This window comes from Sus scrofa, chromosome 5 (assembly GCF_000003025.6).
Source record: "Sus scrofa isolate TJ Tabasco breed Duroc chromosome 5, Sscrofa11.1, whole genome shotgun sequence".
Lineage (NCBI taxonomy): Eukaryota > Metazoa > Chordata > Mammalia > Artiodactyla > Suidae > Sus > Sus scrofa.
The window spans coordinates 43536577-43680755 of record NC_010447.5 but is presented as its reverse complement, the minus strand read 5'-3'; the positions used below and the strand labels follow the sequence as shown (position 1 = coordinate 43680755).

General features: G+C 37.7%; 1 long non-coding RNA gene across 1 annotated transcript; it reads right to left on the bottom strand.

The window, feature by feature from the left end:
- On the bottom strand, positions 45373-107649 carry LOC110260717. Its single transcript, XR_002344060.1, has 4 exons — positions 106578-107649; positions 103909-104044; positions 100935-101032; positions 45373-45932 (listed from the first exon to the last, which is right to left on the bottom strand). It is a non-coding gene; the product is annotated as an uncharacterized LOC110260717 (long non-coding RNA).

The following is a 144179-nucleotide window of genomic DNA, read 5'->3' as shown; positions in this document are numbered from 1 at the left end:
GCAAGTCAGCACAAGTCCCAGGAACCCAAGACCATGTACCCAGCCACACTGGAACCCGGCAATAATCACACAAGGCAGGGCGCCTCCTAGCACACCTATAGTGTGACACAGAAGAAGGGTCATGCAGCCCATGTTGGTGGCATCCCCAGAATATAGAGCTTTGGTGACTGGAGCAGAGTCTGATGCTGGGCCCCACAGCACATCTCCTATATAAGGCCACTTCTCAAAGACCGGGAAATGTAACAAACCTATCTCATACATAGAAATAAAAAGGGGGAGTTTCCATTGTGACTCAGCGGGAATGAACCCAACTGGTATCCATGAGGACGCTGGGTTTGATCCTTAGCCTCACTCAGTGGGTTAAAGATCCAGCATTGTTATAAGCTGAGATGTAGGTTGCAGATGTGGCTCAGATCTAGTGTTGCAGTGGCTGTGGTAAAGGCCAGCAGTTACAGCTCCAATTTGACCCCTAGTCTAGGAACTTCCATATGCCACAGGTGTAGCCCCCAAAAAACAGACCAAAAAAAAAGGGGGAATTGGGCAAAATATGGCAACAGAGGAATATATTCTAAACAAAGAAATAAAACAAAACCTTAGAAAAAGAACTAAATAAAATAGATACAAGCAATCTACCCAATAAAGAATTCAATATAATAATCATAAAGTCGCTCAACGAACTCAGAAGAGTGGATGAATACAGCGAGAATTTTAACAAAGAGGTGAAAATATAAGGAAGAATTGAACAGAACTGAAGGATACAATAATAGAAATTTAAAAATACACTAGAAGGAATCACCAGTAGATTAGATGATACAGAGGAATAGATTAGCAAACTGAAAGACAGAGTAATGGTAAATACCCAAGTTGAACAGAAAAAAATAAAGTGAGGATAATTTAAGAGTTCTCTGAGACAACATCAATTGTACTAATATTTGCATTATAAGGGTCCCAGAAGGAGAAAAGAGAAAGAAGGAGCAGAGAACATATTTGACAACATAATAGCTGAAAACATCCCTAACCTGGGAAAGGAGAGCCATTAAGTCCAGGATATACAAGTTCAAATAAGATGAACTCAGAGAGATCCATACCAAGACACATTATAATTAAAATGCAGAAATGAAAGATAAAGAGAGACTATTAAAAGCAGAAAGGAAAAGGCAACAAATTAGGTACAGGAGAACTCCCCTAAGACTATCAGCTGATTTTTTGACAGAAACTCTGCAGGCTAGAAGGGAGTGGCATAACATATTCAAAATTATGAAATAAAACTCCTGCAAACAAGAACAATCTAGCCAGCAGGGCTATCATTCAGATGTGAAAAAGAGGTAAAGAGTTATACAGAGAAGCAAAAATTTAGAGTTCGGAATCATTAAACTGGCTTTACAAGAAATGTTAAAGGGAATTTGCTAAGTGGAAAAGAAAATACTACAAGTAGAAATATGAAAATTACAAATGGAAAAATTTCATTGGTAAAGGCAAATATATAGTAAAAGTGGCCTATCAACCACTGATAAAGCTATTAAAAGGCAAAAGCAATAGAATCATCTACATCCAATATAAGTAGTTAGGGGACCCACGAAATAAAAATAATTAAAATATGATGTCAAAAACATTAAAGGTGGGGTGGGGAACAAAAATGGAGGGTTGTTAGAATGCATTCAAACTGAGATATCACCTCACACCTGCCAAAATGACATTAAATAAAAACTGCTGGTGAGGATATTTGGAAAAGACAATCCTCATGCACTCTTGGTGGAGTTGGCTGTAAACTGATGAAACCACTATGGAAAACAGAATGTAGTCTCCTCAGAAAATTAAAAATAGAATTGCTACAAGATCCAGCAATTGCACTTCTGGGTATTTATGGAAAAGACGAAAAACATTAATTCAAAAAGATGAGTGCTATGCTCACTTTGGCAGCACATATACTAAAATTGTAACAGAGAAGATTAGTATGGCTCCTGTGCAAGGATGAAAAGCAAATTCATAAAGTGTTCCATATTTTTGTGGAGTTTGGGGTCAGTAGATGTGAACTCTTGCATTTGGAGTGGATAGCAATGAAATCCTGCTGTATAACACAGGGAACTATATCCAATCACGTGTGATGGAACATGATGAAGGACAATTTGAGAAAAAGAATGTATATATAACTGGGTCACGTTGCTGTACATCGGAAATTGGCAGAATGTTGTAAATCAACTATAATTTTTTAAAAAATTTAGGAGTTCCGGTCGTGGCTCAGTGGTTAACGAATCTGACTAGGAACCATGAGGTTGCGGGTTGGATCCCTGCCCTTGCTCAGTGGGTTAAGGATCCGTCGTTGCCGTGAGCTGTGGTGTAGGTTGCAGATGCGGCTCGGATCCCGCGTTGCTGTGGCTCTGGCGTGGGCCAGTGGCTACAGCTCCGATTTGACCCCTAACCTGGGAACCTCCATATGCTGCGGGAGCGGCCCAAAGAAATAGCAAAAAAAGACAAAAAAAAAAAAAAATTAAAAAAAAACAAAAAAGATATGTGCCCACAAATGCTCTTACAGCATTATTTACAAGAGCCAATATATGAAAGCAACCTAAGTGTCCATCATCAGATGAATAGATAAAGAAGACGTTGTATATATAGACAATGGGATAAAGAAAAATAAAATCTTACCATTTCTGGTAACATGGAAAGATCTGGAGGTCATTATGTTAGTGAAATAAATTAGACAGAGAAATATAAATACTGCACTTAAATTAGAATCTAAAAAACAAAACAAATACACAAACAAGAGAAAATGAAAACAGATTTATAGATACAGAGAACAAATAGGTATAGGTAGTTGCCTGAAGGGAGGGGATGAGAGGGGCAGCTGAAGTCAGTGTGGGAGATTAAAAGATACAAACCTCCAGATATGTAATTGATAAGTCAGAGTGATGTAATATATAGCATAAGGCATAAAGTCAATGATATTGTAGTAACTTCATATGGGTATCTATGGTACCTAATAGACTTATGATTATGATTATTTCATATTGCATGCAAATGTCAAATCAGTATGTAGTACACCTGAGACTAACATAATATTGTATGTCAACTATATTTAAATTTTATTAGTATTATTTTTTTAAAGGAAGAATCTTTTTTTTTTTTTTTTTTTTTTTTTTTTTTGTCTTTTTGCCATTTATTGGGCCGCTCTCGCTGCATATGGAGTTCCCAGGCTAGGGGTCTAATCAGAGCTGTAGTCACTGGCCTACGCCAGAGCCACAGCAACGCAGGATCCGAGCTGTGTCTGCAACCTACGCCACAGCTCAAGGTAACGCCGGATCTTTAACCCACTGAGCAAGGGCAGGGATCGAACCCGCAACCTCATGGTTCCTAGTCAGATTCATTAACCACTGTGCCACGACGGGAACTCCTATATTTAAATTTTAAGAAAGGGGATATCTTTGTGGATTTCTTGGTTGTTTTTAAGAGTAGGAATGTGGCATATTTGGAATGGATGGGCAACAGGATCCTACTGTAGAGCACAGGGAAATGTGTGTGATGGGGTCACTTTGTTGTACAAAAGAACTTGACGAAACATTGTAAATCAACTATACTTTAATAATAATAAAATGAGTAGGAATGTGGCAAGTGAGAAAAAATTTTAAATGTTTCACAAAAGTTCGCTTAATTTACCACCTTCAAATATATAGATCACCAAGTGATTACATTTGGATGGATAAACAATGGGGTCTTACTGTACAGCACAGGGAACTATGTCCAATCTCTTGTGACAGAACATGATAGAAGATAGTATGAGAAAAAGAATGTGTATGTATGACTGGGTCACTATGCTGTAAGCAGAAATTGACACAACACTGTAAATCATCCATAATCTAATAAAATAAACACATTACACCAAAAAATAAAAATAAAAATTAGACATAAATATATCTCCAAAAAGTAACACAGAATACCAATCCCTTTTTAAAAAGCCTCTAAAATAGGTCATTTAAAATAAACTTTACAAATGCATTGTATAATACATACACTCACCCTCTATTAGATACGCACAAAACATAAAGCTGAGTAAAGGCCCATGAAGCCCTTCAGTAAAGAAGTTTGTTTAAATTTTTTACACCTAGTGTTCTAAAATTTATTTGGTACCAGAATCTTTATCTTGAGCAACTCAACAGTCCACAAAATGCTAGAACATACTTTGAAAAATGTTGGCATAAATTATTTCTGACAGAATGAGGTTAAAAAGAAGTTTCCGCAGTAGGAGATTCTATAATATCTCTCAAGACGTTGTCTCGATATCTAGCAAACAGAAATCCTTCTGTATACAAGATAAATCCTTCATGCTGCATATTAAACATTTACTTCTGTTGTGTACTCAGTGGAGAAGAAAAACAGCTGGTCATCATTTTCTTTTTCTTTTTTTTTTTTTTTGTCTTTTTGCTATTTCTTAGGCCGCTCCCACGGCATATGGAGGTTCCCAGGCTAGGGGTCCCATCTGAGCTGTAGCCACCGGCCTACGCCAGAGCCACAGCAACGCGGGATCCAAGCCGCGTCTGCAACCTACACCACAGCTCACGGCAACGCCGGATCCTTAACCCACTGAGGGAGGCCAGGGATCGAACCCGCAACCTCATGATTCCCAGTCGGATTCGTTAACCACTGCACCACGACAGGAACTCCTGGTCATCATTTTCTGTAAAAGAAATCAAAATCTGTTTAAAGACCTTTATTGAGACATCCATCTAACCTTCATTGCCACAACAGAAGGAATAATTATAATGATTAAATCCTTCTTAGATATTCATCTTTTATATGTATTAACTATCTTTGTGGCTCTACTTAAAATCATCTACTTCTTCTATTACCTTTTGAAAACATAAATTTAGTTACCCTATCAGAAATATGACCTGTTCTTTGTACCATAGTGCTGTCAGATTACTGTGGAGTTGACTATCTCGTGTGGCAGTAGAGTTCAAAAGTCAGGATATGAAGCAAAATTATGTAAAGTTAAAATTACTCCTAAATCCTGTTAGAAAGGCTTGATGGTGGTAGGGACATGCCATGTCCAGATCTAGGATAGATGACTGTACCAAATAAAGTGGTTGGCTCCTCAGAGACCATGTTACATGAAAAATGCATACCTTTACACCCTAGAATCCTATTCAACACAGCAAGAGGCTCACACTCCATGAGGCATCACAGGAACTGGAGGTGAAACTGACTCTATCTCTTTTCTCCTGCTTTCCCCGGGACTGTGCTTAATGGTGGCACTAGTGAAATTTTCCCCACACTATGAAAGTTGTTATCTTCTCTCTCTCTCTTCCTCCTTCTCTATTTGCTTGCTTCTGATTTCCAAAAACTGATCTTGATCTATAGAGTTGAATTTCTGTAAATATACATAGAAATGTAAATTTCTATGATGTGAATAACTATGTCAAAATGTATTGGTTATCATTGTTGTTAGTTTTTTTTTTTAAAGCAATAGATACAATATCTTCTAAATACAAGGAGAGAAGAATCATTATTTTTATTTTTATTTTATTTCAATAAACATTCAACTGAAAATTGTTATATGAAAAGAATAGGGGAACTGCTAGGCAAAAAGATGAATGTGATCCAACCCCTGGTGTCAGTTTTCATATTTGATGGGCAAAGGCATAAAGACTAAAATCCAAATAAGACTGTATTAAGTAACATAACAGTATGAAAAGGAAAGAAGTTTATTCTCTTAAGTCAGGCAAGAATGTTGCTCTGAGGAGCAACCTTTGAATCAGGCCTTGTACAATGAGCAGGATTTTCCTAAATATTGGAAGGTGTGCGTGTGCCCCTGTGTGAAAATGTATTTGTGTGTGTGTGTAGGTGGCGATTTTATACCAATGGAGCAAGAGAAAAGACAGACTTAAAATGAAAAGCCTCTGAAGGGAGGAGCCCACAACCTGGAACTTTGCTTCTTATGCAGTTGGAAGGTTGGACAAATAAGAATAAGCCAGAAGAATTGAAAACTGGGAGGATGGCTGGGCTCAGATTTAAAAGACTTTGAATGCTCTGCTGAGGAATGTGGACTTGTCTTGGTTTTGAGGGGAATAATGTCAGAGAAGATGGATGGATAGATGGATAGATGGATGGGTGGTTGAATGAATGGATGGATGGAATAAGACAGCTGATCATTTCTACTGGAAAAGAAAACCTTCAAATCATCTTTCCAGGGAGGGTTCCACTGCCTCATACCATGAGCAAAGTACATATCATTGTTTTAGGCAAGTCTGATCTTCTTCTGTACAGCCGAACCCATTCAGAGTTCTACACTTACAAGTATACCACATGAATATCAAATGCATAATAAAAATAACCTCAAACCTCAAGACACCCTGTGAGAATATAATGAAAAACCAATACAAAATAAATTACTCATAAATAAAATTCAATGATGTTTCCTCATTTTATGTAGGGAAACCACATTGGAAGACATAAGAAGCAGAGAACTATGAAAAATAGATTTAAAGACATTAATTCTGCCAATCAAAATTAGACTGGCTATTTTCCTGATTTATGTCACTATTTATTGCAAGTCAACATGTTAAGTCCAGCTTAAATCTGCAAAAGTCATAAAGGAAACCCTAGCGTATTTTCATACTATGGTGCTTCTGGAGTATAACATTAAATATTCATAAAATGAAATGGCATAATCAGCCTTCATAGTTTTAATTCCCTTTGTCTCTACTGTACATGCATTCCAATGGGGTGATTACTCTAATCATAATGGTCAAAAACATATTAGTTCCTTTTAAAATGTACTGCTAACAAAGGATTTAATCTACAACAAAATTCCTATATCATTGTTTATAGGTAGTAATATAAGTTCAAACTCAATCTTAGTGCATACAGAATGGGTGTAGTGGGAGGATATGATGGAAAGGCACAGAGAGGGCCGAATTCTATACACAAATTCTCATTGTGATTCCCTTTAAGGGGCATAATCCTTACAGATGCAACCTAGGCTTTTTGATAGTAAGAAGTTAAGCTTGAGGTCTTAAATTTCTAATTCTATGATATAAAATAAATTTTAAACATATAACATAATTTTGAAACTATCTGTATTTTCAATCTGTAATTATTCCAGGAAAAAGTTAACATATCTTAGTTCTTCTACCCACTTCTGGACAATACCTTGTAAAAGTCAAAGACATATTCATTAGGTCTCCTACCTATGGTAACCCTCCAACTACTTTGTGGGAAATTTAAAAAGAAGAGGCTCGACCTGTATCTCTATAGACTCCCTCGCCTCTCATTTTATCCAGTACCTCTTCACACCTGACTCACACTACTGTCCATCACCCCCCTGTTGCTCTTGAATGTTAGCTCTTCTTCTCCCTCATTTCCTGACCCCTAATTTTCCTCTTGCTAGAATGCTCTTCCCTCAAATATCCAGTTTTTCACTACCACACTTCCTCCCTGCGGCAAGTAGCATCTTATCTGAGAGCTCTGTCTTAATGTTTACACAGCGTTTATCCCCTCCTCATTTGGATACACACCTACAGTTTTGTGTAACGATTCCCCTCTACTATAATCCAAATCCATGAGGCCAGAACATTTGTTTTGTACACTGCCTTAATCCCAGCAACTAGACAATTACCTAGCCTATACTAGGCACTCCACAAATATACAAATGAAGGAAAAAGAAGAAAGACTAGAAAGAGGAGCTACCCTATCTTTACTGTTAAAGGTGGATTTAGTAAAGTGGAGAATCAAGGAAATATTCTTTGTGATTCTCTGGACTCTGGTTTTGTGCTCTTTTATCCAATAAAAGATATTCTCTCTGGTAATGGATTTCCTACCCTATCAAAATGTAAGAATACACTTAGAAGTTATAAACTAATTTAACCATGTACTTACTAAATTCAGTAAGCACATTATTGAAAACATTTCTAGGTCAAAAGAGTTGTGGTTATTTTGCTGTCAGTTTTGCATATATCTCTTTGGTTATTCTTTTTTTAACAGAAAAGAATGGCTCTAAAACCAAGACTTGTTTTCCTGTAAGTTCACCCCTACTGCATAATAAAAAATGTCAGAGTCCTTAAGATCCTTGCCTTAGTAACTAATCATTGCACACACACACAAAAATAGGACTGTTGGAAATAATTAAGGCAGGAAATAACCTATCTCAAGAGATTACTAAGCAGTGGGAGAATCTGACTTTTAAGGCCTGAATCCCATCTCCCTCCCAGTGAATAAACAGACCAAAAAAGAGAGAGGCCAGGCCACAAAAACATGAGACAGAAGCTAAACCTCATCTCTAATCTTTAAAAAACAAAATTCAGACAGTATAACTTGCCTCCAAGGATTGCCTGAGGCATTAGTTAATATTTGCGAAGAATTGTCAGGATGAAAGACACTGCAGAAGGGCTAAATCTTACTGTCTCAATAACTAAAATGCTTTTTTTTTTTTTTAATGCTGCATTAGAGAATCTTTTAGAAAGATTCTAACAGCCTTCCAATGGGAAAATTTCCATTCATTCATCATGTTAACAAAGACACTCTGGGGAGGGTCAGGGCTTGCTTTATGCGAGTCTACTGCTATGAAGAAGGTCCATGTTGAACATACCTGAATGAAATGACAGCCTGTGGGGACTCAGCACTCTCCTTAATTTGTTGGGAGAGCATCAAGGAAATTACTTACTGCCCTACCAATCCAGTACTCTACCACATTTGCTCTTGCAGGTTAATTACAATATAGCAGATGTACTAAGTCATGAGCTAAGGCCAGATGCTCATAATTCATATCCATCCCCAGCATTTCATGATGCTATTGAGTTTCAGTTTCTGAAAAAGCAGTGTTTTTTAAAGTGTTTCCTCTGCCTCCAGCATTAGAATGGTCTAGGAACTTATTGGAAACTGCAGATCCTCAGGTCTCATGCCAGATCCACAGAATCCAAATTTGGGGGGTAGAGTTCAACCCACCAGTTGGTTCTGATACTTTGCTTTATAAACTCTCTTTAGTTTACATAAAAAAGATCTGGCTGGCTCTCAAAATCCAATTGGGCAAAAAATTTGACTTCCTAGTAATTTATTGATTTAGCCAATGTATATCAAGTGCCTATTATGTGATAAGCTTTGTTCTGGAGGCTGGAGATTCAGCAGTGAACAAAACAGACACAAGCTCTGACCTCATGGAGCTTATATTCTAGATGAAGGAGGCAGACAAACAAAATAACCCAATTAAGTTTCAACACATCTGATGTCCAGTATTTCAGAAAATGATCACTTGTAGAAGGAATACAGCAATGAGAGGGAGATGGAGAATGGATGAGAAGCAGCGTGGATAAAATGATCAGGATCTGCATTGCCGAGTAGGTAAAATTCCAGCTTTGGGTCATATAACTGTTATGTCAGAGTTTGTTAGAGGATGTTTTTTATATTACTATTTTTTTCTTTTTTGGCAGCCCCGTGGCATATGGAGTTCCCAGGCCAGGGATCAGATCTGAGTTGCAGGTGCAACCTACACCGCAGTTGTGGCAACACCAGATCTTTTAACCCATTGTGCTGGGCCAGGGATTGAACTTGCATCCTAGTGGTGCAGAGACACCACTGATCCTTTCACCACAGTAGAAATTCCTAAATCATTTTAAAAAGACCCATTTATAAGTTGATTTACAGAATTTATGCAGAATTCCTTTTAAGTAAGCATGTTTTAAGTACTTTACAAAAAGTTTCAAAAATACAGGTTATGTTTTGTATTCAAATCTTAGTTCTAAATGTATCCCTACTTTTACTCTATTTGAGTTTAACTATATTTTTAGTACTTAAAGCTATCTCATTTAACCATTTTATTAAATCAATTTTTTAAAAATTAGATAATCACAGAAAATGCAATTCACATGTATTAATTTTAAACTTTTGATTTAATTTTCCTAGGGTTGGAAGAAACAGAAAAAAGAATACTAAAGTTATGGTGGCCTTAGAATTCCCACTGTGGTGCGGTGGATTAAGGATCTGGCGTTATCTCTGCAGTGGCTCTAGTAGCTGCTGAGGGGCAGGTTTGATCCCTGACCTAAAGCAGTGAGTTAAGGATCCAGACTTGCCTCAGCAATGGTGTAGGTTGCAGCTATGGTTTGGATTCAATCCCTGGCTTGGGAACTTCCCTATGCTGTGGGTGTGGATCAAAAGTAGATAGGAGTTGCCATTGTGGTGCAGCAGAAAAAAATCCGACTAGGAACCAAGAGGTTGTGGGTTAGTCCCTGGCTTCACTCAGTGGGTTAAGGACCCAGGGTTGCCATGAGCTGTGGTGTAAGTTGCAGATGTGGCTCTGATCTGGCGTGGCTGTGGCTGTGGTGTAGGCTGGCAGCTACAGCTCCAATTGGACCCCTAGCCTGGGAACCTCCATATGCTGTGGGTGCAGCACTAAAAAGACAAAATAAAATAAAATAAAATAAAATAAATAAGCAAATAAATAAGGTGGCCTTTAATCTCTGATAGAATCTTTTAAAATATATCACCTATCAGTAAGGATTAAAAGGAAACAAAATATTTTGTAGTTAGTAGAATAGGTTCAGTTTAGACTCAGACCCCTGAGGAAAGTGCTATTGAGTTATTAGGGACAGAACTGTGTGCCCTTATATGTTGAGGTTCTAACCCCCCTGTGTGACTGTATTTGAAGATGGTCTTTAAGGAGGTAATTAAGATGAAATCAGGTCATAAGTGTGGGGCTCTGAGCCAATAAGACTGTTGTCCTTATAGGAAAGGAAAGCAACACTAGAGATCTCTCTGCATGCCCAAAGGAAAAGCCATGTAAGGAAGAGTGCAGAGGCAGCTGTCTGCAAGCCAAGAAGAGAGGTCTCAATAGAAACCACACCTCCCATCACCTTGATCTTGAACTTCCAGCCTCCAGAACTGTAAGAAAATAAACTTTTGTTTTTTAAATCACCCAGTCTGTGGTATTCTGCCATGGCAGCCTGATCAGACTAATACATGAGTATAAACATCTCCTTTTAAACACAGAGAGCTCATTGCATTTTAAGAAAAATCTCCGTGAAGGCTGCTAAGCAATGCAGGCTCCCAAGGCCATCAACACCATCTGAAGAAAGGTGACTAAATTACACATGTCTGCTATGGTCTCTGCCAGAGGAATACTGACCACTTGTCAGTAGCATCACAGGAATGGGAATAAAGAGTAGCCAGGAGGTAGGAGGACGGTAAAAAATAACTGAAGCCCAACTCACAATTACCTCTTTTGTATTAAATAACTTTAATGAGATAAAGGGTAGGATTCATTAAATTGATCGTTAGAGTCATCATTTTTTCATACAAAATGATCAAGGATATATCAAAAATGATGACTCTAATGATCAACTTAAATGAAAAAATGCTATAAGAATATATAATGAGTCAGATAAGCCTTGGTCAGCTTTCCTAAGAAAGAAATATTTCAGCTGAGCAAAGGCCATTTGAAGTACAGGTGAGCAAATTCTTGTGTGGGTGGAGTGCAGACAGCTGTGTGAGAAGAGATTGAAGAGTTAGGCAAGGGCAGATCATGCAGTAATCAAATTACGAAAGAAATGCAAGAGATAGAGCAAGACGTTAAATAAAAATGGGAATACAATCTATATTATGAGAAAATCTATAGGAATAAATGACTAGTTTCTCCAAAAAATGTATTGCAAGGAAAAAAGAGGAAGTGAAAATCTATAATTAAAAGTGCTTTAAGTGACATATTGATCAAGTAAAATCTGTAGAGCCTGTTTAGATCCTGATTTTTTTTTTTTTTGGTCTTTTTGTCATTTTAGGGCCACACCCGGGGCATATGGAGCTTCCCAGGCTAAGGGTCTAATCAGAGCTGTTGCTGCCAGCCTACGCCAGAGCCACAGCAATGCCAGATCCGAGCCACGTCTGTGACCTACACCACAGCTCACAGCAATGCCGGATCCTTACTCCACTGAGTGAAGCCATGGATCTAACCCGAAACCTCATGGTTCCTAGTTGGATTCGTTTCTGCTGAGCCATGCATGATGGGAACTCCTAGATCCTGATTTTAATAAATATACCAGAAAAACTCTCAATTTTTTAAGAAGTGATAATGCTATTAAAGGAACTATAATTTAAAGACCATGCTAAAATATTTACAGATGAAATGACTTGCACATCTGGAATTTGCTTCAGAATAACTGACTACAGGGGAAAGGAGAAAGTAAGTTGGATCACAGATGAAACAAGATCAGCCAAGGGTTTATTCTTTCCTTTCTTTGTTTCCTCTCTTTCCCTCCTTCCTTCCTTCCTCCCTCCCTCCCTCCCTCCCTCCCTCCCTCCCTCCTTTCTTTCTTTCTTTCTTTCTTTCTTTCTTTCTTTCTTTCTTTCTTTCTTTCTTTCTTTCTTTCTTTCTTTCTTTTTCTTTTTAAATCTGGCTACACTCATGGCATATGGAAGTTCCCAGGCCAGGGGTCAAATCTGAGCCACAGTTGCAACCTACACCAGAGCTGCAGCAACGCTAGATCCTTAACCCACTACACCATGGGTTGATTCTTGAAGCTGAGTTTTGAGTACTTGGAGGGTTCTTTCATGTATGTTTGAAATTATACAGAATTAAAATTTTCAAAAGGGAAAAAGGAAAGCATTAGGGGAAAGGGCAAAAGAACTACAAGTTCACTAGGAAGAATCAGGACCATGCATTTATCCAAACTGGTGTCTCTTTTCAATCTGTGAATATAGTGCTCAGAAAATTTAAGACCCCACCTACATTCAGGGCATTTGAAGTCAGACCAATGATGCTTATAAACTTTCTCAATACTATTTGAAATATTGACATAGCATTAGGAAATTTTGCAAATTTAAGCAGAAGGAATCCATTTGGAATCACTCCAAAAATGAATTACATTTTAGAAGGTCTATTTGAGCTAGCTGTAATCAGCAATTCAAGTATTTTTTTAACTCACTGTGAATTACATTTCAAACTAATCATCTTGTTTATTTCTGCTAAAATTTCAGAAACTAAGTGATCAGCCAGGTCTACCCAGCCAGGTCTCTTTTCCAAAATAAAAGCAATTTTCTACTATAAATTCTGCTAATGGGAGGAAAGCCATTAAAATATTTTCCAACAAAAAAGAACATACAGCAAAAATAAGCCAGAAATTAAGCTTACATATTTTTTCCTTGGTTAATCAGGAAGGTGTAAAGGAATTCATAACAAGAACACATAACAAGAAAGGGAAGATAAGACAATGGGGCTATTGGTGTCTACCACCAGGCATTTAATCAAATTGTGTGGCTTTTTATATTCAAATTGTCACTTTAATCAAGAAAACCTAAAATTCTCCAGAATACATTAAATTCAAAAGGATAATCAGAGCTCTGTTCTTTTGCCTTTGAGAAACTCTTTTTCAGGGAAGAAATAACAGGACCCCAAAATACCTCCTTAGCGTAGGAATAGGTCTATAATAGTTATGAATAAAAATTAAAAAAACAGAAAAAAATCAGCAGTGATTTGTCCTATATCAGAATATTACTGCCCAAAGCCAAAAGATCCCTCTGATTCTTTCACTTATAAATTCCTTATTTCTATAAAGACACAATAGGCTGGTCTCATAGAAATTGCTTCCTTGAGAAAAGACACTAGTCTCAATATCAAACACATTTAAGACGAACATGTGGCCCATCACCCTTCCCAAACCCCTTCTGTTCTGTTTACCAGATGCATGTGATCTGACCTGCCTATCAAGGAGGTCTAACCAGTCATCACTGATGCTTCAAAGGGCCTCAGCTACAATAGGACTATGCAGGTACCGCCTGTTCTCTACTCATGACCATCCCCAGCATCTCAATTCCTTGTCAATTATCTTCTCCAGGATCAATCAGAGAAAGTTACTCTGCACTTTTCTCCTCAGTAGAATCACAACCCCTCTTAAATTCAATGGATGTGCAGAACCTGCCCTCAATGTGCTTATATGTACACTCTAGTGGTGATAATCCCACACACATACATACTCACACTGCTTGATTGAATGGTTTATGACACCAACATCAAGTGTCAATGGAATTCAAGAAATGAGAGATTAATGAAGAACCGGAGAATATGAGAAAATCTGTCCATTTTCTAGGCAGAATTTTGTTGGTTGTACAGTGTCAGGTCCAGCAGAGACTACTGAAAAAAAAGATTTCATGTTATGAACAAATGTGACATTTTTCTGAGAATAGTAAAAATACAGTTCAGATTGTGGACCATATCATAGCAATAATTATTTAATTAGGTAGGAGAGGTAGCCATTTGCAGCAATATATAAAGAGTCTTAGAATCCAGATGATACAATAAAACTCATTTTTTGCAGCTCTCTCTGGAGAAGATTTAGGAAAAGGGAGGAGAGCACTGACAGAATCAAGATAGAAAAATTGATTTGGTGTGAAACTTAGTAATAGAGCATAAAATAATGAAGGCCTTGATGGAAGTGGAGAACATTAACAGAGAACAAGGACAAGGAGAAAAGCTGCATCACACAAAACAAAAAAAATGAATCAAAACAAAACAAACCAAGATTCTGTTATGAACATACAGAAAAGGGAATTGTCGAAGATGTCAGTTTCTGGCTTAGGTGGAACTGGTACAAGTGGGAAATTGGCAGCATATTGCCAGAGTAGAGCCTACAGGAAGGGAATTCAGTTTATAGAACAGAGCATGTGGGCAGAGAAAATGTTTGCTTATTGGCGAGTGGGGAAATAGAGAAATTATGGGATTATGGGAGTTCCCATAGTGGCACAGTGGAAACGAATCCTACTAGGAACCGTGAGGTTGTGGGCTCGATCCCTGGCCTTGCTCAGTGGGTTAAGGATCTCATTGCCGTGAACTGTGGTGTGGGTCGCAGATGCGGCTTAGATCCTGTGTTGCTGTGGCTGTGGCATAGGCTGGCAGCTACAGCTCCAATTTGACCCCTAGCCTAGAACCTCCATGTGCCAAGGGTGTGGCCCTAAAAAGACAAAAGACAACAAAAAAAAAAAAAAAAAAAGAAAAAAAAGAAAAAAAGAAATTATGGGATTATGGAAAGAAGCTTGCTGCTGAAGCCTGTTGTAGTGAGAATTTTTGCTTCATACTGTATAGTGGATGGGGCAAGGTGTGTCCCAGGTTCATGCTTATATGTTGTATTTCTAGCCATGTATTTGGTGTGTGTGGAGTAGGAGGAGAAGTTGTTTTCCTGATTATCTCAGGAGTTCAAATTATTTCAAGAGAAAACATAGCTTCTGGTACTGACTAAATCTTTGTCACCTCCAGGCTCTAAAATCTGTCAGATGTGGATAATCAAATCACAGTTTCAGTTAGGTAGGGGTTCTCCCTTCTTGTAAATACGAGGTTTTATTTCAATTCTCTTCCCACTGGGAGTTTCTCATTAGCTTCTGTCTGTGTCTCTATAGTGGCAGGCATCACCTCCATCCATCTTATCCATTCCCCACTCAGTGACATCATGCAGTGACCATTGATAATTACGCTTTTTGCTTCATTCTTATTTCAGAAGAAAAAACTCAAAAGTAGAACTTTATACATTTAGAAATTTTTATTCTAATAACCTAATCAATTGGTATCCCAAGTTGAAACTGGGAAAATAGTGGTGCTCAGTTTATCTCCTAGTGATTTTGTAAGGGTCTTATGAGAAAGTTGTGGCAACAATGTCACCTTGAGAGGGGTTGACAGTCAGAGATCAAATTGAAGTAGAGTCATGGCAAATTCCAGTAACCACTAACCAGGCATCAAGACCAAGGGCATAGATGATGGTGCTTGAAAAGTGCTGAGAGCAAATGGTGTGTGTGCAACAAAGGGGGCTCATTCTAGGAAAGTGGTATAAAGCCCATGGTTGGACTAACTGGGAGCAGAGCCAAACCTCAGGGTTACAGGCCAGGCAATTTTCAGTCAGTTGATAGGATGGAAAGTGGTGCTTCTCAGTAACCAGTAGGGCGCAGAAGAGTCTCTGGAATCCACTGGAGCAGAGTAGCAGGTCCAGACAAGAGGTACTGTCGTCAAACTCCAGTTCAGCTGCTCATTGCTCAAGAATCCAATACTGAGAGACTAGTATTGGATAACAGGAAAAATAGCTTTATTGAGGAAGATGGCAATCCTTGGGAGAAGGTAGACTCATGTCCCAAAGAACTAATTCCCCTTGCCCACAAGGGTACAAGAGTTTTTAAGGGGGAATTTTAGGGATGCATGGTGGGTAGGGTGGGCCTGTGTGTAGAACAGCACAGTTTACTCTGACAATTATCTTGAAACTGGTCATGTGGTGGTGTGATCAGCATCTCTTGGTGGTATTATGTACAGTTCCAGGTCAGATTGTTCCCAATTCCCTGAAGCCAGTTCTCAGAATTGTGTAAATTGAAACAGCTGATGTTATGGCTATGGTCTGATCATCATGTAGTTAATTTCTTCCATCTGCTGGGGGTTTCAGTATATACAAAATGGCTCAAAGGATATGGCTCAGAATATCTTTTAGCACATGAGGGAATAAAGGTCCTTGACTTAGTTTAATAACTACACTTTATTATTTTGTCTTGTTTAACTGTTTTCTTTGCTTCTGTATATTCTCATTTATTTTATTAATTTTATTTTTTGGTTAAAGTTTTTTCTTACATACAAGAGGTTGGTAGAGGACATGGGGTGGTCTGTCCTGAGTAGGCCTCATAAGTTCCTACTCCCTTAGGGCATGGCTCTCCCATGGGGGGGTTTCAGGGCTTTGACTCAATAAGAGCACATTGCTTCTGCACCTGGGAATAGAGAAGACAAGACTGTTCAGAGTCACCAGTAGATGTTCTGGCTGGCTTCCCACTGATTTCAAAATCTTCTGATTCAGAGTTCCCATCTTGGCTCAGTGGTTAACAAATCTGACTAGGAACCATGAGGTTGTGGGTTCGATCCCTGGCTTTGCTCAGTGGGTTAGGGATCCGGCGTTGCCGTGAGCTGTGGTGTAGGTTGCAGATGCGGCTCAGATCCCACATTGCTGTGGCTCTGGTGTAGGCCAGCTGCTACAGCTCTGATGAGACCCCCAGCCTGGGAACCTCCATATGCCATAGGTGTGGCCCTAGAAAGGACAGACAAAGGAAAAGAAAAAGGAAAAAGATCTTCTGATTCATAAAGCACAAAGACTCATTCAACCTGATCCTGAGATTCCTCTGAGCATTGAATCTCATAGAAGCCAAAATCAGGAAATAATAGTAACTCCAGGTATCTTGGAAATTGGACTGGGCAGCCCCCCAGAGGCAAGGCAGCCCCCTCTCTCCTTCACACCACCCTCTTCCAGTCTGTGCCCTGAACTTACTTCCTCCCTCTGCTCATGGGCTTCATGCTTTTCATGACTGAGCCTAGAACATGGTCATCTGGGCATCCCCCATCTCTTCTTCCCTCTTGTCTTAACATCCCTATAACTATGATCTTTGCAGCTCATTCCTAGGTTTCAAATTACTGAGAGCAGCACCTGATTAGCTCATCTTCTGGAATCAAGTCTCATATGTTGCAAAGCTCCACCTCCTCTTGAACTTTCAACTTTCAGCATAGATGTCACTTCTTCTGACCAATCTTCCCTGTTACAGCCCCCTACTTAGGCCAGGCTGGTGTTCCCACAATGAGCTCCTATAGGTCTGGTCATCGCCCCATAACTGCCCGTTAATGTGCCTGTCTTCCCACTAAAACAGAAGTTCCTGGGGGCTATGGACTATGTCTCGTGCATAGTTATCTCCCCAGCAACCAGCCTTTTATATAAATACACATGGACTTGATGGGTTTTGATAAATGAACCTATATTAAAGCAATACCTACAAATACAGAAATACTTAAAATCTGTACTTTTTGTTCTTACTGAGGCCATCTTATAAATCTCAACATTTCTATAAAGGCACCTGCCATCTTTCCAGTTGTTCAGGCATCTGGCAGAGGGCACATATTGAAACTCTGCTTCTTTTGTACAACCCCTTAGTGCTTAGTAACGTAAACCAGCAAGGAATGAATGAGAATGCAATCCCCATTGCAGCCTACAGAAATATCAACATGCAAATAGAGTTATACCAGATTCCTTTTTCACTTTTCTTTGGACAATAACTATTTATTTTTGGCCATACCCAAGGCATTCAAAAGTTCCCAGTCCAGGGATGGAATGCGAACCTGAGCCACATGGCAGTAACCTGAGCCACAGCAGTGACAACACTGGATCCTTAACCTACTAGGCCACTAGCGAACTCCTAATAACACAGCTTAAATAAAAATTTTTCGTACCCTGGATAGATCTAGAGTGGACTTGAAATGCCATTAAGACTCTAAATTTTCTAACATGACATTAATGAAATTATCTTATTAACAGGTCACAGGAGTTTTTTTAAAAAGGAATTCTACATCTAAAATTTCTAACAATGCACTCTAAACCATATACCTGAAAAAAGCAAATGAGCCCTTCTGCAAAACATGTACTTTGTTCATTTCATTTCTTTTTCTTTTCTCTTTTTATGGCTTCACATGCAGCATATGGAAGTTCCTGGGCTAGGGGTCAAATTGGAACTGCAGTTGCAGCCTACACCACAGCACAGCAACACTGGATCTGAGCCACACCTGCAATCTATACTGCAGCTTGTGGCAATGCCAGATCCTTAACACACTGAGCGAGGCCAGGGATCAAACCTGCATCCTCACAGAGATAATTGGGTCCTTAACTTGCGAAGCCACAGTGGGAGCTCCCATTTCTTTCCCATTTCTGCTCTGTAAAGCATTTAATACATTTACATTAAACCAATATACTTTCTTTCTCTCATTTCACTCTCTAAGTTTTACTCAACAAACATGTCCAGATTACATAGTCCACACCAGGCACTTGTTTTCAGACTTTCAGACAAGATTTTTGCTTTTCTATTAATGAATACATTAGTGAGCACTTCAACAATGCCATAAGTGGGGACAATGCTGTCTGGTTTAAGAAGCACTTCATACACGAATCATTTGGTACTAACAAAACCCCTTCAATCTTACGGTGAAAGAAACAGCCTAAAGAGGTTATTGTGACTCTCTTGAGGTCATTCTAAGTACACAGCTCAGTCCCACACTGAGTTGTCTGACTCCAAATCCAATACTGCACTGTTTCATGTGGCCTCTGGTTCCCCCTGCTTTTATTAATGTGGATAGTAGACAGGGAAATACATTGTATCAAATATCATTTCTGTGTAAGCACATGCCTGAGACCCAGACTGTTCAGCAGGTGGGGTCCACCCAGGTGGACATGGACTTCTCTGTGACTAAATCAGTGCTAACATGAGCTTATAAGGAGTGTATAATCTCTTCAACAGTCAATATATTATTACACTGCTGAAAATTTCTGTTAGAGCATCACACTGCCAGAAATAAAATTGTACATTAAAGTGTTACAGGGTGTTCACTAGAGTTTGGCATTTTTGTCATTGTAAAAACTATTTTTGTCATTATGCTCCACAGAAAAGGATTATTCCCGGATTTCCTATTGTGGCTCGGCAAAAACAAATCCGACTAGTATCCATAAGGATGCCAGTTCAATCCCTGGCCTCGCTCATTGGATTGGGGATCAAGCGTTGCTATGAGCTGAAGTGTAGGTTGCAGCCAAGGCTCAGATCCCACATTGCTGTGGCTGTGGCGTAGGCTAGCAGCTGTAGCTCCAGTTCGACCCCTAGCCTGGGAAAGTCCATATGCCACAGGTGTGACCCTTAAAAAAAAAAAAAAAAAAAGGAAAAGGATTATTCCCTTAACTTTCACAGCAACTGAAAATTTAATGGAAATATTAGCATGTAGGATTATGTAGTTTTCTCCAAGAAGTAAAAAGCCAATTTAGACTGAATCAATATTTTCCAATTGTGGGCCCATTAACCAGAGGCAAATTTTGTCGGCCGTAACAGCTCCAACTTTAGGCACATCCCCAGGAATAATATCAGTTGCTCAGCTGTCCTCTTCGCCCTACCTCATACTGTCACTCTACCATTGTGCTATTTGAGCTTGCTATTTGAAAAGCAAACTAGCAAGCTAGATGATCTCTTCTAAACCCATGAATGTATTACTCTATGAATAAAGCAGTAAGTATGTGAATATCAAGAAGCAGTCACTTCTCAGAGGATGCTGTTACACCTGTGGATCCCCAAAAAGTGACCCTCAGAAATCCCAGAAACACTTGGATACTTTCTTAAATACACAGATTCCCAGGCCCAAGCCCAGATGTATTGAATCAGAATATTAGGCAGGGACACCTAGAAATCGATATTTTTAACAGATCTCCTTGGGTGATTCTGATGTTCACCTGATTTGGGAAGCGGTAATGAAACCAGTGATTTTCAAAGTATGGGCCCTGGACTAGCAGCATCGGCATCACCTGGGAACAGTTTAGAAATGAAAATTTCTAGGTTATGCCCTAGACCTACTGAATCAGAGACTCTTGGGGCAGAGCCTCCGAATCTGTATTTATGCAAGTCTTCCAAGTAGTTTTGGTGCATGTTGAAGTTTGAGAAACACTGATTTAAATGAAAGAATGGTTTAATTTCAATTCAAAAAATATGTATACTGAGTCTCCTGAGTAAAGTCCCTGGGTTATTTGCTGCAGGGACAAAAAGCAGCTCATTTTTTACTGTAATTTTAAAAAAAATTTTGTTATTTTTTTTCTTTTTCTTTTTTCAGCTACACCGGAACCATATGGAAGTTCCCCAGGTAGGGGTCAAATCAGAGATGGAGCTGCTAGCCTATGGCATGGCCATGGCAATACTGGATCTGAGCCACATTTGTGATCTGTACTGCAGCTTGTGGCAATGCTGAATCCTCAACCCACTGAGCAAGCTGGGGATCAAACCTGCATCCTCATGGACACCATGTTGGGCTCTTAACCCACTGAGCCACAGTGGACACTCCCTTTGTCATTTTTTTCAATATATATTTCTTCTAACATTTATTGAGAATTTTATCAGTGCTGAGCACTCTATTAGATGCTTATTAGGATATAGGTATTTGAAATACAGTTCCTAGACTCAAGGAGCTTATAATCTACTAAGACCAACTTTTTTTGTAAAGGTCCAGAAGGTAAGTGTTCCAGGCATGGAAGGCCACCTGGTCTTTGAGTAGCTACTTAGTTCTGTCATCATAAAGGCAGCCTGAGATAACATAAATGAATGAGCTCTGCTGCTTTTCAACAAAATTGCGTCTATAGATACTAACGTTTGGACTTCATAGAGTTTTCACATCATGAACTTTCACTCATCTTGGAGTTTTTCCCAACCATTTAAACAATGAAAGAACAATTTTGGGGGGTCTTGAACAAACAGGTAGGGACCAGAATTGTCCTTTAGAAGGTAATTCACTCTAAAGTAAAGCCAGCAAGGCAGTAACAAAATCTGAGGGTCTGAGTCTCTGTAATGTCAGCAATAGCAACTGAAAAGCCAGGAGAAAGCTTTTTGGAAAGAAAAATGTTAAATTCTGTCTTAAATGGCCTTTTGAATCTTTTCCTATCCTGTTGTTTTCCTAAAAATTAGTACATGCCTTTTCTTCCATTTCTCTACAGCAGAAACAGATCTGTCTACTTCAATGTATCTATTTCCTTTTCTCTTCTACACCGCATCTCATGAAAATAACATGATGACAATAGCAGGTCTTTCTGTTCTTTCCATATGGGTCCAATTTCCTCCATTTATGTAGATACTGAAGCCAAGATGTTCCATAGTATAAAAGCAGAATATCTTTGAACAAACATAGACGGCATTGTTCCTCTCCTTCAAGTATTAGGAGGTAGAGATTGGCTACCTCCTAGTTTGGGCAACAATTTAATCTGCCTGGAAAACTACCAGCTATGTTGTCTACTGCAGGCTGTAATCCTTGGGAGATTCATAGTTAACTCAGGGTCTTTGTTTTTAATTTCTAATTTCCACAGTTTAAGTGCTAACTATGCATTTGCTAAACATTAAAAATCACAGCAATATACATAACCGGACAAGCATTATGTGAATTGATGATATTAGTTCCCAAATCCACTGAGTGTAATAAGTCAGAATCTCTGGGCACAGCACCCAGAGTTGGTATTTTTAACATGCTCCCCTAGTGTCCTTGATGCCAAGCCAGGCTGGGGAACTGCTTTCTATTCTACAGTTGGTTAGAAAGTAAACCAGACAGCCCCTCAAGGTTCTGACCAAGGTGTGCTCTGGAATGTTCAGGCTTGGGAAGTGGCACAGCATCATGTTATAGGATCATAGGGAAAACATTTTCAGATGGAACTAAAATTCTAAGTTATTCATAACAATAAAAGTAGAAATGAGACCCAAACTTCCAACCACTCAGAAAGAAATGAACAAGGCATGAGTTGGCAGATTATAGAACCAAACCAAGGAAGACAGGGGATGCAGAGAGCACTGTGCCTACTCCACTTGCCCTTTACACCTGCCAACTCACCCACTTATCAAGTTCCTTCCAGCTCACAAAGTCAAGTCAAGAACCCAGAGCTTGTTCTAGACAATTTCCCCAGCCCGCAACCTCATTCTTCACTTTTGACCATGTTTACATGCCCTTGTCCTCAACTTTTAAATTCAGGATTACTGCAATTCCTGTTGTGGTGCAGTGGAAATGAATCCAACTAGTATCCACGAGGATGAAGGTTCAATCACTGGCCTTGCTCAATGGGTCGGGGATCTAGCATTGCCATGAGCTGTGGTGTAGGTTGCAGACATGGCTCAGATCCCTTGTTGTGGCTGTGGTGTAGGCTGGTAGCTGTAGCTCTGACTCTACCCTTATCCTGAAAATTTCCATATGCTGCAGGTGTGGCCCTAAAAAGCAAATAATAATAATAATAATAATAATAATGATTCAGGATTACTGACTCTATAGTCACTCTCTGTAGCTGAATTTCATATCTTTCTGCCCTCAAGAATCTCCAGGTCAACATTCTGGTTTTTTGTCCCTCATTGCTTTGCCTCTACTTACTTCCTTTGTTTTTGGTGAAAACATCTTTCTATAGAAACAAGTTCCTAGAGAAATTCCTGCTGGGATAGGAGGGATATAGGACTGAAGATATGTGAGAGCTAAACTTTTTAATGAGGAAATAAAAAGTGACTTAATAGCTAACTCTTGAAAAACTACATGCAAGAGAGAAATCTCTGAGATTAATATTAATATGCTGTTACACAAAAGCAGCTTCAGCTCTTCAGATTTTCAAGGGGGGAGAATTGTGTAGAGCTCATTTGGTGAGTATCAGAGAGTCAGACTGACAAAAGCAGAAATCAAGACAGCCTGGGTCAGCCAGAGGGAATCCATCAGCTACCCAGGGAATTTATATCTTGTTTTATATGAAATTATGCTTAAATTAATTAGAAAGTCATGTTTATCTTTCCACTGCATAAGTTCAGGAACTCTCAAGGAAACCTACGAGCATATAAACTTCCATAGATACTGTATTTTAAGACAGAAAACAGGACAAGTAATAGAATGTGACATTTTACTTTTTTTATTTTTTATTTTGTTTAGGGCTATACCTGTGGCATATGGAAATTCCTTGGCTAGGGGTCAAATTGGAGGGCCTATGCCAGAGCCACAGCAGTGCCAGATCCAGGCCTCATCTATGACTTATGCTGTGGCTTGCGGCAATGCCAGATCCTTAACCCACTGAGCAAGGCCAGAGGTTGAACCTGCATCCTCATGGAGACAAAAGGCAAGTCCCAAACCCGCTGCAGTATAATGGGAATGCCCTTAAAAATTTTTTTTTGAATTTTATTATATTTACAGTTGTTTACCCATCATCCCGACATAATTTTACAGCATTTCTATCCCAAAACCCCAGCCGCCCCCAACTGTCTCTTTTGGTAACCATAAGTTTTTCAAAGTCTGTGAGTCAGTTTCTGTTCTGCAAATAAGTTCATTGTATCCTTATAAGTGATAGCATATAATGTTTGTGTCTGACTATCTGACTAACTTTTTTTAGCATGATAATTTCTAGGTCCATCCATGTTGCTGCAAATGCCATCATTTCATTCCTTTTTATGACTGAGTAATAGTCCATTGTGTGTATGTACCATATCTTGTTTTTATCATTACTGTAGTGTATTTTTTAATTATAGTTGATTTACAATGCCCTGCTAATTTCTGCTGAATAGCAAAGTGACCCAGTTTTGCACATATATACATTCTTTTTCTCACATTATCCTCCATTCTGATCCATCACAAGTTCCTTCTGCTATAAAGAAGGATCCCATTGCCCATCACTCCAAATGCAACTGTTTGCTAAAAATTTTTAAGAAGCAGCTTTATTGAGGAATAATTGACAAACTGCACATGTTTAAATTATACAATTGGATAAGTTTTGACATTTGTATATACCCATGAAACCATCACCACAATCAATATAATGAATACGGCCATCACTCTCAAAGTTTCTTTATGTCTTTTTGTGATCCCTTGGTCCTATTTCTTCCCACCACAAGCTTATACTCAAGCATTTGTCTGTTTTATGTCACTATAGATTAGTTTTCTTTTTCTAGAATATTATATTAGCAAAAATCATATGATATATACTCTTTTTTGTGTGACTACTTTCACTGAGCCAAGATTCATCATATTTTTGTGTGTATCAGTAGTTAATTCATTCTCATTGCTGAGGAATATTCCATTGTTCAGATATATCATAGGTATTTATCCATTCATCTGTTGGTAAATAATTAAGTCACTTACAGTTTTGGAAATTAAAAATAAACCTATGATGTTCAAGATTATTTTTTATGGTTAAGTTATTTTTTTTAATAATTTTTTTATTTTCCCACTGTACAGCAAGGGGGTCAGGTTATCCTTACATGTATACATTACAATTACATTTTTCCCCCCACCCTTTCTTCCCTGTTGCAACATGAGTATCTAGACAAAGTTCTCACTGCTATTCAGCAGGATCTCCTTGTAAATCTATTCTAAGTTGTGTCTGATAAGCCCAAGCTCCCAATTCCTCCCACTCCCTACCACTCCCATCAGGCAACCACAAGTTTCTTCTCCAAGTCCATGATTTTCTTTTCTGAGGAGATGTTCATTTGTGCTGGATATTAGATTCCAGTTATAAGTGATTATCATATGGTATTTGTCTTTGTCTTTCTGGCTCATTTCACTCAGAATGAGAGTCTCTAGTTCCATCCATGTTGCTGCAAATGGCATTATGTCATCCTTTTTTATGGCTGAGTAGTATTCCATTGTGTATATATACCACCTCTTCCGAATCCAATCATCTGTCGATGGACATTTGGGTTGTTTCCATGTCCTGGCTATTGCGAATAGTGCTGCAATGAACATGCGGGTGCATGTGTCTCTTTTAAGTAGAGTTTTGTCCGGATAGATGCCCAAGAGTGGGATTGCAGGGTCATATGGAAGTTCGATGTATAGATTTCTAAGGTATCTCCAAACTGTTCTCCATAGTGGCTGTACCAGTTGACATTCCCACCAACAGTGCAGGAGGGTTCCCTTTTCTCCACAGCCCCTCCAGCACTTGTTATTTGTGGATTTATTAATGATGGCCATTCTGACTGGTGTGAGGTGATATCTCATGGTAGTTTTGATTTGCATTTCTCTTATAATCAGCGATGTTGAGCATTTTTTCATGTGTTTGTTGGCCATCTGTATATCTTCTTTGGAGAACAGTCTATTCAGGTCTTTTGCCCATTTTTCCATTGACTGATTGGTTTTTTTGCTGTTGGGTTGTATAAGTTGTTTCTATATTCTAGAGATTAAGCCCTTGTCAATTGCATCATTTGAAACTATTTTCTCCCATTCTGTAAGTTGTCTTTTTGTTTTCTTTTGGGTTTCCTTTGCTGTGCAAAAGCTTTTCAGTTTGATGAGGTCCCATGGGTTTATTTTTGCTCTAATTTCTATTGCTTTGGGAGACTGACCTGAGAAAATATTCATGATGTTGATGTCAGAGAGTGTTTTGCCTATGTTTTCTTCTAGGAGTTTGATGGTGTCCTGTCGTATATTTAAGTCTTTCAGCCCTTTGGAGTTTATTTTTGTGCATGGTGTGAGGGTGTGTTCTAGTTTCATTGCTTTGCATGCAGCTGTCCAGGTTTCCCAGCAATGCTTGCTGAATAGCCTTTCTTTTTCCCATTTTATGTTCTTACCTCCCTTGTCAAAGATTAATTGACCATAGGTGTCAGGGTTTATTTCCAGATTCTCTATTCTGTTCCATTGGTCTGTCTGTCTGTTTTGATACCAGTACCACACTGTTTTGATGACTGTGGCTTTGTAGTATTTCCTGAAGTCTAGGAGAGTTATGCCTCCTGCTTGGTTTTTGTTTCTCAGGATTGCTTTGGCGATTCTGGGTCTTTTGTGGTTCCATATAAATGTTTGGATTGTTTGTTCTAGTTCTGTGAAAAATGTCATGGGCAATTTGATAGGGATTGCATGGAATCTGTAGATTGCTTTGGGTAGTATGGCCATTTTTACAATATTGATTTTCCCAATCCAGGAACATGGAATATCTTTCCATTTCTTTTACATCTTCTTTGATTTCTTTGATTAAAGTTTTGTAGTTCTCGGCATATAGGTCCTTTACCTCCTTGGTCAGGTGTATTCTGAGGTATTTGATTTTGTGAGGTACAATTTTAAAAGGTATCGTATTTTTGTATTCCTTTTCTAATGTTTCATTGCTGGTATACAGAAATGCAACTGACTTCTGAATGTTAATCTTATATCCTGCTACTTGGCTGAATTTATTAATCAGTTCAAGTTTTGGGGTTGAGTCCTTAGGGTTTTCTATGTATAGTATCATGTCATCTGCATACAGTGACAGTTTGATCTCTTCTCTTCCTATATGGATGCCTTTTATTTCTTTTGTTTGTCTAATTGCTGTGGCTAGGACTTCCAAAACTATGTTGAAGAGCAGTGGTGAGAGTGGGCATCCCTGTCTTGTTCCAGATTTGAGTGAGAAGGCTTTCAGTTTTTCCCCATTGAGTATTATATTTGCTGTGGGTTTATCATAAATGGCTTTGATTATATTCAGGAATGTTCCCTCTATACCCACTTTGGCGAGGATCTTGATCATGAATGGATGTTGAACTTTGTCAAATGCTTTTTCTGCATCTATTGAGATGATCATATGATTTTTGACTTTTTTTTTGTTAATGTGGTGTATGATGCTGATTGATTTGCGTATGTTGAACCATCCTTGTGAACCTGGGATGAACCCAACCTCGTCATGGTGTATAATTTTTTTGGTATGTTGTTGGATTTGGTTGGCTAAGATTTTGTTGAGAACTTTTGCATCTATATTCATCAATGATATTGGGCGATAGTTTCCTTTTTTGGTGGTATCTCTGCCTGGTTTTGGAATGAGGGTGATGGTGGCCTCATAGAATGTCTTTGGGAGTATTCCTTCTTCTTCAACCTTTTGAAAGAGTTTAAGGAGGATGGGCACCAATTCCTCTTTATATGTTTGATAGAATTCACCTGTGAAGCCATCTGGTCTTGGACTTTTATTTGTAGGGAGTGATTTTATAACCTCTTCAATTTCATTTCTAGTGATCGGTCTGTTCAGTTGGTCTGTTTCTACTTGATTCAGTTTTGGCAGGCTGTAAGATTCTAGAAAATTGTCCATTTCTTCCAGATTGTCAAACTTGTTGCCGTATAGTTGTTCATAGTATTCTCTTATGGTTTTTTGTATTTCTGCTGTATCCATTGTGATTTCTCCTTTTTCATTTATAATTTTGGTTATTTGGGATCTTTCTCTCCTCTTTTTAGTGAGTCTGGCCAGGGGTTTGTCAATTTTGTTCACCTTTTCAAAGAACCAGCTCTTGGTTTTATTAATTTTCTCTATTGTTTTTTGAGTCTCTATTTTATTGATTTCTTCTTTGATCTTTATAATTTCCTTCCTTCTGCTGACTTTAGGACTTTTTTGTTCTTCTTTTTCTAATTCATTTAGGTGGAGGGTTAAGTTGTCAATTTGGGATCTATCTTCTTTTTTGAGAAAGGCCTGTATTGCTATAAATTTCCCTCTGAGCACTGCTTTCGCAGCATCCCATAGATTTTGAGAGGTTGTGTCTTCATTATCATTTGTTTCAAGGTAGTTTTTAATTTCCTTCTTGATTTCCTCATTGACCCATTGGATTTTTAGTAGCATGTTGTTTAGTCTCCATGTAGTAGGTTTTCTCTCTTTCTTTTTGCCATGGTTGATTTCTAATTTCATGGCATTGTGGTCAGAGAAGATACTTGAGATAATTTCTATGCTCCTAAATTTATTGAGATTCGCTTTGTGTCCCAATATGTGGTCGATTCTTGAGAATGTTCCATGAGCATTTGAGAAGAATGTGTATTCTGATTTTTTTGGATGTAGTGTCCTGAAGATGTCAATTAAGTCTAACTTTTCTATTGTTTCCTTTAGGATCTCTGTTGCTTTATTGGTTTTCTGTCTAGAGGATCTGTCCATTGATGTGAGGGGGGTATTAAGGTCTCCTACTATGATTGTATTTTCATCAATATCTCCCTTTATGTCAGTTAATATTTGTTGTATGTATCTGGGTGCTCCTATATTTGGGGCATATATGTGGATGATAGTAACATCCTCTCCTTGGATGGATCCCTTAATCATTAAGTAGTGTCCTTCTTTGTCTTTCTTTATGTCTTTTGTTTTAAAGTGTATTTTGTCTGATATGAGCGTTGCGACTCCTGCTTTTCTGTCATGTCTATTGGCATGAAATATTTTTCCCCACCCTTTCACTTTCAATCTATATGTATCTTTTGTCCTAAGGTGAGTTTCTTGTAGGCAGCATATTGAAGGTTTTTGCCTTTTTATCCACTCAGCCACTCTGTGTCTTTTGATTGGGGCATTCAGTCCATTGACATTTAAGGTGATAATTGATAGATGATTATTTATTGCCATTTTGAACATCGTGTTCCAGTTGATTCTATGGTTCTCCATTCTTCCTTTCTTTTTTTTTTTTTTTTTTTTTTTTGGTTGGATGGTCTCCTGTTATTATCTGCTTGAATGTATTTTTTTTTTCATTTTTTGCAAATTCAATATTTGGTTTTGGCTTGTGGTTGCCCTGTTTTTTAAGTATGCTAACTCCTTCCCATAATTGTATGTTTTAGCCTGATGGTCCTATAAGTTCAAACACTTCATTACTATATTAAAATTATGAAGAGAAACATACAAACAAACAAATTTATGGTCAAGTTTTTAAATGGACATACACTTTCATTTCTCTTGGGTAAATACCCAGGAGTTGAATGGGTGTGCTCTGTAGTAGGTATATATTTCACTTAAATATTTTTTATCGGATTATAGTTGACTTATAATATTGTGTTAGTTTCAAGTGTACAGAAAAGTGACAGTTATACATATATGTATATCCATTCTTTTCCCATATAGGTTATTATAGATTTCCCTGTGCTATACAGTAGATCTTTGTTGAGTATTGTATATATAGTTGTGTCTATATGTTAATCCCAAACTCCACATTTATCCCTCCTACCAACCCTTCCCCTTTGGTAACCATAAGTTTGATTTTGAAATCTGTGAGTCTGTTTCTGTTTTTAAAGTAATTCTTTAGATCATTTTTATTAGATTCCACATGTTAGTGATATAATTTGATATTTGTCTCTCTGTTTGACTTACTTCACTTAGTACGAACATAAATTAATTAAATGAACATAAATTAATTAAATCAACATATAGGTAGAGTTGATTTTGAAGATAGGTTACCCTGGAAAAGCCTATGTGATCTGGGGCTAGACAAAGAGATAATATATGAAATAATTGACTGATAATACATGAAATAAGAATCTAACAGGAATTTGGAAATGCATAGCACAGAGAAGGGAACTGAGGGGAAGAGGAAAGGCCTGGTAACTTAAGGAAGGCAAAGAGCTTATAGAAAAAATTATCAACCAACAAGAAATCACCTGTGGCAGGGTTATCTAAAATCTTAAAAAAAAAAGGAAACATCTAACAAACTGGATAATCTAAAATAAATAAATAAATTCCTAAAAACATAAAACCAACCAGGACTGAATAAGGAAGAAATAGAAAATCTGGGACAGACCATTAATAAGTAAGGAGATTGAATCAGTAATCAAAAATCTTCTAACAAAGAAAAACCCAGACCCAGATGACTTCATGGTGAATTCTACATAACACTTAAAGAATAATTAATTAATACCAATCCTATTCAAACTGGAACAAAAAATTTGAAGAGGATAAAACACTCCCAAATTAATTTTACAGGTCCACATTATCTTTGTACCAAAACTAAATAAGAATCCTATAAGGAAAGAAAACTATAGGCTAATGTTACTGATGAACATAGAAGAAAAAATCCTCAACAAAATATTATCAAACTGAATTCAACAGCACATTTAAAGGACCATAAACCATGATCAAGTTGGATTTATTCCTGGGATGCAAATTAATGAGGGATACACCACATTAACAGAAGGAAGGAAAAAGTTCAAAAGGCCATCTCAATCAATGCAGAAAAATCATGTGGCAAAATTCAGGACCCTTTCATTGTAAAAATTCTTAACAAATTAGATAAAGAAGGAGTGCAAGGCCACACAAGATAAGCCCAGAGCTAATATCATCCATCAATCCCACTCCTGGTTATCTTTCTGAAGGAAATGAAATCACTCCCTCAAAGAGATATCTGCTTTTCCACATTCAGCGCAGTATTATTCACAAGAGCTACGACATGGAAGCAACTGAAGTGTCCATCAGTGAGTGAATGGATAAAGATGTAGAGATGTAGATATATAAGGAATGGAATATTATTCACCTATAAAAAGAAGCTCTGTGCAGTGATAGGGATGAACCTGAAGGACACTATGTAAAGGAAATAAGCCAGACAAAGGCAAATTCTGTTTGATCTGATGTACATGCAGACTCTAAAAAAGTCAAACTCATAACCACAGAGTGGAATGGGGTCTACTGAGGGCTGTTTAGTGGACGAAATGGGGAGAGGTTGGTCAAAGGATAAAATCTTTCATTTATAAGATAAATAAGTTCAGGGACTCCAATGTAAAGCATGGTGACTGTAGTTAGTAGTATTACATTGTATAATTAAAATTTGCTAAGAAATTAGATCCTACATGTTTGCATGCCCCCCGCAAGGATATACATGTGAGGTGATGGGGATGGATATATTGATTATGTTGATTGCTGCAACTATTTCACAATGTATATGTATCACCACATTGCACACTTAAAATATGTATAATATTATTTGTCAATTATATCTCAGTAAAGCTGGAAAAAACCGTTTACTGTAGATCTATTCTGGGTTCAGCACTGTAAAATATGTTGGAGATACAAAGGAAGGCAGGGTCAGTCCTCAAGGACCTCGCATCAAAGTGGAAAAGAGGTATTAACCATTAATTAAAAATATAACTGTAACAAGGTAGAAGTAAGTATAGGGTATTGGGGTATCAGATATAACGAACACTGGGGATAAGAAAGCTCTGGAAAGAAGTCCTAGGAGCAATATGTAAAAAAAACAGCATTAGATAAGGATGAAGGAAAGGGAATTCTAGAAAAAAGAAGCTTTTGAAAAAGTTTTGAGCCTCATGGAATTTGGACTACTTAGGGGACTGAGAGTAATTTAGGATGGTCCCTATTGTTAAAGAGGAAGAGCCAGGGAAGGTATTAAGAGATGAGGCAAAAATGATTAGTGAGAGTGAAATCACAATCCCGTGCCTTGCCAAGGAGTATTAGTCTCTGCCATAACGTTACAGAAAACCACTTACTATTTTAAAATAATTAGGAAGATCAAGTGCCAGGAATGTGGAAGATGGATCTGCAGAGGTGCAAGACTGGGGCTAGAGAGAGAAGAGGTTATTTGCAGGAGCCCAGGTAAGATTCAAGGAGGGCTTTAACCAAGATGGTGGCAGTGGGGTGGAGATAGATATGTTTTGGAGAAACTGAATGATCAAAAACACAGGTTCTCATGACTGCTTGACTGTGCCAGGTTAAAGAGAGGCAATAGACAAAATGTTTGCCAGGTGTTTTGGCCTGGACAGCTAGTAAGATGATCTGAACCTTGGAGTCTGGAGGAAGTTGTTCAGAGACTGTACCTCACTCCTCATAGGGTGCTAATGCACAGGCTGCTTTTCCCTTTCCTTTCGGTCAAAATACAATGACTCCTCTTTCCTCTAACTTTTAATTACAGGTTTCTACACAAATTGAAAGTCAACACATTTACCTTTCAATGTCATGTCATTCAATTAATCAGCACACTCTCTTCACTTCAGGTCACAGAAACTATTGATCCAACACACAGAAGTGCTGACAGCCCCCAAATGGTCACTTGAGATAACACAGAAATAGGAGAAATTAAAGGGTTCTTGTCACTAGCATGTCTTGAATGATGATCCCTAATTAGTAATGGCCCTCTGTGTGATTTGACAGGCCAACTCATCAAAATTAAGATGGCAACCTCCAAAAGGCATCCAAACTTTGGGTGACATAAATTATTTCTCAGTCATTACCTTTTTAGGAAAGGCTTATGCTGCTGATATCATAGGATAGTAAATGCTAGAGAGATATAAATAGAGCTTGTTAAGATATTTTTTCTATAGATTTACTTAATTTTATTAAAAATCACAGAGAGTGTAGGTCTGTAGAAATAAGATAGAAAGAAGGCAAATTTCTTTGCTGTGCGTGTGTGTGTGTGTTTCATAAGAAGACTGATCAAGGCTTTGGAGACAAAAAATTAAAATAATCAGAAGAAAGAATAACTTCATATATGGAACTCATAATTGGAACAATAAACTCTCATATATGTAAATACTCACTCTAGACCAGACTTAGGGCCGGGCACTTATTACTCTCAGCTTCCACCAAGTCATATGTAATAGAAATCGGCCTACCAAGTAGAGTGAGGGTAGAGGGCTGGTGTACCACTGCAGGCTTCCGCTAAAGGTTTAATTTGTAAATAAATTTTGAGGACAAATAGAAAACTCATTTAATTCTAAAGCAGCTAAAACGAACATCAGAAGAAGTTGGTTTTAAGATAAAAGGGAAAGAATCTGAAGTGTGGCATTCTATTAAACATGACATCGTGTTATTTAGACATCATGTTTTTATAAACAGTTTCAATGGTGTGGAAATTAAGAAGATGTTGATATTCATAAATATTTCACTTTCTCAAATGAAATTCAACTCTGCTTTAGTCTCATCTCAAATAACTGCCTCTAGCTCTCCATATGCTCTTCAGAATTAATTTTAGAGGTTTCAAAAGAAAAGAGCTTATTAAGTACCTCTAAATATATTTTTCATGATTTTTGTTAAAATCATCATTGATAACATGGTGGCAATCGAAAAAATCTTCCAAAAACCTTCTCCACAAATAAAATTCTCGGGTTCCTGTTTTTAAAACTTAAACCTCTGAGTTCCCATCATGGCTCAATATGTTAAGAACCTGATTAGTATCCATGAAGATGCAGGTTCAATCCCTGGCCTTGCTCAGTGGGTTAAGGATCTGGTGTTGCTACAGCTGTGGAATAGGCTAGCAGCTTCAGCTCTGATTTGATCCCTAGCCCGGGAACTTCCATATGCAACGGGTGCAGCCCTAAAAAGAAAAAAAAGGTAAACCTCAAAGTGAGGTTAAATGTAAGGGAGCAAAAATATCATAAAATAAACAAGTTTAACATTGTACAGTTTCCCATATAAATGCCATGAGGTATGTATATTATATAATAGAACGTTTAAATAGGCCCTTAACCAAACCAATAACATCAATTTCTATAAAAGTCTTATCATAGAATCAACCTCATTGATCAACATTAGTCCTTGTCCTAATATATCGAGAATTCTTCCAGACAAATGGTGGCATAATTCAATGCATTTTTGCAAAAATAGTTATTCATTTCTATTTACCACTATAATATTTCCACATCTTGAATAGCACATAACTGTTCTTTCTTCAAAGTACAAAACCCAAATATAACATTGTAGGATTATTGAAAACTATCTAACAAATAACAAGATGAGTTTCCAAATATGTTATTTCTATTGATGTTGCAAAATCCTAAAGCAAGAAGAATAGATTCTCTTGCTCTGAAAAGAATAAAATGGATCACAGGCAGGAATACACCAGCATAAGTACAATCGCTGCAGAGATACAAAAAATTGGTGAATTAATAAACACTCAGTGGATATCCCACAACACTTCTATGGTGAGCATTTATTTCTACCTCTTTTTATTTTTTATATTTTGGTGGTGGTTTTATAGTTGATTTATACTGTTGGGGTAATTTCTGCTGTACAATAAAGTGATTCAGTTATGTGTACCCTTTCTTTTTCAGGTTCTTTTCCCATATAGGTTATCACAGAATATTGGGTAGAGTTCCCTGTGCTATACAGCAAGTTCCCACTGGCCCATCATTCCATATACCACAGTGTGCATATGCCAATCCCAATCCCTAGCCCATCCCTCTCCCCCACATATCCCTTTTGGTAGTCTTAAAATCATTTAAAAAATCTGTGAGTCTGTTTCTGTTCTGCCAATAAGTTCATTTGTATCCCTTTTTAAGATTCCATATATAAGTGATATTATATGATGTTTTTCTTTCACTGTCTAACTTCACTTAGTAGATAATTTCTAGGTCCATACATGTTGCTGCAAATGGCATTATTTCATTCTTTTTATGGCTGGGTAATAATAATAATAATAATTATATATATATATATACACACACACCACATCTTCTTTATCCATTCCACTGTTGATGAACATTTAGTTTGCTTCCCCGTCTTGGTTATTGTAATTAGTTTTACAATAAACACTGGAGTACATTATCTTTTTGAATTGTGGTTTTTGCCAGATAGATGCCCAGGAGTGGGATTTCTGGATCATATGGTAGATCTATACTATGAAAACTATAAGATGCTGATGAAAGAAATCAAAGATGACACAAACAGATAGAAAGAAATACAATGCTCTCAGATTAGAGGAATATTGTCAAAATGACTATACTATCCAAGGCCATCCATGAATTCAACACAATCCCTATCAAATTACCAATGGCATTTTTCACAGATCTAGAAAAAAACTAAAATTTGTATAGAAACACAAAAGGCCCTGAATAGCCAAAGCAATCCTGGGAAAGAAAAATGGAGCTGGAGGAATCAGACTCCCTGCTTTCAGACAATACTGCAAAGCTATATCCATCAAAACAGTATGGTACTGTCACAAAAATGGAAATATAGATCAATGGAACTGGATAGAAAATCCAGAAATAAATCCATGCACCTATGGTCAACTAATCTATAACAAAGGAGGATAAAATATACAATGATGAAAAAATAGTTTTCAATAAGTGGTGCTGGGAAAACTGGACATTCTGTTCACACAACCTCTGAAAATTATTTTAATGTGATTGACAATATTTTTGTTTGGGGGGTGAAAACAGTTGGAAAATGCCAATTCTTGAATGTCCTAATGTCTTATTTCAAAAGACCCCAGGGGAAGATTTTTCTTTTCATTTTTCCATCTCATTGACTAGTGGGACACTGTGGCTACCATGGGTAAGAGAACTGTAGCACCTGAGGTTGTACTAATGCCCTGATGAATTTTGTTCACAGGTAGGTGTTGCCATTCTTCTCATTTCATTCAAGACCAACTACATTGTCATTGTTGAAGTCATTGTGCATTCTTTGCTTGCATAAAAGTGGAAAACTAGATTTTGAAGTGGATATGGCTGGATATTTAAAAATGAATATTGCACTTCCATTGTGGCTCACCAAGTTAAGAACCCAACATAGTGTCTATGAGGATGCAGGTTAGATCCCTGGCCTCACTTAGTGGGTTAAGGATTTGGCATTGCCATGGCTGTGGTGTAGGCCTGAAGCTGTAGCTCTGATTTAACTCCTAGCCTTGGAACTTCCATATGCCACAGGTGCAGCTGTAGAAAGAAAAAAAAATATCATGGACTTCTATGAAGAAGTGACCCAAATCCAAAAATGGGGATAAACATATGACATCAGTGCACTATATCTCATTAGTGTGATGGTGGATATGCATTAAGTTAAAGGCATCTACATCAGTGCACTATATCTCATTAGTGTGATGGTGGATATGCATTAAGTTAAAGGCATCTCAATTTCATATCATACAATGTCCTCTTTTAGGGTGGATCAAGGTAACTGGTAAATTTTCAGACCGAATTTGAATTCTTAAAGATATTTTAGTGGCAACACCAACTATAAAACTGGTAGGAAAATATCTTCAAAGAAGATGATTTCACTGAAAATAGTATGAAAAGAAATCTGATCATGAAAACAAACAAACAAAAAATGAATAAAAAGCAAGTAGTAAAGGGAGATTTTGAGACAAATTATTTGAACAGATAGATTGAAATTTGACAATTTTCATCATAGTAACACACACAATCCCTAGATCATATACACACAAACACAATTAAAGAATTTAGGGCAGACAGTAGCATCTTAATTCTATCTGCAAGACACTGCATTCTCTAAACATATGTTTCTGTCTCTTTTAAAAAAACTGATCTCTATTTTATTCAGTTTGGGGGATAATCATCTTCTCTCACAAATATATTTTAATATTGGATAAATAATCACATTGCGTTAGTGGCTAACATTACAAATAGCCAGAAATACATTTTTATGTGCAATTTTTTGATAGGAAATTTATGAGACAGGGAAGCATCACACAGGCTGACCTCCTGAACTGGCTGATTATGAGACTCTAAGAACATAAGAGAAAGACAAGGTTTGCAGGACTATTTATTGATTTAACAACTTGAAGTGGATGAGCAAACATCCTTTGCTATTAGATCATGTTATTAGGCCATATTATCAGGCTCCAATGTAGAGTTTATTAAATAATCCAGGTCTTATCTCTGAGCTAAATTAAAGTAAAAACACCCTTTATCAGGTAATCCAAAGGTATATACGGAGAGAGAGGAACAAGATGGTGAAGGAATAGAAGGTCGCACTTACCTTCTCCCACAAACACATCAAAAAGCACATCTACATGTAAAACGACTCACACAGAATATCTACTGAATGATGGCAGAAGAACTTAAACCTCCAAAAAGGGCAAAACACTCTTGACATAACTGGATAGAACAAAAGAAAAAAAGAGAGAGAGAGAAGGAATCAGGATAGGACTAGCATTCCTGAGAGGGAGCTGTGAAAGAGAAAAGGAACCCACACCCTAGGGAAGCCACCTAACTGACCAGGAGATCAGCCAAGATAGGTACCTCAAAGTTGCTGAGAAAAGTGCAGCAGCTGGACAGAGGAGGGCAAAGCAGAGTGAGACCCATATAGATCATCTGTACCACCACCCTGGACACCACTGCCTGAGATGCTCAGGCAAGGGCTGGGTGATGAGACTCAGGCTCCAGGGGCCAGTTCAGGGGAGAGGACTAGGGTTGACTGTGTGAGGATAGCCTGAGGGGCTAAGGAGCAGTGTGCCATGGGTTGGGGAGCAGTGTGATATGGGCAGAGGGAACTTGAAGAAGGTCTTGGCCTGCAGGAGAAGCAAGGTCCCATTGTTGGAGAGGGCAAGAGGAGGAGGGGCAGACCAACATAGGAATCGTGCTGTGAATGTGTGGGCTCTCAGCAGGGGTGCCTCTGGTGCAGGCTATGGGAGGTGAGAAGCCTCTTGCTCAGGGCTACAGGAGACCAGGTGCTTCTTGTACAGGCTGTGGGTGCTGGGCACCTCTTGTGTGGACTAAGGGCAGTGAGAGGGAGGAGGGCTAATTGTGATGTGATGCCTCTTGTGTGATCTACAGATGGTAGGAATGGACTGTGGTGGTGATCTCAGAGGCCAGAGGGAGGCATGGCCTGCCACCACTGGGGGCCTGTGAGTGGGTTCCACCTGTGGCCCTAGTCACCTCAGGGGCCAGCAGAATAAAAAGAGGGCACTGCAACCAAGAACAACACATTTTTGCTCTCACTCCTCTGGGAACACACCCACCCTGCATCTGCCACCACCGAAAGCTCTGGGAAGCACCCAGAAGCTTGATGACTATCCATTCCCAAGACCCTACAACTAGGGGCAGCTGGTGCAGCACCTCCTGCATGGGCTAAGCAGGACAGGGTGCTTTTTGCATGGTCTGTGGGGGATGGAGGCAAACCACCACAGTTATCACTGATTCCAGAAGTGGACATGGGCTGCTACCACTAGGGGTCTGTGAAAAGGTACCACTTGCAGCTCCAAGCACCTCAGAGGAGGGCATTGTGCCTCTCACTCCCCTGGGAACACACACAACATGCTGCTGCCACTGCCAAATGCTCTGGGCACATTTTAAATTTGCCTAAGGCTCATTACCACCTCCCAGGGCCCTGCAACTAGGAGTATCCAGTGGCACCTTTTGCAGGTCCTTGCTGCTGTCAAGAGCCCAGCAACAAGGCACTGACTACTAGCCCTACCCATTAACTTCTCCCTGGAAATACACACAGCACCCTGGGAATAACAGCCTGCTCACACCAAAGAAAAAGACAGAAAATATGAAAACTCCCACACCCAAAATAAATAGTAACCCCCACAAAATATAAAGGGGTGTTCTTGGTGTAGCACTCCAAGACAACAGGTTGGCTTCCCTAATCTCTCAGAAAAAGAAAAACATAAGCAAGATGAGGAAGCTCAGAAACCATTCCAAGTTAAAGGAACAGGAGAATTCACATGAAGCAGCAAACAATGAAAAAGACCTCTGCAATCTGACAGACATTGAGTTCATAAGAGAGACAGTGAAAATACTGAAGGAATCAAAACTGAATATCAAGGAATTAAGAGCAGATATGAACAGTAATAAAGATTTCTTTAGAAAGGAACTAGAAAAAATAAGGAGAAAAATAGAAAAATTAGACAGTTCATTTGCAGAGATGCAAACTGAGCTAAAGGCACTGAAGAGCAGGATGAATAATGCAGAGGAAGGAATTAGTGACTTGGAACATAGAATAATGGAAATCACCCAATCAAGGCATCAGACAGAAAATCAAATGAAAAAACACAAAAGCAATATAAGAGATCTATGGGATGCTATAAGGTGGGCCAATCTATGCATAATAGGAATTCCAGGATAAGAAAAAGAAAAGGGGATTGAAAATATATTTGAGGAAATTATGTCTGAAAAATTTTCAAATCTAAAGGAAACTGATATCAAGATACAGGAAGCACAGAGGGCCCCAAACAAGTTGAGCCCAAATAGGCCCCCACTAAGACATAGTATAGTAAAAATGGCAAAAGTTAAAGATAAAGAGAAGATTCTAAAGGCAGCAAGAGAAAAGCAAGCGTTAATTATAAGGGAACACCAATAAGGTTTTTCAACTGATTTCTCTACAGAAATATTACAGACCAGAAGAGAGTGGCAAGATATATTTAAAGTTCTAAAAGGAAAAATTAGCAGCCTATAATACTCTGTCCAGCAAGAATATCATTTAAAATAGAAAGGGAAATAAAGAATTTCTCCAACAAACATAAGCTAAAAGAGTACAGCAATACTAAACCCATTCTAAAAGAAATACTGAAAGGACTTCTCTAAATAAAAAAAGAAGTAAGAAGAAATGGGATGGAGGAAGTCACAATTGGAAAGCAATCAGTTAAATAAGCCAACATACAGATCTAAAAGAGGGAAAAAAAAAACAAAACCCTACTCTAAAAGGGCGGATAAACACAAGGAACAGCAAAAGGACAAATATGAAGATGTTAAAAAAGGACCTCAAAATCATAGAATGTGGGGAAGGAAAGTAAGAAAATCTAGACTCTTTTTTTAAAAAAATGTGTTTGACTATCAGGCTTAAGCAAGGCTTAAGCAAGCCGATATAGGAAGGCATTAACATACTTAAAAAACGGCAACCGCAAATCAAAACCAAACATTACATTCACAAAAACTAAAAAGTACTCGAAGATAAAATAAATGGAAATCATTCAGCCGGAAAAGAAAGGAAGAAAGGAGAAACACAGAATCAACAGGAAAACAAGGTTTAAAATGGAAATAAATAGATATCCATCAATAATTACCTTAAATGTCAATGGACTGAATGCTCAAATCAAAAGACATAGAGGGGCAGATTGGATAAAAAGCAAAAACCTACAATTTGCTATCTACATGAGACTCACCTTAGGGCAAAGGACACATATAGATTGAAAGTGGGGGATGGGAACAGATATTTCATGTCAATGGACAAGACAGGAAAGCATGTGTTGCAATACTCATATCAGACAAAACAGACTTTAAAATGAAGGCCATTAAGAAAGACAAAGGACACTAGTTTAATGGTAAAAGGATCCATTCACGAAGAGGATATTACAGTTGTCAATATCTATGCCCCTAATATAGGAGCACCTAGATACCTACAACAAATACTAACAGACATAAAAGGATAAATGATGGAAATTCAATAATAGTAGGAGACTTTAACACCCCGTTCACATAAATAGACAGATCCTTAGAGTTAACTGATATTTTCAGGACATTACATCCAAAAAAATTCAGAATATACATTCTTCTCAAGTGCACATGGAACATTCTCAAGGATAGGTCACATATTGGGGCACAAAGCTATCCTCAACAAATTTAAGAGTATAGAATTTTTTTCAAGTATCTTCTGTGACCACAGTGGCATGAAACTAGAAATCAACTACAGGAAAGGAAATGAGGAAAAAGTAACCACATGGAGACTAAACAACATGCTACTAAAAAACCAATGGGTCAAAGAGGAAATCAAGAAGGAAATTAAAAAATACCTTGAGGAGTTCTTGTCTTGGCTCAGTGGTTAACAAAGCTGACTAGGAACCATGAGGTTGCGAGTTCAATCCCTAGCCTTGCTCAGTGGGTTAAGGATCCAGTGTTGCTGTGAGCTGTGGTGTATGTCACAAAGACAGCTCAGATCCTGCACTGCTGTTGCTGTGGTGTAGGCTGGCAGCTACAGCTCCGATTAGACCCCTAGCCTGGGAACCTCCATATGCCATGGGTGCAGCCCTAGAAAAGACAAAAAGAAAAAAAAAAAAAGGATACCTTAAGACAAATAAAATGAAGACACAACCACTCAAAATCTATGGGATGCCACAAAAGCAGCACTCAGATGGAAATTCATAGCAATACAGGCCTTCCTCAAAAATGAAGAAAAATCTCAAATCCACAACTTAACCCACCACCTAAATGAATTAGAAAAAGAAAAAAACAAAATGTAAAGTCAGCAGAAGAAAGGAAATCATAAAGATAAGAGAGGAAATCAATAAAATAGAGATTCAAAAAACAATAGAAAAAAATCAATAAAACCAAGAGCTGGTTCATTGAAAAGGTAAACAAAATTAACAAACTTCTGGCCAGACTACCAAGAAGTGGAGAAAAAAACCAAGTAAACAAAATAAGAAATGAAAAAGGAGAAATCACAACAGATACTGCAAAAATACAAAAAAAAAAAAAAAAACCCATAAGAGAGCATTGTGAACAATTTTATGCCAACAAATTTGACAACCTAGATGAAATGGACAACTTTCTAGAGACTTACAGTCCGCCAAAACTGAATCAAGAAGAAATACATCAACCGAACAGACCGATCACTAGAAATGAAATTGAATATGTCATCAAAACACTCCCTGCAAATAAAAGTCCAGGACCAGATGGCTCCACAAGTAAATTCTACCAAACATAAAAAGAGGAAATTTTACCTATTCACCTGAAACTTTTCCGAAAGTTTGAAGAAGAATGAACACTCTCAAAGATATTCTTTGAAGCCACCATCACCCTAATATCCAAACCAGACAAGGCACCACCAAAAAGGAAAACTATAGGCCAGTATCTTTGATGAATATAGATGCAAAAATTCTCAACAAAATATTAGCCAACCAAATCTTACAGCATGTAAAAAAGACCATATACCAGGACCAGGTAGGATTCATCCTAGGTTCACAAGGATGGTTCAACATACGCAAATCAATCAATATCATAAACCACATTAACAAAAGAAAAGTCAAAAACCACATGATCGTCTTAATAGATGCACAGCAAAATAAATCACACAAAAAAACCAAAAAGACAACTTACAGAATGGGAGAAAATAGTCTCAAATGATGCAACTGACAAGGGCTTAATCTCTAAAATATACAAACAACTTATACAACTCAAAGCAAAAAAGCCAACAATCCAATTGAAAAATGGGCAAAAGACCTGAATAGACATTTCTCCAAAGAAGATATACAGATGGCCAACAGGCACATGAAAAAATGCTTAGCATCACTGATTACTAGAAAAATGCAAATCAAAATTACTATGAGGTAACACCTCACATCAGTCAGAATGGCCATCATTAATAAGGCCACAAATAACAAATGCTGGAAAGGGTGTGGAGAAAGGGAACCCTCCTACACTATGGGTGGGAATGTACAACCACTATGGAAAACAGTATGGAGGTAGGTTAGAAAACTATGCATAGAACTACCATATGACCCAGAAATCCCACTCTTGGGCATATATCCAGACAAAACTTTCCTTGAAAAATACACATGCACCTGCATGTTCATTCAGCACTATTCACAATAACCAGGACATGGAAACAACCTAAATGTCCATCGACAGATGATTGGATTAGGAAGATGTGGTATACATACATAATGGAATAGTACCCAGCCATAAAAAGTAACAAAAGAATGTATTTGCAGCACCATGGTTGGAACTAGAGACTCTCATGCTAAGTGAAGTAAGTCAGAAAGAGAAAGGCAAATACCATATGATACCACATATCTGGAATATGACACAAAGGAACCTTTCCACAGTAAAGAAAATCATGGACATTGGAGAACATACTTGTGGTTGCAAAGGAGGAGGAGGATGGGAAAGGAGTGGGATATACAGGGAATTGGGGGTTAATAGATGCAAACTATTACCTTTGGAATGGAAAAGCCATGAGATCCTGCTATATAGCACAGGCAACTATATCCAGGCACTTATGATGGAGCATGATAATGTGAGAAAAAAATGTATACATGTATGTGTGACTGGATCACCTTGCTGTATAGTACAAAACTGACAACACTGTAAACTAGCTATAATGGAAAAAATAAAAATCATTATTAAAAAACCCCCAAAGGTATATATGTACTTAAATAGCTTATGACTAAAATAGTTCTTTTGAAAAATGATCTCATGCAGGAAAAAATTTCCTCCTAAATAATCCTAAGAATCTGCCATATATGCAAATTTCTACTTTCAAAAGAAATATGCCTTAGTCTTGAAAAATATTTTATTCAACCTGCATTAATTATAGAGAGCTGAAAAGGACTATTGCAGGAGGTCATTGAGAGCATGCAATTGCTGGTTGACCCATGAGGTGGACTTGGTCTCCTCACCCTCTCTCTGTGCTTGGAATGTATACTCTGTGCATGATTCCCACAGTGAGAGCTGTTCCAAGGACACAGCCTTGAGAGAACATGGTATTGTTGAAACCATCTAGACTGAATACATCACTAAACCCAGTTAAGGCTTCTCTTTATTTTTTTAAGATTCTGGAGTGTGGGGCAGATCCACTCATCTTGCAGCTGAAGAGATAAGACTTGTATGCACATTCCATTGCTTTAAACCTGTCACCTACCAATCTGGAGTGGTCTGTATCTTTCCTCAGTTTCTCCTTGTCCTCTGTGTCCAGTTTGCAAACCAGCAAAAACCAAATCTAAAAACACAGCCTCTAGAGCCAGACCACCTACGTTTCAACCCCTCAGCTCTGATGCTCACTCTCTGGGAGATCTCAGGCAAGTTTCTTAACTTCTCTACACCTCTGTAATTTTTTTAAAATATAGAATGGTATCTACCTCATTGTTCTATTCTGAAGGATAGATGAGTTATTTTATGTTATTGAATATCTGCCAAACAGATCTATCTCTTACACTAAAAATGATCAAATACCATGGTTGGGTGAGGTTATGTGATTTCTGCAAAGTCACAAAGTTAATAAGCATCAAGGGTGGGCTCAGTGGTCAACTCACTTTGTGTTGTGTCATCTTTGAGACTATAATTTTAAATTATACAATTGTTGATAATATCAACTTTTGCATACATTTTCTAACTATATGCAGAGGTAATTCCTCCTTCTTGGAAAATATGATTTTCTAAAATGGGCAGAGTAAAGGGCCTTGAGTCTGTGATAGTGCATTGGTTCAGTCCATGTTCAGTATATGGGCTGGATGACTGAACAAGGACAAGTAAAGGGGAGAAGCAAGAGGCTAAGAGCTTCATGATTTTAAATTATGAGACTATTTACTTTCTATTCAATGTCAAATATTGCATAAATTCTCGGTTATATCCAGAGGTAACGTCTATGTGTAAACCACATGCTAATTACTCCATATTAAAGGGCAGAGAGGAGACAAAAAGAGTTGCATCTCATCCTAAAGTCTTGCAATAACTTCCTTCACTCTTACTGTCCACATACTTGCTATCCCCCCATCCTTTTATTTTTTTTTCAATCTAACTTTTCCTCAGTGGATTTTTCCTCCCACCTTCGTCAAAATTTTGTACATGAATGAGATCTCCTGGGAAAATCCTCCTGTAAGTCCTCACAGAATGAATTAGCAACTCCAAAGAAACTTCTATTTTGATACTTAGAAAATATATGTGGCCTCCGATGTTTTATAACAGTTAAATGTGCCCAAATGGCACAGAGAGGTGAGTTCCTGCTGTAGCACAGTGGGTTAAGAATCTTGGAGTTCCTGCTGTGGCTCAGCAGAAAGGAACTCCACTAGTATCCATGAGGATGTGGGTTTGATTCCTGGCCCCACTCAGTGGGTTAAAGATCTGGTGTTGCCATGAGCTGTTGTGTAGGTCACAGACATGGCTCAGATCTGGTGTAACTGTGGCTGTGGTGTAGACTAGCACCTGTAGCTCTGATTATAACTCTAGCCTGGGAACTTCCATATGCTGCACTTGAAGCCCTAAAAAGGAAAAAAAAAAAAAAGAATCCAATGTCAGTGCCTCAGTTCCCTGCAGATGCCTGGGTTTGATCCCTGGCTCAGCACAGTGGGTTAAAGGGTCCAGTGGCTAAGGTTGCAGTTGCAGCTGGATTAAATCCCTGGTATGGGAACTTTCATAGGCCATGGGTGGGGCCATAAATTAAAAAAAAATGGCACAGAGAGGAAATGACCAACTCAAACCCCAATTTTCTCCACTTTTTCCCTCCCTGTTGCTCTGCTCCTAACATCAGGTCCTCTGTTACCATAGCAACAATGCTGGCAGAAGTTGTATGTACTTAAAAAACTGACTGTCCAAGTATTTAGAGAATGGAGAAAATGAGAATAATCTGGAAAACATAAAGCTGAATCCCTTTCAGCAAGTGATGGGCTGGATTCCCCAAGCACCAGATTTAATTTTTATCTCCCTCTCTTCTCTGTTAGCTCCTAACAGTGAGCTTGGCAAAGAGGAAGCCCTTAGATACTATCTCAAAACAGGCACAGTTCCTGCCCCAAGATGGGCTTCAGGGAGTCCACAGCCCTTGAAGTTGATAAGTAATACATTGCATGTATTTGCATTAATACGTCTTTCTGAGATAAAAATCTAGTTTGATTTTCAATCTCAACATAATCTGTGAGCTCAAATTGCCAAAAACATGCCAAGAATCCTCCTCCCCTCAGCCTAGGCTCCCTACAGGTATTGTTTTTAGGTCAACACCACAAAGACCAAATTCTGGCTTTGTGGGATTAAAAGAAACAGCAGGAAGGGAGAGAGACTGACAGCATGGAGAAGGTACTCAGGAGGCCAGAGCTGAATGGAAAAGTTCTGAAATCTCATTTTCTCCACTTCTTCCTCCATTTGTTAATTTTAACATAGCAGTTGAAACGAGAAGTGGTTTCTCTTTTCCAAAACAACAAACTCCCTGTTTGGTGATTTATTTTAAAAGGTCATATTGAGGTAAATTTCTTATATTCTGGTTACCTGAAAGTGTATTAAGGTGTTGTTTTCAGGTGTTTTATTTGTGAGGCTCTCCCTTGTTTGTCAATTCTTCCTCCATGAAAAAATTCCATTTCTTCAAGAAGAGGATCTAAAGAGATCAGATAATTTACTCTTAATTAAAAGTTGATTTCTCATAGCAATGAGGGAGTAGAAAAATTAGGGGTTAAAGAAATGACCTCTTGGTCAAGTTTTCTATTTATCTTTGTCAACCCATAATAAAATAGAAAATAAGCCAAAAACAATATGTTCCCCCACTTCTAGAACAGAAGCTGAGATTCATAAATCAAAGCAGAGAATACTCTAGGAGTTGAGTTCTCGAAATCTCTTCCTTTGCCCCTTCACTCCTATAAAAATGGCCTGTGGAATTTTCCTCACCAGTCTATTATATATGATCTGCAGAACCGGAACTTAAAAACAAAACCAATAATAATAATAATAATAAAATTTGTATGTGCTAGATATTAGTGTCATTCGAATATATTAACTCATGCAATTATAATTCCAGGGGGAAAATCATTATAATCCTTATTTTATAGATGAGGAGAACAAAGAACAAAAAAATAGTACTTAATCATTATATCAGATTTTCTGAACTACTTAAATAAATCATGAGATAAAGATTGTGCTATGTTGCTAGGAACATAAATTGGTACAGCCACTGTGGAGTTTCCTAAAAAAACTGACAATAGAGTTGCCATAAGATCCAGCAATCCCACTCCTGGGCATACACCCAGATAAAACTATAATTCAAAAATATACATGAACCACTATGTTCATTACAGCACTATTTACAATAGCCAAGATATGGTAACAATCTAAATACCCACCAACAGAGAAATGGATAAAGAAGATGTGGTACACATATGCAATGGAATATTATTCAACCATAAAAAAGAGTGAAATAATGCCATTCGCAGCTACATGGATGGATCTAGAGAATATCATGCTAAGCCAAGTGTGTCAGAAAGAGAAAGATGGGAGTTCCCTTCGTGGCTCAGTGGTTAATGAATCCAACTAGTAACTATGAGGTTGCGAGTTTGGTCCCTGGCCTTGCTCAGTGGGTTAAGGATCTGGCGTTGCCGTGAGCTGTGGTGTAGGTTGCAGACTCAGCTTGGATCCTGCATAGCTGTGGCTCTGGTGTAGGCCGGCGGCTACAGCTCCAATTGGACCCCTAGCCTGGGAACCTCCATATACCGTGAGATCGGCCCAAGAAATGGCAAAAAGACAAAAAAAAAAATGATATCACTTATATGTGGAATATAAAATACAACACAAATGAACATGTTTATGAAACAGAAAAAGACTCATGGATATAGAGAACAGATTTGTGTTTGCCAAGGGAGGGGCAGCGGGAAGAGAAGGATTGGGTGTCTGGTGTTAGCAGATGAAAACTATTATATACAGAATAGATAAACAACAGTCTTTGTATAGCACAGGGAACTAACTATAATGGAAAAGAATATGCAAAAGATATATGCATGTGTGTGTGTATAAAACTGAATTAACACAATATTGCAATCAAATATACTTCAAAAAATTTACAAAAAAGATCATGCTATGTAAACATAAGGCACTATAAAAATGACATTGGTTACTTTATATTTCAGTTAAATTCTTAAGATTTTCTACTGTAAAGTTAACCAACATGCCAACAATAAAAGCACCTCAAATTCTCTGAGTATTAACATCCACCTTCTCAGTTAATCCGATCCAAAACCTCAAAGCCCTAAATTGCTTCTTCTTAAAGTTCACCCTCCGTAGTTAATTAGTCCTTCAACCTTGTTGATTCTGCCTTCATAAAGGCTCTTCAGTCTGTCCTCCCTTTTCTATTTTCCATGGGATTTCCTTATTTCAGGCCCCTGTTATCTCTCCCCTTGATTATTTCAAAGGCCTATGTCACTGGTCTTCCCAAATCCAGACTTTTTCCTCAATTCCATTTACTCCAGGAGCGGTCCCTCCTTAAAAAAACAGATCTAATCATCTACCCAGCACCTTCAGTAGTACTCACTACAGTCACAGGTAGCATCTTGGTTAAGACATTTGTTTAGGTCAAAGGATTTTAGACCCAGTTTTAAATCAACCATGTACTGTTTCTATGATCCAGAACAGGTTGTTTAACCTCTTTGAAGCTAAATTTCTTTAGGCATATAATATGATTATGTGATATTTGCCTGACCAACATATAGGCTATAATATTTTTTTAATGTTTGAGAAGACTCTTTGAAAACTATGAAATTTATTTCAGATATGTAGCTCTTCCCAAAGTTAACATCCAGGTTTCTTGACCTGGCATTCGAAGCCTCCAAAATCTGACCATGTGCTACATATCCAGATGACCTCGCACTACATACACACCCAGTCTCCTCTCCCCACCCCACTATCCCCCCACAATGCTCTCTAGGTCCTTCATCTATACACTTTGAAATGTCTAAATACACAGCTTCCTCTTCTCTGAATTCCTTTCCCTCCCATGGCCACTATCAGACACTTGCTCAGTATTTAAGACCAAAATTAAATCTCACCTTCTCCAAGAGTGTGTCAGCAATTCTCCAGGCAGGACTTGATCTCTCCCTCCATGGATTCACAAACCACAGAGTTACCATTTTGTGAACTTTTGCTATATGTCTGATATCATGCTAGTGCATATAGCTAATTATGGATTTAATCCTCTATGCATATAGTGCTATAATCCTCCATGCCTATGATCCTCACACTGACACTTAGAGGTAAATATTATTATATCCATTTATAGATAGTGAAACTGGGTCTTTAGAACAGTCAATACATTGGCCAAGGTTACCAAAAATATAAAGGGCAGAGCTTGACTTGGCCAAGTCTATCTTCCTTGGGAGCCGCTGATCCTAACTTCGTGTATACTCACCCATAATAACCCTTACCAGAAGCAGCCTGGAAGTAGTAAAAAACTGCATGTATCCACCTCTCTTACAAGTTTGCAATCGCCTGGATAATGAGGGAATTTTCTTTCTTAGCCTTTTGTACTACAAATGACAACTATATACCTTACATAGAGCAAGATGATCAATGAACTGGGCTGAAATGAACATATAAAACCTTTATTATTCCTCCAGTTAAAACTTTCTCTCCCAACCCTTGCTAACTCTCTCACTCTTTCTCACCCTCTTGCTCTCCCTTTTTATCTTCTTACCATCTAGTGCTAAACTAGGGTGAAAAGAGAAAATACTCACCATTTGGGATATGGATAGCAGGATGGAGGAGAAGAACCACTTGGAAATTATCATTTTCCCATCGATTTTCTGATGTTTTAATTGAAAATAAATATCCTACTGGGGTCCCAAGCCCTTCATATAATACATAAACACTTCATAACTTAACACTGGCTCTAGAGACCAAAATATTTACATTGCAAAGAATTGTTACTATTTTACATTATACCCTTAAAATGAAAAGAGCTTTATATAAAATTTCTTCTAAAACAGTAATCATACTAAGATAATTTTCCCTCTTCTACACAATAAAGAAGAAGACAGACTCACAGTTTCAAGAAACAATTTGAATTCACAGTTTTTAGAATAAAAGTTCAAAAATCCTATTTCCTTTTGAACAACAGGAGAAAAGATTTCTCAGCTGACGGAAGTAGAAAAGACACAGCTCACATTAGAAAAGATTACAGTTTAACAAAAACGACAGATAGAATTTGTGTCTATGGGTTCTCTCTGGAATGCACTCCCTTGAATGAACGAAGTGCTTCATGTAAACCTTAATAACCAATGGCAGTCTACAGAGAGACAGAACAAATTTTGATGTCTCCTTTGATATTCTAACGCAGATTCTGAAGGAAGAAAGCTGTCCAATCAGTCATAAAAAGCACTCACAAATATCTCCATTGTACCAAGTCTCAAATTAATCTTCAATATCCATTCCACAGCCTCAATAATTTTTTTTTTCCTCCTGGAAGTTTAAACTCCTATTCTAGCATGTTACTTACAAATAAAGGATCATGTACAAGAAAATATTTCCCTTTATGATTCTAGGAAACGTAGAAAAAGGGAATATGAGAGTCAAAGAATATGATTTCAGTTTTCTAAACCAATTTGAAAATCATTAAAAAGATGACAAATGTCTAGTATACAAAGTTCTAGTATATTTAGAAGGGGCCATATGAGCTCTTGTAGTTTTACAGATAAGCAAAATGAAATCACAGATATCAAACAACTGACATAAAGCCTTAGTTATTTAATGTTAAAATGTCAAAGGCCAACTGGGGTTCAGGTTCTTTATGTTTATTTCAGTGTTTTTATCAATATAAAATACCATCGATTTAGTCAGAGACTTCAGAATCATAATATCTATTTCATATACAATTAATAAATTTTAATCAGTTTTGGTGCTATCAATGACTTCTGTCCTTAAAAGTCTCAGAGAAGGATCCTGTCAAGAGTCTCAGAGAAGGAGTTCCTTTGTGGCACAGTGGATTAAGGATCCAGCATTGTCACTGCAGAGGCTTGGGTTCCTGATGTAGTGTGGGTTCAAGCCCTGGCCTGGGAACTTCCCCATGCCATGGGTGTAGCAAAAAAGGTCTCAGAAAAGTTTCAATTTAATAATAAAGGCTGATCTTCAGTGTGTTTACTAGCTGCTGGTCCCTGTGCAAAGCACATTCCATGTTTCATCTTGCTGAATCCTTAAAATAACCGTCAGAGCCATAACTCTTTTCTTACAGATGAGGTTGAAAAACTTTCTTATCTAGGCACTCAGAGTTGGAAAGGGTAGATTCAGGGCCCAAACCCGAAATGAATGCAATTAACTAATTTACACCCCATACGAATAACATAAAGTTTTGTTTATCCAGCATGTTTTCTTTTATCACGTTATCTTTTATTCACTGTGTATCTGAAGTCTGCAATCAATGATTTTCATTTGTTTGTTTTAATGGAAGTACAGTTTATGTACATTATTATAAAAGTTCCGGTATAAAATATAGTGTCACAATTTAAAAAAATTTAGTATAGTTGATTTACAATGTTCTGCTGTATAGCAAAATTACACAATTATACATACATATGTATATACATATACCCATTTTTTTCTCATAATTATCTTTCATTATGTTCCATCACAAGTGATTGGATATAGTTTCCCATGCTATAGAGCAGGACCTCATTGCTTATCTACTCCAAATGCAATAGTTTGCATCTGCTAATCCCAAACTCCCAGTCCATCCCACTTCCTCCCCTCCATCCTTGGCAACCTCAGGTCTGTTCTCCAAGTCCATGAGTTTGTTCCTGTTCTGTAGATAGGATTATTTGTGCCATATTTTATATTCTACATGCAAGTGATATCATGGTATTTGTCTCTCTCTTTCTGACTTAACGTCACTTAGTATGAGAATCTCTAGTTCCACTCACGTTGCTACAAGTGGCATTATTTTGTTCTTTTTTATGGTTGTGTAGTCTTCCATTGTGTATATGTATCACATCTTCTCAATCCATTCATCTGTTGATGGACACTGAGGTTTCCATGTATGTCTTTGCTATTGTGAATAGAGCAACAATGAATATAGGGTTGCATATATATATATACATATATATGTTTGGTTTTTTTTTTTGTCTTGTCTTTTGAGGGCCGCACCCATAGCATATGGAGGTTCCCAGGCTAGGAGTCTAATCAGAGCTATAGCTGCCAGCCTATGCCAGAGCCACAGGAATGCCAGATCCAAGCCACGACCTACACCACAGCTCATGGCGATGTTGGATCCTTAACCCTCTGAGCAAGGCCAGGGATTGAACACATAGCCTCATGGTTCCTAGTCAGATTCATTTCCACTGCACCATGACGGGAACTCCTGCATGTATATTTTTGAATGAAAGTTTTGTCTGGATATATGCCCAGGAGTGGGATTGCTGGCCATATGGTATTTCTTTTTTTTTCTTTTTTTTTTTTTTTGTCTTTTGTCTTTTTGTTGTTGTTGTTGCTATTTCTTGGGCCGCTCCCGCGGCATATGGAGGTTCCCAGGCTAGGGGTCAAATCGGAGCTGTAGCCACCGGCCTACGCCAGAGCCACAGCAACGTGAGATCCGAGCTGTGTCTGCAACCTACACCATAGCTCACGGCAACGCCGGATCCTTAACCCACTGAGCAAGGGCAGGGACCGAACCCGCAACCTCATGGTTCCTAGTCAGATTCGTTAACCACTGCGCCACGAAGGGAACTCCTGGTATTTCTATATTTAGTTTTCTGAGGTACCTCCGTACTGTTTTCCATAGTGGTTGTACCAATTTACATTCTCATCAACAGTGAGGGAAGATACACTTTTTTCCGCATCCTCTCCAGCATTTAATTTTTGATTTGTTAATGAAGGCCATTCTGACCAGTGTGAGGTGATACCTCATTGTAGTTTTGATTTGCATTTCTCTAATAATCAGTGACTTTGAGCATTTGTTCCTGTGCCTCTTGGTCATCCATGTGTCTTCTTTGGAGAAATGTCTATTTAGGTCTTATGCCCGTTTTTCAATTGTTTGTTTTTTTGCTGTTGAGTTTTATGAGTTGTTTGTATATTTTGGAAATTAACCCCTTTTTATTGCATCATTGGCAACTATTTTCTCCCATTCTATAAGTTGTCTTTTTTGCTTTGTTTGTTTTATGGTTTCCTTTGCTGTGCAAAAGCTTATCAGTTTGATTAGTCTCAATGATTTACTTTTGTTTTTATTTCTATTGCTTTGGGAGACTGACCTAAGAAAATGTTTGTACAGCTGTTGTCAGAGAATGTTTTTCCTATGTTTGCTCCTAGGAGTTTTACGGTGTCATCTCTTAAGTCTTTAAGCCATTTTGAATTTATTTTTGTGCATGGTATGAATGCATGTTCTAGTTTCATTGATTTACAGGCAACTGTCCAGTTTTCCCAGCACCACTTTGCTGAAGAGACCACCTTTTTCCCATTTCATATTCTTGCCTCCTTTGTTGAAGATTAATTGACCATAGGTGCCTAGGTTTATTTCTGGATTCTCTATTCTATGCCATTGGTCTGTATGTCTACTTTTGTACCAATACCACACTGTCTTGATTACTGTAGCTTTGTAATATTGCCTGAAGTCTGGGAGAATTATGACTCCTGCTCCCCCTTCACCCAGGATTGCTTTGGCAATTCTGTGTCTTTTATGGCGCCATATAAATTTTTGGATACCTTGTTCTAGTTCTGTGAAAAATGTCATGGTTAATTTGATAGGGACTTCAGTAAATCTGTATATTGCTTTGGGTAGTGTGGCCATTTTAAGGATATTAATTCTTCCCGTCTAGGAACATGGAATATCTTTCCATTTCTTTGAATCCTCTTTAATTTCCTTGATGAATGTTTTATAGTTCTCAGCATATTAGTCTTTTACCTCCTTGGTCATGTTTATTCCTAGGTATTTAATTTTTTGTGCTGTAATTTTAAAAGGTATTTTATTTTTATATTCATTTTCTAATATTTCATTGTTAGTATACAGAAATGTGACCAATATTTGAATGTTCATCTTGTATCCTGCTACTTTGCTGAATTCATTGATCAGTTCGAGTAGTTTTTGTGTTGAGTCCTTAGGGTATTCTGTATATAGTATCATGTCATCTGCAGAGAGTGACAATTTTATTTCTCCTCTTCCAATTTGGATACCTTTTATTTCTTTCGTTTGTCTAATTGCTATGGCTAAGACTTCCAATAATACATTGAATAAAAGTGGTTAGAGTGGGCATCCTTATCTTGTTCCAGATTTTAACAAAAGTCTTTCAGTTTTTCTCCATTGAATATTATATTGGCTGAAAGTTTGTCATAAATGGCTTTTATTATGTTAAGGTATGTTCTGTCTATAACCACTTTGGTAAGAGTTTTGATCATAAATGGATATTGGACTTTGTCAAATGATTTTTCTGCATCTATTGAGATGATCATGTGATTTTTGACTTTTCTTTTGTTAATGTGGTATATGAAGTTGATTGATTTGCATATGTTGAACCATCCTTGTGAACCTAGGATGAATCCCACTTGGTCATGATGTACAATCTTTTTTATATGTTGTTGGATTCGGTTGGCTAAAATTTTGTTGAGAATTTTTGCATCTATATTCATCAAAGATATTGGCTTATAATTTTCTTTTTTGGTAGTATCTTCATCTGGTTTTGGTATCAGGGTGATTGTGGCTTCATAGAATGTCTTTGGAAGTGTTCCTTCATCCTCAACATTTTGGAAAAGTTTAAGAAGGATTGGTATAAGTTCTCTGTATGTTTGGTAGAATTCACCTGTGAAGCCATCTGGTCCTGGACTTTTGTTTGTAGGGAGTGTTTTTATTACATATTTAATTTCATTTCTAGTGATCAGTCTGTTCAATTGATTTATTTCTTCTTGAGTTAGTTTTGGTGGGCTCTGTGTCTCTAGAAAGTTGTCCATTTCTTCCAGGTTGTCAAATTTGTTGGCATATAATTGTTCATGCTATTCTCTCTCTCTCTCGCTCTTTTTTTTTTTTTTTTGCATTTTTGCAGTATCTATTGAGAGTTCTCCTTTTTCACTTCTTATATGGTTAATTTGTGTTCTTTCTCTCCACTTCTTAGTGAGTCTGGCCAGAAGATTGTCAATTTTGTTTACCTTTTCAAAGAACCAGCTCTTGGTTTTATTTTTTTCTATTATTTTTTGAATCTCTATTTTTTTTTTTTAATGGCCACACTTAACGGCATATGGAAGTTTCCAGGCTAGGGATTGAACTGGAGCTACAGCTGATGGCTTATGCCACAGCCACAGCAATGCCAGATCCTAGCCACATCTGTAACCTATACCACAGCTCACAGCAACACCAGATCCTTGACCCACTGAACGAGGCCAGGGATCGAATTTGCATCTTCATGGATCCTAGCTAGATTTATTTCCAGTGAGCCACAATAGGAATTCCTGAATCTCTATTTTGTTGATTTCCCCTCTGATCTTTATGATTTCCTTCCTTCTGCTGACTTTAGGTTTTATTTGTTTTTCTTTTTTCTGATTCTTTTAGGTGGTAGGTTAAGTCTTTAATTTGAGATTTTTCTTCTTTATTGAGGAAGGTCTTTATCACTATGAACTTCCTCTAAGAACTGCTTTTGTGGCATCCCCTCGATTCTGAATTGTTGTGTTTTCATTATTATTTGTATCAAGGTATATTTTAATTTCCCTGTTTGACCCATTGGTTTTTTAGCAGCATGTTCTTTAGCCTCCATGTAGTCAGTTTTTTTTCATTTCTTTCCCTGTGGTTGATTTCTAGTTTCATGCCATTGTGGTCAGAGAAGATGCTTGAAATATTTTCTATACTCTTAAATTTGTTGAGGTTAGTTTGGGGCTCCAATATGTGGTCAATCCATGAGAATGTTCCACGTGCACTTGAAAATGCATAATCCGGTTATTTTGGATATATGTCCTGAAAATATCAATTATGTCTAAATGTTTTATTGTGTCAGGATCACTGTTGCCTTACAGATTTTCTGCCTAGAGGATATGTCATTGATGTGAGTGGGGTTTAAAATCTCCTACTATAATTGTATTTGCATCAATTTATCCTTCTATATCTGTTAGTATTTGTTGTGTGTATTTGGGTGCTCCTATATTACGGGCATATATATCAATGAATGTAATATCCTTTTTTTGAATTGATCCTTTTATCATTAAAAACTATCCTTCTCTGTCTTTATGGCCTTTGTTTTAAAGTCTATATGTTTTCTGATATGAGTATTGCAACTCCTGCTTTCCTCTTTTCCATTCATATGAAATATCTTTTTCCATCCCCTCACTTTCTGTTTATATGTTTGCCCTAAGGTGCATCTCTTGCAGGCAGCCTATTGTAGGCTCCTGTGTTTTTAATCCAATCTGCCACTCTATGTCTTTTGACTGGAGCATTCAGTCCATTGACATTTAAGGTAATTATTAATAAATATGTATTTATTGCCATTTTAAACCTTGTTTTCTAGTAGGTTCTCTTTCCCCTTTGTTCCTTTCTTTTTTTGGTTCAATGATTTCCATTTGTTTTATGCTTGTGTCCTCTTCTTTTTAGTTTTTATGAATGTATTGTTTGGTTTTGACTTGCGTTTGCCCTGTTTTTTCAAGTCTGTTAACCCCTTCCTGTAGCTGCTTGCTTCAGTCTGATAGTCATATAGGCTCAAACACATTCTAAAAAAAAAAAAAGAGTCTAGATTTTCTTACTTCCCTTCCCCAAATTTCATGATTTTGATGTCCTTTTTTTTAAACATCTTCATGTTTATCTTGTTGCTGTTCCTTGTGCTTACCTTCACTTTTACAAATAGCTTTTTTTTTTTTCTTTTAGATCTGTATACTGGCTTAATTAAGTGATTACTTTCCATTCCCCCAGCCTATGTCTTCTTACTTCTTTCCTATTCCTTCCTATTTATGTGATTTTTTTGTCTTTTTTTTAAAAAAAAGGGCTGCACCAATGGCATATAGAAGTTCCCAGGCTAGGGTCAAATCAGAGCTTCAGCTACCAGCCTGGCTGCAGCCACAGCAACTCAGGATCTGAGCTATGTCTGCAACCTACACTGCAGCTCACAGGAATTCCAGATCCTTAACCCAATTAGCGAGGCCAGGGATCAAACCTGCATCCTCATGTATATTAGTCAGGTTTATTATCTCTGAGCCGCAATAGGAATTCCCTTCTTTTCCATTTACTGGAGACTGTTCATTATTTCTTTTAGAATGGGTTTAGTTTAAGTTTTTGTTCTTGGAGAAATACTTTATTTCTTCTATTTTAAATGATATTCTTTCTGGTAGAGTATTCCAGGCTGAAAAAATTTTCTTTTTAGAACTTTGAATATATCTTGCCCCTCTCTTCTGGATTGTAGTGTTTCTGTAGAGAAATCAGCTGAGAGCCTTATAGGCATTCCCTGCTAATTCACTCTTTGTTTTTCTCTTGCTGCCTTTAGAACTTCTCCTTATCTTTAACTTTTGCCATTTTTATTTTAATATGTCTTTTTGTAAGTCTATTTGAGTTCAACTTGTTTGGAGCCTACCATGCTTCCTATATCTTGATATCTGTTTCCTTTATATTTGGGAAGTTTTTGGCCATAATTTCTTCAAATATATGTTCAGTCTACTTTTCTTTTTCTTTACCTTCTGGAATCCCTATTATATATGCATAAAATGGCCAGCTATATATGATCCCATAAATCTCTTATACTGCATTCATATTTTTCATTTGATTTTCTGTCTGCTGTCCTGATTGTATGATTTTGATGATTCTATCTTCCAAGTCACTTATTCTTTCCACTGAATTATTCATTCTGCTCTTCAATTCCTTTAACTCAGCTTGCATCTTTGCAATGAATTTTCTAATTTTTCTTGTCTCCTCTCTGTTTGCTCCCTCGGGAGAGTTCTCCTGTTCTTTTAACTGGGAATGGTTCCTGAGCTTTTTCATTTTTTCATATTTTTCTTATTCCTAAAGGCAAAACAACTGCATTAGTCTTGTAGGGCTATTTGTATGTGAGTGCCCCTGGGTAGTTTGTGAGGGCTTACTGTGTGTGTGTGTGTGTGTGTGTGTGTGTGTGTGTGTGTGTGTGTGTGTGTGTGTGTAAGGGCTGCTTTGGGTTTGGATGCATGCTCTCCCTTTTCTAAGTGTGGTAGGCTGTTATCCCCTTGATAGGGGGTGTGCTGGTATATAGCCTGTTGATGCTTCCTGGAAGATGGAGGCAATGGACTGGGTTGTTGGGTCCTTGATAGTGGGAAAGACCCATGGGGAGGTGGCTCATGCTGCCCCTGTTTGCCCCCACCACCTGGCCCATGCAAGAGGTGCCCTGCCACCTGTAGCCTGTGTAAGAGGTGTCCTGTGGACCGAGAGCCCACTCATGTGCAGAGAAAGATATTCCTATGGCAATACTGCTCCTCCTCTTCTTGCCCTCCCCAGCAGTGGCATCTTCCTTCTCCTGCAGGCCCAGGCCTCCTACTTTACTCCCTCAGCTGTGGCACTCTGCTTTCCAGCCATGTTGCACTGCTCCTTAGCCCCTCAGCTTCTCTCCACACAATCAACCCTAGTCCTTTCCCCAGAACTTACCTCCAGAGCCTGATTCTCATTGCACAATCCATGCCTAGCATCTCAGGCTGTGGCGTTTGGGGGAATGGTACTGATGGCCTGTGTGGCTCTCTCTCTACTTTGCCCTCTTCAGTCCAGCTGCTATGCTTTTCTCCAGGGCTTTGAGAGTCCCTCTCCATCTTGGCTGATCTCCCAGTCAGTGAGGTGGGCTCCCAGTTTGTGGATTCCTTTCCTTTTTCAGAGCTCCCTCTCAGGAGTGCTGTTCCTGTCCTGATTCCTTTTTCTTCTCTTCTCTCTCTCTCCTTTGTTTCCCCCCTTGTGTTAAACTACAGCTAATTATGTGGAGGGTTTCTTTTTCTTTTTGGAGATTTAAGGTCTTCTGCCAGTGTTCAGCAGATGTTCTCTGTGAACTCATCTCCATGTAGATGTGTTTTTTTGATGTGTTTGTGGGAGAAAGCTAGTGCCACATCTTACTCCCTTACCATCTTGATCCCATTCCTGATTCACAATTTTTAAAGGTTATACTCCATGTAAAGGTACAGTAAAATATTGGCTATATTCCATGTGCTATACACTATATCCTTATATCTTATTTTATACATAATAATGTGTATCTCTTAATCCCCTTACCTATATTGCTCCTCCCCACTTCCCTTTCCCTACCAGTAACCACTAGTTTTTTGTATTTTTTATATTGCATATATAATTGATATTATACAGCATTTGTCTTTCTCTATCTGACTTATGTCACTTAATGGGATACCCTCTGAAACCATCCATGTTGTTGCAAATCAACAACATCATTCATGTATCTTTGGTATCTTCTTAAATTAGAATCATTCCTGACAAAGGGTTGGTACAAAATAAATGTTCATCCAGAAAAGAATGAATGTAGGCAGTATGCAGTCCTGAAGCGCCTTCTACAAAATATTTTTAAACATGAATATACTATTGGGTACTGAAAAGTAAAAGGGAATCCCATGTAGAACAGGCTTATTCAGAAACCCTAAGTGAAAACAGCTGATCCCAGAAAGAGGGTAACACAGCTGAGAGGGTAAACCCTAGACCAGCCAATTCTGTGTTTGCAATTGGATGAGTAACATAGTCTGGGGCTGTATCTCTACTCTCAGACATCTCAGATTTAAAGCAGAGGAAAAGAAGCCTCACTTAAGCCTTTAGCCCAAACCAATTTCATCAATGCAGCTTTGAGGAGAGGGCCCCGAAAACCAGGGATATTTCAGGTGTTCTGAAGTCCAGTTCGCTTTGTTCTTTATATTTACCTTTGTTAGCCAAAAATCCCACCTAGGGGAAGACTAAGCAGAAGGGTAAAGAAGTATCCACCTTCTTATGATTCCTCCTAAAACCCAGAAACACCCAAACATTCATCAGCAGATAAATAAACAAATTGTAGGGTATTTCCAAACTCAGCAATAAGAGGAAATAACTACTGTTACCACCACATGGATGAATCTCCAAGTAACTACTGATTACAAAAAGCTAGACGCTGAAGCATATACCCTGTTATGATTCCACCTATTTTATTTTATTTTATTTTTATTTTATTTTTGTCTTTTTGCCATTTCTTGGGCCGCTCCCGCAGCACATGGAGGTTTCCAGGCTAGGGATCTAATCGGAGCTACAGCTGCCAGCCTACGCCAGAGCCACAGCAATGCGGGATCCGAGCTGCATCTGAGACCTACGCCACAGCTCATGGCAATGCCGGATCATTAACCCACTGAGCATAGGCAGGGATCGAACTGCAACCTCATGGTTCCTAGTCGGATTCATTAACCACTGCGCCATGACGGGAACTCCGATTCCACCTATTTTAAATACTTGAAAAGACAGGTCTCATCTATAGTGAGAGAAAGCAGATCAGTGTTTGCCAGAACAGCAAGTGGATAGAAGACTGACTAGGAAGGGACACAACTCACTTTGTGGGGTGATGGAAGTATGAGGAATTCTTTGGGCATTGGTAAAAAAGTTCTACTTAATTTTGGTCCTGGTTACATGGTATATACTTTGGCCAAAATTCATAGAAATGTATGCTTAAGATGGGTGAATTGTTACTTGGGATTTTGGGCTGGATCTTGGGCCAGAGAAAGGACATTAGTAGGAATAGTGGCAAGTTTTGAATAAGATTTGCCTATTAGCTAATAGCATTGTATCAATATTAATTTCCTAGTTGGTACAATTTCTTTTTCATTTTTTTCTCTAAGTTTAATTAATTTCAAAATAAAGAGTTTTTAAAAAACTAAAGTCCATGTGTTTCTTGAACAGAGTTCATGCAGAGGCCAAGAAAGACATTTTGCAGCCTCAGCTTCCCACAGACCATAGCTTGTCCTCAAATAAATCACCTCATAGTTAAGGTCAAAGTCCTTGGGCAGAGTAGGTGGCCCTGGTAAAACATGGCACAATTTAAAGTGTATAAATTGGGTTGATACAAAAGAAAACAAATCTTTTTTTTAGGCCAAGCAAACTCATCCAAAGAACAGGTCACTTTCCTCTTCCTGCTCTCAAGGTGGCTTTAAGATATTGAAGATTTGATTATCATTGCAGATGGGGCCAGCAGGTGGAGAAAAAGTCATTCTCTGCACAGTCTTGACAACACCTCCTGGGCATATCTTAACCTGAGTCCCAGTTGGTTACAGTGGCCAAAGACAAAAGGGCATGGAGAGGGCAGAGATGCCTGGACAAAGCGTTCTGTGGGTCTTCACCTGTACTTCAGATTATCTTTACTTTGAGGACAAAGAATTGTTTTATGTTTAAAATAGCCTGTAGATTTTAAGACTTCCATTCTAAAATATTTGATGTGTATTTCTTTTGATATTTTATTTTGAATTTTCACTCACACAGAAAGCTAGCTCCTTAGGAGAGTGCCATATAAAAAATAAATAAAATAAAAAAAATAAAACATTTTGGAGTAGAAAGAAGAACCATATTGACCTCACCACCGAACATTTAAGATATACATACAAACATTCGTGTCTGATTAATACATCTATCAGTAATGCAGAAGCAATGCACGTAGCGTAATCATGGTTTATGTAAAATAATATGCTTCTTTTCGTTACATAATTTGTGATACTTCCTATTTCCTCCATAGATCTATTAAGTCTATGTTGAAGACATAGAAAGGAAGTTTATGTTGGAAAGCTGCCTAAAATCTAGAAATTCTCATCTATTTTATTATGCAATATATTTTGCATAATTGCTTTTAACTTAACATTTCTAATCAAATCAACCAAAGTATAATATATTTCCAATGTAAAAATCAGAATTCAGTGGAAAATTCCCCAGTTTTCCGGCTATAATGTTCTATATCTATGATGTATCCTGAGAATGAGGAAGTCTGTCTGCAGAGCCCTACCCTTGACCCTGGTCTTCAGGTGGTTGGATGTGGGAGCAAACAGTAACTACACGGCCACATAGCCTGAGGGCACACACTAAAATATAAATCTGGATAAAAACAAACAACAAAGGCCAAATTTATCCCTCAATCTATCCTTATCAGAAATTGCTTTTGGGTTTTTTTTTTAATGCAGACATTATCTCTAGATTTCCAGATGACTTACATGTTGAAGGACCCAAGTGATCTTCACTCTAACCACATGGCAGATATTATCCCATTCTCTACTGAAAAATAGAGAGTGGTCATGCAACCCAAAGTTACATGGTACACAAACAGTAGATTAACATGTCACTCTGGTCTAGTTGATCCCACAATCCAAGCCTTTATCTATGGAAATGGTCTGTCTCTTTCTAGCCCCTATTAAGTAACTACAAACTGGTCCAAGCTATTCACTCACTGGCTTGCCTAATGATGGCTGTGTTCTGATCTTAAAATATTTTAATCAGGACTCTTTCAGAAAACTTTTTAGTTTTTTTCTTTTTCTTTTTTTTTTGGAGAATAGTTACAATATTGTGTTAGTCTCATATGCATAGTAAAGTTACTTGATATACATACACATCCTTGTCTTGTTCAAGAATTTAGCAGGAAGGCTTTCAATTTTTCATCACTGAGTATTACATTGGCTGTAGATCTATCATAAATGGATTTTATTGTTTTGAGATGTGTTCCCTTTATATCCACTTTGGCAAGAGCTTTTATCATGATTGGACATTGAATTTTATCAAATGCTTTTTCTGCATCTATTGCAATGATTATGTAGTGTTTGTTTTTTCTTTTATTGTGGTGTGTCGCATTGATTGATTTGTGTATGTTGAACCATCCTTGTGATCCTGGATTTAATCCAACTTGATTGTAGTGTATGATCCTTTTTATGTATTGTTGGATTTGGTTTGCTAACATTTTGTTGAGAATTTTTGCATCTATATTCATCAAAGATATTGGCCCATAATTATTTTTTTTGGTAGAGTCATTGTCTGGTTTTGGTATCAGGGTGATTGTTACTTCATAGAATGAATTTGGGAGTGTTCCCTCATCTTCAATCTTCTGGAAGATTTTGAGAAGGATACGTGTACATTCTGTTTGTTTGGTAAAATTCTCTAATAAAGCCATCCAGTCCTGAACATTTGTTTGCAAGGAGTTGTTAGTTTTTAATTACAGATTCTATTTCACTTCTAGTAATTAGTCTGTTCAAAATATGTTTCCCCTTGATTCAGTTTTGGAAGGCTCTATGTTTCTAAAAACTTGTCCATTTCTTCTAGGTTGTTCATTTTGTTGGCATACAACTGTTCAAAATATTTTCTTTTTTTTTTCCAAAATATTTTCTTATGGTATTTTGTATTTCTATGGTGTTGGTTTTTATTTATTCTCTTTCATTTCTAATTTTGTGTATTTGAGTCTTTTCTCTTTTCTTCTTGGTGAGGCTGGCCAGTGATTTCTTGAATTTGTTTATCCTTAAAAAACAAAACAAAATAGCTCTTGATTTTATAGAATTTTTCTATTTTTTAATCTCTAGTTTATTTATTTCATCTCTGATCTTTATTATTTACTACCTTTTTCTGACTTTAGGTTTTATTGGCGCTTCTTTTTTTTCAAATTATTTTAGGTGGTAGGTTTATTTGTGATTTTTCTTGCTTTATGAAGAAGGCCTCTATTGCTAACTTCCTAATTAGGACTGCTTTTGATGCATCACATAAATTTTTATGGTTGTGTTTTCATTGTCATTTCTTTGAGATTTTTTTTTAAAATTTCTTCTTAGATTTCTTCATTGGTCTATTGATTTTTTGGTAGCATGTTTAGTCTCCATGTAATCATTTTTTCTCATTTCCCTTTGTGTAGTTGATTTCTAGTTTCATGGTATCATTGTCAGAAAGGATGCTTGAAATTATTTCTATACTCTTAAATTTGTTGAGGCTTGTTTTATGTACTAACATGTGGTCTATCATAGAGACTGTTCCATGTGCACTGGACAAGAATATGTATTGTGGTGTGTTTTTTGTTATTGTTATTATTGTAATGCCCTGTCCATATCAATTAAGTCTAACTGGTCTATTGTGTCATTTAAGATCACTGTTGCTTATTATTTTCTGCCTGGAAGATCAGTCCATTAATATCAGTGGTTTGGTGAAATCTGCTATTATTGTATTTCTGTCAATTTCTCCCTTAATGTGTGTTAATATTTTTTTATACATTTAGGTGCTCCTGTATTGGCTGCATATATGTTAACACGTGTGAGATCCTCTTTTTATATTGATCATTTTATCATTATGTAATGTCCATTTTTGTTTCTCTTTATGGCTTTTGTTTTAAAGTCTATTTTGTCTGATATGAATATTGCTATCCCCACTTTGTTGTCATTTCCACTTCCAGAAATATCTTTTTCCATCCTTTCACTTTTAATCTTATGTGCTTTTCACCTTAAGGTGGGTTACTTGTAGTCAGAATATTGTAGGTTCTTTTTTTATTATCCAATGTGCTATTCTATGTCTTTTGATTTGAGCTTTTAGCCCATTGACATTAAAGTAATTATTGATAAGTGTGTATTTATTGCCATTTTGTACCTTATTTTCCAGTTGATTTTGTATTTCTTCTTTGTTCCTTTCTTCTCTTTTGTTTTTCATTTTGTAGTGTGAAGGTTTTCTTCTTATTAACCTGCTTAAATTCCTTTCTTTTTTAGTTTTTTGAATCTAATGTATGTTTTTGATTTGTGGTTACCCTGGTTTTTAAGAATGTTAACCCATAACTATATCTACTTGCTGTAGACTGGTAGTTACATATGCTCAAACACATTTTAAAAGAGTTACATTTTCTTTCTCCCTCCCCTAGATTTTGTGATTTTTTTGGTGTCCTATTTTACATCTTCATGTTTATCCTTTTGCTGTTCATTGTAGTTATAGTCAGTTTCACAGGTCTTTTGACTGTTTTTTAATCTATGTAATGGCTTATTAAAGAGATCTTCATTCCTTTTATACATTTGTCTTTCCTATTGTGATTTCTACTTACCTATAGAAGACTTTTTAATATTTCTTTTCAGATAGGTTTAATGTGCTATATTCTTTTAGTTGTTGCTTTTATGAGAATTTTTTAAAATGTCTCTTTCTATTCTAATTGATAATCTCACTGAGTAGAGTATCCAAGTTTGCAGGTTTTTTCCTTTTCAGGACTTTGAATATATCTTGCCACTTCCTTCTGGCCTGCAAAATTTATTTAGGGAAATCAGCTTTAAAGCCTTATGGGGAATTAATTGTAACTGATTCTTTGTTTTTCTCTTGCTGCCTTTAGAATTCTCTTTTTATCTCTAAAGTTTGCCATTTTAATCATGATGTGTCTTGGAGTAGGTGTATTTGGGTTCATCTTGTTTGAGACTCTCTGTACTTCCCTGTCTACATCTGGATATCTATTTCCTTCTTTACATTTCAGCCGTAATTTCTTCAAACATGTTTTCAATCTTCTTTTCTCTTTCTTCCCCTTATGAGATTCCTCGTATTCATAATTTGGCATGCTTTATATTATCCCATAAATCTTATATGTTACTTTGATGTTTTTATTTATCTTTCTGTCTGCTGTTATGATTGGGTGATTTCCATTATTCTGTCTCTCAGATCACTTCTTCCTTCCTCTGCATTATTTAGTTTGCTATTTATTGCCTTTAGCTCTGTTTTCATCTCAGCAACCCTATTGTATAATTTCTATTGGCTCCTCATTATAGTGTCTACTTCCTTTTTAGAATCATCTGCATTTCTATCAATAGACTTCTTCATTCCTTCAGCATTTTTATTACCTCTCTATTGAACTCAGGGTCTGCTAGACTAGAGAGGTCTGTTTCACTGTTCCTTCATTCTTTTAATTTTAAGTGGTTCCTCTGCTTTTTCATTTTACTTGTATTTCTCTGAATCTCTGAATTTAGGAAAAATAGTTATTTTCTCTAGGTCTTGAAGGGTTGTGTTTATGTGGGAACAACACTGTGTAGACTCTGTGAGTCCTATATTTTTGTATGAGGGTTGTTTTTGTTAAGGATATTCACCACATCTCTCTTCAGGATGTGCTGGCCCTTGTCCCTTTGATAGAGAGTGTATTTGGTGTTATGGTGAGCAGAGTCTGCACTGGGTATTTTATGGGGCCTCCTCTTTGCCCCATGTCACAGCCCTGTCAGGGGTAAGGTCTACCCCCCGATTTGTTGAAGTAGAAACTCCCAGATCCAGATCTAAGCTGCAGTGTGAGGTAGGTGAGACTGGAGTCCTCCCTCTGGGAAAGGAGCCATGCATGTTCTTCCCCAGAGCTGTCCAATGGGGCATATGACTCAGTGATACTACCTGTCATCAGGTGTGCATGCCCACAAAGATCACTGTTGCTGTCACTGCCTTCAGGGGCCACCTCTGTGGGGGCACTGGTCATTGGGACAGATGTCCCTCAGAAAAGTGTGTGTGCTCACAAAGCCACCAGTGTGGAAACCTGCTGAAGCCTGCCCCTGTGCCTTCTGGGAGCATGCTGATGATGAGGCTGCTATGGTGGACTAGCATACTCTGTCTAGTGTGCACCCCCACTCACATCCTGGGCCACATTCCATACCCTTTGGTTTGTCTATGAAGAGCCAAAAATAAGTCCTCTACCCAAGTTTGTTTTCTCAAGCCTGAGTTTCAGCACTCAGTTGCTGCAAACACCAGCAGGTATGCATCTCAGGCTGGGAAGTGCAGGGACTTGGCAAGGACTATTTTTGCTGGTCTCTCTCTCTACACTGAGGGGGCCACAGGCCAGCTTCTACACTCTCCACTTGAGCCTCTGAAGCTCCCTCTCTGTCCCAGAGGGCCTTCCATCCAGTGAAGGAAGTTCCCAGGGCAACGGAAATTTTCTTTCACATCTCCCTCCAAGGGGCTCAGGTCCAACCCCAATTCCTCTTCTGCACCCCTTTCCCTTTGTTCTACCCAGTGACATGGGGCTATTTCTTGAAGCTTTGTTGTATGAGATGTTCTGAAAGCTTTCAGTAGGTATTCTGTGAGAACTCTTCCACATGCAATTGTATACTTAATGTATTTGTGGGAGTGGGCGAGCTTCACATCCCTCTACTCTGCCATCTTGATCTCACTCCCCACCTTTTTAGTTTTAATTCTGCTAGTTTAGGCAAGTTCTCAAACATCCTGGGCCTTCATTTCCAGAATGATCTCTAATGCTTCTTCTCATTCAAAGTTCTCAGAATTCTGATAATTTCCTCTTTACTGAATGGAAAAGGACAAGCATTTTTTTAAAAAAAAAAAACTATTGTAATTCAACTATTAACATTTTCCTTGGTAATTCAGCTTTTATACTGAGCTCAGACCACTACAGTGCAGCAGTGCAAGGGTGCCCAGCTGAAGTGACAAATGTGGGCAGAAGATTAAATTAGTCCTGGGAAAGCTTACATACTAATGCACAAAAGTTGCCCTCTGCCCACCAATCAGGGTCTCTGTACCCACACTTTAATCTAAGGCACACACAGGTACACCAACTCTACTATTATTTAACACTTAAATAATAATAGGACCTAAGCTTCATATTACTAATGACTTCATGGAGACTTATTTTACCTAATGTTTCCATTTTGTTTGCAACCAATTTCATTTTCTCACTAATGTGCTACCACATTGTTGCTGTATTTCCATTCACCAAAACATATATAAATTAATGCTTGAATAAAAAAGTCATTTAATTTTTCTAGCTACTTAGGAGCAGTGGGTGTTTCTATCCCAGCCCAGGGTTTTTCTTAGTAAGCATTAATTCATCCAACTGAATTTATGGAAAAAAAAGTTCCATTCTTACCCTATCTTCCAAAAGAATTTTTGGCTAAATCCAAACTAATGCCCAAACCAAATTTCCTATGAAAAATTTCCACCATAAAGTTGTAGTTTCTAAAATTGTGCAAGTGAGACTAAATTTATATCCTCCAACAAATGAGCACAAAGCGAAAGAATCAAGCAATAAAGACTATCCAAAAGAGAAGAACTAACGTTTTTTTCATGTCCTGAACTTGTTTTTGAGATCCACAATTCATCTACTGTCTATAAAAAGTGTATAAAATGCATGTGTTTCTCCTGTGAAAAATAAATACTAACTGGTTTCAGCTTATTCACTCTGAAAATAGAATAACTAGAATTTTCTCATCTACACTTTATTGCTGTTGAACAAATTCTTTCAGCATATTGAAATCAGCCAATATAACATACTTTACACTTAGCAAGAAAAAATGATAGAAGTGGGAAAAATGAAAGTTTAATAACTTCTAAGACTATTTGGAATAAACTATTATGTACAATCCAATAAGTTTTAAGGCTTTTACTTAGTGAACCAAAAATCTGCTTGATTACTTACACTAAAGTTTAATATTTTAAGAGGTGAACTCAAATATAACATACATTATGGGCTAAAATGTGTTTACCATTAATTTTATTTAAAAAAAAATTTTTATTTAACATTTAAACTTCATTTATTTATTTTTAATTGTTATTTCCCCATTTTTTTCTCCTACTGTACGGCATGGTGACCCAGTTACATATACATGTACACATTCTATTTTCTCACATTATCATGCTCCATCAGAAGTGACTAGACATTGTTCTCAGTGCTACACAGCAGGATCTCATTGCTAATCCATTCCAAAGGCAATAGTTTGCATCTATTAACCCCAAGCTCCCATCCACCCCACTCCCTCCCCCTTGGCAACCACAAGTCTATTTTCCAAGTCCATGATTTTCTTTTCTGTGGAAAGTTTCATTTGTGCCTTATATCAGATTCCAGATATAAATGGTATCATATGGTACTTGTCTTTCTCTTTCTGACTTACTTCACTCAGGATGAGAGTCTCTAGTTCCATCCAGGTTGCTGCAAATGGCATTATCTTGTTCTTTTTTATGGCTGAGTAGCATTCCATTGTGTATGTGTATCACATCTTCCTAATCCAGTCATCTGTTGATGGACATTTGAGTTGTTTCCATATCTTGGCTATTGTGAATAGTTCTGCAATGAACATGTGTCTTTTTTAAAGAAAGTTTTGTCTGGATATATGCCCAAGAGTGAGATTGCTGGATCATATGGTAGTTCTATGTATTTTTACAATTAATTTTAATTATGTCTCTCTTTTTTTTTTTGTCTTTTTGCCATTTCTAGGGCCACTTCTGTGGCATATGGAGGTTCCCAGGCTAGGGGTCTAATGGGAGCTGTAGCTGCCAGCCTACACCACAGCCACAGCAAGGCGGGATCCAAGTTGCATCTGTGGCCCAAACACCACAGCTCACGGCAACACTGGATCCTTAACCCACTGAGCAAGGCCAGGAATTGAACCTGCAATCTCATGCTTCCTAGTTGGATTCGTTAACCACTGAGCCACGACAGGAAGTCCTTAATTACATCTCTTTCTGTACTGGACATTGTGCTACCCATGTAACATTAATCCTATTTTAAAAGACAAAACCAAACCAAACCACACAATTTGTAATGTATATACATATGTAACTATATATATATAATATATTTTTTTACTTATGAATCAACTCTATTTGGTATAATTTAATGCACACATTTAATACATTCATTTAGGTTCATTTAGACAGATGTATACATTTTCATCTCCCGCAAAAGTGTCCCCTATGCAGTCATTCTCCACCTTCCCCTGCATGAGGATCAGCACTCTTGTCTCAGACGTGGACACTCTTGCACAGACCTCTGATATTAACCTTCACTGTATCACCAAATCCAAAGAAACATCTCATTCTTGCCACAGTCTTTCACTATCATGAAAATCTGAATACCTCTGTTAAAACTTGTTGGAGGCCACCTCCTGTCTGTAAATTCAAGAGGGAAATGAGGAAGGAAGGGATTAAAATCTTATCAATGGTATGAATCCTCCACACTCCAGCTGTGAAAAAACTCCACACTCGGCATTCTCTTCAGGAAATTTCTGCTGCTTTATTAGGACTAATAGGATAAAGAATTTTGACTTTTTGTTAGGTGGGGATATAAATATACCCTTAAGACTGGAAATAATAAGCTATGTGCACCAGTAGAATCTTTATGGACCTCACAAGATGCTCAACCTAAGAATGTCCTATTTGTTCCAAGGTGGGAGTGAGAGGAGATGGAGGAACAGATCTATGGACTAAGTAATTATTGTATTTTAACCAAATTTATAGTAGGGCAGTTAACAGCTGTACAGAACAAAATCTGCAAATTTCTCTGGTGTGTCAAGCAAAGAATCTTTGCTTGCATGAAATTCTTCCCTTTATGGTTTAGATAAGATTTTATTACTTTCATTGAATTTTATGAATTTTGTTTTTCATACATTCATTTGTATGAAAATGAATACTTCAACTTGTGGCAGAAAGCACCGTAAAGATGAAGGAAACAAATGAAATATTAATGTATCTTATAATAAGAATCTATGTGAGAGACAAAAATTGTTCTACTACATCATTAAATATTTTCAACTCCCTTTCAATTTTATTTTATTTTGAAAGGCTCCACATTTAATTCAACAAATTAGATAATTGAACAAATTCTCTTTGCACATAGTTTAATTTTAAAATGCATATAATTGTAACTGACAATTTTATTTTCAAAATTAATTTCTTTTCAAAAGCCAAGAGGTCCCTAGTTGTTTTAATTCATGTCAGAAAAGATTTTAAACTGGTAGGGTATTCAGTAAGAAATATTCCCACTCCCTTAGTTGGTTGTCAAGACATCTTTGTGTTTTTTTTGTTGTTTGCTTTTGTTTTTGTTTCGCTTTTTAGGGCCACACCTGTGGCTTGTGGAAGTTCCCAGGCTAGGGGTAGAATCGGAGCTACATCTGCTGGCCACAGCCACTGCAGTGAGGGATCCAAGCCACATCTGTGACCCGCACTGCAGCTCATGGCAATGCTGGATCCCCAACCCACTGAGCAAGGCCAAGGATTGAACCCGCATCCTTATGGATAGAAGTTGGATTCATTTCTGCTGCACCACAACTGGAACTCCAAGATACCTATTCTGAAAGAGTTCTGTTTGGGGAAATTAATCTTAAATATCTAATAGTCCTTTTCTGATCTCATATCTAAACTTGCTCTGCCACATCTTTAGCCTGTGATTATCTCAAAAATTCACAGAAAAATCTTTCTGGAATGTCAATCATTCTCACTACTTCCATGCTTAACATCTTTAGTGTTTTCCCATAGAATTCAGAATAAAATTCAAATGCCTTACCGTGGCATACACAATCCTTCATGATTTGGTTCGAACAGCATTTCTGTCTTCCTACATTTATAGAGGCAGCATTTTCATGAGGACAAGAATCCCATCCATGAGATTTTTTATCTAATGTCCCACACCTAGCAATAACATTTAATGCCCTTAAATAGATGAATGGGTTAAATGAATGAATGAATGAGTGAATGAATAACTAATTTTACATCTTTCAGGCTTCTGTTGATTGTTTATTGGTGGTACTCTCATTGGAAATTATTAGTATGATGTTTATTAAAATGATTTCATACTTCTGGATTGGATCCTGGGAAGTTTGATGTATTTGCATATCTATATAGTTTCAATAGCATTTTAGGTAAGAGCAAGAGCTTCAGATTGTTTTAAATTAATTAATGATGGGGCTTTAAAAACAATAACTTCTCAAAAATTATTGAACAAAAATAAATGTTGCTCATGTTTTCTACATATCCTCTTCTTACGCTTTCTAGAAATAAAACCAATTTATGAGGCTGTTTTGTGTGTGACATTATCAAAGAGGAAGACTGAATTGTGACATGAAACATTAACTGAGTTTTTGGTGCCCAAACAGCACCCCCACCACCACTACCTTTCAGAGAAAGGTGTGTTTAATGGTCAGGAAGAGCTTCATGGAGAGACTGGAGCCTGATCTGATACTTGCAGGAAAGGAGGGGCTTAGATGAGGAAGGAGGTGTGCATTTCCAAAAGGGCAAGAGCTAAAGCAGCCAGGAATGTTAAAGGCAGAGACTAGAGCAAAAGTAATACAATCCTATACACCCCTCATCGCTATTCCCTTTATGTTGAGACATTAGTATAATAGAATTACATATTCCTTCTGCCCAAGGATTCTACTTTAATTTTATCACCATTCTAAAGTCATTAAAAATGCACTCCGGCTCCTCAACTGAGTCACAACACTAATGAGGAAGTCCCATTAGCATCAGGGCTTAGTCTGAAGTAATTACTTCAAGCTACATTTTGGCTTTTTTACTGAAACATGGGGAGGTGAAGAAGCAATTCTGAAAGTACTTTAACGGGATTTAGGACAGATGCTTTCATCTGGAACACTCACTCCAGGAATTGTCAACCACATGGGAACGGTCATCCATAAAATTGATTATTTCTGTTCAAAATGAGGTGACTAAAATCAGATTCACAGTTCCCAAGATTTTGTTGACACTATTGATAACCCTTTTCAAGGGTATTTTTGGTAAACTTAAGTTTCTTTGCTGTGGTTTCTCACTCTACAAAGCACTCCCTGATCATTTTCTGTAAACTGATGGGATTTTAAAAAAATTATCTTCCTTGTTTTGTTTTTAAAATTGTGGCAAGAAGAAGAGGAAGAAGGAGGAGGAGGAGGTTGTGGAGGAGGAGGAGGAGAGGAAGAGGAAGAGGAAGAAGGGTAATGGAATTGAAGCCTGTAGATCAAGTTTTCTTTATGATATGTGATGTGGGAGGAAGAGCAATGAGGGACAACATCAAACTGTTAATAGGAAAGTGAGCTTTATTATGTGTGGAAAAGTTTGTGACTAGGAGTTGTGGTGGATGAAACTGTCAGCATTTCTGCCCTTGAGAGGATGAAATAGTCATATCTGGGGTCCATCTTTGGTCTCCAGACAGATATATATGTGGGATGGTGGGATTAGAGGGAAAACAACTACTGGGCAGAGGGCACAGTGACCCCAAATAAACACAAAGTGGTTGCTTAGGGGTTTTGCTGGGATGTCTTGGTTTAGTTACATTGCTGTATCAACCACATATGCAATCCACCCAACTCCAAAGGGCCTCTCTCCCTTAATGGGCCAGTGGTGGTCCTTCCTTGGCTTGGCTGCTTCCCCAGCCATCCTTTCTTCCATTTTGATGAGGTTTATGAGACACTTAGATAATGCTTGGATCATAGATATCCTGTCTCCTAGAATAGAGCTTGCCTAGCTGTCATTACACATTTCTTGTAACATCTCACCCTTATGCTCCCACATGAGTCTCACTCTCCTCTGCTCTCCATCCTGGGCATCCTGTGCTCCAAAGCAATCATTCAGAGCCCTGCTCTTGCTCCCAATCATTCAGAGCCCTGCTCTTGCTGTCCTTTCTTCTATTTGAAAACCTTGTCCCATCACAAACTTCCAACAATCCCCCAGCCCTGCCAGGGCTCCAGCTCTTTATCTACTGACCTAGGACAAAGCACTTGTTTCTACTGCCTGAGGAGAGAGGCAGAAAGGGCACAGCAATTGGGAAAATTCCACAGGCTCTCATGTTATCTTTGCTGTGTTTTCAACATCATTTTTCTTACTTATCCTGCTCTTCGGGTGACCTTGACATGGTCTCTCTCCACAATTCCTTCTCCATGTCAGACCTCCCTCCACTGAGAAGCCTTCCTTTCTAGTGGCCCACTCTCCCTTCTGCTTCTCTCCATCCCCTATAGCACTTCACTGAGAGATATGTGTTTGATACTTCCTTTTCCTGGGCTGAACTTTATAGTTGAACTTTATAGAGTGCAGCAGCTCTCTGGGGTAGCATATGTTGTATTTCTTCTTTTCCTACCCCTCCAGCACTCTGTAGTGAGTGCTTGTTTGCAGCAGATACAGAATGAGTCTCATTTTCATACTGGACACTGTTAGGAGATGCAGAGACATATTCATTCAACAATGATAAGGGGAAGGATCAAGATGGTAGAAGAGTAAGACATGGTGCTCAGCTTCTCCCACAAACACATCAAAGAAACACATCTATATGTAGAACAATTCACACAGAACATCTACTGAACACTGGCAGAAGAACACATACCTCCAAAAAGGGCAACAAACCTTTGACATAACTGGGTAGAACAAAAGAAAAAAAGACAAAATAGAGAGAGAGAGAAGGAATTAAGTCTGGACTAGCATTCATGAGAGGGAGCTGTGAAAGAGAAAAGGAACCCACACTCTGGGAAGCCACCTAACCAATGGGGAGATCAGCCTAGATGGACGGACCTCAAAGTCACTGAGAAAAGTGCAGCAGCTGGAATGAGGAGGGCAAAGCAGAGCAAGAGCAACACAGATCATTGCACCACTGCCTGGACACCACAGCATGAGATGCTTGGGCAGAGGCTGGGCACTGAGACTCAGGCTCTGGAGATCACTTCCAGGAGAGGACTAGGTTTGGCTGTGTAGAGACAGCCTGAGGGGCTAAGGAGCAGTGTGCCATGGGCTGGGGAGTGGAATACCACAGCAGAGGCAACTCAGGAGTAGGTTTGGGTCCACAGGAGAAGCAAGGCCCCTTGTTGGGGAGGGTGAGAGGAGGAGGGGTGGACCACCATAGGATCTCAAAGGGTGGGGTACCTCTGGTGCAGGCTAGGTGTGGTGAGAGGCCACTTGCTTGAGCTATGGGAGACCAGGCACTTCTTGTGTGGGCTGAGGGTAGCAGAGAGCTAAGAGCGACATGGTACCTCTTGTAACATCTACAGGTGGCAGGGACAAGCTACAGCTGTCATTTCAGAAAACAGAGGGAAGCATGGTCTGCCACCACTAGGGGTCTGTGAACAGGCTCCACCTACAACCCAAGTTAACTCAGAGGCAGGCAAAAAAGAGGGTGCTGCAACCAAGCACCACCCTTTGCTGCTCTCACTCCCCTGGGAACACACCTGCCCTACTGCAGCCACTCCCAACACTCTGAGCAGTACCCACATGCTTGATCACTGTCCCTTCCCAGGACCCTACAACTAGGAGCAGCCTGTGAAGCACCCCCTACATAGACTAAGTGGGATGGAGTGTTTCTTGTATGGTCTGTGGGTTGTAGAAGCAAACTACTGCAGTTATCTCTAACTCCAGAGGTGGGCATGGCCTGCCACCACTAGGGGTCTGTAAACAGGCACCACTTGCGGCCCCAATCACCTCAGAGGGCACCATGGAGGAGGGCACTGTGACTGAACATGACCTGTTGTTGCTCTCACATCCCTGGGAACTCACACACCCTTCTGCTGCCACTGCCAACTGCTCTGGGCACCCCTTAAATGTGCCTAAGGCTTATTACCACTTCCCAGGGTGCTGCAACTAGAAGTAGCCCGCACCACCTTCCTGCAGGTCCTTGCTGCTGTTAAGAGCCCAGCAACCAGGCACTGACTGGTAGCCCTACCCATTGCCTCCTTCTCCCTGGAAACACACTCAGCACCCTGGAGATAATAGCCTGCTCACACCAAAGAAAAAGAAAATATGCAAACTCCTATACCAAAAATAATTAGTAACCCCAACAAAATTAAAAGGGGTGCTCTTACATAGAAGTAGCCCTCCCAGACTACAGTTTGGCTTCCCTAAACTCACAGAAAAAGAAAAATGTAAGTGAGATGAAGAAGCTCAAGAACCATTCCCAGTTAAAAGAACAGGAGAATTCACCTGAAGAAGCAAACAATGAAACAGACATCTGTAGTCTGATAGACACTGAGTTCAAAAGGGAGATAGTAAAAATACTGAAGGAGTTAAGGCTGAACCTCAAGGAATTAAGAGCGGATATGAACAGTAATGAATATTACTTTAGAAAAGAACTAGAAAATATAAGGAGACACATAGAAAAATTAGAAAATGCATTTGCAGAGACATAAACTGAGCTAAAGACACTAAAGAGCTGAATGAATAATGCAGAGGAATGAATTAGTGACTTGGAAGACAGAATAATGGAAATCACCTAATCAGGACAGCAGATAGAAAACCAAAGGAAAAAATATGAAAGCAACATAGTAGATCTATGAGATAATATAAAGTGGGCCAATTGATGCATAATAGGAATTCCAGAAGGAGAAGAAAAAGAAAAGGGGATTGAAAATATATTTGAGGAAATTATGTCTGAAAATTTTCCAAATTTAAAGGAAACAGATATCAGGATATAGGAATCACAGAGGGCCCCAAACAAGTCAAACCCAAATAGGCCCACACCAAGACATAATAAAAATGGCAAAAGTTAAAGAGAGGATTCTAAAGGTAGCAAGAGAAACACAAAGCATTAATTATAAGGGAACCGCCTTAAGGCTAGCAGCTACTTTCTCTACAGAAACACTACAGCCCAGAAGAGAGTGGCAAGATATAGTAAAAGTTCTAAAAGGGAAAAAGTTGCAGCCTAGAAAACTCTACCCAGCAAGAATATCATTTAAAATAGAAGGATGAATAATTCCTACAATAAACAAAAACTAAAAGAGTACAGCAATACAAAACCCATTCTAAAAGAAATACTGAAATGGCCTCTCCAAATAAAAAAGTAGTGAGAAGAAATAGGATGTAGGATATCACAATGGGAAAGCAATCACTTAAATAAGCCAGTGTACGGATCTAAAAGGAAAAACAAAAAAACAAAAAACCTGCTCTAAAAGAGATGAGAAACACAAGGAACAGCAAAAGGACAGATATGAAGATGTTAAAAAGGGACTTAAAAATCATAGAATGTGGGGAAGGAAAGTAAGAAAATCCAGACTCTTTTTTTTTAAATAATGTGTTTGAGTCTATTGACTATCAGACATAAGCAAGCTGATATAGGAAGGGGTTAACATACTTAAAAAAGAGGGCAACCACAAATCAAAACACTGCATTCACAAAAACCGAATAGGAAAAGTACTCAAGCATAAAATAAATGGAAATCATCCAACCAAAAAAAAAAAAAATGAAGAAAGGAGAAACATAGAAACAAATGGAGAACAAGGTTTAAAATGGCAATAAATACATATCTATCAATAATTACCTTAAATGTCAATGCACTGAATGCTCCCATCAAAAGACAGAGTGGCAGATTGGATAAAAAAGCAAGAGCCTAAAATAATGCTGTCTACAAGAAACTCACCTTAGGACAAAGGACACATATAGATTGAAAGTGAGGGGATTGGAAAAGATATTTCATTACAATGGACAACACAGGAAAGCAGGAGTTGGAATACTCATATCAGACAAAATAGACTTTAAAATGAAGGACATAAAGAAAGACAAAGAAGGACACTATTTAATGGTTAAAGGATCCATTCAAGAAGAGGATATTACAATTGTCAATATATATGCCCCTAATATAGGAGCACCCAGATACCTACAATGAATACAAACAGACGTAAAAGGAGAAATTGATGGGAATAAAACCATCGTAGGTGAATTTAACACCCCACTCATATCTATGGACAGATCCTCTAGACAGAAAATCGGTAAGGCAACAGAGATCCTAAATGACACAATAGAGAAGTTAGACTTAATGAACATTTTCAGGACATTACATTCAAAAAAATAAAAATATATATTCTTCTCAAGTGCATGTGGAACATTCTCAAGGATCGATCACATACTGGGGCACAGAGCTAATCCTCAACAAATTTAACAGTATAGAAATTGTTTCAAGTATCTTCTCTGACCACAATGGCATGAAAGTAGAAATCAACCACAGGAAAAGAAATGAGAAAAAACTAACTACATGGACACTAAACAGCATGCTACTAAAAAAACCAATGGGTCAATGAGGAAATCAAAAAGGAAATTAAAAAATGCCTTGAGACAAATGACAATGAAGACACAACCATTCAAAATCTATGGGCTGCTGCAAAAAGCAGTGCTTAGAGGGTAATTCATGGCGTTATGGGGCTTTCATCAAAAAAGAAGAAAAATCTCAAACTGACAACTTAACCAACACCTAAATGAATTAGAAAAAGAAGAACAAACAAAACCTAAAGTCAGCAGAATGAAGGAAATCATAAAAATCAGAGAGGAAATCAATAAAATAGAGATTCCAAAAAAAATAGAAAAAATCCATAAAACCAAGAGCTGGTTCTTTGTAAAGATAAACAAAATTGACAAATCTCTGGCCAGAGTCATCAAGAAGAGGAGAGAAAAAAACCCAAATAAATAAAATAAGAAATGAAAAAGGAGGAGTTCCCATCATGGTGCAGTGGAAATGAATACAACTAGGAACCATGAGGTTGCAGGTTTTATCCCTGGCCTTAGTTGGTTAAGGATCCAGCATTACTATGAGCTGTGGTGTAGGTCACAGATGTGGCTTGGATCTGATGTGGCTGTGGCTATGGTGTAGGCCAGCAGTTGTAGCTCCGATTCAACCCCTAGTCTAGGAACCTCCATATGCCACAGAGTGTGGCCCTAAAAAGCACACAAAAAAAAAGAGAGAAAAGAAAAGAAATGAAAAAGGAGAAATCACAATGGATATTGCAGAAACACAAAAAACCACAAGAGAATACTATGAACAAATATGCCAACAAATTTGAAAACCCTAGAAGAAATGGACAACTTTCTAGAGAGTTATAGCCTGCCAAAACTTAATCAAGAAGAAATTCATCAACTGAACAGAGGGATCACTAGAAATGAAATTAAATATGTAATAAAAACACTCCCTACAAACAAAAGTCCAGGACCAGATGGCTTTACAGGCAATTTCTATCAAACATACAAAGAAGAATTTATACCTGTCCTCCTTAAACTTTTCCAAAATGTTGAGGATGAAGGAACACTTCCAAAGACATTCTATGAAGCTACCATCACCCTGATACCAAAACCAGATGAAGATACTACCAAAAAAGAAAATTATAGGCTAATAGCTTTGATGGATATAGTTGCAAAAATTCTCAACAGAATTTTAGCCAACCAAATCCAACAACATATAAAAAAGATTGTACATCCTGACCAACTGGGATTCATCCCAGATTCTCAAGGATGGTTCAACATATGAAAATCAATCAATTTCATATGCCACATTAACAAAAGAAAAGTCAAAAATCACATGATCATCTCAATAGATGTAGAAAAAGCATTTGACAAAGTGAACATCCATTCATAATAAAAATTCTTACCAAAATGAGTATAGAGGGAACATACCTTAACATAACAAAAGCCATTTATGACAAACCCACAGTAAATATAATACTTAATGGAGAAAAGCTGAAAGCCTTCTGCTAAAATCTGGAACAGGACAAGGATGCCCAATCTCACCACTTTTATTCAACATAGTATTGGAAGACCTAGCCACAGCAATTAGGCAAACAAAAGAAATAAAATGTGTCCAACTTGGAAGAAAATAGATAAAATTGTCACTCTATGCAGATGACATGATATTATATATAGACTATCCTAATGACTCAACGCAGAAACTACTCAAACTGATCAACAAATTCAGCAAAGTAGCAGGATACAAGAATAACATTCAGAAATTGGTCACACTTCTGTTTACTAAAAATGAAGTATTAGAAAAGGAATACAAAAATACAATACCTTTTAAAATTGCACCCCAAAAAATTAATTATTTGAGAGTAAACCTGATCAAATAGGGAAAGACTTATATGCTGAGAACTATAAAACATTAATCAAGGAAAATATAGAGGATTCAAAGAAATGGAAAGATATTCCATGCTCTTAGGTTTGAAAACTTAATATTGTAAAAATGACCATGCTACCCAAAGCAATCTAGAGATTCAATGCCATCCCTATCAAATTACCCATGATATTTTTCACAGAACTAGAACAATCCAAAAATTTATGTGGAACCATAAAAGACCCAGAATTGCCAAAGCAATCCCAAGTAAAAAAAAAAAAAGAGCAATCAGGAGGCATAACTCTCCCAGACATCAGGCAATATTACAGAGCCACAGTCATCAAGACAGGGTGGTATTGGTACCAAAACAGACATACAGACCAATGGAACAGACTAAAGAACCCAGAATAAAACCCAGACACCTATGGTCAATTAATCTTTGACAAAGGAGGCAAGAATATAAAATGGGGAAAAGACAGTCTTTTCAGCAAGTGGTGCTTGGAAAACTGGACAGCTGCATGTAAATCAATGAACTGGAACACACCCTCACACCATGCACAAAAATAAACTCAAAACAGCTTAAAGACTTAAACACAAGACACGACACCATCAAACTCCTAGAAGAGAACATAGGCAAAACATTCTCTGACATCCATTGCACAAATGTTTTCTTAGGTCAGTATCCTAAGGCAACAGAAATAAAAGCAAAAATAAACCAATGGGACCTAATCAAACTGACAAGTTTTGCACAGCAAAGGAATCCATAAAAAAAAAAAGGACAACTTACAGAATGAGAAAAGAGTTTCCAACGATGCAACAGACAAGGGCTTAATCTCTAAAATATACAAACAACTTATACAACTCAACAGCAGAAAAGCCAATAATCCAATGGAAAAAAAGGGGCAAAGACCTGAATAGACATTTCTCCAAAGAAGATATACAGATGGCCAACGAGCACATGAAAAAATGCTCAACATCACTGATTATTAGAGAAATGCAAATCAAATCTACTATGAAGTACCACCTCATACCAGTCTGAGTAGCCATCATTAATAAGTCCACAAATAACAAATGCTAGAAATGGTGTGGAGAAAAGGGAACACTCTTACACTATTGGTGGGAATGTAAATTGGTACAACCACTATGGAAAACAGTATGGAGGTGCCTCAGAAAACTAAATATAGAACTACCATATGACCCAGCAATCCCACTCTTGGGCATATATCCAGACAAAACTTTCCTTGAAAAAGACATATGCACCTGTATGATAATTGCAGCACTATTCAAAACAGCCAAGACATAGGAACAACCTAAATGTCTATTGACAGATGATTGGATTAAGATGTGGTATATATACACAATGGAATACTACTCAGCCATAAAAAAGAACAAAGGAATGCCAGTTGCAGCAACATGGTTGGAACTAGAGACTCTCATACTAAGTGAAGTAAGTCAGAAAGAGAAAGACAAATACCATGTGATATCACATATCTGGAATTTAATATATGACACAAATAAATCTTTCCACAGAAAAGAACTCATGGACTTGGAGAACAGTCTTGTGGTTGCCAAGTGGGCAGGAGAGGAAGTGGGATGGACTGGGAATTTGGGATTAATTATTGAAAACTATTGCCTTTAGAATGGATAAGAAATAAGATCCTGCTGTGTAGCACTGGGAACTATATCTAGTCATTTATGATGGAGCATGATGGAGAATAACGTGAGAAAAAAAATGTATGTACGTATGTGTGACTGGGTCACCTTGCTGTACAGTAGAAAATTGACAGAACACTGTAAACCAGCTATGTGGAAAACATAAAAATCATTAAAAAAAAACAGCAATGACAATATAATATGAATTCCGATTATGTGTCGCATAGTATGCTCAATGGTAAGAGATGCTGGCCTCCTACGATGGAGACATCATACAAGTATTTAACTTACAAGCATGGTAAGATTACCATGGAAAACTACAGAATACTGTACTTTATAATGAGGTCATCTAACTTAGTTTGAGGTACATGATTTTGCTTTTGCACAGTGTGAATTTAATAACCAAAGGAGTGAATGAATTAATACAGCTACGGGAAGGAAGAAATATGTGCAAGGAAGCTCCCAACAAATTTAACACACTTTATTACTAAAAAGATCCATATGAAATACAAAAAGAGGAACAGCTAATTATAATCAATAAAAATCAAAATATATAATTTTTATTGAAAATTTAGAGATCATCCAAAGCTGTGTTCTTAATGTTTCAGGGACTCCCCTGGAACTCTGAAACCAACAAATATTTGCAATGAGACAACCCCCCTCCCAAAGCCCAGGAATGCCATGATGAGCTAAAAGAATTTTTCTCATAATACTTTTAGATATATGATATAATCAATAGTCAGGGTATATTAGAATTTTCCAATCAAAGCTACAGCATACCCAGAATAGCAAACTTTCATTTGTTCAACAAATTCCAAATAGAAGATGCTTTCCTTAAAAAAAATCCACAAGGGTCCAAACACAAATCTAGAAGTATTCTCTTAAACCTCATTTGGGGGGAGATGCAAAAAAGGAGAAAAAAACCTTTTAAAAAAGAGATTGAGGATGTTCAGAACACTTGCAAATCAAATCCATACCTTAAATAGGAACCAAGTCAAAATAAAATGTTATTGTGGTTTTCTTTTGAGTAAAGTGAGTTTTTTCTCTTGTAAACTTGAGAATTAAATAAAGTGCTGTATCCACCAAGTGTATGTGCTTCCAGACTAGTTCTTTCTAGTAGGAGAAAAAACAGCGAGAAAAGATACTGAACAAGTGCAAAACAGCAAAAAACAGAGAAAAGGAAGAAATCGTGTTCCTTTTTACACAGTATAACAGAAATAATAGGTTTCAATTTCAGAAAAATATTTCAGAATGTAGGGAAGTCATCTTATAGAGTGGTTTTAAAGACCTAGACTAGGAAGTCAAAATGCTGGATACAAATCAATCTAAATCCCTTTTGAATTGAGCAGCCTTTCATAGCCTATTTTTCTCTCTGTAAAATAAGGGAAATAACAATAATAACAATAGTAATAATAGTAACCTCACAGGGCCATGTAAACGTTAAGTAAATTAATCCACAGAAAATATTTACAATGATACTTGGCCCCCTTTAAAAAAAAAAAGTAAGAAAGAAAGTAGAAAAAAAAAGGAGGAAGAAAAAATATTTCCACATTAAAGAGAGGTGAGTAAAAACAGAATAACTGTTTTTCTGTTTGTCCCAGAAAAAGTTATTCTGTTTTTATAGTTCTTTTCCCCATACAACTCCTGTCTCTTAAACACACTTTTAAAATACAATAACAAACAAAAATTGAGAAAAGAAAATTTCATAGGTGTCAAAAGAAAGAAGCAAAATATGGAAAAGAAACCAGAGAACCCCTTTGGCTGAGCCTCTTTATCCTTCTCTGTTCTTCCTTTGGAACTCAACTCCCAGATGGCACCAGAGCCCATCATGACTATATAACAATCTTCCAGCTGGATGTCTGCTTAAAGAACTTTGCATTAAAAACAAAATATGCCTTTATGTCTCCATTTTAAAAAATAATTTTAATAGCAATGTTATTGATGCTGGCCTGTAAGATAGGTTTATAATGTACATAAATGTATATAAAACACAACAAAAAGCAAAAAATGCTGTCGAATGCCTCACCAATACAGGAAAATATAAGCAAAGAGTTATGCACAGAAAGGCACTCAAACCATGAGGCAAGTTATCTTGAATAAGTCTGAAACTGCAAGTTTGCTAAGAGAGGGACCAACATTACAACAGAACCAACACTATGGCATTTTTTTGGACAGCTTTGCACTAAACAAGACGGGTCCCTCACTGGTTTGCTGTGCACTGAACATTTTTTCCTTCTCAGAGAAGAAAGCAGAGTTGACTGATTTCTGTTCCCATTGATTCTATTGAATGATGTTCTTTAATCAAGCAGCTGCTTTGCTGCTAGCTGGCTTACAGACCCAACTACTCTAAATACAGCCTGCACGTCTGCAGGAAATCTTTAGGCCTGTTAGGACACGGCGGATGCCTTGTGTAAGACATTTAGCTGCCGGTACTCCTGTGCTCCTGCCAATTAGTCTGCAGGCTGCTCATTCTCCACAGTCATCCCTCTTCCAGGGATCTCTCAGAATCCCATGAAGGAAAAACCAATGATACTGATGCCCTGTGTTTGGCTGGACCTCAAACGTCCTTGGAAAAACACTGAACCCTTAGAAGACAATTTTCAGAGTAGGAAATATGAAAGTTAACTATTTTATAAGGTAAGAAGGGAAAGTATTCACACAGGAACTAGATTTATATAATGATTATGAGGGTGGGGGTAAAATGAAAGAGCATTTTTTTTTTTTGGTTCAAAATGTTGTTTTACTATTCCCTCAAATCTATTGAAATATTTTAATGCATTGTTCCATAAGTTCTTTTTCCTTTAAATGGCCACACCTGTAGGCACATGGAAGTTCCCAGGCTAGGGGTCCAACCTCAGCTGCAGCTGCAGGCCTACACCACAGCAACTGGCATCACCTGATTAAGCCACATCTGATCTATGCTGCAACTTGAGGCAATACCTTGATCCTTAACACACTAAGCCAAGTCAGGGATTGAACCAGCATCTTCATGGAGAGTATGTCACATCCTTAACCCACTGAACCGCAATGGGAACTCTTGTAAGTGCTTATGCCAAAAAATGAAACACATTGAGCTAGAGTTTGGTCATTTTTTTTTTACTTTCATATCATTTCTAGGAACTGCAAATGACAGTATATTCCTAACATGGCTACAGTGAGTGAAATTAATGGAGTAGGGGCAATATATATGGGAAATACCTGGGGATATGGGGTCCAGAGAGGCAGGGCATGAAAGAAAAACTGATGAGCTTCTGCACACACTTGGCAAAATGCTCTCAAAGCCACCTAACAGAACTGCACTGTGTCTTCTGGGTCATCTCAGATACTGTATTCATGAGGCTCCACCTCTTTCAAATGTATTACAGACTTCCCTGAATGAAATACTACTAAGAATGAATGTCATTTTTAGATCATTCATTTTACAACAGACAGAAAACACACTAAGAATATCCATAGTGTAGAGAGACATATATTATATGATCTCACTTACATGTGGATTCTAAAAAAGTGGGGCTCATAGAAGCAGAGAATCAAATGAGGCTGGAGAGATTTTGGGCAAAGGGCACAAAATTCCAGTTATAAGATGAATAAATTCTGTGGCTCTAACATACAGCATGGTGACTACAGTTAGGAATACTACCTGTATTCCTAATTATATATTTAAAATTTTCTAAGAGAACAGATCTTAAGTGTTCTCATTATAGGAAAGAAAACTGGTAAATTTGTGAGGTGATAGCTGTGTTAATTAGCTTGATTGCGGTAAACATTTCACAATGTATATGTTTACCAAATCATCATGTTGTATACCTCAAATATATGTTACTGAGTAGGATACTATAGGGCCTTCCCAGGATAGCATCTTCCTCCACCCTACCTCATGTCCTCTGCTTACCTTCCTTTTTTTTTTTTTTCATAGCAGCTGCTCCAGTGGCATATGGAAATTCCTTATGCTAGGAGTTCAATTGGAGCTGCAGCTGCAGGCCTATACCACAGCCATGGCAACATTGGATCTGAACCACATTTGTAACCTATGGCACAGCTTGCAACATGCGGGATCCTTCACACACTGAGCCAGGCCAGGGATTGAACCCCCATCCTCACAGTCACTGTGTTGGGTCCTTAACCCACTGAGCCACAACAGGAACCCCAATGTGCCTCTTGTTTGTAGAGAAGCTTTAGTCTCCCAGGCCTCCCCTAAGTCATAAAACTCTGTCTCAAGAGTTAATGATTGGAAGAATGTGAACATGTAATAGCAAAAGATAGTGGTTGGGCCAGGAGAAATGATAAATTAGCCATATAGTAGAGTCACAGAATCTTTAGTTCCTTCCTGAAGGAGGCAGATTACAGTGTCTGACCCACATTTCTCAGTTATTTTTAAGATACTAAAAGCCCACAAGATAGAAGACATTGACTGCATGGTGAACGTGAACATGTAGCCCCAACACAGGCTGAGGCCTGAGAATTGATGATGTTCACCCCCAAGACTTCACCATCCATCAATCAGAGAATGGTGCAGGATCTGATCATTCACCCTGCAAGGCCCTTCCCTTATCTGGCCTTTCAAAATGTTTCCCTGAAATCCATCAGTGAGTTAGGGTCTTTTGAGCATTAGCCACCACAGCTCCTTGTTTGGCACTTGGAATAAATACACTTTTCTCAGCTTTACTGCACATGGGCAAGAAGACCCAAGTTTGGTTTGGTAAAATATATATACTGTTTTTATTTGTCAGTTATATCTCAATAAACCCTGGGGGAAAAACATTAGGGTGAAAAGTATATGGAAAGGTATATGGGAACACTTTGTATTGTCCTTTCAACTTTCTTATAAATCTAAATTATTCCAAAAAAGATTTTAAAAATTAAGATTATGAAAAAAAAATATACTGTGTAAATGTAACAGAAAAATTGGCATCTTTCATTTAGGGTAATAAGATTATAGGTGACCTTTTTCGTATAAAAAAGTAAATTTACTTTTTTTGCTGTAATGTAATATTGTTTCTATCAGTAAATAAAATAATCCAAATAATATACACACAAATAAAAAGAGTATCACTGGAATTCCCTAGTGGCCTAGCAGTTAAGGGCTCAGAATTGTCACTGCTGTGGCTTGAGTTTGATCCTTAGCCCGTGAACTTCCACATGGCATGGGTGCAGTCAAAAAAAAAAAAAAAAAAAAAAGAGTATTGCTTTGTGTAAGCAACTAGTTTTATATATAAACATAGTTTTATATATAAACTAGTTTTATATATAAACAAATCCCTAAAGACAAGATTAAAAACACAATATGTTCTCAGTTATAATCTCAATTCTTTTCTTCCCAACTAAGTTTCCTCCTGTTTATTAATAGCCCACACACAGTGGGGATGACAAAAGAGAGCTCAAGTTGGCAGATGCTGGGGATGATATATTCCTGGTTCAACACAGGATAAAAAGAGACCCCCAGAGGTGGTCCTTAAACTGAAGCCTTAGTCCCTAGGCCACACGTAAAGACTTTTTGCACACATCATTTCCTTAAGTTTGCTCAAGATGGCCAGCAGTCCATATGTCACATTATTTCTCTTTTCCAATAACTATTTCTACTGCTTTACAGGGAGGAGAGGACCTTTCCTAGTCCTAGAACTTCACAAAGATCCACTGCCCTGCAGGGTAAAAACTGATGAGACACCCCACAGAAGTGTGACCCAAAAATGGCTGTTGTGGTCACAAAGGAAAGTGACTGGAACCACAGAGGAGAAACAATTTTACCAGTCAGGTGGTCTCTAAATCCTTGCTTTCAGTAAAATTGAACCAGGCCATCCAGCAAAGGACCATTTTAAAATATTTGAGGAAAAACTGGAAAGTGATTTTTTTGCATGTAACTTCAATAAAATGACTTTCACATTAAGAAAATTTTAAAAAACCATCTACTGATTTATGTAAAGAAGTTTCTCGGAGTTCCTGTCGTGGCGCAGTGGTTAACAAATCCGACTAGGAACCATGAGGTTGCGGGTTCGGTCCCTGCCCTTGCTCAGTGGGTTAACGATCTGGCGTTGCCGTGAGCTGTGGTGTAGGTTGCAGACGCGGCTTGGATCCTGCATTGCTGTGGCTCTGGCGTAGGCTGGCGGCCACAGCCCCGATTAGACCCCTAGCCTGGGAACCTCCATATGCCGCAGGAATCGCCCAAGAAATAGCAAAAAGCCAAAAAAAAAAAAAAAAAAAAAAAAAAAAGCAGTTTCTCTCTGTCTCTCTGTAATATTGCAATGGAAAATAGGGATAACAGTGATGCAGGGAATAACTGATATTTACCTACATTTCCAATAAAATTTTATCTTCTATGTAAAAGTATTAACATAAAAATAGCAAATACATATAAGATGCTTACTCTGAACCTTAAGTGGTATACATTTTAACTCCCTTATTGTCCCTTATATTACTTTTGCCACATTTTACACTTGAGGCAATACCTAAACAGACTTGTTAAGAAATTTTTCCAAGGCTACACATCTGTGCAGAGCTGGGTTTTGAATCTAGGCAGACTGACTCCAGAGTGTATGTTCTTAACCATAACCGGTGTTGCATTTTTAATAAGTATATTCAGGTTGTTTGCATTAATAATCAAATCTAGAAACATTTTAAATATTTAGAACCTTCTAGTAATAGTCAATTTAAAATTTCAAAATGTATATAAAACTTTTATTGTGGGGAAATATAGAATAATCAGTGGAAGCCATTTGATTTTAATTTTAAAAAGTATTATATTAGGATAAAATATTGTAATGGAAGTGGAATGAAAATACACATTCAAGAAGAAAAGGGGAGATAAAAATTTGAATTGTTAAATAAAATGCTTTTGTGTATTTTTCTATTTTCATTTTTGACCACCCAGTGGCATGTGGAGTTCCCAGGCCAGAGATCAGATGCCAGCCACAGCCGAGAACTGAGCTGAAGCTGTGTAAATGCCAGATCCTTAACCCACTGTGCCTGGACAGAGATTGAACCCACTTTCCAGTATTCACAAGATGCTGCCAATCCCACTGCATCACGGTGGGAGTCTGGGGGTGTACTTTTAAAAAAATTTTATAGTGAACTTTTTCATTAGCCCACCACTTAGCCTCTCCATTAACATTTTATTTGTACTATTTTTTTTTTTTTGTCTTTTTAGGTCCATATCTGCAGCATATAGAAGTTCCTAGTCTAGGGGTTGAAATGGAGCTACAATTGTAGGCTTATACCATAGCAATGTAGGATCAAGCCACACCTGTGACCTACACTGCAGCTTGTGGCAATGTGGGATCCTTGGGTTTTTTTTGTTAGTTTGTTGTTGCCTTTTGCATTTTTTAGGGCTGCACCTGCAGCACATGGACATTCCCAGGCTAGGGATGGAATCAGCTACACCTGCCAGCCTACACCACAGCCACAGCAACTTGGGATCCGAGCCACATCTGCAACCCACACCACAGCTCACGGCAATACGGGATCCCCAACCCACTGAGTGAGGCCAGGTATTGAACCCACATCCTCATGGATACTAGTCAGATTCGTTTCCACTACACCACAGCAGGAACCCCACATTGTGGGATTCTTAACCCACTAAGCGAGGCCAGGGATTGAACCTGCATCCTCATGGTTACTAGTAGGGTTCCTAACCCACTGAGCCACAACAGAAAACCTTTATTTTTTTTATTTTTTTATTTTTTTTTGTCTTTTTGCTATCTCTTGGGCCGCTCCCGCGGCATATGGAGGTTCCCAGGCCAGGGGTTGAATCGGAGCCATAGCCACCGGCCTACGCCAGAGCCACAGCAACACGGGATCCGAGCCGCGTCTGCAACCTACACCACAGCTCACGGCAACGCCGGATCGTTAACCCACTGAGCAAGGGCAGGGATCGAACCCGCAACCTCATGGTTCTTAGTCGGATTCGTTAACCACTGCGCCACGACGGGAACTCCCCAGAAAACCTTTATTGTACTTTAAAAAAATCACATATCCACTAATTCAATTTGTTTTTTAAAGCTCTATTGAATATCATAATTTATATGGATAATAGGAGGATGTTTATTAAATTTATAACTATTCTGTGACCATTTTCACAATCCAGTTTTAAAATATTTCCACTACCCTCAAAAAGTTCCCCGGTACAGTCTGCAGTCAAACCTCAGTTCCACTCCCAGGCCCTGGCAACCACTAACATATTTTCTCTCTGCATGATTTTTCCTTTTTGATAAATCTCAATAAATTTTGCTCCTCTATTATGCATATTTCACAGCTGGTTTCATTAACTTACATAGTGTTTTTCAGTTTCGCCCAAGTTGTTGCATGTTCAGTGGTTCATTTCTTTTTGGGGCTGGGTAGTACTTCATAGAGCAGATGTTTCATACTTTGTGTACCCATTCACCAAATAATGGATATTTGGGTCATTTCTAGTTTTTGACTGGGAACAATGAATAAAGCTTCTAGGTACACTTATATGCAATTCTTATGTGGATATATATTTCCATTTCTCTTTGGATACCTAGGAGTAGAATTGGCTGGGTAGAAATGGGAAATCTGTATTTGTCTTTTTAAGAAACTGTGTTTTCCAAGCAGCTGTAGCATTTTACATTACTTCTAGCATGCAGTAGAATTTCTCTATGTTCTCACCAACATTTGGTATTGAAAGACTTTTTAATTTTGGCCATTGTAGTAATGCGTAATAATATCCCATTATGGGTTTCATTTTCATTTCCATAATGACTAATGATGCTAAGCATATTTTCACATGCTTATTAGCCAATCATATATTTTCTTTGACCTGATATAACATTTGACCTACATTTAATGGACTTTTTTGTACTCTCCAGAGAGAGTTTTAAGAGTTCTTTATATAGACTGGAGTCCTTTATCAGATAAATTATTTGTAAATATTTTCTTATAGTCTTTGTCTTGCTTTTTCTTTTTAATGCTTAATGGTTTCATTTTCTTTTCTTTTTTGGGAGGGATTTAAGGGCTGTGCAAGTGGCACATGGATATTCTCAGGCTAAGGGTCAAATCAGAGCTTTAGCTGTTGGCATATGCCACAGCCACAACAAGGATCCAGGTGGCATCTGCTACCTTCACCTCAGCTCATAGCAATGCCAGATCCTTAACCCACTGAGTGAGGCTAGAGATTGAACCTGCATCCCCATGAATACTAGTCAGATTCGTTACCCCTGAGTCACAATGGGAACTCTAATGGTTTCATTTTCTTAAAATTAAAAAGCAATACTTTTTCTTTTAGTTTTGTATTTTTTCTATTATAGTTGATTTACATTGTTCTGTCAATTTCTGCTGTATAGCAAAGTGACCCAGTCATATATATATATACATGTATATATATATATGTATGTATATATGCACACACACACATTCTTATTCTCACATTATCCTCCATCATGTTCCATCACGAGTGACTATAGTTCCCTGTGCTATACAGCAGGATCTCATTGCTTAACCCACTCCAAATGCAATAGTTTCAATCTACTAACCCCAGACTACTAGTCCCTCCTACTCCCTCCCTCCCGCCCTTGGAACCACAAGTCTGTTCTCCAGTTCCATGAGTTTGTATCTTTTCTGTAGAAATGTTCGTTTGTGCTGTATATTAGATTCAAGATATAAGTGATATCATATGGTATTTGTCTTTCTCTTTCTGATGTACCTCACTTAGTATGAGAGTTTCTAGTTCCATCCATGTTGCTGCAAATGGCATTATTTTGTTCTTTTTTATGGCTGAGTAGTATTTCATTGTGTATATATACCACCTCTTCTTAATCCATTCATCTGTTGATGGACTTTTAGGTTGTTTCCATGTCTTTAGCTATTGTGAATAGTGCTGCAATGAACATACAGGTGCATGTGTCTATTTCAAGGAAAGTTTTGTCCAGATATATGCCCAAGAGAGGGAATACTAGATCATAGGGTAGTTCTATACTTAGTTTTCTGAAGAACCTCCATACTGTTTTCCATAGCGGTTGTACAAATTTACATTCCCACCAACAGTGTAAGAGGGTTCCATTTTCTCTACACCCTCTTCAGCATTTGTTATTTGTTGATTTGTTAATGATGACCGTTCTGACTGGTGTGAGGTGGTACCTCATAGTAGTTTTGATTTGAATTTCTCTAATAATTAGTGGCATTGAGGATTTTTTCATGTGCCTGTTGCCCATCTGTAAATCTTCCTTGGAGAAATGTCTGTTCAGGTCTTCTGCCCGTTGTTTGATTGGGTTGTTGGGTTTTTTGCTGTTGAGTTATATAAGTTATTTATGTAGTTTAGAGATTAAGCCTTTGTCAGTTGCATCATTTGAAACTATTTTCTCCCATTCCATAGGTTGTCTTTTGTTTTGCTTTTTTTATGGTTTCCTTTGCCATGCAAAAGCTTGTCAGTTTGATTAGGTCCCATTGGCTTATTTTGTTTTTTATCTATTGCCTTGGGATACTGATCTAAGAAAACATTTGTATGATTGATGTCAGAGAATATATTGCCCATGTTCTCTTCTAGGAGATTTATGGTGTCATGTCTTATGTTTAAATTTCTAAGCCATTTTGAGTTTATTTTTGTGTATGGTGTGAAGATGTGTTCCAGTTTCATTGACTTACACGTGGCTGTTCAGTTTTCCCAGCATGATTTGCTGAAAAGAATTTTTCTCACTTTATACTCTTACCTCCTTTGTGAAAGATTAATTGACCATAGGTGTCTGGGTTTATTTCTGGGTTCTATATTCTGTTCCATTGATCGGTATGTCTGTTTTTTTTTGTATCAGTACCACACTGTCTTGATCACTGTAGCTTTGTAATGTTGTTTGAAGTCTGGAAGAGTTATGCCTCCTGCTTCCTTTTTTTTTTTTCCCCCCTCATGATTGCTTTGGCAATTCTGGGTCTTTTGTGGTTCCATATAAATTTTTGGATTGTTTATTCTAGTTCTGTGAAAAATGTCATGGGTAATTTGATAGGGATGACATTGAATCTGTAGATTGCTTTAGGTAGTATGGCCATTTTAACAATATTGATTCTTCCAACCTAGGACCATGGAATATCTTTCCATTTCTTTGAATCCTTTTTAATTTTCTTAATTAATGTTTTATAGTTCTCAGAATATGTCTTTTACCTCCTTAGTCAGGTTTACTTGTAGGTATTTAATTTTTGGGGGTGCAATTTTAAAATGTATTTTATTTTTATATTACTTTTCTAATATTTCATTGTTAGTAGACAGAAAAGCAACCAATTTCTTAATGTTAATCTTGTACCATGCTACTTTGCTGACTTTGTTGTTCAGTTCAAGGAGTTTTTGTATGGAGTCCTTAGGGTTTTTTATATATAGTATCATGTCGTCTTCATACAGTGACAATTTTACCTCCTCCAATTTGGATATCTTTTATTTTTTTTGTTTGACTAATTGCTATGGCTAGGACTCTCAATACTATGTTGAACAAAAGTGGTGAGAATGGGCATCTTTGTCTTGTTCCAGATTTTAGCAGAAGGCTTTCAGCTTTTCTCCTTTGAGTGTTATAAAAAAGCAAAAATTTTTAATTCTGATGAAGTCCACTTTACCAAATCTTTCTTTTCATGCTTTAGATCATATCCAAGAAACTTTTGCCTAATTGAGGTCATAAAGATTTTCTTATATTCCTTGTACAGATTTATAGTTTTAGTTTTATATTTTGTACTATTATCCCTTTAAATTTTTTAAATTTAACTTATTGAACAATAGTTGATTTGCATTGTTGTGTTAGTCCCAGATGTACAGCCAAGTGAATCAATTATACATATAAGTATGTCCATTATTTTTTTCCCATATAGGTTATTACAAACTATTGAGTGTATTTCCTTGAGCTATACAGTAGCTTCTCATTAATCATCTATATTTTATATTGTAGTGTGTATATGTTATTTCCACCCTCCCAATTCTTCCTCCCCCCCCAACGGTTTTGCCTATGATAACCATAAGATTGGTTTTGGAATCTGTGAGTTCATTTCTGTTTTATAATAATTTCTTTTGTTTCATTTTTATTAGATTCCACATATAAGTGATAACATGTATTTCTATTTCTCTAACTTACATAACTGAATATAATAATCTCTAGGTCCAACCATGTTGCTGCAAATGGCATTATTTCATTCTTCTTTATTGCTTAATAATAATTCCATTTTGAATTAATTTTAAGTATTTAGTAAGGTACAGAATTATTTAATTCTTTTGGAAGGAGGAGGTATGTTTATTCAATTGAATTTCTTGAAAAACCCTTCTTTTCCCAATTGAAATCACTTGAAAACTCTGTCACAATTCAATTCACCATAGATAAGTCATTTTTTTTTCTGGACTCTCCATTCTGTCTTGATCTATACATCTCTCCTTATTCCAATAATACATTGTCTTGATTGCTATGATGTTATATAGTAAATTTTTAAATCAGGTAGGTTTTCAATAGTTTGACTATACATATCTGGGTGTGGATCGTTTTCCATTTTTTTTAACTTGGGTTAATTGAATCTGCATATTAATACTTTTCATCAAATTTGGGAAATACTGAACCATTTATTTTTAATTTTTCTTTTGTCCCTTTCTCTCTCCTTTTCTTCTGGAATTCCCGTGAAACACATATTAACAGACAGGACAGTTTTATATAAATCCCCAAGGCTCCATGCATTTTCTTCAATCTTTTTTTCTCATGATCTTTGGATTGAACAATTCCTATTATTCTGTCTTCAAGTTCAGTGATTCCTTCTTCTGCCATATCAAATCTGCTATTAAGACCATCTAGGTCTTTTAATTTTAGAAGGAAATCCTTTGGTTCCTTTTATAGCTTATATTTCTCTAATGTATTCCCTATTTTTTGAGTTATTGTCATCATGTTTTATTTTAATTCTTGGAGCATAGTTTCCTTTAATTAAAGAACATATTTGTAAGCACTTCTTTGTTGTGTTTGTTTGATAAATCCAATATTTCGGCCTTCTCAGTGTTACTTCCTTTTTCTCCTGAATGTGAATCAAATTTTACTGTTTTGTTCTTGCTTTTAACATATCTCCTAAATCTTGGTTGAAAATTGGACATTTCAGATGATAAAGTGTAGAAATTTTGAGCTCTATTTTATTTTTCTGGAGGTTCTATTATTTAAACTTGGCTGAATGTAAACTTTGGAATCTGTCTCCCCTGCATATAAAGTCACTGATGTCTTTGCTTAATTTTTAATTCTTAACTTTATTTTTTGGTTTTGTTTCCTAGGAGTTGCTTCTGGGTCTGCATACTTAAGAAGTTAGCTAATGGCTTGGATAGAAATTGCCTTACCACCTTGAACTGTATATCTTCCATCTTCTGCATGTCAATTTATGTGTGGTTTGGAAGCACATTTGAATTTACAACTCATTCTTATGTCTGCCTTGTCTTTTACTGTTTGTTTGCATGTAGTGTTTCAGTCTACTGGGTACAAGTACAAGATTATCTCAGTCCTTCTATGACAGTCTCATTTGGAGAATCTCACTGTTGATTATCTGTCTGATCCATAGTTCATCTCCAACAGGATTTGGACCATCAAAGTTTCCACTGAGCCTGTAAGTTTCAGTTGACAGTGATTTTTTTCCCCACCCCAAATTGTTTGCCCCTTCTAGCAGCAAAGCAGTTTAGCAGTTTGTTTTGCATCCACATCTACTCTCATAAGATAGCAAAATAACAGCTGGGGTGGGTGGCTGGGAGCAGCCCAGCTGCCAGTATCCTGATGTTATTACCTAAAGCTCTAGAATGATTTTAGTAGTAAATATTTCTCAATTTTTTGTCTGCTATTATTCAGTTTGCACAGGCATGAAGTGGTTGTTTTTGACAATTTTGCACAGTTTTATTCTCTCTTGTTGTGGAGAGCATTCTCTATACTCTCCACTTTGCTGTCACTGGAAATCCCTCTTATTTGTGTGTTTTTTAAATGGATGGTGATGAATAACAAATCACTCCTGTATTTATATTCTATTAGGTATATTTTAAAATGAAATAAAATGGTTTTGTTTTGAAGCATCAACATTTACAGTATATAGGAAATTATATATTTTGTTAGTTCTTAACATGAATAAAACTTTAAGATACCAATTAAAAAATGCATGAGGGCATGTGTAGTTTGTAAAAATTTAGTAGGTACACAGACTGAAATTTTAAAAGTTTAAACTCCCAGCCCTAACAGGAAAGTTAAAGATCCAACTCATGTCTAGAGAACCATCCATAATTGTTTGAAACATACCAGGTCTGAGTGGAATCATGCCTGCCAACCTTGCCTAGAATGGCTCGGTTTTAATAAAAATGACTGTGTCTGTATCCTATTACACCCATGAATTTCCCATATACAAAGTAAGCACTAAATACATTCAACAATTTCTAAGGGTTAAAATTAGGCTAGCAATTGTATTCTTTAGTTTTGATGCTTTGTATTAGTTATGAGAGTGTTCTTACATATGCCATATGACACCCACTTATAATCGGAAAGTAGAAGGTAACAGTCATTTAGCAATTATTCTGGAATTTTCAAAATTTTATGATGTAAAGGTTTATAATTATTTCCAAAATATGCATTTTATTATAATCTAATAGACCAATAATTGCACTTCAGCAATTTTCCTCCTCAGCTTTCAAGAGACTTGTGATAAAGTGATAACAGGCACTTACCAAAAATAAATACAAAACATTACAGATCACTTACAATGAATTAAACTTCTCAAAATAAAAATTATTTCACTAGTCACTGTGCATGAGATATGTAAAAATAGCAAAACGAATAGAGGGCAATAATTTAAAAGCAACCAAAACCTAAGCTTCCAAGAGGGACAAATGTATTTCACAAAGTAGTGAATTTCTCCTTTCTATATCTCAATATAACCCAAAACCTGGCCTAAGTAACTCTCTTTATGGAGAGAAATGGTAGTTGGAGGACAGAAACCCAAAGAGGGACTCACTTTTTACTTACTATTTTTTGGACATTTAGTATTTGACTTCTAAGGTCACATGCATCTATTACCTCTTGCAAAAAAAAAAAAAAAAAAATCCTAAGGTATAAAATGATGGAAAATATCCTCCATTATGTAAAACACATTTCTTAATTACTCAGCTATTACATTTCTAATGAAATTACCCATTGTTCTTTGAATACACAATAGTAAATCAAATGTTAAGGAAAACTAGAGATAAATAATTGAATTCAGAAAGAGCAAAAGAAAAACAAAGATGGTGAGAAAACTAGGATAAGCTTTAGGGTAGAAACAGTAAGTATCAAAGAATGAATTAAAGAATGGAGAATGGAGAATTAAGGAGGAAATCTGAGTTTTTATTCACTGTTTACATCATTTTCTACTTTGAGAGTATGTGGCAGGCTGACTAGGGAAAAAAAATGGTGATTTCAGAGCTAAAAGATACAATTTAATTCTCTGTCATTCTATTTTTTCCCAGATGATTATCTTGCAAGAAAAGCAGGTGTAGAGGTTAAGAACATTGCCTCTAAGTTCAAGTTAAGTCTCTGCCAATTAATATAGTTTTTATTAACATATAGTTGACTTACAATGTTCTGTCAATTTCTGCTGTACAGCAATGTGATCCAGGCATACGTGTGTGTGCGTGTTTGTGTGCATATATATTCTTTTTCTCATATTATCTTCCATCATGTTCTATCACAGTGTTTGGATATAGTTCTCTGTGCTGTACAGCAGAACCTCATTGCTTATCCATTCTAAATGTAATAGTTTGCATCTACTAACCTGAAACTCCCCCTCCATCCCATTCCCTCCTCCCTCCGCCTGGCAACCCAAAGCCTGTTATCCATGTCTATGAGTCTGTTTTTGTTTTGTAGCTAGGTTCATTCATGCCATGTTTTAGGCTTCACATATAAGTGATATCATATAGCATTTGTCTTTCCTTTTCTGACTTATTTCACTTAGTGTGAGAATCTCTAGTTTCATCTATGTTGCTGCAAATACCATTAGTTCATTCTTTTTTAAGCCTGAGTAGTATTCCATTGTGTATATGCATCACATTTTCTTAATCTGTTCATCTGTCAATGGACATTTGGGTTGTTTCCATGTCTTGGCTATTGTGAAATAGTGCTGCTGTGAACATATGGGGACGTGTATCTTTTTGAATTGTATTTTTGTCCAGATATATGCCCAGAAGTGGGATTGCTGTGTCGTATGGTAGTTCTATATTTAGTTTTCTGAGGAACCTCCATACTCCATGTATTTACATTCCCACCACAGTTTAGGAGGTTTCCATTTTTTCCACACCCTCTTCAGCATTGGTTATTTGTAGACTTATTAACGATGGCCATTCTGATTGGTGTGAGGTGGTATCTCATAGTAGTTTGATTTGCATTTCACTAATAATTAGTGATGTTGAACATTTTTGGTGTGTGTGCCTGCTGTCTGCCACTTATTATTAAGTAACCTTGGGCACAGTACATAACTCTCCTCACCTCCATTTCCACATCAGGAAAATAGGAAAATGACAAACACTACCTAATATGGTTGCAAGATTCAACAAGGTAGTCCCCACAAAATGCAAAAGAGCCTGGGCACACAACAAGCAGTTGATAGCTGTCAGCTATCACTGTTAAGTGTTAACAGTGGTGATTTGAATCCCATGGCTTAAAAACAGTGATACAATTTGCTGCTGTATAAAAGATCTTCTGCTGTTCTGTTATTATTTATGTGCATTTGATTAGACTTGACAAATAGAAGTTAATTGATAAAATTAAAAGCTGGTAGATTTTAGAGTGTTTGTGACTTGCTGCTCAGGGTAAAAGCAAACAAATTGCCCTGGAGTCTATGTACATGGTTCATGATGCCCAAATTAAAAGACTAAGGAAAAAATACATGTGGTATATTTAAAGAAAAACAATTTAAAATTTTGAAATGGATGAAAACTCAGTGGGAAAAGTACCCAATTCCAAAATTAAAAGTTTGATTTAAAAAAGATACTTACTGTGCATTACACAGATACCCTGTCATCACAATGACTCTCTAGCTTCATGTTGAACAAAATATAAAATACTTTAAAAGGCAACAAGCGATAGGGAAACATGAAATAATTTGTTAGCTAGAGCACATGATTGTGTTTCATTTCCAGGCCATCAGTCAGCTTGCTGAGTCATCAAAATGGGAGTGTCATTTAAGAAACATATGCCTGCTTCAAGAGCTATTGACTTGGCTGTCATTTAAAACAGTACATGTTGCAGCCTATGCTAGCTCTGCAGTTGTAGAAAGACAGAATATCTTAATAAGATCAAGTCTCCTGAAATGATATATAAATTCAATGTGATATTAATCAAAACCACTAGAGACTCTCACACTAAATGAAGTAAATCAAAAAGTGAAATACCATATGATATCACTTATATATGGAATCTAATATATGGCACAAATGAGCCTATCTACAGAAAAGAAACAAACTCATGGCCATAAAGAACAGACTTGTGGTTGCCAAGGGGGAGAGGGTGGGAGGGACTGGGAGTTTGGGCTTAATAGATGCAAACTATTACATTTGGAATGGATAAGCAATAGGTCCTGATGGATAGCACAGGGAGCTATATCTAAGCACTTGTGATGGAACATGATGGAGGATAATGTGAAAAAAAGAATGTATATAAATGTATAACTGGGTCACTTTGCTGTACAGAACAAATTGACAGAATATTGTAAATCAACTGTAATAATTTTTTAAAAAAACCTTATAAATTTAGAATATTTAATATCCAAGGATTGCTAGGAACCCATAGAAAAATAGGAAAAAATTAGCTAATTGAAAGAAATGACTATATAGAACATCCAGAATGATTATAAGACTATAATACTTAAAATTGTGGGGGCACAGGGAAAGTAAAATCAGACTCATAGATATATAGACACTTCAATGGGGAAAGCTGGACGGACTTTTTTTTCTCTTTCTTTCTTTTTTTTTTTTTTTTTTTTTTTTTTGCTTTTTAGGGCTACACTAATGGCATATGGAAGTTCCCAGTTCCCAGACCAGGGATCTAATGGGAGCTATAGCCACTGGCCTACATCACAGCCACAGCAACACGGAATCCAAGCCATGTCTGTGACATACCCCACAGTTCATGGCAACACTGAATACTTAACACACTGAGCAAGGTCATGGATTGAACTTGCGTCCTCATGGATACCAGCCAGATTAGTTTCTACTGAGCCATGATGGGAATTCCTGGACTTTTTTTTCTAAGTCATGTGCTGATCAGTGGTTTGGTAAAAGGAGAACTATACTGCCATGGTACACTGTACACATACACTTAAAAAAAAAAAGTCTCTTATAGGTTCTTTAAAGAAAAAAATTAAAATTAAAAAGTTAGAAAATAGGAGGATTTTCACAAATTTGGAATGGAAAAGGAATTCTTAGATAAGACACAGTAAGTGTAAACCATGGAGGAAGTTGTTAAAATTAATAACTGGGTTAGTCTGCCTGGGCTGTCAAAACCAAGTACCACAGACTAGGTTGTTTCAACAATAGAAATGCATTTCCTCACACTCCTGGACCCTAGAAATCCAAATCAAGGCCCTGCAACTGCTGGTTTCTTCCAAAGCTTCCCTCCTAGGCTGGCAGATAGCCGTCTTCTCCCTGTGTCTTCACATCGTCTTGAATTTTGCATCTGCATCCTAATTTCCTGTTCTTATTAGGGCACTGTTTGTATTGAATTAGAGCTCAGCCTAACAACCTCGTGTTAACTTCATTACGTCTTTGGGGATTGTATTCCATATACAGCAACACACTGAAGTAGTGAGTTTTGGAGTGACATAATTCAGCCCATAAAAATGGGCCAAGACATAAAATAAGCACTGCACATAAAAGGAAACCCCAATGGCCAATAGTACACTATAAAAATATACTGAATCTCATTAGTATTCATAGAAAACCAAGTTAGAAAACACAGTGACATTCCATTTCACACCCACCAGTTTGGTCAAAATTTTAAAGTTTGACAGTATCAAGTATTGGAACAGATATGGATCAATTGGCTTGCATAGACTTCACGGATGGAGCTGAAAATTTATCCAATGACCTTAAAAATTTTTTTGATTCATCTAGTAATGTTGATAGTGTCCATGCCTTAACTTTCAGAAATGTCAATCCTAAGAAAATTAACTAGAGAAAGTCTTATGTATTTATCCCCAATAAGCATGTAAAAATGTTTTTATACCAGGACTGTTTGTGGTAGCAAAAGAGTGGAAAACCAAAGTCTATCAATAGCATTATGAATATATTAATGGTATTATCCTATAATGAAGTATTCTATAGCTACTGAAGAAATCAATTACAGTTAAAAGCAAAAATGTAGATGAATCTCAGAATACAAAGGTGAGAGGAAAAAAACAATTTCAAAAATAACAACCAAAGAATGATGATTTGATTTATATAAATTTCAAAAACATGAAAAAGCCATAAATAAAAAATGGAAAAATAAACGTAAAATTCTAGATAGCGGTACCTCTGAGACAGAATGGGTTGAGGGAGGAGCACACAATATAGAGGTACTCACTGAATTCATTTGAAACTCTAAACTTTATCAAATGTTTTATTTAATTAATTAATTAATTTATTTTGTCTTTTTTAGGGCCTCACCCACAGCAGACGGAAGTTCCCCGGCTAGGGGTCAAATCAGAGCTATAGCTGTCGGCCTACATCACAGCCACAGCAACACGGGATCTGAGCCACATCTGCGACCTACACCACAGCTCATGGCAAAGCCAGATCCTTAACCCACTGAGCAAGGCCAGGGATCGAACCCACTTCCTCATGGATACTAGTCGGGTTCATTACTGCTGAGCCACAACAGGAATTCCTATCAAATGTTTTATTAAAACTTTTTTTATGTATTCCCTATTTAACAAGAATATTGTAAAGGAAGAAATTAGAACACATAATACATCTACTTCACAATAGCCTATTATGTGAAACTATATTCCATCTTACATGTATAATATTTCAAAGCCATCAGAACTATGCTAGAATTGATGTGGAGGTAGGGAGCAACGTACATGAGTCCCAATTTTTTAAACCAAATATTGAAATCCAGAATGCTTGCCGGTTTATAAACATGGAAGTGATATTTCAGAAAAAGGAATCTGAATCCAAATTATAGGCTCTCTGGCAGAGAGAGACAAACTCCATTATGGCCTCTTACTTTTTTGCAAGACCCAAGTCTTCCTACACAGAGCCAGGATTCCATAGTCTGAGTTACCAATTATTGCCTCAAAAGGAAAAGGAAAATTATATGTGATGTTTTGATTCATCAAACACTGCTCCAAAAAACACAGGACAGTTTCAGGGGATGCCAGCCAACCCCACATGCCTGGGAGAGCTGCTGTCTGAATTCCCAGGCTGCGAAGCTAGAGGTGGGTAGAACATAGGCGATGAGGTCTAGGAGGGAGAAGCAACCTGTCTTGTGAAATTGCCCAGATTTCTGACCTAACTTCTGACTGTTCAATAGATATGTTTAGTATTTTTACTATATATAATTCAAAAGCAATTAACATGAAAGTCACTTTCAGAGACACAGGGGATATTTAAATACAATACTTACTCTGTTAGTAACAAGGACTCCTCCATTTTCTCAATGTTAAGAAAATCCCAAAGCAGTACTTTCCAGGTTTTCACAGCTCTCTTCTGTCTATTCCAGGTCTTCGGCACAGTTGGGGAGGGAGAATTTAGCCAAGACATACATATGGACAGAGATACGAACAAACTGTGTTTCTCTCCAAGAGTTTTTGGAACCATCATCTCTATCTTACCATACTCATCGAAAACTTTAAAATAATTTATGAAATTCTCTGCCTTGTATCATAAAAAGCCCACCCTCATTAAGTATCAGACACACTAATCCTAAATCATGGATGGAATAATCATTGAGTGTCAATGGCACATAATAAAAGCATGTCTAATCATGGGTCAGGAAAAATTAGAAGGCAGATCGCTGGATACCTCCAACAGATATATCTAATCTTTTCTTTTTTAATGATTTTTATTTTTTCCATTATAGTTGGTTTACAGTGTTCTGTCAATTTCCTACTGTACAGCAAAGTGACCCAATCAAACATACTTATATAATTCTTTTTCTCACATTATCCTCCATCATGCTCCATCATAAATGACTAGATATAGTTCCCAGTGCTATACAGCAGGAGCTCATTGCTAATTCTTTCCAAAGGTAATAGTTTGCATCTATTAACCCCAGATTCGCAGTCCATCCCGTTCCCTCCTCCTCCCCCTGGGCAACCACAAGTCTGTTCTCCAAGTTCATGAGTTTTTTTCCTGTGGAAAGTTTATTTGTGCCATATATTAGATTCCAGATAAAAGTGATATCATATGGTATTTGCTTTTCTCTTTCTGACTTACTTCACTTAGTTTGAGAGTCTCTAGTTCCAACCATGGTGCTGCAAATGGCATTATTTTGTTCTTTTTTATGGCTGAGTAGTGTTTCATTGTGTATATATACCACATGTTCTTAATCCATTCATCTGTTGATGGACATTTAGGTTGTTTCCATGTCTTGGCTATTGTGAATAGTGCTGCAATGAACATACAGGTGCATGTGTCTATTTCAAGGAAAGTTTTGTCTGGGATATATGCCCAAGAGTGGGATTGCTGGGTCATATGGTAGTTCTATATTTAGTTTTCTGAGGTACCTCCATACTGTTTTCCATAGTGGTTGTACCAATTTACATTCCTACCAGCAGTGTAGGAATGTTCCCTTTTCTCCACACCCTCTCCAGCATTTGTTATTTGTGGATTTGTTAATGATGACCATTCTGACTGGTGTGAGGTGGTACCTCATAGTAGTTTTGAGAGATCATTCTAAAGACTTGTTTCTTTACTTGGAAATTGAACATATCCGTAAAAGATTACCTTGTCCAAACATCTTCATGACTTGTAACTAACCCTTGATGTAGTTAAGAGATAGCGAATTATATAAACATGGCAACAGGACAGTAAACACCCTTCTTCACAACCTTCCAGAAGGCACTGCTGAACCCAGCAGGGGTGTAACACAGCTGTTCTGGCCTGGTTAGGCTGAGAGCATCGTCAAATGCAATTAAATTTCACAAAATGTCAAAATGCAGCAAGGAAACCATGACACATAATGTCACAGAAGCTCTGCATCTGGAGAAATTTGTTGCATAATTTATTGAGTGTGTGCCATAGCACTGCATGATCAAAGCAAAAGGAAGAAAAAGAAAAAAGCCCTACTACTGTGGACCCTGACTGATGATCTGAAACACAAATCTGTGATTTGCATAGTAAGTACAAAATTGGGGATTACGGTGACACAGAGCCTTAAATCACAGCTACAAGACTTGGAGATTAAGGGAAACATAACAATGAAACTTTCTTTGAAGCTTAAGTTATAAGAGGGTTTAGGGTTTATCACTTTCTATTCATAGACCCTCACGGCTATTACAAAAGCAGAAGGAGTTTGAAAAGTTTTAAAGCAGAGCATAGGCCAGCCACACTGAGAGTTAAGTATTTTCTGTTAATCTAAAAGTAGAAACCCTTCTAAAAGAAGGAGGAACTCCCACTGTAGCTCAGTGGTAACGACCCCGACTAAATATCCACGAGGATGTGGATTCGATCCCTGACCCTGCTCAGTGGGTTAAGGGTCCGGCACTGCTGTGAACTGCAGTATAGGCTGCAGACTCAGCTCAGATCCCATGTTGCTGCAGCTGTGGTGTAGACTGGCAGCTACAGTTCTGCTTTGGCCCCTAGCCTGTGAATTTCCATGTGCTTCAGGTGCAGCCCTAAGAAGACAAATAAATAAGGAGTTTTATTAAAATGCTAGAGGTTTCTTCACAGGAATATTACAATGTGGGGTCCAATTACAGGAGCAACCCAACTTCATGGGTTTATGTTCTGACCCTCGCCCAGAGTCTGGTGCTTGTTTGCATGGATGAATATATTACTTTTCATATTAAAACTTTCTCTTTTTTCCCTGTATGAAGAGACTTTTTCCAGGTGGGTGGGAAAGAGGTGGTGGGTTATGTGTGGCAGATTTTCCTGAAGGACTCAGGGAAGAATGAGGACTATGCCACACAAGGGAAATATTCCTGGAATCAATGGCTGGCGGGGTGGGGTAGGGGGTGTAACTGGACAGAATGGGGAGGAGGAATGAAGGGTAAAATAAATTGAAAAAAAAACTATAATTATTTCCATCTAAACACACTTATTCTTATCTAATGGATTTGAAGACACAAAATATTTTTCCTGGGTAAATGAGATTTTTAAATGAACATAGAAAGGAGGTTTTAGGAGCTTGCCTATCAGATCCAAAGATTTTTATTCAGCATAACCCACTATCTTCCCAAGAATTATCCCCTACAAAATTTCGAGGTGTCTTTTTCAAAATGCATTTTGTAGAAAACAACCACATTTCTTCACAAAGGAGGCAGAGGGATTACACTAAAGGTATTATTAGTAACACGCATGACACAGTTCTGGGCTTGAGTGCCTTACAAAACCATCTTCCACATCTGTCTGCAATTTCAACAAAATAATACCCATACCTAGATATGAGAAGTTGCTATTGTGGCCTTTCTCCATGTATCTTTTAAAATAAAGTCAGATTGCTACAATCAAGCAGAGATGCTGCATCTAGAGCCATTTCTGAGAAGGATCACTGGAGGGTGACAGCATTGCCATCTGCAACAGAGAATGGTGGGTATTAGCGTAAGGATGATTTAATTATTTCTTGATGCCAACAGGGGTTTCACCTGATTGTTCTCCAGCTGTTCTGTATTAAAATAAATTGCACGCATTTAAAAGAGCTGGTAAACAGGTTAATAATGCTTTATATGCTCTCACATCTAAATACTCAACTTTGTGCAGAATTATGAGGGGTATAAATAAAGCAGGCACACTGAGAAATACTGCTTCAGACTGGTCCAAAAAGGGGAGAAAAGTCTCTTTGAAAATGATATTTCTTTATTCTCCATTTTATGTAAGTTGATATAACAATGATACAAAATCTCTACATTTTGTCCTCTGAAGATATTAAAAAAAGAAGGTCATAGAATATTGAGATCTCAGATTCTCTTACAAATATGTTAGTATACGAAATAGAAACAGATTCTATATATTCCTAAGGAAGGTTTGGATAAAGGAGTGAAAAATAGGAGTTCCCGTTGTGGTACAGCTGAAACGAATCTGACTAGCATCCATGAGGATGCGGGTTTGATCCCTGCCCTTGTTCAGTGGGTGGGGGATCTGGTGTTGCCATAAACTGTGGTATAGGTCGCAGACGTGGCTAAGATCCTGCAATTATGAGGCTGTGGCCAGAAGCTGTAGCTCTGATTCGACCCTTAGCCTGGGAACTTCCATATGCTGCAAGTGTGACCCTAAAAAGCAAAAAAAAAAAAAAAAAAAAAAAAGTGAGAAATAAAGTAAAACTAATCATGAGAATCTGATTTTTGTGATATTCTATCAGTGAATTATAGTTCCTACTAAGAGATTTAATTCAGCAAAGACAGAAATGGATTTAATATAGCCTAAATGTCTAGCAAAGCAGGTATATTTTTTGAAACACACATATGTTTAAAACCTACATATGCACAATACAAAACAATGTGATGATAAAATATCAGAAAATAAATATTAAGTTCTTAAAAGAAAAAAATTTTATACCAGATAACTGTTTAAACTTATCAGTACAGAAATTGCTTGCTTTTTGTGGTACCAAATAATGCAAGAAGATACATAAAAATTCCTAAATCTGGAGTTCTCTTGGTGGCTTAGCAGGTTAAGAATCCAACATTGTGTCTGTGAGGATGCAGGTTTGATACCTGGCCTAACTCAGTGGGTTAAGGATCCGGCCTTGCTGCAAGCTATGGTACAGATCACAGATGCAGCTTGGATCTGGTATTGCTGTGGCTCTGGTGGAGGCTGGCAGCTGCAGATCTGATTCAGCCCCTAGCCTGGGAACTCCCATACGCCACAGGTGCAGCCATAAAAAGAAAAAAAAAATTCCTAAATCTATCTAATACCAGCTTTAATTCTAAATCATTTTTCCCTCATTTATATGAATGAAGTCAGATCATTACATTCATACTATTCAAAAAATTTTAGTATTATTGTAATTAAAGAGATACGTAAAATAAATGAAATGCTACAAAAACTACATACATATCGATTTTTCCAGTCACATTAGCTGTTGTGTTTGGGGCACAGGGTTGATCAGTCTTCCAAACTGGTGGCTAAACTCCAACATGACTCTGGAATGTTCCATCTATTTCTGGCTTTTTTATTATAGTTTCTTTCTTGGCTATGATTTTCTCTATTCATTCACTTTATTGTCATTGGAATAATCAGGATGATGAAAGCTCTTTATTCTAATATCCATAAGCTATGACTTATGCTATAATTCTATAGTAGATATTTTCTTTTTTTTTTTGGTGTTGGGGGCTCACCCTTGGCCTATGGAGTCTCCCAGTCTAGGGATCAAATTGGAGCTGTGGTTGCCGGCCTGCACCACAGTCACAGCAATGCTGGATCCGAGCCACATCTGAGACTTATGGATCTTTAACCCACTGAGCAAGGCCAGAGATCGAACCTGCCTCCTCATGGATACTAGTTGTGTTCTTAACCTGTTGAGCCACAACAGGAACTCCTTTTTTCTGTTTTAAAATTTTCTCCCTTATAAGTATATTGTTTTCCTGAAAAGAGTGAATTGGTTGATATTTATTAAGTTAGATGATATGCAAAGCAAAGATTTCTGGGGCTTTAAAAAAAAAGGGTATGAACTTCAAGGGCTTGGTAACCTATTTGAAAAAGGCATAGCAAAAGGCAAATTAAGATACAAACTAGCAAATGGTAATTGCTGAATAAGTAAATCAGTGATAAATGCTATGTGTTTTCAGATAAGCTGCAACCAAATTAGACAGGGTGTTTGAGAAAGTATTGTTTTATGACAAATGAAATTAAGGGGAAGAAGATAGGGAGAGAGATGACAATACAAGAAAACCATGGCAATCAGAAAGCACGAGGTGCATTTCATGGCAACAGGGAGAGGGATTTGGGGAGCAAACTAGCTCAAAAGAGTAATGGGGATGAAGCCAGAAATGTGAATATGAGGCCAATTAGCCTATAGCTGCAGAGCAAGACAGTATGGGGGGGGGTGTTAAGTCATATCTTCTGAGACCAGACAGATGTCCTCCCCAATTTTGATTCAGCCACCTACCAGCCTCATTTCCTCATCTGCAAAATGGTGATGATAGTTGTAGATACCTCAGAGAATTCTTGTTAGTATTAAACAGGAAATTTCCTTTCACCGTATGTAGCACGTATCAAGGGGTGAATTCCGGAGTTCCTGCTATGGCCCAGTGGGTTAAGGATCCAGCACTGCTGCAACTGAGATATATAGGTCACAGCTCAGCTCAGATTCGATCCCTGGCCCAGGAACTTCTGTATCCTGCAGGTACAGACAAAAAAGAAAAAAAAATTATGAGTTCTCATTACTAGCCAGAGTGAGGGGTCTGGGTCTTGGTGTAGAGTGATGTGGTGAATCATTTCATTATAAACACAACCGAGCCTCTTGGCTCTATACTTAGCCATTGGTTCCTGATAATTGCTCCATATCTGCTCTGACAAATGCTAAGCATCATAATACAGGTTAACACAGACTTGGATCAAGAAAGAATTAGACTCACTTAATGGCTCCTGTGTGTTATTCTTGACAAGTTATTTTATTTGAGGTCAATTTTCTTGCAGGTTAAAAAAAAGTAAATAATAAAAGCAACATGTATATGTTATTATAAGGCTTTAATGAGATAACTGTAGCAAAAGCATCTGACCAGGAGAGAGCCTGGCACACAGTGGGCCCACAAAAATGGTGACAACACTAGTGAACACTTTCAGATCCCCACTTCATGCTGGCACTGAGCATTATCTCTTTAATCATCCTAACAACCCTACAGGGAAGATGGTGTGATTAGTCCCATTTTACATACAGGGAAACTGAGATATTTTACTTTCTAGGTTAAGTAAATCAGAAGGTAACAGAAGCTGGGCGTGGCAGAGCTGCATCTGATTCAGGAAATCTGACACCAGAGACATCACATCACCCTCTGCTTCCTACCTCCTCAGGACCCCAAGAGTAATTATTTGGGCCCAGGTCAGCTCTTGCAGGTCCAGGGCCTCTCTGACCTCAATGACTTACCTGTGAGAATGCCTTGGAGTTCCCTGGTGACCTAGCCACTGGGGTACCTGCTTGTGGCTCAGGTATGATCTGTGGCCCGGGAACTTCCACATGCCGTCCGGGCAGAACAAAAAAAAAGAACAAAAAAAAAAAAAAAAAAAGAGCCTGCCTTGGGTTCAAAGGAAAAGCCACATTAAAAGGAAATCCTTTGTGTTCTCTAGGAAGGTATTACTTATCACACTGTGTTTCATCCTTAAAGTCAGACACTGACAGCCTCTGCCAGTGTACGAAGACTACAAAAGTTAGCTGAGGTCTCAGCTGTTCACCTGTCACATCTCATTTCCTTCCAGAGGACACATTTTGGTCAAAATTACCATCTTCTGAACACAGCCAAGCTTCTCCCCATCCTAGCTGGGAGCTAACAAAATTTGCAATCAGGCTGACTCTGCTTTCATGAGTGCCTGAACTGCTTCTGACCTGCTTCTCCAGTCAAGCCCTTATTCCCCATCAGTCTTTCCTCCATCTCTTTGCCAAAGTCATTTTTCTGCACGCAACACCTCCTGCTTTCCTTCACCTGCTTCAGTGTTGCTTTGCTCACTCTATTATTTACCTTGAGAAGCTTCCCATTTCTTTGCTTTGACAGCACAAGGCCTACTTTTTTTAAAAATGTCAATTTTCACAGACCATTAATGTACCTGAAACTGTTCACTTACATTTGTTTGAAGACCTACATCCAGCACTTTACTGGGGAAAATAAATGTAATTTACTTCTCACAATAAGGTTCAAGTCTTTTAACATTTTTAGAGTACAATGATCAACAGTCTCTTTTATTCTCTCTCTCGTTTTTCTTTTTATGGCTGCACCTGCAGCATATGGAAGTTCCCAGGGTAGGGGTCGAATAGGAGCTGCAGCACAGCAACTCCAGATCTGAGCTGCATCTGTGATCTATGAAGCAGCTCTTGGCAATGCTGGATCCTTAATCCAGTGAGGAAGGCCAGGGATTACACAGGAATCCTCACAGACACTATGTTGGGATTTAACCCACTGAGCCACAATGGGAACTCAGTACTCTCTTAAAATTTGTGTTGAAACATTTGTCACTTGACTAGGCAGTGGTACCCAGTTATACAAGAAAACACTGATCTAGTGTTGCTGTGAAGGTGTTTTGTGAATATGTTTGGCATCTACAATCAGTTGACTTTTCAGTAAAGATTAGCTTCAATAACTTGGGAGAGTCTAATTCAATCTGCTTTCAGAGCAAAACTTAGGTTTCCCTGAGTGGAAAAATTATGCCTCTGGGCTGCCTTGCCAGTCCCTGCCCAGGAATTTCAGGCTGGCTAGCCTGCCCTATAGATTTTGGACTTCCCTAGCCAGACCCCACAATTGCATAAACTGATCATATTCCTTGATGAGGAATGAATTCTCATTATTCACGGCAGTTATTTTCTACAAAGTTGCCAGGAACACTTCACAACTAGTGGATACAGAGCCATGGCTCCTATCGGGGGTGGGGGCTGCAGGGTTAGGTTTCTGTGAGCCTTCAGTCACAATATTTTTGACAAACAATCAACACATACTTTTGTTTCCTGTGTGTTTCTGTTTAAAGACATTTTATTTAACATTTATTATGAAAAGTTAATTGTATGGTCTTGAATGATTTAAAGCCAGGGGATCTGGAAGCCATTTATGTTATGTAGGTTTGCTTGCCAATGTCTTTGTAAAACAAGCCAGTCTCATCAGTGTTGAAAACCTGCCCTGGTTCCTTAGTGGGTTAAAGATCTAACATTGTCACTGCTGTGGCTCAGGTCACTACTGTGGTGCAGGTTTGATCCCTGGCCCAGAAACTGCTGCATGCTGTGGGCATGGCTTAAAGAAGAAAGAAAAAGAAAGGAAGGAAGGAAGAAAGGAAGGAAGGAAACCTGCTCTTTCACATAACCCTTTTCCTGTCAACCATTTATTAGGTATTATTTTATTTTTTCATGTTTCTTTTTCCTTTTTATGGGCACACCTGCTATGGAAGTTCCCAGGCCAGGGGTTGAATTGTAGCTGCAGCTGGGGCCTACACGACTGGATCCAAGCTACATGTGTGAACTACGCAACAGCTTACAACAACGCTGGATCATTAACCCACTGAGCATAGCCAGGAATTGAACCTGCATCCTTATAGAGAAAACAGTGCATCCTTAACCCACTAAACCACAAATGGGAACTCCATAGCAGGTATTTTTAAAATTCTTCTACAGCTTCTTGATCTGCAGAACTTGCCTTTGGCAAGTTATATTTTTTGCCACATCACCTTTGGAAATGTGTCAGCCAGCCAGCACTAGCCTAGAAGGGTTTTCCTTTCCATGGGCAAAATGAACTCGAATTTCTTTAGCTTTTAGCCTTGTAACATTGCTGACCACTATGCTTTTTTAAAGGGGTCATTATCTCATGGATACATTAATTTAATCACTTTGCCATCTTTTACATAGCTGCATCACACAGTCTAGTTTTCTTAGCACTTTCCAGAGTGGCCCTACATGCAGAGCAGTGAATTTCTTCATCTTTCTGGATATACCCTATTTGTATTCATAAATACTGAACTCACAGCCACAGCCCTACAATTCATGGTGGAGTGAAGCTAATCTAGCACACATATTTTCTCCATAAGGCACATCACAGCCTTCTTGTGCTTAAAAACACTGAAAAGCACTTCAACACTATACTTAGGGGTCACTTTAAACAGTGAAATAATCAAATAATAGAACAAAATTATGAAAAATGTGGTACCTTAGGCTGCAAAACAAAACAAAACGAAACCCCTTATGTTTACAGTATAAGAACAAGAAGATAGGGCATTCAGCCTCAGCTGGGAACACATGCATTAGGCAATTCAAATTTTTTGTCACTTTGTGCATGTCCATAAATGACCACGAAAAGCACTGCAAATATCAATTTGGAGGTTATAAAATATTTTAGCAAATAGGTGAATTCACAAATATGGCATCCAAAAATAATGACGATCAACAATAGATGTAGATATAAATATGTTTTAGTTTCTCTGATAGAACTCTGTTATAGCCAGTACTATTAATTATCCTGGATATGTCTAAAATCCCTGGGGTGTTTTTTTTTATTGAATTCAGAATTTCATCTGATTAGTAGGTGTTGAACAAATATGAATAAATATTTGTATAATTAAACTGACAGAACTGAGTATGTTTCATAAAACATTCTGGCATAAAATGTTATGGGAACGAAGGATAGTTAACCCATGGGTAGCTCTAGTGCCTGGCTCACTTGAGTGGGTCTCCTCCAGGCTAGGATCCACCCACCCAGTCCAGACTGAGTGTCAGATGATAAGATTAAAAAAAAAAAAAACCTAAAAGGAAAACAATATCACAGGACATCTCTAATCAACATAACATAATTTAAATATAAAGCAATGCCCATGGGATGAAAGGACAAAGTAGAGAGAATTGCATCACATCGCAGAAGGAAAGGAGATTTGAGGTTAAGGGGAGGTAAGTGGCGGTAGGTGTCTCATAAAGAATCTGAATCTCAAGGTCACTCTGAAGGAAAAGCACAATGATGTGCAAGAAAGAGGAATGATTATTCTGAAGATAAATAATAAAACAAACAAATATAATAAAACAAACAAACAAAAACAGGCTACAGTGATTTTCCAGGAAAAGAAACATTTAAATGGTTGTTCCGCAATGTAGATCCAGGTATAAGAAGAAATAGAACAATACGAAGTTGAGAGCCAGAGTGAGGGAGAATAACTCTGCAGATGAAAAAAACCACAGCAAACAGCATAAATATGCAGGCATCTTTGTTAACACAGGATGCCTTAGACCTGTAGCACCCCAAAGGCATAATTCTCTATAACTGAAATTGCAACCTTCTTAAAATGTAGGCAGATCTGCTTAAACACCAAAAGCAACAAAGGGAATTCAATTCTTTACAACAAAACACATGAAAGGAAAGACAAATGTTAAGCATAAAGAAGTCAATATTTGTCTTACAGGGAGAAGAATGTGCTTCTTTGAGTTATTTTCTCTGGATCAGAATATAGCAAGATTTGTCTTCCAACAAAATAGTTCCTATATATTTTTTTTCCTGATGAGAACCCAAATAGTCCATGGATCTTTCAATCTAAATGATAGGTAATTTAATAAGTGGCCAGTTGACCACAATTCATTATTTCATCCAGCTATTCGGGTTTTGAGCTTTATGAGCCAGGTACTGTTTCACGAACTGGGAATATAGTGAACAAGACATTGGAGGCCTCTGTCTTTATGGCACTTACACTTCTACTGAGGGGTAAAAATAACAGACAAATAAAGAAGCAAGCTACTGCTGGAAGTGTTAATAATTATGCAGGAAATAAAAGAGGGTGATGTGTTAGAGAATGACCTAGAGCTGCTTTAGTTTGGATCAGCAGAATTGCCCCCTCTGAGGTGGCTGAACATGTAAGCTAAGACCTGAAAACAATGATGACACCAAGACCCAGGGGAAGAGCATTTTAGAGTGAAAGCCAGCGCAAAAGGCCATGTGTTCAGATGCACTTGGTGTGTTCCAAAATCAGAAGGTAAGCAAAGGAGTTCCTGTTGTGGCGCAGTGGTTAACGGATCTGACTAGGAACCACGAGGTTGCAGGTTCAATCCCTGGCCTTGCTCCGTGGGTTAAGGATCTGGCGTTGCCATGAGCTGTGGTGTAGGTTGCAGGCACGGCTCAGATCCCACGTTGCTGTGGCTCTGGTGTAGGCTGGTGGCTGCAGCTCCAATTCAGCCCCTAGCCTGGGAACCTCCAAATGCCGCAGGAACGGCCCTAGGAAAAGGCAAAAAAAAAAAAAAAAAAAAAAATCAGAAGGTAAGCAAGTAGGAATGGAATGTTGTAACCAAGGGAAGAAGAGGTAGAAAATGGGGTCAGAGTGGTGTGCGGATGCCACTCGTGCAAGGTTTTTTAGCAGGCTAAGAAAGAAGCTAGGTGGAAGGGGAAGCTGATCGATGTATTTATACCCATTTAAGACATAGTATTGATCTTTTTTAAGGATCACTCTGATTGATGGGTGAATATAATGGGTTGCAGAAGTGGAAAGGCCACTTAGACTAGATGAGAGCTACTGGTAATTTTGGATTAGGAGTGTGACAACAGAGATGAAGCAAAGTAGTCAAATTTGGGTATGGTTTGAAGGTATTGTTAAGAATTTCATCAGGAAAAGGGAAAAATTCAGATTTCTGGCTTTAGTGATGAGCAGACTGGAAAACAAGCAGACTGGAAAACTCAGTAGGATTGAAAGGCAGCCCTGAGTTCCCATTTGAGATTTATATTTATTAATCTGCAAATTATGTGGTTTGTTCATGAAAATTTAGTTATTCATATTCTAGCAGAATATATAGGATAATTGGAATTAAGTAAAGTTGTGGTTTTGCTGGATAAGTATGAAGAAGAGAAAGAGGAGGAGGGGAGTTTATGTTGCATAAGAGGGACTGTGAAGATGGACCATAGATTTTAACACAGGTAAGAAGATAGAGATTATGTGGAGAGTGACTGAGAGTGAAAAGCAGAACCATCTGAAGCTTGGTAGTCCTGGTGGAATGGAAGAAATGCTGGAGAGGAAACCTCAGAGGAAGTGAGCTGAGAGTGAAGGAGGCAGTGGTTAGACACTAGCATGCTTAAAACTGAGATTTTAAGATATATGATAATCACTGATGAAGATGAGCATAGGTGATAATTATTTTTAGAAATAATTTCTCACATTTATTAAGTATATACCATGTGTCAGACATTGTTTTAAGGACTTTTCCTCTATTATCATTTCTCCTCACAGGAAACTTCATTTTACAGACAAGGAAAATGAAGCACAGAAATGAAACAGCATGCCCAAAGTCATACAAGTAGGAGTACTGTAATTCAAACCCAGGCAATCTGTCTCCAAAGCATATATTCTTAACTAGTCTGCCACAACAACTAAGTGTGTGGGTAGTCAATGACAGCAACAGAAAGAGGTATTTGGGGTGTTTCCCTTTTTGAAGAAAGATGGAGGAGAGACAATAGGATGCAAGTACAGGTTACCTGGTCCTTATCTACTCAAAGAGAAAAATTATATGTTACCAAAGAGAAAAAATATATGGTCTCTACTCAAGAGGAATGCAGTGTCTTGAGAGGAAATTCATATTTTACTTAGTCAAAGTAGGTGGAGAGAATGCGGATACAGAGGAGCTGGCTAAACACAGCTCTGAGGTGCATGATGGAAGTGCATGAGGGAGTAATAGGAGAGGTCAGATTACAAGATGTCCAGAATAAGAATGAGAATATGAGCATTGACGCATAAGCTGGGAAGTTTGGTCTTTTGGTAGCAGTGGGGAAAAAAGGAATGCAACTCAGGAAGTGAATGGGTCTTCTCATTCTATTCAAGCTGGACAGCCTAGACCATGGGGCAACTCTTCTCACTTGCAGTTTCCCCATGGCATTATGGCCCAGAGATACATGAAAGACTTCTGGTGATCAGATGTTAGGGACCCAGACAATATAAAATTTAGCAATTTTTTCTGTTATTCTTGCATGAAGACACTGTTGGTGCTAGAACTTTAAGGACAAGTTTAAGAATTCTGAGACCTGCCCTGGGGAGTGAGTAGTTCAAGCCATAGACTGGGTGTCTCAGTCCTGGGTTCCTTGCAGGATAGATGAGCCCTCTTAGATGATGGGAGGACTGCTGAGACAAACAGAAGCATTGTGATAAGCCTGGACTCTGCTAATGAGGAATGTGTGTATGTTGACTTCCCCTCTAAGCAGTGCAGAGAAAAGTCTGCTTTAGCAGCTGCTGGGCTTCCCACAATCACCTCACTATGCACCCCAGTATGAGCCGAGAAATGCTCTTGGCCTGTCCACTCCATGTCAAAATACAGCAGTGGATCCGAAGCAACCATGACTAGGAGAAAGACTCCACTGTGGGATTGAGGCATCTTGGTTCTAGGGTGGAATCTGGGAAGAAAAGCAGCAGCCATTGTTGTCACTTACTCAAGCAGCACTGCAAAGGCAGTCCAGTTCTCCGAGTGGTCACTCCCCCACATACATGATGAGAGTCCACAGGGCCCACCTACCCTGCAGAGCAATTTCACAACAGGGCAGGGAGAGCAGAGGCTAGAAGCAGTGACCAGCTGTGAGAGACAAAGGGAGCTTGAACCTGAAGCTGTGTCTGAATAGAGTCATGGGTGCTGGCACAGGCAATGCATTGGACCTCTGTCTGCTCACAGACCCCACTTGCAGCAGCATTACCTAATCCTGGGACAAGGGATCCAGTATGAGGAGAGGGAGAACACACACACTTAAAATGAATAGACCCAGCTTGGGCCCAAACCTCAGGGCTTCTGCTCCAGCTCTTCAGGAGCAAACCCAATAGGACGGTGACAGTCACTGAGAAGAGGGGAATTCCTACCTCACGCCTATCACCATACCCTATCTCTAGCCTCTCCCTCTCTAGCCCTATATCCTACCAAAGTGATAGCTGCCAGCACACAATGAGGAAAGATGTGATGTATTTCTGTCAAATCCAGCTCTCCAGCAAAGGCCACTGGGTGCACACTGTGTGTATAAATTTGCTCCTACATAGTGCACCCCTTCAAGACTACAATAGGCAGCTGCTTCACCAAAATTCATAGAGGCAGAGAAATTTATGCAAAATAAAAAAAAGCAGAGTAACTAATCTCTATTGAAAGAGAAGAGAAAAATCCTCAAAAAAATTAATAATGAAACAGAAATAAGCAATTTAGTAGAAAAAGAATTTAAAGCATTGGTAATAAATGTGTTAACTGAATTAGGGAAAAGAATTGATATAAACAATGAAGACTTTAACAAGGAAGTAGAAAATATAAAGAAGACCCAATCAGAAAATGAAAAATTCAATAACTTAAATATAAAACACATTAGAAGAAATGAATAGCAGACTAAGTGATACAGAACTTATAAGTGATCTAGAAGATGGAATAATGGGATTCACTCAATCAGAATAGCAAAAAGAAAAACAGATTTTAAATGAACAAAAGCAATTTAAGAGATTTATGATAACATTAAGTGTGCCAATATTTACTTTATAAGTGTTACTTATCCCAGAAGGAGAAAAGAAAGAGAATTGAAGATGTATTTGAGTAAATTATGGCTGAAAACTTCTTTTAAATCTGAAAATGGAAACAGATATCCAGGGACAGGAAGCCCAGAGGATCCAAAACAAGATGAGTCCAAAAAGACCTACTCTAAGACATTATCATAATGAAAATGTCAACAGTTAAAGAGAGAATTCTAAAGTCAACAAGAGAAAAGCAAAGAGTCATATACAAGAGAATCTCTAAAGTCTCTACCCCAAAACTATGAGAACTAACAAACGAATTCAGCAAGTTTGCAAGATATAAAATTAATACTCAGAAATCTGTTGCTTTTCTATTCACTAAGAATAAATTATGAGAAAATTTTAAAAAACTTATTTAAAATCACATCAAAAAGAACAAAATACCTAGGAATAAACTTAACCAAGGAATAAACAACTCTACTCTAGAAGATATAAAACACTGAAAAAAATTGTAGATGATTCAAGAAAATGGAAATGTACCCCATGCTCTTAGAATTAATATTGTTACAATTCCATACTACCAAAAACAATCCACAGATTTAATGTATTCTCTATCAAAACACCCTTGATATTGTTGTAAGAATTAGGACAAGTCATCCTAAAATTCATATGCAACCATCAAAGACTCCGAATTTCCAAAGGAATTTCAAGAAAAAAGAACAAAGATGAAAGTATCACCCTCCCAGTCTTCAAACTACACTACACAGCTATAGTAATACACTATAGCATAGTACTGGCACAAAAAAAGACACGTAGATCAATGGCACAGAATAGAGTCCAGAAATGAATCATTGCACCTATGGTTAATTATTCTATGGTTAATTAATCCATACATAATGGAAAAATTCTCTTCAATAAGTGGTTCTGGGAAAACTGGACAGCTGCATGTAAAAGAATGAAATTAGAACATTTCCTCAACTGGAGTTTCCATCATAGATCAGTGGTTAATGAACCCGACTAGCAACCATGAGGACGTGGGTTTGATTGCTGGCCTCGCTCAGTGGGCTAAGGATCCGGCACTGCCATGAGCTGTCATGTAGGTCACAGATGTGGCTTGGAACCTGCGTTGCTATGGCTGTGGTGTAGGCTGGTGGCTACAGCTCTGATTCGAACCCTAGCCTGGGAACCTCCATATGCCGTGAGCGCGGCCCTGAAAAAGCAAAAGACAAAAAAAAAAAAAAAAAAAAATCCCTCAACCATATATTACAATTATCTCAAAATGGATTAAAAATCCACATATAAGACCTGAAACTATATAACTCCTAAAAGAGAACATAGGCAGAACACTCTTTGACATAAATCATAGCAATATTTTTTGATATGTCTTCTAAGGCAAAAGAAATGAAAGCAAAATAAAGAAATGGGACCTAATTAAACATAAAAGCTTTTGCACAGCAAAGGAAAACACCAACAAAATGGAAAGATAACCTATAGAATTAGAGAAAGTATTTGTATATGATATGATTGACAAGGGGTTAATACCCAAAATACACAAACAGCTCATACAACTCAATATCAAAAGACAAATAACCCAATCTGGGTAGAAGATCTGAACAGACATTTTTCCAAAGATGTACAGATGCCAAGAGATAAGATATCACCTCACATCGGTCAGGATGGCTATTACCAAAATGTCTACAAATAATAGTTTGCAAGGATGTTTGGAAAAGGGAACCCTTGTATTCATTAGTGAGAATGTAAATTGGTGCAGCCACTATCAAAAAAACCATATGGAGAGTTCTCAAAAAGCAAATAGAACTATTATAAGATCCAGCAATTCCACTATCTGGGTATACATCCAGAAAAAAACAAAACACTAATTTGAAAAGATACATGCATCTCAATGTTAATAGTAGCATTATTTACAACAGCCAAGATATGGAAGCAATAAAAGTGTCCATCAACAAATCAATGGGTAAAGAAGATATGGCTTATATATGCAATGGAATATTACTCAGCAAAAAAAAGAATGAAATTCTATCATTTGCGTTAATGTGGATGGACCTAGAAGATACCACGCTTAGTGAAATAAGTCAGAAAGTCAGAGAGAGAAAGACAAATACTGTATGATATCACTTATATGTGTAATCTAAAAAATAATTCAAATGAATATGTATAGCAAAACAGAAACAGACAGATATAGAAAACTAATGGTTAGTTTGTTGGGGAGAGAGAAGGTGGGACAAGTTAGGGGTATGGGATTAAGAGATACAAACTAATATGCATAAAATGATAAGCAACCAGGATATTGTACAGCACAGAGAATTATAGCCATTGTCTTGTAATAACTTTTATGGCGCATAATCTGTAAAAACATTGAATCACTATGCTGTACACCTGAAATTAATATAAATCAACTGCACTTCAATTTAAAGAAAAAAGAATTAAGGGCTACTCCAGTGCAGATCTTTCCGGGTAATTTGAGATCCAAAGAAACTTGGTCACATAGTACCTTAAAGATTTAGGAGACCAAGAAAGGGTAAAATCTGGCGAGTGCTAAAGCATATTTTGTTTCATTCTCAATTCAGCATCTATGAGGGAACTGATTGTATGGCCGGATTAACAAAGATTGCTGTAGTTCCCGGATAATTCAGAAAAGACAGGCAAGTTCTCAGAAAAGTAGCCTATGAGCGGAAGTATGTCTACACACCAAACTCACCATAGTTTGTTGGCCCCGAGACAAAGGGAAAGGAAAGGACTTTTTTTTTTTAAGGGCTGCGCCTATGACATATGGAAATTCCCAGGCTAGGGGTCAAATCGGAGCTGCAGCTGCTAGCCTACACCATAGCCACAGCAACACCAGATCAAAGCCATGTCTATGACCTATACCACAGCTCACATCAATACCGGATCCTTAACCCAGTGAGCAGAGCCAAGGATCAAACCAGCATCCTCATGGATACTGGTCGGGTTCGTTACTGCTGAGCCACAGTGGGAACTCCAAAAGGTTTTTTTAAATGTAGCTAAGGGAGACATTAGACGTATCTGCAAAATTTCATTTTCTGGAGAGTCTATCTAGAAGAATTTAAAAAGTTGAAAGTCTGCTCCCCCCCGCCCCCGCTGCCCCGTGGCAGTAGGAATATGGGTGATTATTTTATTTTTCTGTATAATTGTTTTCTAATTTTTTAACTTTTCAGAAAAAAAACAAATAAAAAGCAGCCTATGAAAGAATTACTAGAAAATATACTCAAATAAGGAATAGGATATTCTACGTAAGTAATTGTAAAGTATAAACATAAAGTTACAGGACAGCTCATTTCAAATAAAAGTCATACCAGACCACATTAGCCTTTTCCTCTTGCTTAAATTAACTGCCTCTCTTTTTTTCCTGAGAAACTAATGGCTCACTAGCACATGACCATGACCAATTACAGTAAAACATTGCTTTAGCATGTCTGCAGTGAATGCCTGCACAGACATGCATTTGCTCTGAAAAGTTTTTGGCCAAAGACCCATAAAAGTAATTATGACTTTGCCACACACACACACACACACACACACGCACGCACACACAAATCCATCCCCCAGAAATGTTACACATAATGTTATTTTAGTGAAGAACAGAGCAACCTAACCAAAAACCCCATCAGATGTAATAATCAGGGTCCAGATTTTCATTCTATTGGTGAACTGGCTGTCAGTTTTCAGCCCTTCAAAAAATGTATTAATGGGCTTCTTAGAGATGGAGTGTGATACATTTGATATGTTTCATATTTTACTTCAAGGTGAATAAGATCCTTCTGAAAAGTGCTGAGCCCAAGGCCCTGGACAGTGAAATCCACTTATCTCCAGCCTGATGATAACATGGCTAAAAGAACAAATTATCAGTGCCCAGCACATGTAAAATGTAGGCGAAAGCCACTCAGGATCCACAGGATAAAGAGAAAAGTAGATCAGAACAATGCTCTCCATGTCTACTGAATATTTCCAGCTGTCTCAGAAGACACCACTGGGGTTCAACCTCTAGAATATGGACAGCCTACAGAGTGGAATCAGGCAGATCTGAGTTCAAAGCCTGGACCTTCCACTTTCTAGCTTGCAGCATTGTGGAAATACTACAACCTCCGTAAGCTCTGGTTTCATATGTATAAATGTAACCAAAAAAAAACTTGGTAGGGATACAGTGATGGATAAATGTATTAATTTCTTGGCTTACAGTGGGCACCCCATGGCATATCCCTTTATTTTCCAATAGCAGAGAGTATTGAAAAATTAATCCAAAACTCTCAAGAAATTGAAAAATAGCATCAAAAGTACATTACACAGGAAGCTTCTCTGATCTTAATTCCAAGAAACTAGTCAACTCTATGAAGATTACCAAACAACAATAATAACAACATTAGTGAGTATCTGTTGAATACTTTAAATGGGTCTTACTCTATTTCTATATTTAATCCCACTTAAATCTTACAACTTGAGGCTATATTGCCATTGTTCCATTTTTGGAGTAAGGAAATAACCTATGTTCATACTACTCCTGATTGATAACGCTGAGATTGGTCCCAGTATTTCTGACTCCAGACGCTAGCTATGTACCTAATCATGAGCTATGCCACTCCATCATTATTAAAGATAAATAAGAAAGGAAATACCAGAACCATTTTTCAGAAAAGAAGTACACCAGTACAACTCTTCAAGTCATGATGTAATTTTCGTTATGTGAAAACTAAATTCTGATTCTTACTCTGCAAGCCCTAATTCTAAGAGTTTCGATGAGTCTTGTTATATAATCTTGATCAAAGTCAATTCCTGACAATTAATAGCTGTAGTTTGATGCTGAACTACCCCTGTTACATCATTTTAGAAAATGCAATCAACATTAGTTTAAATAACCTCATAGCAATCAAGCTAGAAGAATATATTTATTTATCTTACATCTATTTATTTTCTTTGCCAAATAAATAAGCAATCATCTGTTCAAATTCAAAGTTTACCAGCTGTCTCAATGCAGCAGCATGAGTCAAATTCCAAGCCAAACCGCATAATTGGTTTGGCTTCATATATCAACCAGGTACACAATAACAATCCTGATGGAAGGATGTTTAATAAATAGTCTTCATTTGAATTTTCACTGACAGACCACTAATGAAATGTTCTCTATTCTTTCTCCCCATTCTTCAAGGGAAATCAGATGTACCTTTATTAGCAAAAACTAGCTGCCATTTCATTATTATAATAACATTATCAAAACTGGATAAAACAAACTTTGAAAATGAGGCTGTAAATGTTTAATGCATTTATAATAACAAGAAAACAAGACATTACTGCCAATGTATTTATTTTACTTCCAGTTATGAATTTTGTGAGGACACTTTTCTTCTCTTCCAACCAAGGTCTCAACCAAGATCTCAAATATCTCTGGCCAGTAGACAGCTCCCATTTTACCCAACTATATCCAACTGTAAGTATTCAGAAATGGAAAAATTAATTAGGAGCTAGAGTAAAATTATAAACAGCATATTGGATAAATAATTAGAAATTTCCCATTAGTTTCTATATTCCTTGGAGGAAAATGAAAATTTTCAGAGGCTCAAGTCAATTAATAGTTATGAATAATGTTATAGTTTCTTCATCCTGTGGATAAAATGGCATCCTGAAGGCTCCTAATACCATTTTTTAATATTAAAATTCTTTCAAGCTACAAATAGGTATAAAGAAAATTTTATTTAAGACATCATCGATTTGAATTTTCACAGATTTGAAGGGTTCAATTATAGTAAAAATCTCAGAACTGTGCCTTTTTAAGTTGAAGTATAGTTAAGATTTCTAATGTCATTTTTTTCAGGTATACAGCATAATGATTCAGTTGTGTGTGTGTGTGTGTGTGTGTGTGTGTGTGTGATGTATATGCTTTTTCATATTCTTTGCCCATAGAGGTTATAAAATATTGAGTAGATTTCTCTGTGACTGTATGTCCTTATTTGTTATCTACTTTGTATAAAGTAGTATGTATATGAATGGGAGTTAATTCCATCTTCCTAATTTATTCCCCCCCCTTTAACTTTGGTAACCATAAGTTAGTTTTCTATGTCTATGGGTCTGTTTCTGTTTTGTATATAAGTTTATTAGTATCATTATTTTAGATTCCATATGTAAGTGACATCATATAATATTTGTCTTTGTCTAGCTTATTTCACTTAGTATGATAATCTCTAGGGCCACCCTTGTTGCTGCAAATGGCATTATCTCACTGTTTTTTATGGCTGAGTACTATTCCATTGTGTATATGCACCACATCTTCTTTATCCATTCCTCCATCAATGGACATTTAGGTTGCTTCCATGTCTTAGCTACTGTAAATAGTGCTTCAGTGAATATTGGGGGGGGGATATATATTTTTGAATTACAGTTTTACCTGGATATATGCCCAGGAATGGACTGTGGCGTTATCATTCTCAAAAATTAATTGTCCTTGTCAGTTAATTATTAAAAAGCAACAATTAATATCAAGTGGCTTGAATATTTTTAATCTTCATGTTTAAATTTTCCTTCTGACTTTCATCACTTTTGCCACATAGGAATCTAAATCAAAGATGTCCATGCCGCTGCACTTGCTGCCAGGGACAGGAGTCCCCTTGGCCTCTCCCTCGATTTCCACTATGACAGGGTTCCTGTCTCTGTCCCCTCTCCTCTTCCTCCTGAACTGTTTTCTGTCACACACACTCCCATTTTGCAGCCACATACCTCTTGTGCTGCTCTTATTGAGACTTCCCTACCTTTCTGCAGTTCACTCTCTGTTAGGATTCAGCTTCAGCTAAACATCCCAAGTTGGATAACATGCTCCATACTGTGGTCCTGCAGCACCTTGTGCATTTATCTATCATTGCAATTTTTATTTACATGATTTGCCCACTAGAGTATAGGCAGATATCTCACCCCTGTTGGGCCAATCAGTCTCTTTGATGAGAATCTGGAATCAGGACAGTATAATTCTAGATCATCTCTTTTCAAAACAAACTGAGAAACCATGCAAAGCTGAGATGGAGGCAACTCTGGACTTACCAAATTAGGGAAAGCCAGTCTTTGAAGAGAGGAGAAAAGATAGACAACATGAACAGAAAGCAAGAAGGAAGAAAAAATCCTAACAATGTGAAAAAAAGAATCAACTTGACTTACTATTGCTCATGTCCAGAAAAAAAAGATCATATATGAAACCCTGATTTCATATATTCTTTCAATCAAACTTCCATTTTTTCTTAAATAATTTTGAAAGCGTTTTGTTTCTTTTTTCTTTTTGGTCTTTTTAGGGCCACGCCCTCCGCATATGGAAGTTCCCAGGCTAGAGGTCGAATTGGAGCTGTAGCTGCCAGCATACACCACAGCCACAGCAACATGGCATCCGAGTCACATCTACAGCCTACACCACAGCTCATGGCAATGCTAGATCCTTAACCCACTGAGAGAGGACAGGGATCAAACCTGCGTCCTCATGGATGCTAGCTGGGTTTGTAACTGATGAGCCATGAGGGGAACCCTGGAAGTGTTTTTGTTTCTAAAAAGCAAATGATTCCTAAGACGCATATGTGATAAGTGATGACTATATGTCTGTTAACAAAGGAACCCATGACTATCTCTTAATTTATTAGAACAGAACAAGGATTCCTTCTCAGCCACCAACAGCCAGCTGAACCTCCAATTTTGCAATAAGCATTGAAAGAATAGAAATTTTTAAAAGAAGAAAATGGCAGTACAGTTTTATAATATTTTGGATATAAAAGGAACTTAGGAGTTATTGTTGTGCTCAGTGGGTTAAGAACCCAACATGTCCATGAGGATGTGGGGTCGATTCCTGGCCCCACTCAATGAGTTAAGAATATGGCATTGCAGCAAGATATGGTGTAGGTTGCAGATGTGGCTCAGATCCAACACTGCCATGGCTGTGGAGTAGGCCAGGAGCTGCAATTCCAATTCAACCCCTTTCCCAGGAACTTCTATATGCCTCAGCTGGGACCAAAAAAAAAAAAAAAAAAAAAAAAAAAAGAAAGAACTTAGAAGATATTCAAAAATATTCAAAAATTTTAACTTCTTCTATCCATTTTATTTACTGCTTCGGTGTGGGAGCATACATGTAGCACATGGAAGTTCTCAGGCTAGGAGTCAAATCAGAACTACAGCTGCCAGCCTATACCACAGCTACAGCAACACCAGATCCAGACCATCTGCAAACTACACCACAGCTCAAGGCAATGCCAAATCCTTAACCCGCTGGGTGAGGCCAGGAATCGAATCCTTATCCTCATGGATCCTAGTCAGATTCGTTTCTGCTGAGCCGCAAGGATAACTCATATCCATTTTAAAGATGAGAAAATAGAGACCCAGAGAACTGAAATAACTGGCCCAAGGTCATATAGCAAGTCAGTTACAACAGAGCTCATTGCTCCTCTTCCACCTAAAATGCCACCTTTGACTTAAACACAACCAGGAAAACAGCTATGCTGTGACATAAGCTTTCAGAAGAATAAAGCCAGTTGGGGGTTTTACATCCTACAGTTTTTTTAAAAGTAGCAGAGTTCAGGTCTTTAAGACATTCTGTTCTCTTAGTCTTTAACCATGATAACACCTTAGAGAGGATGTTAAAGAAGAACCAGGGGGGTTGTCCATCTCAGCTGTAAATTAGGTGATTTAATGACAACTCATTGGAGATAGAAAAGACAATCTCTCATTTTCTTTGGATAAAAATCAGAATTTTGCATTACGATTTTTGCATAAAAATCTGAATTATCACCTTAATTAAGGAACCATTTTAATCAATAATGGATACCTCATGTTTGATGTATATATTGTAATTTTTTTCACAACCAGTCATAACTAAGAATTACTTAAAGCTGACTGAAAAGTGCAAAAGGAAAACCTGTGAGAAAGGTATAACTCTCAGTTAACATAATGCTCTATCAGTCAATAACTAAAATGCAATGATTATTAATTAGGTGCAGAAGGACATCATCCCTTAACCTCAATAAAGCGTTATTCTCTCGCTCACCCAACTCTGAATGGTTATTTGAGTTCATTTTCTTTTTTTTTAAATTATGATAAATTAATTACCTCCATATCCTAGAAATCCAGATTTATTTTCTATTTAAATACTTCACCAATCCTTTTGGAGGTTAAATCTGGAAGGGCAAATGTTTAATGCCATTCTCTTCATAAAGACTGCTGCTTAGAATGATTACAAAATATGCATTTTCTAGTTTATATATAAATGATGGCCATGAGTTGCATAATGCAAGCAGTATTAATATTTGTAAAGTTTACATAGAAAAAGGATAACTTCCTATATGAAAATAAAATATATTTATCTAGAAATTGGTAAGCTATGTCTCTTTATTTCTTTCCTTTTTTTTTTTTTGTCTTTTCCTTTTTCAGGCCACACCCATGGAATATGGAGGTTCCCAGGTCCAATCGGAGCTGTAGCCACCAGCCTACACCACAGCCACAGTAACACCAGATCAGAGCCATTTCTGCGAACTACACTACAGCTCATAGCAACACTGGATCCTTAACCCACTGAGCGAGGCCAGGGATCGAACTTGCAACCTCATGGTTCCTGGTCGGTTTCGTTTCCACTGCGCCACGACAGGAACTCCTCTGTTTATTTCTTGCTCTTCAATTAATGATTTGTGTAGCTAATGCTGCTTTATTCAGCAAAGACTCTAAAAATGTCAAAAGGGTATTTTCTCATGATTATTGTTAGTCACAGAAAAATAAAGAATAAACAAACAGTTCCTTTCGATCAATTTATAAATGAGAATGGTATTCATTAGTTAAATAAATATACCCTTCTGTTAGGAATGAGTGTTAACCCAGGAATTCTATGAACATCTGAAACATTAATGAACCTTAAATTACCCCAGAACACCTCTTGTTTATTATTTCTTTTTAGCCTGCTCACTTTCGAATGTTATAAACTCATAAAAAAGCACAAATAACTTAAAAATAGGTCAAATCAAGACTATCCCATTTCCCCTACTGCACCCAACAAAGAATGCAGGAACACTGTTGAGAGAATATAGTTCTCAATAAGAATTCTCTCTTTTTTTTTTTTTTTTTGGTCTTTTTAGGGCCATACCCGCAGCATATGGAGGTTCCCAGGCTAAGGGTCAAATCGGAGCTATAGTCACTGGCCTACACCAGACACTGCAATGCAGGATCCAAGCCGTGTCTGAGAACTACACCACAGCTCACAGCAATGCCAGATCCTTAACCCACTGAGCAAGGCCAGGGATCAAACCTGCGTCCTCATGGATGCTAGTCAGATTCATTTCCACTGAGCCATGACTGGAACTCTGTCAATAATAATTCTTCAACATTGATTTGGCATAAAATAAATTTGGGAAAATCCTAGCACTACCATTTACTAGTTGTCCCTATGTATCGGATTATTTTAAGCTTTTTCATGTATTATCTTATTTATTCCAAACTGTCCAATGGGGTAGGTACTAATATTTTTGTCTTTGTGCACATGATGAAAATGAACCACAAAGAGTTTAAGACATCTGCCCAAGATCATACATCCGACAAATAGTGGAGTAGAACAGGAACCCAGGAATTCTGGCATTAATTCATGCATTTAACCACTCTGTGTACTGAATACTTCATATGCTTTTATAATAGTAAAATTTAAAAATATATGTAAAACAATTAGCATAGTTCCTGGCCCTTAAGAAGTATGTTGTCAAGTGTAACTATGGTGGTCATCATAACGTTTTTTGGTTGATAATCATCATCATGAATCATGATGCTTGTTATTGGCTTCTAAAAAAATTTTTTATTATAAGTTACTTTTATAGGTATATGTATAATCCTGTTTTTGCTGAAAAAAAAATTGGCCTTATCATTCTTCCTTTAAAAAAAAGTTTCTAAAATGCATTTCTGGCATTCTGCCAGAGCATTCTACAAAATGTAGACCACTCAGTGTTCCAAACATGTGACATATGGTGCTCAGGGGGAAAAAAAAAATGGAGCTTTTACTAAGCAATTGGGGGTCATGAGGATTTTCTACCTGGTCTAGAATTATGTTCTCATGCAAGAAATTATTACTATGTCTTCTGAATTTGTACACTACAAAAATGAGATTGCTTTTATTATAATCATCATTCAGCAGGCTAAATTAGAAAAAAAGGAGGGAAGAATAGGGGAAGACAGAGAGACAGAGAAAGAGAGAGAGAGGAGAGATTGCTAGTTTGTGTTTTACAATGGAATAGAGAGATGTCGGGTGATCTTAAAAAAATAGCTCTTAACAAAAGATAGAGAATTCCATTTGGAATTCTCCATATTGATACCTGGAATACTTATCAAAGAAGCTGTTATGACAGTGAATGAATTGCCTGTCAATGAGAAATGCCTACATTTTGATAGCATCTCTTTCAATATATGATACTGGGCATTCATCAGAAGATGGATACCTAAGTTTTATTAGTTTAACAGAGAAAGGAGATAATTTATCTTCCATTGACTGAAATTCATATGGGCAATTAAAAGTTGCCAAGCACCAGAACCTATTTAAACATTAAGCAAAATGAACCAAGGACAGCAGTACCTAGAACTACCCCGTAGATTAAAGAAATTTTGCCACCAATAAATTATAGAAATTTTGTCTCCTTAGCAAGTGATTTATCTGGAAGAAGCTTTTAGTGTTAGTCTGAAAGAAGCATTTTACTGAAATAAACCATTTTAGTGCTGAGTTCATTTCAAGTACCAACCAAGTTGTCAATAAGCTTTCAAATGAATACATCAACATAATTCTTGTTTTACTATATATTCTGGGGACTCAGTTAGAATGCAGAATATATATATCATTTTCTGCGTTTTACCATAGAATGCAGTGTGTGTGTGTATACATTTTACCATAGAATGCAGTGTGTGTGTGTGTATACACACACACATATGTATATATCATAATGTGTGTATGTGTGTGTGTGTGTATATATATATATATATATATATATATATATATATATATATATATAATTCTCTGCATTTTACCCTAAAGAAATTTGAGAGTCCAGCTTGGGTTAAATCAACCAATCCAAAGACTAATAGAAGAAACAATCTTTAGAACAAAATCCTCTTCTCTAATGATGATCGTCAGGGAAAGTGGCTGATAATTTAGAAAACTAGCAATAATAGTCTAATATAGTTTCCTTTATAAAGTTCCCAAAGATTCCCATCATTTCTGTTTCTCCTATGCTAAAATTAAATTATCTGATCATGCTCCTAGTTAAATATTTCCTTCTCAACCTGAGGACATTTTTCTGGGCATTAGTATGCCAATGTTTTAATATGCCCTAAGAATATCTGTACATCAGTGTGCTCAGTAGTTTTTTTGTTTGTTTGTTTTTCTCTTTTTAGCCATGCCACAGAATGTGAACGTTCCTGGACCAGGGGTCAAACTGATGCCAGAGCAGTGGTTCCAGATCCAGCAGTGACAGCTCCAGATCCTTAGCCCACTGTACCACAAGAGAACTCCCAGGGTACTCAGTGTTAACAAAATCTATTAACAGTTTATTGTATTTTAAGTATATATATATATATATATAGTAAATGATATGAAATCATTTTTATGCTATAGGATAAAAACTGAAAAAAGTCATAGTGGTATGTAAATTATTAACTTCAAATAATAAGATACACATAAATGGCTTTTTGAATAATAAATTTCTTTAAAGCAACCAGGCGATGTTGAAATCTAATGGATGACAAGCTCCTCTGAGGAAAAATGAGTCCACAAACTGTTTCACCTTTGGCATAGTGTGGGAGGGAAAGACACCATCATAAAAATAGGGGGGGAAAGGTGAAATTTTAACAAATTCTGAAATGCTGAGTATGAACTAGCCTGTGAGTTTGATGCTTGGGAGCCTCAGACTTAAGGAGAATCTGCGTTCATTTACTATTTTTAACCAAGGCCCCCTATTGGGTGCTCACAAGACCGGACAGAGATGATATCAGGCATAGGCTCCTCACTGGAACATAGGCGCTAACCCCCAACTTGTATGAAGCAAAATCTGGAAGACATGGGGAGTGGGGTAGGAAACCCTCTTGCCCTTATTCTCAGACGAAGGTATGCTGCAGGAGAAGGGGGCTAGCAGCAAAGCAATCTTCACTGAAGGGAAGGATAAGACAGCTCCTTGAGCCCAGGAAGGACCCTAAATTGATACAAAGCAGATGCCTATTTACACTGGGAAAGGGTAGGATATGTGCCCTCACTAAAGAGCTCCCTTCAAAACCCACTCACTCATATAGGGCAGACTATGGCTATGTGACAGGATGGGGTGGAGGAGAGTTGTGGTGAGGAAAGAGATCTGAAACACTGAGTAAGTTTCACTCCCAAAATGCAAGTGAACAGGGCCTTCCTAAGACAGAAGCTAGATCAGGAGAACCAAGAAATGCTACCTGCCCTCACCACAAGCTTCCACTAAAAAAACCAGCAACAGCAATCTGCTCCTGGGGAGATACAAGACCATGGGAAAAAAACTGCTTGTAGCTCAGGTATGCTAGACCTGCTGATAGTTGAGAGCAGAACGGGAACCCTGAAAAAAGTCCTACAGTAAAGGGAGGGTCATGATAAGCCCAAAGTGGTAGCAGCTCACCATAGGAGGAATTTGAAGACAGAAGCATAGAAAGCAGCCATAGCAACAACAACAACAAATCCCACTAAGCTACTGATAATCACTCAGGGCCTGACAGAAGAAGCAGTGTGCCAGTTTCAGGTTTAAATAGCATTTATCTCTGTCTATCCTGCACTTTAAAAAATATTTTATTTGGGAGTTTCCTTTGTGGCTCAGTGGTTAACGAACACAACTAGGATCCATAAGGATGCAGGTTAGATCCCTGGCCTTGTTCAGTGGGCTAAGGATCCAACACTGCTGTAAGCTGTGGTGTAGGTCACAGACACAGCTCAGATCTGGCCTTGCTGTGGCTGTGGTCAGGCCAGCAGCCATAGCTCTGATTCGACCCCTGGCTTGGGAAACTTCATATGCTGCAGATGTGGCCATAAAATAGCAAAAAAAAAAAAAAAATCAGATTTCAATGAAAAATTATAACACACAAAAAAGAAAAAGCCAAAGGCACATTATCAAATAATAAAGCAGTTAATAGAACCAAACCCAGGAATGACTCTGTGTAAGAATTATTAGATAGAGACTTTAAAATAATCATCCTTAATATGTTAAAAGATTTAATGAAAAAGATGAACAACTTGCATTTACAAATGGGAAATTAAAGTACAGAGATGAAAACTATTAAAAAGAATCAAGTAGATATTCTAGAATATATAAATACATATATACACAAATGCATTATAATATATATACACATATGTATATACATGTATACATACATGTGCATATGTATAAATGATGGATAATTCCTTGCCAGGCTTATCAACACACTGGACACAGTAGAGCAAAGAACCAATGAATTTGAAAATAGACTCATAGAAATTATCCAAACTTAATCACAAAGGAAAAAAAAAAGGATAATCCAAGAGATGTGGAACAATATCAAATAATCTAGTATACGTGTACTTGGAGTACCAGAAGGATAAAATGTAGAGAATAGGAGAAAAAGATTATTTGAACAGATGATTTTCAAAATTAGTGAAAGACAGCAAACCATAGATCCAAGAAGTTCAGAGAGCCCTGGCAGTATGAATACCAAGAAATATCCACATAGACTCATTGTAGTCAAACCCAAGGATAAAGGGAAAATCTTGAGGATAGCCAGAGGGGAAAAAAAAAAAAAGGTTTTCTACAGAGGAACAAAGATAGGAGGCAGAACAGATTCTTTGTCTGAAATTAGGCAACCAGGAGACAATGGATCACATTTTTAAAACACTGAAAAAAATGGTCAAGTCAGAATTCTGTATCCAGTGAAAATACCTTTCAAAATGAGGCTGAAATAAAGATTTCTACTGACAAACAAAAGCTGAGAAAATTAATTGCTAGAAGACCTGCCAAGAATTGTTAAAAGGAATTCTTCAGGCAGAAGGAATCTGATACAAGATAGAAATAAAGAAATAAAGAGCATGGGGAAAAGGAAAATAAGTGTGTATAAGTATGACAGACATTTTTCTTAGGTTTAATCTCTAAAAAACAAGGATCTGAAGTAAAAAAGCTTATACTTGTAAAGCATTTCACATTTCCTAAAATAAGTTGAAATAAAATGTATGAAAATGGCAGGCTAAAGGATGGAAGGAAGGAAATAATACTATGATAACATTATTACAATATAAGAAGTATTATAATATAATATTCCTTGATATTATATAATATTTAATATAAAATTATTTAGTATAAATTATATATATTACTTGAAGTGAAATTTCCTAAGTTAAAAACATGTATTGAAAACCACAGAACATCAAACTAATTAATAAAATGTATATCTAATAATAGAGTATGGGAGATAAAATAGAATCAAAAAATACCCAAAAAGGGAGTTCCCTTTGTGGCTTAGTAGTTGACAAACCTGACTAGGAACCATGAGGTTGCAGGTTTGACCCCTGGCCTCCCTCAGTAGGTTAAAGATCTGGCATTGCCACGAGCTGTGGTGTAGGTCACAGACGTGGCTCAGTTCCCCCATTGCTGTGGTTCTGGCATAGGCCAGCAGTTACAGCTCCAATTAGACCCCTAGCCTGGGAACCTCTATATGCTGTGGGTGTGGCCCTAGAAAAGACAAAAAAAAAAAAAAAAACCTCAAAAAGGTGATAAAGCTGCCGATAAAAATTGCTCATTCTTCCGCTCTGAACTCTCTTAGGGAATCTTTTTTCCTATAATATCACATACACATATATAGGAATTTTGATACTGGAAGGATTTAAATAGGAGAAAGTCGGAGTTCCCTTGTGATTCAGTAAGTTAAAGATCCACCATTGTCACTTCTATGGCTCTGGTTACATTTATAGCATGGGTTCAATTCCTGACCCAGGAACTTCTTCATGCCACAAGTGTGGCAAATAAATAAATAAATAAGAGAAAGTTATAGGTATAGTTTTAAGCCATTTGTATGATTACAATTATTTTGTTTTGAAAATGCTTATGTTGTTCACTTCTATATATACACTTAATGAAATAAAAAAATTCATAAGAAAAAAGGTGATAAAAGAGAGACAAAGAAGCAAGAACAAATGGGACAGAGAGAAAAGAACTAGAACTAGATTAAAAACTTGGAAGTTTTAAATACAAATTCAATTTTAATTTAAATACAAATTTAATTTAATAAATTAATGGTACAAAAACTTCAGTTAAAGGCAAAAATTGTTGGACTGGAAAACAGGATAACCACAAATCAAAAACAAACAAGAGACTGACAAAAAACAAACAAAGGAGAATATAAGTATAGTACAAAAGAAAATCATCAAATCACAAAAGGAAAAACAAAATGAATAAGGAAGGAATAAAGAAGAAATATAAAATCAATGGAAAAGCAAGGTTTAAAATAGCAATAAATACATATCTATAAATAATTACTTTAAATGTCAATGGACTAAATGCCCCAATCAAAAGACATAGAGTAGGGAGTTTTCTGGTGGCCCACTGGGTTAAGATCCAGCATTGTCACTGCTGTGGCTTGACTCACTGCTGTGGCAAAAGTTTGATCCTAGGCCTGGGAACTTCCACATGCTGTGGGCACAGTCAAAAAAAAAAAAAATAGAGAGAGTGGTAGAATGGATAAAAAAACAAGAGTCTACAATGTGCTGCCTACAAGAGATCCACATTAGGGCAAAGGACATATATAAGTTGAGGACAAAGGTATGGAAAAAGATATTTTATGCAAACAGAAATGACAAAAATGGGGGCTGCAGTCCTTATATCAGACAAAATAGACTTCAAAACAAAGGCCATAAAGAAACATAAAGAAAGATACCATATAATGATAAAAGGATCAATACAAAAAGAGGATTTTACACTTGCCAATATTTATGCACACAATACAAAAGCACTCAAACACATAAAACAAATGCTAACAGATATAAAGGGAGACAGTGACAGTAATACAATAATAGGATATTTTAACACCCCCTTACATCAATGGACAGATCTTCTTGAAAGAATTATCAGTAAGGCATCAAAGATCCTAAATGATACGATAAAACAGACTTAATTGATATTTTCAGGACATTACATCCCCCAGAAAACAGAATACATATTCTTCTAAGTGCATACAAAACATTCTCTAGAATTGACTACATATTAAGTAAAAAAAGGCTCAAAAAATTTAAGAGTGTAGAAATTATCACAAGAATCTCTTCTGACCTAAATATAAATTTCTCCAAAGAAGATATACAGGTGGCCAATAGGCACATGAAAAAATTCTCAAAATCACTACTTATTAGAGAAATGCAAGTCAAAACTACAATGAGGTACCACCTCACTCTGGTCAGAATAGCTATCATTAAAAGTCTACAAGTAATTGGAGTTCCTGATGTGGCGCAGTGGTTAACGAATCCGACTAGGAACCATGAGGTTGCAGGTTCGGTCCCTGGCCTTGTTCAGTGGGTTAGGGATCCAGCATTGCCATGAGCTGTGGTGTAGGTTGCAGATGCGGCTCGGATCCCGCGTTGCTGTGGCTCTGGCGTAGACCAGCGGCTACAGCTCAGCTCTGATTGGACCCCTAGACTGGGAACCTCCATATGCTGTGGGAGTGGCCCTAGAAAAGGCAAAAAGACAAAATTAAAAAAAAAAAAAAAAGTCTACAAGTAACAATTGCCAGAGAGGATATGAAGAAAAGAGAACTCTCTTAACACTGTTGATGAGAATGTAAGTTGGAATAGCTGCTATTGAAAACATTATGGAAGTTCTACAGAAAAGTAAGGATAGAGTTACTATATGATCTGGTAATCTTGCTCCTGGGCATATATTCAGACAAAGCTAAAATTCAAAAAGATACATGCACCCCTATGTTCATAGCAGTACTATTCATGATAGCCAAGACATAGAAGCAACCCAGTGTCTGTTAACAGATGAATGGATAAAGAAGATGTGGTATATGGAGTTCCTGTCATGGTGCAGCAGAAATGAATCTGACTAGGAACCCATGAGGTTGTGGGTTTGATCCCTGGCCTTGCTCAGTGGGTTAAGGATCTGGCATTGCCATGAGCTGTGGTGTAGGTTGCAGATGCGGCTCAGATCCTGCATTGCTGTGGCTGTGTTATATGCCAGCATTTGCAATTCTGATTTGACCCCTAGCCTGGGAATCTCCATATGCCACAGGTGCGACCCTAAAAAGCAAAAAAAAAAAAAAAAAAAAAAAAAAAATGTGGTGTATGAATATATATACATAGGAATATTACCCAGCCATAAGAAGGATGAAATAATGTCATTCACAGAAATATGCGTAGAACTAGAGATTATCACACCAAGTGGAGTTAAGTCAGAAAGAAAAATACCATATGATGTCACATATGTGGAATCTTTTAGAATGATGCAGTAGAACATAACTATGAAATAAAAACAAACTTATAGACATAGAGAACAGACTTCTTGTTGCCAAGAGAGAAGGGGTGTGGAGAGAGAGAAAGAGAGAGAAGGAGGCTGGGGTTAGCAGATGTAAGCTATTATACATGAAGGGGATAATCAACACAATCCTATTATACAGCACAGAGAACTATGTTCAATGTCCTATGGTAAAATATAATGGAAAAGAATGTTATAAAAAGAATGTATGTGTATGTATAACTGAATCACTTTACTGCACACCAGAAATTAACACAGCACTGTAAATCAAATATACTTCAATAAAATAAATTACAAGCTGTAAAAAAAAAAAAGGATCTACTCAATATCTTATAACAAACTGTAATGGAAAAGAATATGAAAGAAAATAAATATGTACATGCACAACTGAATCATTTTGCTTTACACCTGAAACTAACACAGTACTGTAAATAACTATACTTGAATTTTTTTTAAAAAGTAAAAAGTTGTTGGATTGGATAAGGAAAAACAAGACCCAATTATATACTTTTTAAAGGAAACTGACTTTAAATATAAAGACGTAGATAGATTAAAATGTTGGGAGAATTATATCATGCAAACACTAATCAAAATAAAGGTGTGTGGCTATATTAATTTCAGACTAATTGCATTTCTCGACAAGAAATATTACTGTTAAAGAAAGGCATTCTGTAATGATAAAGTGGTTAATTCATTAATAAGACATTAACAATACTAAATGTGTGTGCACTTAATCTCTGAGTTCAAATCTACATATAATATAAATGATATGACAATAGTTTTGTTCGTTGGTTTGATTTGTACCAGTAACAAGGGCTGCAGCAAAGTTTCTGCTCCTTTGGTTCTCACCACCACCACCTTTCTGTTTCACCAACTTCAGTGATGATGATCTTTTTGTAGCATCATTAGGATTATAATGAAAGACTGGAATATTTCTATCTCCCAATAAAATCAAAATGTCCATAGCATCATATGTCCTAGGACACCTTTAAATAAATAAATTTCATATGAAAATGAATAAAAGGAAATAGGATGACACTAGTAGTGACACAGAGAAGGTGGGGAGGGAAGGAAAAAAAAAAGCTTCAAAAAACCTAAAATTAGATCCCCTGCCATGTCAGCACTTGGGCTCTGAATTAAGAATATTTACTCAGTATAAGAGTAGCTAGTTCCATCCATGTTGCTGCAAATGGCATTATTTTGTTCTTTTTTATGGCTGAATAGTATTTCATTGTGTATACATATGAATACATAATCCATTCATCTATCGATGGATATTTAGGTTGTTTCCATGTCTTGGCTATTGTGAATGGTGCTGCCATGAACACGCAGGTGCATGTGTCTTTTTCAAGGAAAGTTTTATCCAGATATATGCCCAAGAGTGGTATAGCACTGGGAACGATATCTAGTCACTTATGATGGAGCATGATAATGTGAGAAAAAAAGAATGTATACATGTATGTGTGACTGGGTCACCTTGCTGTACAGTGGAAAATTGACAGAACACTGAAAACCAGATATAATGGAAAAAATAAAAATCATTTTAAATGAAAATAAGAATATTTACTGATTAATTAGGCTTAAACTCTCATGAAGCTACTCCAAAGTGAAGAGATTAGTCTCTTAAGCCAACAGGCTTTCACAAACATCACCTTAACCACTGGTTGTATAGTCTGTGTAGACTCATAGTTTAACTTCACACCTTGTTCATTCCATTACTTCATTTTTGACAGGTCACAACTGAATAAAGCCAAGAACTACTCATCTGAATTCAGTCCTACAAAAAGATGTTTAAAATTTAGGAAGGGGAATAACAGGTGAACAACAATCAGGAGAAAACGTTATTATTTATTAACAATACATGATTTAAAGATTTTTTTCTGTTATTTATAAATCTCACTGCCCTAGGTCACTATGTTTTTATCACACCAGTCTAATGCTGTTCATAATGATTTAAAAATTTTTTGGCCTCTTATAGCATCAGTGGGATGGAATAAAACCTTAACATTTCCCCTAAGGGGATTACGTAATATGAAGATTATTTATTTATTCATTTATTTATTTATTTATTTTTGTCTTTTTTTTTTTTTTTTTTTTTTGCCTTTTCTAGGGCTGCACCCATGGCATATGGATGTTCCCAGGTTAGGAGTCAAATCCGAGCTATAGCCGCCAGCCTAGTGCCAGAGCCACAGCAACGCCGGATCCAAGCTGCATCTGTGACTTATACCACATCTCAGGACAACGTCAGATCCTTAACTCACTGAGGAAGGCCAGGGATCGAACCTGCAACCTCATGGTTCCTGGTTGGATTCGTTAACCACTGAGCCACAACGGGAACTCCAAAGATAATTTATACAGTGCTTTCAACTTCAGAGAAAAAGAAAAAAGCACACAGTCTATGAGAATAAAATATTAAAATGACACAAGAGTTTCATTAGTGCACAGGACTGAATGTTTGTATCCCACAAAAATTTGTATGTTGACACCTAAATTCACAATAAGCAGTATTTGGAGGCGAGACTTTTGGTAGGTAACTAGGTCATGAGGGTGGATCTTTTATGAATGGGATTAGTGCCTTTATAAGGCACTGAAAAGATGAGAGTTTCCTCCTTCCACCATGTGAGGACACAGCGAAAATGAATAAGGAACTGGATCTTCACCAGACATCAAGTCTGCTGACACCTGGATCTTGGACTTAGAGACTTCAGAACTGTGGGAAATAAATTTCTACTGTTTATAGGCCACCAAGTCTATGGTATTCTGTTATAGTAGCTTGAATGGACGAAGACAGTTACTCCTTCCTGATTTCACATAATTTACAGGTTCACTTTAGTGCCATATATGTAACTCTTTTCTAACTCTAAACCTGTCTCAGTAACTTGATTTACATGCTTTTGTGCAAGGTAATTAAACTAAATAGTTTTAAGACTCACTGAGTGGAAATTTCACCAATGTTTCATCCATGAAAGTTAGAAAATGGACCAATTTTAAGCAAAGAGCATGGCCATTAACCAGCTGAGTTCCATAAGTTTAGGAATTTATTTCATTGACTTTGACATTCCTCCAACACCTGGAATGATGCCTAACATGCAACTGACACTCAAAACATATTGTCAAATTAATGAGGGAATAATGAGAGACCCAGCAGCACAGGCTACTGCAGAGAAGAAAATAAACACACAGGAATTATTTGAACTGAACTATCTCAATGCTTATTGCAGTGACTGTCACTGAAATATGAAACACGCACTCACACATGTATCAGGAATAAGGAAAACAAAGATAAGACTTCATATACAAATCCTAGAGATTTGTAATGTTAAAGGGAAAGGTCGTGTGCATTAATTAGACACATTGGTAAGTTGGGGAAAGAGTATTTAAATACAAGGCATTTCTCATTTTACAAGCAGCAATTCACAGAAAAGATAACAGTACGTAAATTTCTTCTGATCCAGCAGCACAGACTGTATACCTACAGTCCAGGATTTCTAATACGATAAAGTGTGCTTTTAAGGCCATCATAGCAAAGAAAATAAAATTAGGGAGCTAAGTAAATGAAATGAGAAGGACAAGATTTTGCCCAGGCTTGGTGACATCTGTAACCAATATTTTATTTACCAGATGAAGTATTTAGCCAGATTTGTGTCAGCCTCAGAGTACTGAGCTCAGCATAGTTTCACCCTAGGGTTTTGCTCAGAAACAGCTCTCAGAAATGAACTAAATAACAGTAACAAAAAACCTCATATGACTTCCTTATTTCATTTCCAAACTGTGTATCAGAATCTCAGATCCACCATTTCTAACAATATATCCATGCTTTGCTAAGAACTGAATTGTTTTCCCCAAAATGTATATGTTGAAGTTCTAACATCCAGTGTGATGGTATTTGATAGTGGGACTTCTGGGAGGTAGTTAGATTTAGATGAGATCATGGCATGGGGCCCTCCTGATGGGCTTGGGGCCCTCCTGATGGGCTTGGGACCCTCCTGATGGGCTTATTGCCCTTATAAAAAGAAACAGCTGCAAGCTTGCCTTCCCTCTCTCCACCCTGTGAGGACACTGAGAAGGTGGCCACATGCAAGCTAGAGACAGAGCTCTCACTAAGGAACTGAATCAACCGGCACCTTGATCTGGGACTTCTCAGCCTCCAGAACCATGAGAAATAAATTTCTGTAGTTTAAAACACTCAGTCTATGGCAGTGTATTACATAACAGCCCAAGATGACTAAGATATGCTTGCAGGAAAATAATAGGAATGAAAATAAAGATAGTGTATAGTCCCATTGCAAAACAGTTGTGCCTACCTTAGGAAATTAGAAATGCAGTATCACATTTACTGCTCCTGATCCCTCGTGAGGAAGGTCCTATTTTCAGTGTCATCATAAAGAAAAGTGAAAAAAAAATAATGTATTGGGGAAGTAAAATTAAAAAAAAAAAATAGTGGTTCAGAGAGATAAGGCAAGTTGCCCAGGAAGCATTGGACTCATGATTTAAACTAAGGCCCTCTGCCTGCAGGGTCAGAGCTGTTAAGTCCTAGATGGATCACCTCTTTAGACTTTTTATTGAGCTCAATTAATCCACTTCCTGATACAAAAGAAAAAAATAAAGATTCCAAAATTTACATCACTCATTTGACAATATACCCCCAATTTTTTTGACTTTTATATATATATTATTATTTCCCCATTACACTTTTTTTCTACTGTACAGCATGGTAACCCAGTTACACATACATGTATACATTCTTTTTCCTCACATCATCATGCTCCATCAGTTTTCTTTTCAAAAGAAGGCAGTTGCCCTTTTGCTCATGAATAAACCTCTGCTTAGTTTTCGACAGTTCTGTGTATTTTGTGGCCCAGTTATCTCGCTCTCCAGAATTGCTGGCATTTGGGGTTAAACATGAAAATAACAATAAAAATGAGTTCCCATTGTGGCTCAGTGGGTTAAGAACCAATACAGTGCCTGTAAGGATGTGGGTTCGATCTCTGGCCTTATTCACTGGGTTAAGGATCCAGCATTTCTGAAAGCTGCAGGTGTAGGTTGCAGATGTGGCTCAGATCCAGTGTTGCCATGGCTGTGGTGTAGGCAGCTGCAACTCCAGTTTGATCCCTGACTTGGGAACATCCACATGCCACAGGTGCTGCCATAAAAAGAAAAAAGAAAAAGAAAAAAAAAAAAAACAGGAAAAGAACAATAAAAGTCTATCACTTGACTTCGTACCTAGGCTAACTCCTTGTTAGGACTCTAACCTCCAACCTTCTCATCCCCCTCCTCTAGGACTTCCTTCTATTAGTTACACTCCTGGTCCAGCCTCTTAAATCTTTCAGTTCTCCCTAGGGGGAGTTTCCCCTGTGACTCCCTTCAGGATCTTTGTCCATTAAACTTAAACATAAAACCTACCATTGCTCCAGCTAGCATCCTCTTCCTCATGACTTCATTGACACACTTACTGAAAGTGTTCTACACTCAGTTTCCACACGACCTTACCACATACTCATTTGTTTATTTTGAATATTTTGTACCTGCATGTGCCAGACCCTGGGGGTACGACTGTAAGCAAAGCCCAAGCTCTGGTCCTTCTCCGCTCTCACAGCACTCACCATCTCCTTGCAGGTCTCGACTTCTGTCCCATTATCATACTGAAATCCCCATACTGACAGTCTCCAGCCTCCTCCTAATTCTTCATTCCTCTCCTCCACTGCCCTTCTAAGCAAATGAAGAAGTCCCTTTTCTCTATGCCTCAGGGATCTCACACCTTCCTGTGACAACTCAACCCTACCCCCCAAATCCCTCCTCTAGTCTTTCTCTCTCAATAAAGAGCTTCTCATCCACCCAGTTATTCAAGCCAGAAACCCAGGAATTCTTGATTGCTCCCTTCCCTCCTCACCCATCCATTAGCAGGTCCTGTTTCCAAAACTTATACCCCTCACCTATTCACTTCTCACTTAATAATGTATCTGCTTTCTACTTGCTTCCTTGCTTCTACAGCAAAATGACCCTACAGCCCCTGGGCCTGCCACCTGGCTAAGCTCACCTCCTGACTCCCCCTTGCTCACTACCCCCAGGCCTGGGACACTCTGACAGGTCCTTGCAGGGCTGGTCTTCCCCTCATTCAGTCTCAGCTCAGACTCTGGGCAGTAATAAATATCACTTATATGTGTAATCTTGAAAACGGATAAAAATGAACTTATTTACAAAATAGAAATAGACTCACAAAGAAAACAAATTTATGATTACCAAAGGGAAGAGTGGGAGAGGGATAAATTAGGAGTTTGGGATTAATATATACACACTACAATATATAAAACAGATAGCCAGCAAGGACCTACTCCATAACACAGTGAACTCTACTCAATATCTTGTAATAACCTATAATGGAAGAGAATATAAGAAGAATATATAATTTAAACTATGTATACGTATATATAACTGAATCACTTCACTCCTGAAAATAACACAACATTGTAAATCAACTGTATTTCAATAAAAATGTTTTCAAGCTCAAAGAAACATGAATTCCTTTCTAACAAAAGCAGCAGGGAGAGACAGCAGGGAAAGGCAGCTTTCTCCGCCTCCAGAGAACAAAGAACACCTGCGCTCTGATGCTCACAGTTCTTCTACCAGGGAAGCAGCAAAAGGTTTGCTCCTCCTAACTGAGGCTTCACAAACCCACACCTCCCCCTCCCCTTGTTTCTAAAAGATAGCAGACAGCTGGGCTTCTACATGCGTCTTTCTCCCCCCTTCCACTATTTCCTTTTTTTCTCTAATATAGGGTAAGAAGGAAGGGAGGGAGGAAGCAAGGGGGGAGGGGAGAAGGAGGGTCATAAAGAACTGACTCAGCACTTCGTTCCTTGGATCACCATGGGCTGCACTGAGTACCACTGAGCATTGAAACTCCCAGAGATGAGGAACCCAGCCCAATATCCATCGTGGACCACACGGCTTGCAGCTACACCTGGGAATCCACTGCTCTGGGCTTCTGATCGCAGTGGTGAGGCAGCCACCCCAAACTCCCCTGTGAGGAAACCACAAATGCTTCTGGTTTTCTGGAGAGGGTGTGCTGGCTTCAAGGAAGGACTGGGGGCTTGCCTGCTGCTGCTGTGGGCTGTGCTGATGGATGACCCCAGTGCCCCTAACTGCTCTTGAAAATGAAGGAAAACAAAGTCAAACAGAACAAGACTTCCTGCAAGAAACGGCAGTCCTCTGTGCCACCCCCCACCTCCAGCCTTAAGTCTTGCTTCCTAGGAGCAAACGTTTTCACATGTTTCTTTTATTTCTTTCTCCAGGTTTTAAAATAACACAGATATACTACCAGTATCAGATTTTTCAACTTAACAACCTTGACTTTTTTCTATAGAAACTAGGATTTGGCAATTTTACATCATCATGACAAGCCCCGTACACATGCATACATGTGTATATACACACAAACACATTTCCCTTCCCCTGCATCCCACAAAGAGTAATCTCTTATGATATTCAGTTAAATTAATTTTACCTGATAACGATTAACGATTGTTAATCGATTGTTTGTCTCTGATCCTCCATTTATTACAATTATGCTTTCTTTCTTGAACCACACTGGGATATAATTTTGTGCCTATCTGACTCAAAAATTAAAAATCTACCATAGGAGTTCCCGTCGTGGCTCAGTGGTTAACAAATCCGATTAGGAACCATGAGGTTGCAGGTTCAATCCCTGGCCTCGCTCAGTGGGTTGAGGAACCTGCATTGCTGTGGCTGTGGCGTAGGCCGTGGCTACAGCTCCAATTGAACCCCTAGCCTGAGAACCTCCATATGATGTGGGTGGGGCCCTAGAAAAGACAAAAACAAAAAACAAAACCCTACTATCACAAAGTATTGGTGGGAATGTAGCAAAGAGAATTCTCACATGGTGTTGCTGGTGAGGAGGAATGGCTACATTCAGACTGTGTGACTAGAGAGGTTACTTTCTTGCCTCTGTTTCCTCTTCTGTCAAAGAAGATAATAGGCTGATTGCGAGCATTCAGTGGCACAGTGCCTGGTACATGGCCAGGACTCAAGGAATACTAACTTCTGCTGGCCAGGTCTCCTGTTACACACTCTTATTCTGCAATGAACACAACTGCAATCAAGTGTTCATAAAGTTAACTTATATGATGTCTGTCTCCCCACCACATCAAAATCTCTTCAGGGACAAGAAACAGGGACCGAAACTGTTTCGGTCTCAGTTTTATCCTTAATGGTAGCAGAGTTCTGCACACAAAATAAATATATTGAATGAGTGGATGAAAGAAGGAATAATGAGTGTATACAGCCTCCACTAATGCAGAGATGCTGAATGTGAGAGCTAAAATTTTATTTTTATTTATTTATTATTTATTTATTTATTTTGTCTTTTTGCTATTTCTTGGGCTGCTCCTGTGGCATATGGAGGTTCCCAGGCTAGGGGTCTAATTGGAGCTGTAGCCACCGGCCTACGCCAGAGCCACAGCAATGCGGGATCTGAGCCGCGTCTGCAACCTACACCACAGCTCAGGGCAACGCCAGATCCTTAACCCACTGAGCAAGGGCAGGGACCGAACCCGCAACCTCATGGTTCCTAGTCAGATTCGTTAACCACTGCGCCATGACGGGAACTCCTAAAATTTTATTTTAAAGTACAGAATTGAAAACCTTCAGCTATGACGCTACTAAGCTACATATCAGCTGTGTAATTTCTCTGATGGTCTTGGTAGTTTGTTATGATGAAGGTCAAGGATAGTTCTCAGAGCAGAAGGAAGAAGTATTCCCTTTGAAAGAAGAAGTCTGGCTCTATGGATATGGGGTGGAAAAGAGCAATAAGTGTGGGTAGCCGTTGGCTGGAGAGTCAAAAACCACAGGAGACACTAATTCACAGATAAAATTAAAACAGCTCTAGACTGGATCAGATGAGAGTGCATTCTGTTGTCATATCCATTTTCTGTCTGAAGCAAAGCAGAAGTTAGGAGGCAGTTTTTGAGTGCATCTGAGAAGAAATGGAAAAGCAAAGGAGATCAGTTGCTTGGACTCTGATAAGGAAGTGTGACCTACCAATTTCTACATGACATAACATTAAATCATTCCATTGGTTAACAGGAAAGAAAGGAAGGAAAACCTAAACGTGAGCCCAGGGAAGGTCCTTGGGCTCATGGCATTTGGGTACTAGGGCATTTGGCATAAAATCCATGCTCAAGATGAGCTTGGGTTAAAGTCATAATGGGCTCTTTGCTTTTGACAATCAGCTGGGATTTACATAGAGCCAACAGAGCAGCAGGTTCTATTAAATGATCTCCAATTATCAGCTTCACAGACAGGAAGGTGATTAAAATTTAATGGCATATCCCAACTTGTTCTCATTCAATAGAGCTGCTGTCATCTTCCTGTCAGGAGAATAAAGAAGTGGGAAATATTGAAAAGGAAAAAAAAAAAAAGAGGAGGGTTTTTAAGGTAAAATTCTCCATCTGACAAGGTAGAATAAATCAGTGAGGAAAAGGAAAAGATCAAAAGTGATTTTGCTTTCTAATTACTGACTTAGAGTCTGCATGTCAAATGTGTGCTATTTATGGATTTAATAAGGAAAGAAATTCTCAGTATGTGCTTCAATTCCTAATATGCTTAGTCAAGACATTTTTATCAATGCCCCACATATTAAAATGCCTATGCTTTACACTTTGTTTTTTGTCCAGTTAAATGAGGTACTGAATAAAGTTGTGCTTTAGTTTGAATATGATGTGTGACAATAAAGTAACAGTGTGCCTATGTGGTTCAACTTCACCCTCTGCAGAATCGCAATAGGAAACACTCAAAACCCTTCAGCGCATTTTTTTTCCCCCAAAGCATCACAGGAGGAAGGAAACAGGTCCCAGGGTCAGTAGCACCCTTATTGGACAACACCCATTTGGATGAATGAGTCACAGCTGAAGTACCTGCCTGGAGCCTCCACACTGGGAAGGCATAGGAGGCTCTAAAAAAAGACCTAAAGACAATATACGTCAGACTATGGAGAAAGGTAGGGATATGAACATATGGCATAAAGAGCTGGAAACAAAGAATGTGTGTGTCGCAACTTCCATTGG